General features: G+C 39.0%; 1 protein-coding gene and 1 pseudogene across 1 annotated transcript; both read right to left on the minus strand.

Annotated features, from left to right (window-relative positions):
• Positions 1 to 33,589: 33,589 nt before the first annotated feature.
• HORMAD2 (HORMA domain containing 2) lies at positions 33,590 to 109,318 on the minus strand. Its single transcript, XM_004429794.3, has 10 exons — positions 109,244 to 109,318; positions 103,440 to 103,581; positions 101,737 to 101,800; positions 101,179 to 101,215; positions 96,883 to 96,903; positions 96,159 to 96,185; positions 90,482 to 90,549; positions 87,288 to 87,439; positions 86,867 to 87,120; positions 33,590 to 33,891 (listed from the first exon to the last, which is right to left on the minus strand). Exons 1-10 carry the CDS (start codon positions 109,292 to 109,294, stop codon positions 33,787 to 33,789), a joined length of 921 nt encoding a protein of 306 aa, XP_004429851.1. The 5' UTR covers positions 109,295 to 109,318; the 3' UTR covers positions 33,590 to 33,786.
• Positions 57,312 to 64,366, minus strand: LOC106801743 (Parkinson disease protein 7 homolog pseudogene; annotated as a pseudogene).
• Positions 109,319 to 144,179: the final 34,861 nt, after the last annotated feature.

Genomic DNA, 144,179 nt, shown 5'->3' on the forward strand with positions numbered 1-144,179 from the left:
CATTTGTCCCTTTGGGACTGGCTTATTTCATTTAGCATAGTGTCTTCAAGGTTCATCCATGTTGTAGCCTGGGTCAGAATGTTATTCCTTTTTAAGGCTGAATAATATTCAATAGATTAATTTGCAATTGGAAAAAAAATACAGATTTAAAAAAACCAACAAAAAGAATGGTTGTATGAATGACTGACGAAGGACCAAGTGGGTGCATGTGGGGGGAGTGACTTCAACTCTGTGAATTCGGATGGGGGTCAGCAGGTCAGCAGGGTGATAACTGGGGAAAGCACCCTGTGAATCATCCCTGGGTTTCCTCTATCATAAGAGGAGGGTGTCAGGTCTCCCGTCAGGGCTCCGGCCCTGCTGTCCCCACGGCCCGGTGGACAATGAAGACACTCAGCCTGCCAGCCGAGGGCTGTGACTCACAGGTTGTGAGGCTGGGCAGGGCCCCCGCGCTCAGCCCCCAATGCCCCAGCCATTCAACCTGGGCAGCGAGCAGCTCGGAGTTCCCAGTCCCCTTCAGATACCGGCCCTGCTCCCGGGCTCTGGGGACGACCCAATGGGCCCGGTGAGTAAGGAGACTCCAGACAATCCCTCCTTTCATAAACCTCCACGGCTGACTAATGCCTGCCAGTCACGCTGGGCCCTTCCACCCCAAAACCAGTCCCTGCCCTGGAGCTAGCCCTGCGGGGTTCTGAGGGAGGCTCCCCTCTCCCCACTGGTGCTGCCGTCGTGCCCTGCACCCCCCAACCTCTGGGCCCCGCTGGTCAGCGTTCTCTCTCCAGGGCCAGTTTCCCTCTCTTCCTCCTTTCTTCCTGTCATCCCCAAGCCCTCCCAAGCCCTCCCAAGCCCTCCTGGCTGGGCCTTGCTGTCAGACTCAGGTCGGTCCTGCCATAATCAACCCTTTGCTGAGGGGTTCTTGTATATCCTCCTACCCATGCCTGGCCTTTCCCATTAGAAAGAAGCCCCTGGCAGCCCAAGGCTGGTGTCACCAGGAGATGACTCCAGTGGGGGGATTTCAGGCACTTGGCAGGCCGGGGAGGGGGTACTATTTCTGAGCATGCATGCAGGGGCATCTTGAGACGCCTCCAGCTCCCTTGAGGTGCATGGAGAGGCGTCGTGGGAAGAGATGGGCTTTGGAGTGAGACCTGAGTTCAAATTCTGACTCTGCCACTCATTAGCTGGGTGACCACAGGCAGGTAACTCAACCTCCCTGAGTCTCAATTTCTACATCTGTTAAAAAAAACGGAATGGGAGTGGGATTAATAATCCATCCCTTCCAGAATAGATAAGAAGCACCTTCCAGAGAGACTCTTGAGTCAGCCTGGGTGGAGGTGACAGTCCCAGCAGAGAGGCTCAGGAAATGGGGTTGGGATGCCTTGGGGAACACCTGCTCCCCAACGGGAGGCCTTGGCCAAGGATTGTGTGGCTGGGTAAGGGACAAGTTGGGTCCCTCTGACACCTTGACACTCATGGTGGCCTGGTTCACCCGCTGAGAAATGGCCTCTTGTTCTCAGGGTTGACAGGAGGGTGAGCGACATTCTTTCATGACACCACGTGAGGGCAGAGAGCTGCACCCCTGGAGGAGAGCCTGGCATGGAGAGTACAAGACAACGGATGATGAGAAAAACTACCCCTGCTTGGTTCTGCAATGGAGTCTCTTTCCTCTTTTGTGAGGTGGTGGGAAGGCAGTGAGAAAGGGCCATGGCCAGCTTCTCTTACTGACGAGGGCAAACGGAGGCGAATGTGGAAATGACTTGGCGAGATCTGAGAGGCAGTTTGGAAAACCGGGAAAAGCTCCGGCCTGGGAGGCAAGAGCCACGGGGCTGTCCCAGCTGGGCCTCCCACTAGCCGTGTGGCCGTGGGTGAGTCACAGCCTGTCCGGTGACACGGCCCTTATCTACAAAGGGAGGAGGTGAGATGTGAGGTCTTTTCAGGCCCTTCCTAGCTCTCAGATTCTGTAACTCTGCAGCCATCTCTTTAAAGATGAAGAGCAGAGATGCTGAGCTAAAACAGATGTGGCGGATAAAGCCAAGATAATCAGCCCCGCGGTTTCTCTCCCTCCAATGCCCTGCGTCAGCAAGGCCTTGGGTGAATTCTGGCATTTGCACATTTCGATAGGTAATCAAGGCAAATCTGTGGGCCCGAACTTCCGGAAGAGGGGCTGATCAGACAGTTTTTACCCAGCCCTTCCTCCTTCCTAAACGTCATGTGTGTGACATGGACCTTCTGAATCCACAGGGCTCCAGGCTGGCCCGAGGCACCGAGTGTTTCCTAATATGGTTTCTTTGCTCGGACCCCCACGTCCTCCCGACCTTCCACAGTCAGCGGAGTCTGGGGATGCCCATTCCCTGAGGAAGTGTGTCTCCCCAGCGTCTGGCACCAAAATGAAAGGTTCTGAGGCATGTGTTTCGAAGGGAATTCCCACACAGTGCTGGTGTGTGAGATAACCACACTTCCTGGCCCTAAGGGGCTCCCGGGCCAGGGAGAGAGATGAGAAGGTGGTCCAGCATCCACAGGGCAGAGCAGCGGAGCAGTAGCCCACGCTGGGCCCTGGAAAGGTGGGAGGAAAGGGGATCCCAGAAGGGAACTGACATGAGCTAAGGCAGTGAGGCAGGTGATAGATTTTAGGCACACAGCTCTGAGGGTTGGGCTTTGTTTTAAAGTAACCCCCCCCATTTCCATCCTAGACCTTGTTGGTTTCCTTCCTCACCTGGATGAGATTCTGCGATTACAGATTCACTTGTTTGTTATCTGACACCCCCTCTCTCACCCAGAAGGAAAACTCCAAGAGGGAGATACCAACGCATCCTTATTCACCACTCTCTACCCAGTGCTCGGACAGAGCCCGGCACAGAGAAGGTGCTGGATAAGTCCGTGTGCTAGGCACAGAGGCGTTCGAGCACGCAAGTGACAAAATCAAAGTCGTGTTTTCAGGATGGCGGAGTGGCAAGGCCAAGTCAGAGTTGGGCAAAGAGGTTGAACGTTCCGTCATTTAAAAGCCCGGGACGTTTTTTTCTTCTTGCTTCCCAACCAGCGGTTTCTTGCCCTTCACGGGAGCCCGGGGCATGGCGCACCCGGGCCGGGACGCGGACGTGCATGGGAGGGATGCGAAACTGTGCCGGCAGCCCCAGAAAAGAATCAGGCTTTGTCCTCATCGTCGCATGCACCTGTCATCCCAAACCCTTGACAAACATTGTGTCATTCACCTTCCAAACCGCTCTGTGGATTCGGCCCTGGGGGCAGGGGCAAGGGGGTGGGGAGGCGGGAGCGCAGGGAGCGGCATTCCACGCATTCCTGCCTCCTGACAGCTCCTGGTACCACAGCCGTGAGCCCGGGACGTCCAAAAATTCCAGCTGACTCATCTGTGGGTGAGCGAGGCCAACGCAAGGGACGGGTGGAATCTCCTGGAGCTCTGCCTGTCGAGGGCCCCAAGTCAGAGGGGAAAACAGGGTGGAGAGGAGGGGGATGGCCACTATTCAGGCCGTTTCTGCTTGATTGATACTCAGGTGTCACTTGAGGTGCCAGGAAGTGGCGACAGGTGCATCACAGTGTCGTGGGTGGGAGCCTGCGCAGGGACGTCAGGTGCCTGGATCTGAGTTCTGGCTCCATCCTTATCACTTTTGTAACCTCTTCAGTCCTCTCTGGGCCTCAGGGTCCTGGAGTGGAAACAGGGGTGGATAATGGTTCTGACTCCACAGCATAGCGGTGAGGATGAAGCAAGAGAGCGTGGGTCAGATACTGAGCACAATCCTGGCACACAGGAGTTGCTTAACAATGGTGACTTGTGCTACAATGACACCCTTTTGATGCAATGATGTGCGACTCTCTTCTGGCGGGGCAGGTGAGTGTGTAATGGGCCCTCACTCAGTCCCACAGTCCAAAGGCTGCAAAATGGCATGGCAGGAATGTCCCTGCCCTGCTTTGGGATTCTGGGCAGAGCCACCCCCACTCTGGAGCTCCCCCATCTCGGCCGAGCATCCCGTGCACAGAGAGCGGTGACGGCACTCAGGGAATGAGCCCACACTGGACAGGCAGTGGCTTTTCTGGTCCTCACGCAGGCCTCCAGATGGCTTATGAGCGGATCCCTGCCAAATTCCTCTTACCTCCCCCTAAGACTTGTTGGATGCCAGAGCATTTCACAAAAGGGGGAAATACAGCCCTGTCGTCACCACCTCATCACTGCGTCACTAGAGCCTGGGGCTCGGCCCCACCTTCCAGCTGTCTTCCCCGGGGGTGTCTCAGAAGGTTTTTCCCCAGCTCTGTCCAGGGGCTGTGGGACAGAATGAAGTCTGGGAATGAGGATGGGATGCAGGGGGAGACGTGACCTTGGGCTAGTCGCTGGCCTTCTTCACTTTCCCGGTCAGCTGTGAAACCAGGAGGCTGGCTGAGGTCATCCGTTTCCGGCAGTTCGGTCCCAGGGGGTTCTGGCTCCTGAGTGTGGGGGAGAGCCAGATGGGTTAACACTTGTTCCTCTTCGGTGGGAGAGCACGGGGTTAGGAGACAAGTGAGCTCTGGGCTCAAATCCTCACTTTGTCCTTTTGCTAGCCCTGTGACCTTAGGCAAGGCGCATACCCTCTCTGAGCAGTTATCCTACCTGTAAAATGGGCATACTAATCGCCACCTCCAGGGTTGTTGTAAGAATTAAGAGATGATGCATGCACAGAACTCAGCACAGTGTCTGGCACTCACAATGTTATATTTTTACTTTTTTCCCCAGAAATATGGGCTTGCTCATCCTCACTGAACTGCTTGCTTACAGAGTGAGAAACCAAGGCCTGTGGTGGTTGGTGGGAAGAGAGTTCAGACCATGTTTCCATGTTTCAGCCGCCACACCAGGCCAGCCTCAGGAGGCTGCAATAACTCAGGGAAAAATCCCACAGTGTCTGCTCCAGCTCCCTCAGGCGGCTCTCAGAGCTGGTGCCAAGAGATGGCTTGGCACCAGGCTCTTTTCCTTCTTGCCTATTAGCGTATTTCCAGATGTTTCAGGCAGCAGCCTGTGGAGTTCTTTCAGGTTCTGTTTCTTTAGCTCTCCTTTCCTGTAGCTTCTCTTTCCTCTGCTTTTCCCCCCACTGGCCATCATAGATTTATAGATGAAAAACGACATCTTTCTCATCACCTTCGAAATCGCCCAACCACAGTCCCTTTCTCAGAAGATCCCCGGAGACATTTTGGCCAGCTGGACTTGACAAAGGGAGGGCAGGGCCCGCTGGATACCTTATAAAATGCTCCTTTTACCAGCAACAACATGAACTGCCTTTAGTATTTTGCAGTTGGATTTCATTAGTTCTGTGCCACATATGCCAGAGTCCCTGGGAAATAGTGGCTTGGGGAGTTCTGGTGACACAGGGCAGCAAAATGGAACAAGCTCTCTCCTGAACACCTACTATGCGTGGCCACTGTGAGGTCAACTCGATCTTCCAAACCCCACTAAGGAGATGATATTAGCCCCCCCGTTTTTTAGATGAAAAACTAAGACTCAGAGAGGCTATATGACTTGTCCAAGGTCACCGAGCTACTGAGAGGACCATATTGGCCCAACTTCGAAGCCCTGGCTCTTCCCATGACAGACGGATGGGAGGGGCACGCCTGTGTGGCCTGTGCATGACCCAGGCTCTGGGCCTTTGCTATCAGTTGTCTGCCAACCTGGGTCCCAGGCCATGAGCTTCAGACTGAAATCTGGCCCAGTTAAGAGGTCATTGGCCTTGCCTCATCACAGAGGAGAGAGTCAAATCAGCTGCTGGAGAAGCATCAGCAAAGAAGGGGTGTGTGTGTGCAAGGATGAGTGTGCATCCATGTGTGAGGGTGTATGTTTGTGTAAGGATGTGTCTGTGCATGAGAGTGCATGTGCATGTGTGCGTGTACATTCAAGAAGATTGAGGGTGCGTGTTTTTGTATGGATGCACAGTGTGTGTTTGTGTGTGAGGATGTTTGAGGGTGCACGTATGTGTGAGGACATGTGTGCTTTGTGTAAGGATGTGTGTGCACACGTGTTTGTATGAGGATGCACACGTGAGGGTGGATGTGTGCACACTCATGTATATGCATATGCGTACATGTGTGAGGATGTGTGTGTGGAAGGGTGAGGCCTAGGGTGAATGCATGAACATGGGTGTATATGTGCATGTGTGTGCGTGCACGTGCATGCATGCGTACACATATGAGGATGTGTGTGGAAGGGTGAAACACAGGGTGAATGCATGCACACTAGTGTGTGCACACATGTGCATATATTCGTGCATGTGCATACACGTGTGAGGATGTGTGCGTGTGTGTTCACATGCATTGGAAGCGGATAACAGATGGTCGGTGGGGGCGAGGAACACTGTGATCTTGACCAGATGGATTCTTGGTTTTGCTAGACCTCCTTGGTGTTGAATACCAAGCATTTCCCAGCACCGACGACAGATCTTTTTAAAAAATGTATTTATCTTCTCACATGGTCAAAGGGCAGCATTCAAGCAAAGAGGGGGTTTCTTTTCCTGGAGGACCAGACCTGCTCCCCCAGGCTTTGTGGACAAAGGCTTACCAGGGCCGTGTGTGGACTTGGCAGACCCAACTGCCTGGGCCCAACGGTGCCCTGGGCCCACACTCCCTCTCCACCTCAGGGTGTGGCTCCCCCTATCTCAGGGCAGCTTAACTTCCCTGGCACCAGCTTTGTTTTGGCTCATTAAGGAGGAGCAGCCGCTGAGAGCGGAGGCCTCTCCCTTCCACCCCCGGGCCTGGTTCTGCTGAAAACCCTTGATTTAGAGCTCCTCGCTTTGCTTTCCCTGGCTGGGTGTCGCGGGCAGAAGGGGAAACACCTAGGGCCCGGGCCGTTTTGTCTGCTGAGATTGGGGAGAGGGATTTGGTTTCCCCCCTGAGGTGGCTCCAGCAGCGTCGGAGGGTCTGGGCTGTTTGTTGAGCATCTGTTCCTCAGGGTGGGCGGGGTAGGGCTGAGAACGCTGTAATGGGAAGCAGGAGAGTGGAGCCTCAGCCTTCCGCAGATGAGTTCTCCTCTGCGGGTGGACATGCATGAGGGTGCGAGGGAGCCTGCTTTTCTGCACGTGTCCTGCCAGGGAAAGCCCCTCTGTGTTCTTTAAAACCCTTTCTTATTTTTTTTCTTAAATTCATTCCACCCCCACATCCCACCTGAAACCCCTGCTTCCCTTTACATCTCAGCTTTCAGGGATCATAAAGACCATAGTGCCTTAGCTCTGAAGGGACGCAGTGGTCATCGGGCCACACCCTCTCCATAGTCTCCTCCATAACTTCTCTGAACATCATGCCCACTCAGCCTGTCTGGACTCTTTTGGGGCCACTAGACTGTAAGCCTCCTGAGGGCAAGGGCTGTATGTGTCTGGAACCTGTCACTGCCCCAGTATCTGGCTCAGTGCCTACTGCCTGGCACTTAATAGGCCTCAGTATGTATTTGTCAGATGGGTGAAGGATGAGGTAACTTGCTGCTACTGCAGATAGACGGCCCTTGGTAGACGGCCTTAATCCAAAAATCCCTTGGATCTTTGAGTCAAATTATTTTGAGCCAAAATTTGCTTCCCTTTGAATGCCACCTCTGGAACAACACGGATTAGGTGTACTGCGAAAGCCCTGTAACTAAGTGAAGGCAGACATTATATTCCTCTAAATGCCTCCAGGATCCAAGCTGAATGTAGTTCCCATAACCATGCTTCATATCACACAGAGATGAGCAATTTTTTCAATGGGCATCTTTAAATATGGTTCATGAGCTGGACCCAATTCTAGATATAGCCTGGTCAGAGACAAGCACACTGGATGTTGTAGGATTGTGCCCCCCAAAAGATATGTTGAAGTCCTAACCCCTGGTACCTATGAATATGACCTCGTTCGGAAATAGGGTCTTTTTTTTTTTTTTGGGTAAGGAAGATTGGCCCTGAGCTAACATCTGCTGCCAATCTTCCTCATTTTTTTTTCTTTTTGTGAGGAAGCTTGGCCATGAGCTAACATCCGTTGCCAATCTTCCTCTTTTTGCTGAGGAAGATTGGCCCTGAGCTAACATCCGTGCCCATCTTCCTCTATTTTGTATGTGGGACGCCTCCACAGCACAGCTTGATGAGTGGTATGTAGGTCCATGCCTGGGATCCAAACTGGCGAACCCCAGGCTGCCAGAGCAGAGCACATGAACCCAACCACTATGCCACCGGGCCGGCCCTGGAAATAGGGTCTTTGCAGATGTAATCAAGTTAAGATGAGGCCATATTGTATTAGGGTGGGCCCTAAATCCAGTGACTGATATCCTTACAAACAGGGAGATTTGGAGATATACAGACACACTCGTGGGGAAGAAGTCTGTGTGAAAACAGAGGTAGAGATTGGGGTGCTACAGCTACAAGCCAAGGATTCCCAATGATCGCTGGCAACTGCTGGAAGCTAAGAGAGAGGCCTGGAACAGATTCTCCCTCAGAGCCTCCAGAAGAAATCAACCCTACTGACACCTTGATTTCAGACTTCTGGCCTTCAGAACTCTGAGAGAATACATTTCTGTTGTTTTAAGCCACCCAGTCTGTGGTACTTTGTTATGGCAGCCCCAGGACACTAATACGCTGGACCACTATCCCCCTTGACTTGTACGTCAATACAAAACATCATTCTTTGTAACCCTGTAGTTGTATCCTTAAAAAACTTAAAAGGACTGGCTAAAAACTACTGGAATTAATGATAAAAAGATTCAGAAAAATGACTGGACACAAGATAAACACACCAAGGTCAAAGCATTCTTGTGTGCCAGGAAGCTACTGAGAATCCTGATCACCCTGTTCCATTCACAGTAGCACCTGACACCAGAAACCACTTCGAAGTAAACCTGCTAAAGAACACTACACAATTTTATTGGGAAATTTTAAAAGAGATTTAAATAAAATAGGTGTTAATAAATGGGAAAATTCAATTTAGAAAATTTCTTTAGCCCCAAATTAATTTGGTGGTTCATTATGATTCCAATCACATTCCCAGAGGATTCATTGATTTTTTTTCTTTTAAATAAACAAATCCATATTTAATGAATGAGTGAAAATGGCAAAGACAATTCTGGAAAAGAGGAGTGAGGTGGGGTTGGGAGAGGCCTGTCCTACCAGACATTAGAACATATTATTATTATTATTTTTTAAAACAGTCTTAGACATCACTTCCTTTTTTTTTTTTTTGCAGGGGCAGATTCACCCTACACTAATATCTGTTGCCATTCTTCCTCCTTTTTTCTTCTTTTTCCCCCCAAAAACCCCAATATATAGTTGTGTATAGTTGTAAGTTCTTTAGTTCTTCTATGTGAGCCACCACCACAGCATGGCTACTGACAGACAAGTGATGTGGTTCCTTGCCTGGGAACCAAACCCTGGCAGCCAAAGCGGAGCGCACTGAACTTTGACCACTAGGCCATCAGGGCTGGCTCAACATATTATTAATTAAAAATACTCACAAGCATGATACAAAATAGTACCATAAACCAACAGATGCTGCTTCAATGTCTATTACCCCTTTCCAGAAATGAGCTCAAAGTGAGAGGCGATGGGCAAGATGGGGCTCAAAGACGACAAAATGGCAATATCAAGAATTTGGGGCAGTTGGGCACTTATACAGATTAAACTGTCTACCATTTATGATCTACAACGTGGAGTTTATAACTCCATTAGCTAAGTTGCTTTCTTGGTGGAAAAGGAAACCCCCAGTCGTACTTCTGCAATGACATAAAATGCTTCCCTCCCCTCCCCCAGGATGCATATCTGCCAATAGCTACTGCATTTCCTAGGCTAATTCTGCTACTTACTGCGTTCTCTGAGAGGGGGTTTTGTAATCACCAGTCTTTTCTTTTTTTCAATCCAGTCATTTGAATTTTGAGAACCAAATGAGGTTGGGGAAGCACCCTGAATTTGCAGACTTAATATGCTCAGTTTCATCAGAAGTTTGCCGTGAGCATGTATGACATGCCAAGCTCTGTGCCAGGCCCCGGGCCCTGAGGTTTACGACATGTAAACCTGTGCCTTGCACAGGATGGGTTTGCACCAGCCCCTTAGGAAGCTGGGACACGGACCAGCCAGAGGAAGGTTGCAGCCAGACGGTCAAGTGCCACTTAACACAGCTTGGTGTTGCTCACCTCATCACATAAGAATGACCGGATGCATTACAAATACAGGCATTTTTATTGAGTGTGAAAGAGTGACTTAGAATGTTAAATTATACTTGAGGGCATTTTGGGGAGAACTTTTTTTGCCACCGTGACAAAAAATTTTTGGCGTTCCACAAGGAACGCCAGATCCCAGATGCTGAAGCCTGGGGTCTGAAGCCAGGGTTAGGACCAGGCAGAGGAGAGAAGCGCCAGTGCCCCAGTAAGAGGGATGTTGTGCAAGATGCTGGCAAGTTATGGCTGATCTTGTGGGCCAGTGGAGGGAGGCTGGGTTAGAGGGCTGGCCTAGTTCAGTGGGTGGTGACCCCGGATACACATTATAGTGACCTGCGGAGCTTTAAAAAAAAATCTGTGCCCAATTTATACGGTGACTGACAAATAATAATGTACAACTGAAATTTCACAATGTTATAAACTATTATAACCTCAATAAAATGTAAAAAAAAATCTGTGCCCAGATCCTAGCAGCCCAATTAAATCAGAATCTCTGGGGGAGACACCAGGCACGCAGGCATTTGTGTCTTGTGGCTAACGCTCTGCTGGTGACTCTAATGTGAAAGCAGAAAAAATAGAGCTCGGGCCAGGAGTGAGGTTGCCCCTTCTTGCTGAATTGTACCTGACCTGGTGCAAATGAAAACACACACACATATGTACATACCTACACTCATGTAAAAACTGTGGTCAATACTGCCATTTTAAACAAAAAAAATCTTTAGTCTAGATGCTGTCCGGTGTCATCATGACTCTTGTGGATGTGTTGATGAAGCCGTGTGCAGAAGACAATTGTGATGGTATTTCAGCCTTAGGCTAATCTCTAGGGCTTATGCACAAGTGCTTAACTATTTTCTTTTTTCTTTAACCCATTATTGATTTCTTTTTGGATGTATAGGAAAAAAAGATTCTGGAGATACAGAACCAAACAAACTAGGGCTTTCTCATCCTACAAAGTCAGTATCCCTGTCATTCAACTCTTCATCATTCTTATCTGGTTTCCTCTCACTAAAAGTAATGTTATGAACCCCTTCTTTCTTTGAGGGTCTCTCTCTGCCAGTCTCTTGGCTGGGGGCATCAGCAAAAAGTTGAGAAGTTTCTTCTTGTGCCTTTTTTTAAGAGTTTGCCTACAGAGTATCTTGTGAGATGGGGGAGCCTACAAGGCTTTTTCTAGAAGTTTCTATCCTTCTCAGGGATTTGCTCCCATGGAGGGTAGGGTCATGGTTCTGAATTAGGCATCTTCTTGCTGATGCTGGTTAGTCAGACACATTCTGACTTCAGAGTCCTAGCCCCCTGTTCCCAATGAGCTGGTCACCAGGTGATGTAGCCCAAGAAAAAAACATCATAAGGTTTGGGGATGGGGCTTCCCTCTCTCTGTGTGTAAGAAACAAACCTCGATCCAGATCGGAATTGAAAAAACTGAAACGAAAAAATCCAACCCTTTTCAGAAGCTCCAACCCTTCCCTGTCCCTGGGTGACCCTTAGCCCATCACCCAGTATTACCTCCAGGGAAAACCCTGCCTAAAACCCTGGTCCTAAGAAAACCCCCACTCTGAGAAGGAACCTGGGCAGCACTGTTGGGCCACAGCTGTTCTCATGGAAGGAGCTAGTCTAGGGATGACAAGGCAGGCCTCTGAAATCTTCCAAGGAGGTAAGGAGAAAAAAAATAAAGATTCCTCATTTACATTGAGAGTAAACTTCCTGCCCTATTCAACAATGAGGCATTCAAAATCCGCCTGAGTAAAAGTCCCCTGATGCAACTGCAAGGGTGAGCAATTTCATGTCAGGCTGTTGTTATGGGGTTTATACATGTTCTAGCTAGGGCTTGAGGTGAAAATCGGAGCCAAAAACAATAGCCCTAAACCCCACATGCACAGAAACCTCATTCCAGCCGAGTTTCCTTAAGAGAGAGCACAGCAGACTTTTCACAAACAGAGTGACTTCAAAGGTAGGCTTGCATCACTCGCCTCCCCCACTTGACACTTCCCCTTTGCCCAGACCTGGCTCTTGTGTTTCTTGGTTTACTTTATGAGGTTCTCACACACACATCGCAAAGCAATTATCCGAGCTCGCAGGCCAACAGGAAAGTAATTGTAACTGAGTACTTCCTTTGTCAGGCGCTGAAGCTGGCCCCTGCAATGGTGACAGAAGGTGTGCCGTGCAACTAAGCACCCAGCTACCGGCAACCCCTCCCCCCACAATGCTCTCAGATTGAATTCCCCAGAGAGGAGGACGCCAGTGGGATGGGGGAATGGGGGAATTTTCTTACATCACTTGACGTGCTTGCTTTCACTCCCAAAATCCTGAGTCATGCCTGAAGCCGTATTGCCTCGGGTCTCTGGCTGAAATCAGAGGTTATAGATTTGGAAACCTGACTCCATCAGCTGACTCTTGGCCAACTCATCAGAGGAAATGTGTATTATTTTAGTCGCCCCTCTTCAAGCTGAAGTGCCTTCTAATTGAGGGGATTACGCGAGGAAAGTGGCTCTGTAGTGGCTTAGTAAGCCGATGCCACGCTAGTGAACAATATTTGACGTTTGGTGAGTTTACAGAAAGGGCAGTCTCTCTGTTTGTTTAAACCGAGATTAAGTGAAAGGAAAAGTTTTTCTTTCCCATCCCAGGACAAATGTGAAACACATGTTTTCCCTTTTGACTTTGCAGTACAAGCCTCACACAATTCTCCCCACCCCCCTCAGCTCTGAGTTTTCAAGGCTGGTAGAATATTTCCTCTCTTTGGCAGCCAAAGCCAATATAAGCCTTTGTATTTCCAGACAGTGGAGACCATGGTCATGGCCCAGTTGATTCCAGGTAACTGTGTGGGGGATTTTCCTGGGCCTACCATTTTACCAGTAGGCGGGATGGTAAGATCTAGTACAAGGAATCCTGTGTTCAAGTCATAGCTAGGCCTTTGCCTGTGTGACCTCCCTGAGCCCCACTTTCCTCAGCTGCAAAATGAAATTTGTTGAACTTGAAATGTCTCTGGTAATTTCCAACTCTGGAAAGACTGTTGGTTCAGGTTGGTTTTTCTGGTACGTGGGAGACATTCCTAGTTGAGGGCACCCTTAGCATGGGCTTGGGGCAGTGTGGGAGACCTCAGTCAAGGAGCCTGCCCTGCCACTGACTCACCGTGACCTTGAACAGTTCACTGGCCCTCTTTGTGAGTCCTTCTCCTTATCTGAGAGAGGAGGTTTGACAGTTTTGCCCCTGACATAGCACTTCAGATACGTGACAAGCCTGAATGAGATGAGGGTATAAAGTACTTTGGGTTCCTCAGACTAAAAGGATCATTCATCTTGGAAGATAAGTTTAAAAAAAAAATGCTAGCCCCAAAATATTTTTTGTATTATCTCAAGAATAAAATAATGAAAATCAATATTCTTTACTCTTGGCTTTCCTTCAATAGCTAGCTACTGGTTCAGGGAATGCAAGCATCAAATGACCGATGTGGGCTGTGAAAATCAGGATTTCTCCCCTCTATGTTAGCCAAAGCAGTGTTTTTTATCATGTTACTACTCTGCTCAGAAACCTTTGAGATTCCTCTTGCCTCCAGGATTCAGTCCAAACTGACATTCAATTCCCATTATGACCTGGCTTCAACCTGCATTATTTATCACCTCTCCTTCCTAAAATCCTGGAATTCACTGGAATCTCCACAATGATGCCAGAATCGCCCCTGTAAACCTCTCCTCGCAAGTGGGCAGCCAGTTGCTGCTTGGACTTAACGGAGGAGAGAAGCCTCTGATACTCAAAGCAATCTGGCCTTTTTCAAATGATCCCTAATCGTTAGAAACTTCTCCCCTATGTTGAATCAGAATCTGCATCATCATAAATCCCAGCCACTCATAGGTCCTCTAGGAGCTACTCCAATTCAGTGTCATTCCTCTTCCTCAGTGTCTGAAGACAGCCATCATGCCACCCCAGAGAAATCTCTTTTCCAGACTAAATAACTGCAGTGTCTTTAACAGATTTTCATTGACTTGGTTTTCCAATTCCTAAATGTCATTGTCCTTACCTTTCCCTGGACTTGCTTCAAATGGTCAATGTCTCTTAAAAAAAAAAAAAGTGACCCTTTGGGGCCAGCCCAGTGGCATAGTGGTTAAGTTCACGCACTCTGCTTCAGCAGCCTGGGGTTTGTATGTTCGGATCCCAGGCACGGACCTGTGCACTGCACATCAAGCCATGCTGTGGCAGTGTCCCATATATAAAATAGAGGAAGAGGGGCACAGATGTTAGCTCAGGGCCAAATATTCCTCAGCAAAAAGAAGAACATTGGCAACAGATGTTAGCTTAGGGCTAGTCTTCCTCACCAAAAAAAAATGTGACCCTTTGAACTAAATGCAATGTTCTAAATGTCAACTGGCTGGTGGAGCTAGTTTCTCCTTTGTTTTTATAATAGTTAGGTTAGGTAAGAGATGTGACAATAATTCAGTGGCTTAAAGAATATAGAATGTTTTTTCTCTCTCAGGTAACTGTCCGAGTTGAGTGATCCAGGTTATTGAGTGGCCCTGCTCTCTGCAGACATTCAGAGACTCTAGCTCCTTCCAGGCTCTGCTATTCCATGAGGTGTTCTGGCCCAAGACGGGTTGTTGCCAAGTCCCACATGCAGCCAGCAAGAAAAGAAAAAGCACAAGGAAGGGGTGTGCCCGCCTCTTAAGGACCCCAGCTCCCAACACAGACCATTGGTCAGCATTCCACTAGAGAGAACTCAGTCCCATGGCCATAGTCAGCTGCAAGGGAGCTTGGGAAACGTAGCACAGACAGGCAGCCCATCACTAAGGAAGAGTGGGACAATGGATGTTGGCGGCCACAGATATGGACAAGCCTCATTGGTCTTTCCAGGAACACAGTTTCTTCTACACTCAGGGCCAATGCACTCTCTATCCTGCCTGGAATGTTCTGCCTCCCTCCCTGTCCTTCCCTTCACATGGCCTCAGCTTGAACGCCACTTTATCAGAGAGGCCCACCCTGACCACCCCAGGAAAAGTGGGTCCCTCCTCACTCTCTTTCCAACCTTCATTTGTGTCCCTCCAGGCTCCTGTCGCAAGTTGTAGTGATTTTTTGTGTTTGTGTCTTTCCCCTAGTAAACCCCAGGCTGCACGAGGGCAGGGACTCTGCCCATTGTGTTCTCCAGTGTGTTCACTGACCAACCCAGTGCCTGACACATATGGAGGGCTAACTAAGGATTTGTTGAATTAAAGAATATAAGACACTGTATGTTTACTAAATACAGTCATATTGTGGTAGACTAAAAGGTCTCTTTTCACCTCAACTATTGCTGAGAAATATTTCTCCTGCTTCTTGAGAAGTCAATTTTTTGACCCCGGATACAGTAGTTTACATTTATACCTAATATTTCAGCTGCTTGTTTTGTCCATCATTCTAGGCCAAAGAGATGTCTTTTGATATATCAACTGATACATTTATTTTTCCCTTCCAGTTTCATCTTATCTGAAACGCTGTTAGAGGCATCCTGTGTGTTTCCTTATGTCACTGGCAAACATCGATGAAGATGGAAAAAAGAAACGGGCCAAACGTGGAGCCCCTGTCAGTCCTAGAGCCCGCCCTCCATCCTACCGTCAATCCATCAACAGCTCTCTCTGGGACAAACGTTTACTCAGACAAACCATGCTCTTGACAAGAATCTCACTGAGCCTAGCTCTGTCAGATGCCCTGCTGAAATGCGATGCACGTAGAATTCAGGGCCTTCCATTCCACTCCTGTTCAGGACCATAGAAATTTCCAGCCAATCACAAGAATCCCTTTGACAACATCCTCTAGTTTACCAGTCTAGCAACCTTACAAAAAACAGGAAATGACTAGTTCTTAGTGAATCCATGCTTAGTGACTCGTAACAATTATTGTTCTCTCATAAGTGTTTACAAATCTTTAATTCATAATTTCTCCTGAAACTTTTCCAGGATCTACCTTCCTCTCCTTTCTGGAAACCCTGCCACATCAGTCTATTTTCTGTTTCCACACATCCCTCCATCCTCACACCTCTGAGCAGTCCCTCCTCTGTTCCTCCTGGGAGGAAATGCTCTTCCTACCCAACTCTGAATATCCAGATTCTGAGCTCCCCTCAAGATCTAGCTCAAAAGTCACCCCCTTTGTGAAGCTGTCCCTCACCACTCCAGGCCTCTCTATGCTCTGGGTCCCTGTGGTATTTGTTAACCCTATCCTTCCTCAGGGCGTGGCGCTGCCACTCGGGCAGACTTTCTGAATGGCACAGGCCTTCCTCTCCTGATGCCCATCCTGTGCCTTGCACGGAACCCTGTCCCAACAAGGTGTGTGGATTGAGTTGACCACTGAAAATCAGCATCCACTTATGCCCAGAGACTAGCTCTTCATTAAAACTTCAGCCTAAGCTGTGTTCAAGGGCCAATGATGTGGTCTTCCAGTGTGACTGGAAATTTAAAAAAAATTTTTTTTTTTGGTAAAAGAAAAATTTGGTAAAGTATTATCAAGTCTCAAGGAACCTGTAGAATTATTAGATTTTTCACACTAAGGGAAACCAATCTGTTTGATATAACATTCTGGGAACTCAAGATGGGTAGTGAAAGATGATTAATCTAAACTACAACATTGACAACATCCTGAATGATCCAGTGGCCGAGGAGACAAATCAAAATTCAGAGCTACAAGCAAAATATTTTCAGAAGGTTTACTCACCTTTCAGAAGCATATTTAGATTTACAAAAGATTTCAAGTAGGGCTTCTTTACCTTTGTAGATTTAAAATGATTTAATTTCCATATAACTTTGGAAGAATAAGTCAATGTTATAAATGCAGTCCACCTGCATTTACCTTCCCTCAAGTGGCATCAGAATCTGACTGAGATGCTGATGCCACAACCTACCATATTTGAGAGGAATAAGTTAGTTCTAGAGCCAGCCCTGATGGCCAGGTGGTTAAAGTTCGGTGCTCACTGCTTTGGTGGCCCGGGTTTGCTTCCCAGTCGCGGAACCATACCAGCTGTCTGTCAGTTGCCATGCTGTGGCAGTGGTTCACATAGAAGAACTAGAAGGACTTACAACTAGAATATACAACTATGCACTGGGGCTTTGGGGAGGAAAAAAAAAGAGGAAGATTGGCAACAGATGTTAGCTCAGGGCGAATCTTTCCCAGCAAAAAAACAAAAAGAAAGTTAGATCATTGAGTCCAATTCCTCCCAACTGCAATTGAAAACTTTGTACCCTGGAGGGGAGGGGGCTCAGAAAGGAATGAATCTGCCACTGCTAGATCCCTTGGACCTGCCACAGCTCTCACAAAAGGAGCCCCCCCTCTTCCCAGCTTCCCGGGACCTGCCACCTCCCTCAGACCAGAAAGAAACTTTCCTTTCTATCGAAATGCCGATGACTCTCATCATAAAAACGTCTCATTATAAAACCCCTCTCTGCTGCTTGCTTTCTGAGCTTTGATAAATCCTGGATTAGTATGAAAACCACCCAGGCACTGACTCTCCACATTTCCCAATGAGCTGTCTGGAGCTGGCTTCTTCTTCATGAGTAACTTCCCCAAATGTTTGGAAAATTGCCCAATGCCATGAACTTACGACCACCAGATAAACTTCTCAGAGCCCGGGGAGAAAACTCATCACAATGTCAGTCTCGAAAGCTCGCTCATTTCTTGTGCGCTCTTTCTTCACTCTCTCTTGCTCACGGCAATTCATGCCCCTTTTATCCACTAGGAATGGAATTTGAGTTTCCAGCTATCACCAAGAACTTACACCAGGTGGCTTCTCAGCCTGCTCTTAGCTTTGCTCTTATGATTTTTCTGTGACAGGACATTCAGAGATTAGGAGGAAGCCGATTTTCCAGTTATTTCCATTCAGTGCTTCACTATCTTCAAACATGTCCATCCGTATTTGTAGGAACTTGCCATGCTGCAGCTGTTCTCACAAAAGGGCCACATTGAAGTTTTCGGTCTTAACACTTTCCCTGGCTTTTACTTCATCTGAGCTCGGGGCCTCTTTCACCATTTCCAGAGTTTCTTTCCAGCTTCCACTTTTCCTTCCCTCATTTCCTTATGCTCTTCTTTCCTCTGGGGTGAGCCTCCATGACACGAGCGCCTCAAGCCTTACTGGAGTGAGGTTGCCTCTGTTACCCCCTTAGCAGGTATTAGGCTGAGACGTGAACAGAGCAACGTGGAACTTTATAGCGGCATCGAAAGGCAGCACCATGGGAGTGGCCGCAAGAAAGAACCTTTCTGGGCTGGTCAAAGGCATACAGTTCAAGCAGCTGGTTGAACTTAATGTCCAGATCCCACACCCAGAAGCCAGCTGATTTGTAAATGTGCCTTCCCATCTACAGAATGGTAAATGAAATCTGCGTGAAGTGCAAAGAAAAATTTGATTTTTTTTTCTTATTGTGGTAAAATATATATAACATAACATTTTACTATTTTAATCATTTTTAAGGATACAGTTCTGTGGCAATAAGTACATTCACGTTGTTATACAACCATCACCATCATCCACCTCCAGAACTTTTTCATTTTCCCCAACTGAAACTTTGTACCCATTAAACACTAACTCCCATTCCTCCCTCCCACAGCCCCTAATAATTACCATTCTACTTTCTGTCTCCATGATTTTGACCATTCTAAGTACCTCGTATAAGCGGAATCATACAGTATTTGTCTTTTTATGACTGGCTTATTTGACTTAGCATAATGTCCTCAAGATTTGTCCATGTTGTAGCATATGTCAGAATTTCCTTCCTTTTTAAGGCTGAATAATATTCTGTTGTATGGATATACCACATTTTGTTTATCCGTTCATTGTTGATTGATTCTGGTTTTTTATAATAGTGAAGTTTGTATTTTAACAATTGGGGAGTTGGAGAGGCAGTGAAGTATGGTGGGAAAAGCATTGAACTAGACATCGGGAAACCTCAGTCTTAGTTCTGGCTCTTCAGCTAGTGACCTTGGACTGATGGTTCTCAACAAAGTGGGTTGGAGGAACCACTACATCAGAACCAGCTGGGCTACCTGGGGGGATGGCAGACTCCTTGGATCCATCTCTGGGAAGGGAGCCCGAGAATCTGCATTTCTAAAAAGCTCCTCAGGTGTTTTGCATATTCAAGTTTGAGAACTACTGCTCTGGGCCTCATTCTTCCATCAGGGCTAGACCATAGACTTTTTGAACTGGGCTGCACTCTTGCTCAGAAGAATGCCAGGGTTTCGTAGAGGGACAGTGGGGACTCTCAGGTGGACACCTGGGGTGTGAGGCCCAGAGCGAAGGGGACTCGGGTCCCCGCCCCTATGTGCTTTGTCTCTTTTGCCTCTAAGAGTCCATAGAGGTCTTAAAAGCAAATTTAAAACCAGTAGGATCAATACTAAAAACCACTTCTACTGAAATTAAATGAATTTCAAAATTACTAAATGTATTTTAGTAATACAAAATTACTACAAAATTACATTTAGTAATTCAAAATTACTAAATGTACTTTTGAAATTATCATTGAGTTTTAAACATGATTGTTGTATAAACTTAATTGGTTTTGAATTCTCTTGTTTGAGATTTAACATAAGGTTGTTTTAATTTCATTGTAAGCTCTGGCAAGTGTTTCCATAGAGCTTTGGCTGTCCCTCCTGCCCAGCTGCCGATCAGCCATCTCTGTAAATGAGCATTTGGTGTGTACATTTAGTTCTACATGTGCACTGTAGAATATATATTTTGGTCCATATGTCATAACTCTGCCTAATCTCAATATTTCTGATTCTTGATTGTAAAACATGATTGTAGACTTGAGGGCAAATCTGGTGTCTGACTCCTACCAGCTCATCATGGCTCCACTTGGGCCTCGGTTGCTCGCAGACAAGTCCCTTAACCTCTTTGTAGGGGACCCCTCTCTTTGGGAAGAGCCCAGCCCCACTCCTCATGGCCGCAGGGTCAGGGGAATGGGCCCCTGTGCAGTGCGATTCCCACCCCTGCCCAGTCACTGCAGTTGCACCCCCATCTGACTCAGCTGGGCCATCAGACCATCTCCCCTGAGGACCTGTGCCTGGTCCAACGGGCAGCCTGTCAGCCTCCTCCTGTGCCTGGGCCTGTGACTGTTGGCCTTGGAGCCATGGGCAGCCATCTTTGGCCAAGGGACTGGGTATCAGAAAGAGCCATTATGAAGAGAGAGAAGAATGAGTTGTATGTGTGGGAAGAAGCAGAAACATGAAACCCTGGCTTTCTAAAGCCTTGGCAGCTTCTAGCTCCAGTCCCTTTCCAACAATTGACTACACGCCTTGGGTTCCATGAGACATCCCTGCACAGTTATAACAGATTCTCATCCTCTTCCTTTTTTTTTTTTTTTTTTGCTTAAGCTAACCCAGCATGGTTTCTGCCACTTGCAATTGTAGAGTTATAACTAATATACCCTGTAAAGTATGAGTCCAATCCAGTTCATAGGAGTATTTTAAGAATAAATTGAGATATTTGTATGAATATGCCATAGAAGTATTAATGTGAATTATCTTATGATATTATTATTATTATTTTATTATTATTATTATGAGTTCCCCTTTGGAATTAAAAAATACCATATTCATCAGCCAGACTTAATATTCCAAAGTTACTCTTTTATTTGGAATAAGACATTGAAGGCTGAGGGGATTTTGAGATGCAAAGAAGAGGGTGGGGATTTTGAAACGCAAATATTTTCAAGTAAGAATAACATACTTAAATAATTGAGCACTTTATGTGTTTCAGGAAAGGTGCCAGGAATATTCCTTCATTCCTTTCTTGCTTGCCCTGAGTCAGGAGTGGGGCTAAGGATCTGTGTGGTTCAGGCCCCCAGAGAGCTACCAGCAAGCAAGGGGTGGGCAGCCAGCAGTTACAGTGTGTTCTCGGTGCTGGGATGGGAAGGAGGACAGGGGAGGGCAACGGAGGAAGGCATCTGACCCGACTCAGGAAGACTTCCTGGAGAAAATGACGCTGAACTAATGAATGAATAGAATGAAAAGAATGAATAGAAATTAGAAAAGCCACTGGGAGAGAGACTGTTGTAGAAGAGAAAACAGCCTGCTCAGTGCCCTGGAGGTAAAGGAAAACGTGGCCCATATGTGGCCCACATGCGGCACTGAGCCTTGGGGACGCCTGTGACGTGAGCAAGGACCAGAGCATTCAGAGCTCATGGGCCACATCAGGGAGTCTGGACTTGACTCTGAGGCCCTGGGGAGCTACTGGAGGTTTTAGGTAGGGGATAAATCTGATCATACTTGTACTCTGGAAAGATCTCTTCGGCTAGGGTGGAGAATATGTGGTGGGGACCGGATCTGGAGGCAGAGAGATTGGTCAGAAGGCCACTGCAATAATCTGGGCAAGAGAGGATGGTGGCTTGAAATTTGCTTTAGGAGATAAAGAAGGGTTTAGGGGGAAGAGAAGGAATTCAGGTGATATATATAACATTCCGAATGATTTCACTTGATCCTCATTTGTAAAGAATTATTATCTCCATTGCACAGGGAAGCTCGGGGGGGCTGAATTGCTTGCCCAAGCTCACATAGCTAATAAGTGGTCCCGAGGGGTTTGGGGTATTAGACTATTATGTCATTGCCAGCTCTAAGTCTCTTAGCACAAATTGGCCCCCTAGTAGGACTCAGAGAAATGAGACACAGGGTAAGTGAGTTTAATTGTGGGAGAAAAGGTCTAGGTTCAAGGCACAAGAGGTTATCCAGGAGGGCAGGCCTGGGTGTGGTGTGCCTCAGGGAGTCCTGGGAGAATGAGTGGTAGGGGGACAGCAGGCAGCAGGACTCTTAGGAGAGGAGCATTCAGGACAAGGTAGAGGGACACCAGGACCAAAACGTTGACTATTTAACAGAATCATTTAACTGATCAGTAAGCCTTGGAGAAAGATAGCCTTTGACACTATGTGGCGCTACATTAGAGCTGGACAAGGTGTGGAAGAGGGGTTCTAAGAGCGAGGGGAGAGCAAGGCCACGGTTCGTGTGTCACAGCACTCAGACCCAGGTCCTGCATACACTATGTGATTCGGGGAAGCCATTACACCTCTCTGGGCTGTGGACACTGGTCACTACCCACCTCTTGAGGCAATTGTGAAACTTCAACGAAGTGATATACATTAGAAGCATTTTGTAGATCCTACGTAAAGGATTCTACATTGTCCTGAGTGGTAGTTATTATTTACTCAAGTCCTCTCTGGAGACAGGTTGTTAGTCTGGTCCTCGCCACTCACTTCTCCTTGAATCTTCAACCCCTCCCTGGAAGGAGTCTCTATGGAATCTGAGAGAAGTGGTGACTCTCAACAGATAACAAGCTATTGGTTGGATGACCTGATTAGTTCCCTGTCCCAGTGCCTTGTCATTCTCCCAGGACTAGAAGACTCAGAAAGAAGTAGAACTAGTTTTCAAAACACTTGCAACAGGAAGAAAGAGAAAACAGATTTGACTTTAGTTTTAGGATCAAAGAAAAACTTCATGTTATCCATTTGGCTGCCTGGTATTGCATCTTAAATTTCAAACAGCTCCTGCCAGCAGCAGCTCCAAGGGGACCTAGGACCAGCGACTGTAGACAAAAGGTAATTTAAAGGGAAAAAAAAAGAGGAGGTGGATTTAGGGGCTCAAGAATTCTGGTTTCCAAAAAAAGCCAAGTTTGACTTAGCAATTGAGATACACCTGATTTTCTGGTAGCACAACTCAAGTTAAAACATTGGACAGGAAGCTTGAAAGAGCAGCTCAGTTGCATGCAAACTCCAGGAGTTGAGTTTCTTGTGGATATTTATGTGCATGAGAAAGGCATTCCCGAGAGGGCCCTTTAAGAAGGTTGGCCCTTGGCCCCCCTCTCCACTTCCTCACGTGCAAATGGGTAAAACAGCTCGAGGAAAGAGTGAGGATTGATGCAGCTGTGTTTCAAATGACTCGATGACTTAACGTGTTTTTTTCAGAGGTGGCGGTCATTCTTTGACTTTCCCTTTTGAATATTGTTTTCTGTTTCTGCCTCTTTAATTAGAGCTAGAAATTCAGTTAACAAGGAGGAAAAAAGAGAGTTTTCAAGTCAAGTTCCTTGTGCTCCCAAGAGATTTTGAGGTTAGGTTAGCACATATCTGTGCTATTTACCTCTCTGGCTGTTGACAGGATGGCATGTGACTTGGCCAAAAGCTGTCACCGGGCGTAGCAATGACCACTACTGTCTTGGCTTCAGAAACTGCTCTTTAATGTCTTGGCATATAACAATTTTGTTTACCAGGTAACTGGTTTTTTTCCGAACACTTATAATTATTATTTTTGCAACACCTATCAAAGAAAAGAAAGCAACCATGCCAGCATATGATTAGAGGCCACTGTGCTGTATCAAGGACTTCAGGTTTCCTGTTGACTAGCCTACATTTTGATTTGCACCAAGACTCACCCCCTCTGCCCCGCCCCTAAGAAACTGAACAATATGAAGTGGACGTAACATGACATGCTTTGAAGGGAAAAGTCACGCTATGTTTCTAGGCTACAACACTTTTTCAGGTCGCTTAAAAGAAAACATGCTGAGTCCATTTTCAGGGAAGCTCTATGAGCTCAGGAAAATAAGGCATCAATTAAATCAGCAGGCCCACACCCCACCCCACCAATCATAAGTGTTTACAGACTTGGCTGGGCTGCTATTGACAAACTAGACTAAGACAATTGTTTGAATGTTTAATCAAATTAATATCTTTCTATGGGAGAATGTTCACAAGGTATAGCTAACTGAAAAAAAAAAAAGAGAGAGAGTCCACTAAATTAAATGCTTTTGTGTACACACACACACAAGGGAAATACACCAAAACGAGTGGTAGGACTATAGGTATTTTTTTTTCTTTATACTTTCCTTATTTTTCCAAATGTTCTACCGTTAGCGGGTATTATACTGATGGTAAAGCATGGTGTTAAAAAGCACAGACTTTAGAGCCAGATTGCCCAGTTCGAATCCTGGCTCTACCACTTCCTGTGGTGATAGTAAGCAAATTACTTAATTTCTGGGTGCCTCATTTTCCTCATCTCTAAGATGGGGATAAGGATTGTACCTATCTTATAGGGTTGTTATGAGAATTAAAGAGTTAATATGTATTAAGTCCTTAGAAAATGTCTAGCACTATCTAGCGTTTGCTAAATGAAGAAAACAATTTTTAATTTGGTCAAATTATAATTAATTTTCTCTAGAATGCTACTGGCCATATTTCTATGGCATTCATATTTTATGTTACGTGTTGCTAAAGAGAGGATACATGCAACCCAAAGCCTATGTTTGTCCTCAGCTAATATAGTGAGGGTGGATGCAAGACATTCGATGGGTGGCTAAAATTCTTAGTTACTTGCCAGGTCATGACAAAGACCAGGGATTTCTCAAGGGTATACTCTGACCCACCACCCCCCCACACCCCCCTGCAGGCCATTTGGTCATAGCTGAATTACGGCAAGCCTAATTCCCTCTTAAACCACAAGTTGTGTTATCATGATTTGATTCATGACGTTCACAGGACTGGAAGGATCCTTGCCCTTTGGTAAATTATGCCCCCTTGCCCGGGTTGAAATGCCCTGTGTAAACCTGTGTTCGGTGATACGTGCTTCACTTCCTCACGTAGGCCTGGGAGGAGCAGAGGGAAATGAGAACCGGCTTTGTGGTAGATAGTCAAATAATTGTGAAATTGTTAATGACTGATAGGAGAAGATGAAGGATATAATGACGAAGCATATGACTTCGGAAGGATCTTTGCCCAACATTGAGAGTATCTACACAAAAGCAAATCCATAAATATATACTTTATGTTGTCTTGCAGACGAAAGAACTGAATGAATGAGCTCAATTTTGTAATAAAAAATGAGTTGGTGAGGTGTAGCCCAAGAACTGACAGAAAGAAATAAACTGAAAAGAAAAAAGGAACAAAAGTGGGAGAGGGTGGGGGGGTGGGGGGGTGGGCGGGGGGGGGGGTAGGTTATGCCTCCTGCCTGGGGGATGGAGAACAAGATGGCACTGAAAATCATTTAAAACCACACTGATGCTGTTTCCTTTCAGCCAAGGGAAAAATATTTTAGAAAAAGGAAACTCCAAATCTCTTGTTTACCCAGCTGTCTGTACAAAGTGAATTATTCATGATTAAATGTGAATAATAAACCTATGCAAATATTTGTTGTATTCTCAATTTTGAGGAGGTTGGAGGAGCAGCAGGAAATGAAGTTACTTTAAAGTGATTTAGTAAACTATCTTCTTTAGAAATATATTGAGAAAATAGATTTTGATTGTTATTTATATATACCCCTCCCCCTCAAAAAAACAGGTTGTTTTCTCTTTAGGAGGCTATGTCCTATTGGAAATGACAGTCTAAAGCTTTTCTCTTAGTATCATGACCTTTATATAATTTCCTTAGAAACTAATTGTGAAAGTTTTTTTTTTTTAATTTTCTGACTTTAGAGGGTTAAAAAGCTTACAGCAGAAGTTCTTCTATAATGAGAAACCTTAACTGACAAGTTTCCAAGTACTTGCTGCTTACTGTAAATTCTTACCTATAAATTTCAGTTATAGGTTTTTGATAAAGGGAATATTACAATAATACTGATACCTGGCAGTTTTAAGCTGTTTATCTTTTTGGTTACAGAATTGGTTTAACAGTTTCCATCAGAACTGTTAGACTTTTAGCTAGAACTAGGTTAGATTTTATGTAGCTTGTCCATTCTAAGAAACACTTAAAATCCAAGCAATAGCAAGATAATGAAAAATATTTTATCATCTTGCAACCTCTGTAACTTTTCACAGTCACTTTACATAATATATCATCACCATAATCTCTTAAGAGTTTATAGCATGCAAATGATTGTTCTATGTATACTGTAATTGTAAATAAGTTTGATTAATTAAAAAAACAACTTTCCCCTGGGTCCCATCCTTAAGGCTGAGTTCATTCTGACTGAAGCCCATGTTTCTGTTAACCATAGACTAGGTTCAGATGAATCTTGCTTTTGCTCAACTATAATCTCAATGTCTGGAAGAGGGGCCAGAGAACTGGTCTGGTCCCCCCTGGCTCCTGGGGGTCAGGCTCTCTCTGGAACCACTGATGAATGGGCTCTCCATCCTTCCTGCAAGTGATCCCAGAGCCCAGGCAGAGGGACTCCAGGCCCCATGCCAGATCTAGAGTAGACTGTCTGTCATCACCCACCACTTCTACCTCCTGGTGGTTAACAACCCTAGGTGGGTCACCATCCACATTTTGCAGCTAATGAAACAGGGGAAGAGAGGAGATAAGTGACTCTTCCAGAAATAAAGGGAGAACCAGGATTAAGATTAAAATCCAGGCTTTGATAAATCTCTAGTAAATTCTCCGCTTTACACTACCCTGCACCACCATCTACAACCTATCTAGAAACCGAAGAATTGGTGGTTTACCAGTAACTAGCACAATCCCTAGCACTACAGTTAATCTTCTGCCATTATCTTTTTCTTCTGCTATTGTCATTTCTGGAGATTTGGACAATGTGAAAACGGGTCATACAGAGGAGTCTACCCCTTGGCTTTGGGCAGCACTGCGTTGAAACCGATCTAGACTTCCAGAAAAGATAATTCTACCACCTTCTTTCGAATTTGAATGCCGCCTAATGCATCCTAAATCCTTTTTCTTTAATTCTATGTTGACTGGACATAACTATTTTCTTATTTAAAAAACACATTGAAATTGCATTTTAAGGTTAATTGGCAATATTAATAAGTGGCAAATATAGGCCTCAAATAAGAGGTGGTAATAAAGAATTTGAAATGTTTGGAAAAATATGATCTATGTTTAATAAAACCCCATCAGTGAGTGAAAATTGGTTTCATCATTCACATTTCCATTATCCTGTTTCTCCTAGGGTCTGCAGTTTTACCTTAGCAAACTTGCCTCTCACTTGATAGGAATTTGTCTCCATTATGATTTAGTTCAGTGGTTTCTTTCTCATACCATTACAGCTGGGGAGCCATTTCATTATGCTGGGAAGTTTCTGAACCTGCAATGTAATTAATTCCCTTAATAGGCTCCTCTTTAGGGAAGCCCCATTAGCAGACATCACTATGAATTAACATCTTAGTCCAGGAGAAAAGCTCTTTGGAGGCAACAGTGGAACAGATAAATCTTTGTTGAGAAATGTGACCAGGGGACTTAACCACATTCCTTGTGGTTTCAGAATGACATGTGTATTCTGGGACCCATAGATAGGCAGAGATAGTTGTCATTCTCAGTAATGCCCTGACCACACCAGTTCTGTAACATAAAGAGATAGTTCTAAATGTTATAATTTCTTAGAAGAAAGGAGGGTGGCTGGTGTGCACGTTGAAGGCGAGGGAATGAAACTCTGCCTGCTTGACTGACTAACACCTGTGAAGCAAGGCTCCCAGCCATTTAAAGCACACTTGAGGACTGGTGGACAAACCCGTTATATATTAACCTACTGGGATGTTTTTTTCCTCCCTTGATTGTGTTAAATAGTAATGAAGTCTTTCTGTTGGTGTTTGAATATTTTCTTGATTATTTTCACATATAGTCTCTGGAAGCAGGTAGCTTTGTTCAAAATTCTGGCTCTGCTATTTACTAGCTGTGTAAGCTTGGGTAAGTGATTTAACGTCTCTGTATCTTAGATATCTCATCTGAAATTGAGATAACAGCAGTACCTGCCTCCTTTGGTTGTGGAGAGGATTAGATGAATGAGCACATGTTGGTGCTTGGTAAAGGGCCTGGCCCAGAGTAAGCACCCTTGATGTTGACTGATGCTATGATTAGCTCTGCAGAGTGGAGGTCCCACCATGTCACGTAGGCCTGAAACACAGAAGCCGAAAAACTCTGACAAAGAGGAGTGGGTGTGTGGGCCCGGGTAGGGGCACTGGCTACAAAGGGACATGAGGGAACTTCCGGGGGTGACAGAAATGCTCTGTATCCTGGTTGTGGTGGCGGTTACCCTGGTGTAAGCTTAAAAAAAATCATTCAAACAATTTCCCTGATTACCCTCCCTTAATATAGCAGTCCAGGCCCTAACCACTTTACATCTGGATTAATGCAGAAGTCCCCTGGTCGATTTTCTGTCTCTGAGCTCTTTCTTCTCTAATTCCTCCTTAGCGTGTCCATGCTCACCCCCACTTCTGGGGCCATGTCAATAAACACGCCTAGACCAGAATATGTTGCCATTTGTTTAAAAAGGAGGGAAAGAAACGAATGTGCATATACTAGTATGTTTACTAATTTATGCCTAAAATAGCTCTGGAAAGATATATGAGAAGGTGGCTCTGGCAGTTACCTATGGGGAGGGGACCTGGGTAGCTGGGGACAGTGTGGGAGGGATGTTTTTCACTATATAGCCTTTTGTTCCTTTTGAATTGTAAATCATGTGAATGTATTACCTAATCAAAAATAAATAAATAAAATGTAGGAAATAATAAGAACCCTGCCAAATTCATCTGTTCATTCAACAACATTTACTGGGCATCTACCGCTTGCCAGGCATACAGCAGGGTTAAAGGGTCCACAGCCATGATTGTGTTTCATCAGCAGGATCCTTCATAAACTGTGCGTCACAGGCCCTGTCTGCTTGTTTGGCTTTAAAGCTTGCTTACAGGAGATAGAAAGTGCACTGGTTAATTACAATGGCCATGGCTGGCATATGATTTAGGAAAAAGCAAGGTCAGGGTCAATTATGCTACAAAGGACCTTCTTCCACATTATGAAAAGACGTAAAAAGCTGTAGAAAGGCAAGGGTATCAGATAATATCTCATAACTAACATGTATTGAGCATTAACTTTCTATGTGTCAGGCATTCTTCTAAGGGCTTTACCTGAGCTAACTCATTTAGTTCTCACAACAACTCTGAGGAAGACACTATTATGGCCTCCATTTTACAGATGAGGAAACCGAAGTACAGAGAGAGAACTTACCCAGAGTCACACAGCTAGTAAGTAGGATGACCACGTTTGAACCCAGACAATGTTTAACTCCAGAACCTTCAGTTTTAACCACTTCACTCTACTGCCTTTTGGGAAAAGGACTTATAGAATGTTCCTTTGCTCCAAAATATTTCTGTTAAAATTCTACCATTAATAGAAGTGTTATAGAATTTTACAGCTGGAAGGGACCTCAGTGTTCATTTGATTCAATTCTTATCCAAAGGGACAACATCCTGGACAACTCGACTTGAACACCTCTAGTGACAGGGAACTCATTACGGCCAGAAGCAGTCACCAGCTGACAACTCGAATTGCTAACAAAAACATTCAAATGTTGATTACCTTCCATGTGCCATACTTTGCTAGAGCATGGGAGAGAAATTCTTCAATATGTTGAATCTGAATCTGCCTCCCTACAACTTCTTCCCACTGGGTCTGTGTTCTGCTCTTTGGAACAACACAAATTGTGTCTGTGGTTCCCTGCAATTCATGACAGCCCCACATATATTTGAAGACAGCTACAAAGTTCTCCTTGGAAGTTCTTTTTCCCTGTTTATTCAATCTCTTCTCATATCACCTTCCCTAGGTGAGATTCATTTTTCTTATTAACAAGCTTCTGTTTTAAAATGCAAATGTGGGAGGGAAGCACATTAAGCTTAATCTGATGCTTCCCTTCCATCAAACTGGAGGGAAAGGGAGTTTCGATTTGGGGAAAAGAGTGGGGAGGGTACTCAGAACAGAGGCAATCAGAAGCATGGTCCAAGTGCTGGCCCAGGCTTGGAGAGGGTGTTGATGCAGGCTCTTTGGGTAGGCAAAAAGCAGCTCAGGGATCCTGAGCTCCTGAGAGTAAGGAAGAAGATATGTCAAGAGTTAAAAAATAGCAGTAATGATGAACATCTGTTGGGCACTGACTATATGCGTGCTGGGCAGTTTGTCTAAACTGCCTCACTTAATCCTCACCACAGTGATACTAGGTAGATACCGTGATTATCCAGGTTACAGATGGAGTAAACCGAGGGCTAGAGAATTCCTGACTCATCTAGAAAATGGCAGTCAGGTTTTGAAGCCAGCAGCCTAGGCTTTTCTTACTCACCTCGCTAAAAGGAAAATGAAAACCTAACTTGGTCCTCTTACCCTAGAGCCGAATAGTAATTATCCAAATGGAACCTAGATACCCCAGACTTCTCCAGCCCTTGGGAGTCCTGCAATAGCCAAATAATAACCCTGCAAAGTCCACTCTTCTACCAGGTTTCTGCCCCTAAGTATTTGAGTCCCAAAGGAATGTTCCATGCTCCACCAGTCTGTCTTAGATGTTTTTGGCTGTCTCAATCAGCCTGCCTCTCCATTCCTGCCACGCGGAAATTCTTGCACTGCTGAGCCTCACGGCACAGTTAAAGACCAGACTAAAATGTTTAATGAGACTTTTTCCCAGGGTCCCCTATTGAGCAAATCTCACTTGCAACTTCCGGCCAGGCTGTAGGGATCATTTTACCACCGCCCCCACACAGTCTGCTAGCAGTCCTTGTGAGCCCACCACCTCCTACAAGAGTCAGTCTCAACAACTATGACACTTCCAGGAGGTAACACTCTATTTGCAGAGATGCAGTGCACTCAAGGGGAAGTTATATGAGCAGATTAGCACCTCAAGTCTCTCCATTTCTGGATAGGGTCTTGGCTTTACCATTGCATAACCAAAGGGCCCATTAATTGAGGCCCTCAATGGTGCCCTCATCCTCTACAGAAACTGAAAACTGTATAGCAAGTCTCAGCCAGGGCCTCATTACACAAACACATAATCACACTTAAGATATTACTTTTTTTTCAATATAAACTAATAACTTCTAAAGAGGATGCATTTGGGACAAACAAAGGCATTTTCTCACTTCTCTAGAATCTAGAATCATACAGTGGGAGGATCTTGCCTTAACTCTTACAAGCACAGTGTTTTAAGTCTCATTTTTTCATCTGAGTCCTCCTTCTGAATGATGATAATTATAACTGAGAATTATTTTTACTATAAGAATCTGTGGAAATCTCTAAAGATCCAATACTGTTGGGTTTGAAACCATAAATTGACAATTTTAAAGGTATTGAAAACTGGCTCTAATGGTTACTGTTATTTTAAAAACACATCCACAACTTTGAACTTGTATGAGTGCAACTTTGACACTGATGAACATTTCCAGCCTCTTCCTGGCAGGGGTGAGCTGGAGAATGAAAGAACCCAGACACCAGAGGGACCTGTGAGAGGGGAAATGAAGGTGCGGTTTCATTGCCTGGCTTCAAAGGCTGGAGGCAATCAAGAGCCTAACCCATCTCTCTCCAGCTAGGCCAACTTTCTGTAAAGACAGAAAAACCCCCAACAGCTGAAGTCAAATTTCCCCTGCATGATTTTTAATTTAACAGTGTCCCAGTTTCCAAGCTATCTTCATCTGATCTTTGTAGTCACACCGATGAATAAGCACAGTCAGGGTCAGGGAATGGCTACTGTGGCACAGCTCAGGCTCCCCAGCTCGGGGCCAATTTCTCATTCTTTTCACTGAAGTTCCAGCTCCTTGATGAACTTGTGTTTACTCATTCTATTACTATTAAGGACAGAAATGAATAGACTAGAGAAAGGATTTTTTTCCTCCTAATGAATCATTCAGTAAATAGAATTGAATACCCTCCAATCTTGATGGCTGGTTGCATATATGAGCTCTGCTGTGTAAAATCAGCTAGTTCACATTTTCATTGTTCTCAGATCCTCTTGATAACAGATCTCCTTCCCAGTGTGCCCAGCCAAGGGCATAAGCCCAGCAACTTCTCTCTGCTGCTTCATACACACACTGCATCAGACATACACATTCCACCTATTTGCATCGATAAAAGACTGTTCCATTGGGGGACAGGGGTGTTAACTGAGACAATAAAATCACTATAGAAAATTTCTAGACAGACTCAGATTCTAGACTTTGACTTAGAGGAGCTGCAACCTTATGCTAAGTTTATGAAAATTGTAAATATAGATTGAGAGCTAAATTTCTCTTTTAAACAAAATGGTTCCTTCTGAAATCCAGAGTGACTAATTACTCCACGGAATCAGTTTGCTTTGAGAGTCAAAGACTCCTAGAGTCTTTGTAAAGCTCCTTTGTGTTCTGACACTGGTAGTGAAGGTACGCTCGCTACCTTACAAGGCAGCCCATTTCAAAATTTTGACAGCCTGGAATTAGAAAGTTCCTCCTTATCCTGAGCCAAATTGACCTCCTGTAGCTTTCACCAATTTGGTCTTAGATCTACCCTCTAGAGAGACAAAAAATAAACCTAATCCCTCTACTAGACAGCTAATCTCTTTATATGATTCTCTTAAAAGAAATTGTGGTGACTCAGGCTACAATTCTATCAAGGATATAATAAACCCAATACTTTTCCCCTCCTTCCCCTTTCAGTGGCAGAGCAAGCTTATGTGAGTATACTTAACATGCTGGAAGAAGAGAAAATGCTCCTCCCTGGCAGGCCCTGGTGCTACAGCCCAGTTCAAGACCCCAGTTTGTAGGCTGCCTATGTGCAGTCAGAAATGGATGAGATTCTGGCAAAGGGTGGTGCTGGACAGGCAAGCTCCCTCAGATTTTCCTCTCTGTTACAGTAACACACAGCCTTCTGCTGACTTAAGTGCATGTCTGGCTCCAGAGATTCTCTTCTTAGTCTGGGTCAGAGGTCCGGGTTCTCAATCTTTTGTGTGCATTAGAATCCAGGGAGCTTTCCACAGGGCCCCACCTTTGAGATTTTGATTTAATAGAAATGAGGCTGGCCCAGAAATATGTATTTTAACAAGCACTCCAGGTGTGATGTTCTTACTACACTTGCAGAAACACTGATCTAAGTGAAGAAGAAAAGACGAGCAAAAAAAATACCTTGCATTTTGGTTTATTTAACCAGAAAGCATACACACTTAACATTTAACATATTGGTTCTATACGTTTAAGTTAAATTATTAAATTCCATGTTATATAAATGACAAAAATAACACTTTAGTCATTTACTATTCATTCGATACTAATCATTAAAGCTATCAGAATTCTTCCAGAATAAGGAGGGGACTAGTAACATCATCTTCAGGTTACAGACTGATAAACTGAAATGCTTGGTGGGAAGCATTCAACATGGGCCTTAAGACAGGTGCCAGGCTCCTGCACTGCAGCCTATTTCCTAGTCTCGGGTTGGCCAACATGAACAGGGCCTAGGGCCAGATGTGAGGAACTTGACAGGGAGAGTACGTTTTGGTCTAACACTTAGCTGATCAACCTTGTGATTGAAGTTAACACAAAAATCACACCTGGATAAGCACCACCACACACATCCTATGCAATTCTGTGGGAATTCCAATAAAGCTATAGAGGGATTCCAGTACACAGGTTACAACAAGTTAAAACATTTCACAGTAGTCTAAATACCTGGGGAGTTTAATTATGCAAAGAAAACCCTCTCTCCTTTGAGAACAACAGCTTATTTCTTTTCAAAATAGCTACTGTGGTTCTTTTACAAATATAAAGGATGTCTCATCTCTAATTCAGCCTTGAAGTAATGCTATCCCAAGGCAGCCCTGGTGACATTTTTTCTTTGTGGCAAAGTGAACACAAGTCCTACTGGGTAATTTAGCACTTAGTAAATTGACTAAAAAAGTTGAGCAACAAATTTAGTAAAAGGTTTTGGTGATAGAAACTTACTTTCCTACTAAGACGCTTCATGCATGTTTGTTGCAAAATAAAATTATTTTAGCATAAATGTAATGAAGGGATCTAACTTTCATTTTCTGTCAGGGATGAAGACTTTCACTGGTTCGCTGACCTTCCTCTTCTTCCTGGAGCTCTCAGAACTTTGCTGACTGCACACAAAATTCATTCTTTGAATCTGTGAGAATCACCAGAGAGAGGCACAATTCAGCAGGGATTTTGACATCTGCACAAGGCATATACAAGACACGTAGGCCAAGCGTTAATCCCACCAGCTGTATAACGGATCCAAACCTGCTTTCCTATGGGCGGTTTGGCCCTGCACAGAGGCCCTGCTGCCAGTATCAGAGGCTGGTATTCCAAGTTTCAGGAGCTGATGTCCTCTGAGGGCAGCCAGTTTCAGGGACATTTTTTTGGCTCTCTTTAGTGAATTTAGCACATCCAACTTTTGAGGGAAGAGTTATCAAGGTGTGGGGCCAACAAGGAGCAATTAGGGGTCAGGAGAGATCTAGGCACTAATGGCTTTAGAGGCAAATAGAATTTAAGTCCCAATTTGAATTAGCAGAAACATATAGCCTTATCTTTTCCATCATGGGTTCAAATTAATGAATTAGGAAGGACCATGGTCCTTCTTTCTGCTTGAAGAGAAGTAGATTTTATTGATTAAAGGGAAGTTGATTAGTGAATCATCATATAGATGTATTTCTCCATTAGGCTCAGCTTTGGCAAAGATTTTAGAACTTCTTTTTGCTTAAGTGAGTGAACAACTAGATGTATTATAATCTTTCAGACAATCCCTAATGCTTGGAATTCCAAGAAACACATAGAGGACATTTTTATATTTTCCAGCCACTAGATGGGAGGAAAGGTTTTTCTATGTCCTCTGTTCTTTCTTTGGTAGGAAAATGGACTAAGATATATATGTTTAAGCAAGACTTGTCAGAATATCTAGTAGAGGTTCCAACATTATCCTTTTATATTTTGTTATAGATACAGATTATTAGCTATTATCTATTATTAGATAATATCATATCAATAATCTATTATTATTGATATGATATTACTTGAAAACAGTGGGAAAGTCAATAAAGCATTTAATTACCATTTCAAACCAAAGACTGGATCTGCAAATGGTTAATGTAATCACTAATTTTTTTTAGTTTTAGAAACCAGGTGAATTCCTGATCTCAGAAACCATAAATTCCCTTTGGCTTAAACTAAGAAACTAACTATACAGAACAGTAAAACTGTGAGAAAATAAATGGAGCTGTTCATCAAATAACTGGTTTGCTTAGATATGTAAAAGTTTGAAATGGTCTGCTCTAAAGGAAAGGAAACAGCAACATAAAAACCCAAAGCACAAAAACCAACTTCTTTATCTAGGAGATGAATTTGTTAAATTATGGCTGTAAGAAAAAGTACTTGGTAAAATCCAGCTTTTCTAGAAATGTTGCTTGGGCATGCTTTCCATTCAGACAAACTTATCCTCACTTCTATCAAGTCTGGATACATTGAGAAGAAGAGAAAAGGGATGTACAAATCCTCAAATGACAAGTTGGCCTGATGGTTTAATAGTTTTGTTCTCTTTTTCTTCTTTGCTCAAGTAAATCAGAGTCTTCTTACAAGTTAGAACTGTAATTTTATTATAGTAAGTTAATCAAAACATCTTTAATAATGTATACAATCTGAAGGAAACCAGTGAGGCCTGGGAACTCTCAATGGTTTATAGAAAACTAGTGGGTTCAAATGATCAGTTAGGGGACAATTCCTAACATAGATGAATAATCTATATGAACTATATAAACCAACAAATTTACCCATACAAAGGAACATTTGAGAAACATTTTTCAGGTGTATTCCAACTGGCTGAGTTTGCATATTTGATGCTAAAGCCAACCAGGCAAGCAAAGGGCCAGCAATCAGGCAGGCTAGACAATTATCTGGATGATTTGAGCAACATCGAATGATCATCAAATGATTTCGAATGCATGTCTTATTATATTTTAAACAGATAGTTTTTAAAATGTTTCTTGAATACAGCCTAACAAGAGGCTACTATGATCCACTTACCAACAGAGCCTCAGGAGTAGAGTATCTACATATATGTCTGAAAAAAGCCCGGAAGATATGCTTTCTTCTGGATGATATTTCCCCCCTTCCCATTTTTGGTGTGGTAACATATTCTCCATTTGAGAAGCCAAAGAGCAGGTTTTGCCTTAAGCACAGATAGGATAGCTAGCTGACTTGGTAGCAGTATCTGAACAGCACTGGAAGGGGTCCCTTCTTCTAAACTACTCCATTTATCATTAATTTATTTATTTGTTCATTAAAAAAAAAATTGTTACTTGAATGTTCTCCCAGAGTTCTGTCTTTGGCCATCTTTTCTCCTTATTCTCCACACTCCCTCTGAGTGATCTCATCCACTCCTAGAAATCAGTAACCATTTATAAGCAAAGACCTCCACATTGATGTATTCAGCCTAGATCTTCCTTTTGAACTCCAATTCCATGTGTGTAATCAACCACCTACTAAAAGTTTCCACATGGATGTCCAAAAAATCTCAAAATGAAATGTGTCCAGAATTAGAATTTATCATCTGCCTCTCTAAGGCTGCTCTCAATCTTTGTTCTCACTCTCTGTGATCCCCCTGGAGGTGTTCAAGTTAAAAACCTGGGAGTCATCCATGGCTACTCCATCATTCTCACCCTAACATCTAACTAATCATTCATTTCTGCTGATCTTTACTTCCTTAATATCTCTCAAATCCATCCACTTTTCTCTAATGCCATTGTCTCTACTTTAGCCCAGGCCAACATCATCTCTCCCAATTACTGGGTCTCGAACTCCCACTATTACTGCTTCTCCAATCTATTCTCCACTCTGGAGCGTAAGTAGTCTTATGTGTAAATCTGACCACATCACTCTTCTGATTCATCATCTATCCATTAATGACTTCCCATTGTCCTCAGGATAAAGGCCAGGCTCTTTATGGCCCTGGCCCATCTCTGCAGCTTCATCTTGCCTCAGACTTACTTAGCCGCTTGCAAGTCTCCAAATGGACCCTGCTTGCTCCCCTCTGGACTTTGCCTTCAATGCCCACTCCCATGCTCTGCTCCTCCCTTCATCACCAGGCCCAGGGTCAGCCCTGGAGTTTCCTCTGCATACTGGCCTTCTCTAACATCCCTAGGGCTGTGTTCCATTCTTACACCTTTTGTAGCATTTACTACATTGTATTATCAGGCCTACTTACAAGTCTTCTCATCTAGAGTATAAACTGCTTGAGGTTAGTGACAATATCATAGTCATCTTTGTATTCCCAGTTCCTGGCATCTGTTAGGTGCTCTTAAATTATTGGCTGAATGAATGAATACATTTTGAAATTGATTTTAAGCCAGGCACTGCTCTGGGCACTAGTACCGTATCTCTAGTAATATAAAGATGAATAAGACACAGTCGTTTTCAAGGATTGAGTTTTGTAAGGGAGAGGTATTAAGCACATGATTACAATATAATGCAATACAATGGACATTCATTCAACAGCCACAATAGACATTCATTCATTCAGCAATTATTTATTGAGTGGCAGCTCTATGCATGGTACTGTTCTAGGTGCTTGGGACACATTAATGAACAAAGGAGATAAGAATCCTGCCCTGTAGATCTTATAATCTGGCCATGTTACTTTTTGGCTTAATAATATCCAATGGCGTCTCACTGCTTTTAGGAAAAAGTCCACAGTCTCTGCCTTGGCTTTGCATGCACCATCAGTGGTTCTTTACATTTCTAGGGAGGGAGAAGGGTCACAGATTAGCTGTAAGACCCTGAAAGCTATGAAAGCTATGCACTCTCTCCTCAGAAAAATGCTCACACTTCCACTCACACACTCATCCACTGTGGCAGGCCATTTGAGGAGGCTCCTAGACCCCCTGAGTGCCTCCCAATACAATCAGTACCCCACAAGCCCCGTCTGTGCCCAGCAGCACCAGCCTCATCTCCTCTACTTTACTCTCACTCTCTGCCCTCTCAGTTTTCCCATACCTTGCTTCTTCCTGATTCTGGACCTTTGCACACGATATTCCTTCTGCCTAAAATGCTTTTTCCCCTCCACCAATCCTCTCTTGATCTAGTTAATTCCTACTCATTCTTCAGACCTCAGATGAAAAATTATTTCCTCAAAGAAATATTCCCTACTCCTATTCCAATTAAGTTAGGGCCCCCAATCACATGCGCTTAATGGAGTTCCAGGAGATCAGGAACATGTTTGTCCTGGTTGCAACTTGCACACAGTAGGGTCTCAATAAATATTTTTTCATGAATAAATGAATGATTCTTCAAAGAGCACTCTGCCTGCAGTGTAGAAATGTATTGGAGGCATCAAGTGGATGCAGGGTGATGAGTCACGCTATTGCAGCAGTCAGGTGATAACTTGAGTGGCAGTGCGGACGGAGAGAAGTTAACAGTGAGAGAAATATTTAGAAGGTGGAGTCAGAAGGATGGGCAATTGGATATGATGATAAAGGAGAGGTAGGTAGGTCAATAATAACTCCCAGTTTCTGGTTTAGCTAACTTCATGGATGAAGGTACTATTCTCTCAGGTAGAGAACAATTGGAGTTTTGAACCTGCTGAGAACCTGCGAAAACCCCAAGTGGACATATTGAACAGGCAGCTGTATATGGAAGTCTGGAGCTCAGGAGAGAGGTCTGGTTGGAGATATAAACTTGAGAGTCATCAGCATGTGGAGGTTAATTAATGCCATGGGTGTGGAAGAGTTTGCTTATTGAGCGATCAGAGCGTGAGAAGGGAAAGGGGCCAGGACATAGCCTTAAGGAACTCCAACATTTTAGAGATTAGGTGAAAGATGAGCCAACAAAGGAGATTGAGAAAGAGAGAGAAAAGAAGAGGGAATTTTAAGTAATATATTTTAAGAATATTAAGAAGAGGGGGGGGGGGGGTGATGGCCGTGGTCAATAGAGTCAGGTGTTGCTGAGAGGTCAAGGAAGATGAGGACTGAACCACTTGATTTAGCCACATGGAGGTTACTAGGTGCGTTGGATTGGTGGGGGAAGAAATCACCTTGAAGTCAGTTGCAGAGTACATTAAAAAAAAAAAATTGAGACAGCAAGTATACAAAGTTTAATAAAAGTCAAGAGGGAGTGACCACCTCTGCCTGGGGAATTTAGAGAAGGCTTCTTAGCAGGAGAGGAACGTTGCGCCAGGTCTTAAAGAATGAGTAGGAGTTCACCCAACTGGAGATGGTGGTAGGGGTGGTGGTGGTGGAAGAGGTCATTCGAGGCAGAAGATTCAGCATGTCTAAAGACACTGAATCATGAAAAGACATGGAAGGTATGTGGGACAGCAAGAAATGTCCCTTTATTAGATTGGTTCTTAGGGTTAGGCATTATGTATCCAACACCCTTCTGTTAAAAATGTAAATTCCTGGGAGCCGGCCCGGTGACATAGCGGTTAAGTGCAAGCACTCGCTACAGCGGCCCGGGGTTCACAGGTTCGGATCCCAGGTGCGCACCAATGCACCGCTTGTCAAGCCATGCTGTGGCGGCGTCCCATATAAAGTAGAGGAAGATAGGCACAGATGTTAGCCCAGAGCCAATCTGCCTCGGTAAAAAGAGGAGGATTGGCATTGGATGTTAGCTCAGGGCTGATCTTCCTCTCTCTCTCACACACACACACACACACACACAAATGTAAATTCCTCCAGAATTATTATTCAGTATGACATTAGTGTAAATTAACTTATCAAATGGTCTCCAAGTGGCAGCCCACTGCAAGCAGGCCCTCAGAGGCTTTCCAAAGAAGACAAATAAGTCTGATACAGAAAAAGCAGTTCAGGGCACAGTACTCACTTTGCTTTAGGAGGTAGATCTGTGTGGGGAATCAAGGGGAGGGGGTAGCCCCAGACAACCAGGAAATATTGTGCGTATTTTATATGCCTGAGGTAAGAGTGCAGTGAATTTTGCTTACTTCAAAATTATTTGTCAGGTCAGATCTGGCAAAATGTTTTCTCTTTAGAAAACTAGTCCCTACCAATACAGATTTATAATCAAGTGTTAAGTATGGAATTTTTGGATTTGGAAGTTCTCAGATCAAGGAATTTTATGGTTCACAGAGGGTCTGTGCCTGTATAAGTAAGTTATAGTAATGATCTTAGTTTTGATTCCTCTCTTTTATCATTTATCTTTTCTGCACAATGAAAGGTAGATCAACAGCGATTAAAAAATAAATGCTATTAGCATAAATGTAGCTCATGTTAACATTGTGATGAATGAGCAATAAGAAACCAAATACTTAAAGAGAACACTTACCTCCAACACCAGTGGAGCTATGAGCTCTCTGATATGTTGGGAAGTGCCTCACGTTTTACTGGAATTTATGAAGAGTTTGGCCATTCATTTACTTTCTTGATTTTCTGTAGTTTCTGACCAGGGTTCCAGACCATGGCTATTTCTATTTAGGAGGTAAATATATATTCTCCTTAGAGTCATAACCAAATATTTCCATTAATCTCCAAAAGTTATTATATTAATTCTCTCTTCCTGCATATTCTCTAAGGCATCATATGGCCTTAAAAGTTCTATAATTAATTCATTTATTCAACAAATGTTTTAGAGCACCTTCTCTGTGCCAGACATTGTGCTAAGCACTAAAGATAAAAAGCTGATCAAGACACACTCAATGGCCTCAAAGAGGGCCTAGTAGAGGAAACAAACTGGTTACAGATGAAATGATAGAGTCATGTCTAGGGTACAGCAGGGGTTCCAAAAAGATCTTATCAGCTCTTCCTGGGGAGGCCTGGCAAGGCTTCAAAGGGGATGTGAAGCTTAAACTAAGTAGTGCAAGATGAGCAGACATTCACCAGGCAAATAGCATTAGGAATTGAGGTTGCAGAGAGAACATTCTAAATAAAAAGAGCAGAGGTACAGGGATATAAAGCAGAGTACCTCTGGAGAATTGAGAATAGTTCAGTGGGACTAATAGGAAAGGCACTGGGTGGTGGCCTGGGTCAGACAGTGTCATTCTCCCAAGTTTGGACTTTGTACTGTAATGGAGTGCCACCAAAGGGTTCTAAGAACAGATTTGTTTAGAAAGATCCCTGTGGCAGCAGTGTGAGGGCTGGACTGGAAAGGAGTGAGACAAGAAGCAATGAGGCTACCTCAGAAGAAAAACGATTCGAGAAAGAACAAGAGCAGCAGTGAGGTTAGAGAGGAGAGGACTAATAGGGCAGAGGGCTGAGGAGAGAGAGAATGAATGCCTGAACCAGAACCCTAACACAATGTCATCATTAACTGCAATAGGCAATGGGATGGCAAAGGAAAGAAAGGAGTAAAAATCACCCAAGTTTCTGGTAATGCCACTGACCAATATGGGAAATAGAGGAAGCTGAGGGCCTGGGCGGTGGGAACATGTGGGGAGGATGCATGGAGAAATAACTGACTCCATTTTCAAGAATCTGAATTGGAGGTGAGCTAGCCAAATGAAGATATCCACCAGGGCATTGACTATGTGACCGGAGCTCAGGATGGAGGAAATTGCATCAAGAGCACATAGAGAAAGAAATATTCACTTTGGACAAAAGATGGGATGTTACTTGAGGTCTGGAAAGAAGGAGGTAAAAGTGGTTATAGATAGAGGTACATCTTTAAATATGGGGGCAGGAAGCTGAATGATTCACATTTGACAGCCTTAATTATTTCTATGAAGTAGAGTTCAGGTCATCTTCTTAGAAAGGGAGGGAATTGGTCTTGGGTGGTGCTTAAGACACTTACGTGGTGAAAGTATGGACAATGCGAAAGGGAGCCAATGACTTCTAAAACTAATGTTAACTATTGCTTAGTATCCACATAGCTTTAAGAAATATCTTCACATTAAGATATACCTTCAAATTAAAATACTTTAGTTTGACATTAAAAATTTTGCTCTTCTTTTTACAAACATTTCAATGCTTACAACAGACCACATACTGTGCTAAGCACATCACAAGTGTTATCTCATTTATTCCTCACAATAATTGTGTGAGGGCCAGGAAGGGGGTTTTATTCCTCTTTTACAGATGTGGAAACTGAAGCACAGAGAAGTGAAATGACTTGTCCAGTTCACACATTTAGTAAGTGGCAGTCTTGAACTCAGCTCTCCTGATTTCAAATTTAGTATTCCTCATAATTTGCTTCTTCAACCCAAAGAGGAAAACAAAGATAGGAAATTGTAGGCGAGGCAATCAGAACTCTATGTAGGGTTCATAGGCTTTTATCTGGGGTTGACCCTTTTTGGGCATAGCTTACTGGGACCTCAAACTAAACAGCCAAAGCTGAGTTCATTGTTTTTCCTTTGTAACCATTTTTTCCTCATGACTTTTAATTTCTGTTAATCACTATTTCCCAGTCATCAAAGGTGGAAAACATGGTTACCTCAGATTCCTCTCTCACCTCCTAATGCCTACACAGAGATCTTGTAATGAGTAAATGGAATAGCACAGATAGGGTACCTGGTACATCTCACACGTGCAAGTCATTCAGTGACTGATGGCTGTCATTTTTCCTACTGCTACAGGTATCCCTACTCCAGGCAAACTGGATCCCTGTGGTAAGCTGAAAAACAGGCCCCAAAAGATGTCCACATCCTAATCCCTGGAACCTGTGACTGTTACTTTATATGGCAAAAAAAGAGGGGGAGTTCTTTGCAGATGTGATTAAGGATCTTGAGATGGAGAGATTACCCTGCATTATCCAAGTAGACCCTACACTTACTCACATGTATCCTTAGAAGAGGGAAGCAGAGGGAAATTTGAACACATACAGAAGAGAAAAAGACAATGTGACCACTGAGGCAGAGACTAGAGTAAAGTGGCCACAAGCCAAGGAATGCCAGCAGCCACCAGAAGCTGGAAGAGGCAAAGAACAGAATCTCGCCTAGAGCCTCCAGAGGGAATATGGCTCTCCCTACACCTTGATTTCAGCCCAGTGACACTGATTTCGTACTTCTGCCCTCTAGTGAGAGAATACATTTCCGATGTTTTAAGCCCCTAAATTTGTGGCAATTTGTTACAGCAGTCCTAGGAAACTAATAACAGTTACAATCCCCAAACACATCTCATTCTTTTCCTTCTTCTCTATTTCCTTCACATTTCAGAAAATAAAAGTGTTCTATTACTTACTCTCTCTTAAAATTTTGAATAATTTCTTCAAGGTCAATCTTTAAAAGTACTTCATCCTCAAAGCCTTTCCTGTTCCTTTAATCTGATATGAATTTTCTTTCTTGAGCAAATCCCCACAGCACATTTTTGTAATTATGTTTTTCTGATAGCATAAATATTTGTACACAATTTGTCCTTTATCTGAGACTAGGTTTTAAGTTCTTTAGGAATCATTTGTATTACTATTATGCTCTTTAGGCTCTCTGCAATGCATTACAGTCTTTCACACAGTAGATATCAATGATTCTTTTGCTACCCACCTCTACTACCTACAAAAGTGTTCAATTACACAGTTATTCACATATTCTAAAGCTTCACTGTATTATGGTAGCCATTAGCCACATGTGACTATTTATACTTAAATTAATCAAAATTAAATAAAATTGAAAATTCAGTTCCTCAGTAGCATTAGCCACATTTCAAGTGTTCAGTAGCCATATGTGAGTGTTCAATTCAAATGTTCAATAGCCACACATTAGACATCACAAATATAGAACATTTTTATCATCACAGAAAGTTCTACTGGACAGAACTTCTTCACAGAGGCAATGTGGGTATAATCCAAGTAAACAGAAAGTTTCCTAGGGACCGTGGTGATAACAGGAATACAGAAACTAGAAATAATTATTCCTTAAAATGCAAAGACTTATTATTGTAAAAATGTCAATTTTCCCAAGATTATTTTATCAAGTCAGTGCGACGCCAATCAATATTCCAATAATATGTCTGTTGGAACTTATTAAGCTGATTCTAATAACCACCTAGACGAGAAAATGTACAGGAAAATCTTAAAAATACTGAAAAAGAAGAACTATGAGGTGAAAAGAGTTGCCCTTCCAGACAGGAAAACATAATATAAAGTTAGAGTAATTAAAACATGATAGTAGTAATATAGAAGTAGACATGTGGATCAGTGAAAGAGAATAGTGGTCTAAAAACAAACCTATGTATCTATAGGTTTTTAATTTATGATAAAAGTGGCATTCAAATTAGCAGGGAAACAGTAGATGATTCAAGTGATACCAACACAATGGGAAAATGTTCTCGCACCAGAAAAAGAAGTCCCAACTAGCTTAAGAAGCCAAATGTAAAAAGCAAAACTACAAACTTGTAAGAAAATATAGAAAAATTTGTTTATAACTTTAACATCGGGAAGACCTCCTTAAGCAAGATATAAAATGATAAAACCATGGAAAGACATCTCATGTTCCCAAATTGGAAGACTTAACATTGTCAAGATGTCAATACTACCCAAAACAATATAGAGTCAATACAATCTCTGTCAAAATCCTAATGACATTTTTTGCAGAAATAGAAAAATCCATTCTAAAATTCATATGGAACCTCAAGGGGCTGTGAAATGCCAAAACAATCTTGAAAAAGAACAAAGTTGGAAGTCTCACACTTCCTGATTTCAAAACTTACTACACAGGGCCGGCCCCATGGCTTAGCGGTTAAGTGCATGTGCTCTGCTGCTGGCGGCCCGGGTTAGGATCCCAGGTGCGCACTGAGGCACCGTTTCTCCGGCCATGCTGAGGCCGCGTCCCACATACAGCAACTAGAAGGATGTGCAGCTATGACATACAACTATCTACTGGGGCTTTGGTGGAAAAAAAATAAATAATTAAAAAAAGAAACTTACTACAAAGCTACAGTAATCAAAACATGCAGTACTGGCCTAAAGACAGACAAATAGACCAATGGACTAGAATAGAGAGCTCAGAAATAAACCCTCACTTATATTGTCAAATGATTTTCAACAAGGGTGTCAAGAGCATTCAATGGGGAAAGGAAAATCTTTTCAACAAATGGTGTTGAGAAAACTGGATACCCACATGCAAAAGAATGAAGTTGGATCCTTATACTACACACAAAAATTAACTCAAAATGGATCAAAGACCTAATCATAAGAGCTAAAAGTATAGAACTCTTAGAAGAAAACATAGAGGGCAAGCTTCATGACATGGGATTTGGCAAGGATTTCTTGGATATGACACCAAAACACAGGCAACAAAAGAAAAAATAGATAAATTGGACTTCATAAAAATTAAAAACTTTCATGCATCAAAATATTAACAAGAGAGACAACCCATGGAATAAGAGAATATATTTGCAAAGCATATACTGATAAGAGATTAATATCCACAATATATAAAGAACTACAATTCAACAACAACAAAAACAACCTGACTAAAAACTGGGCAAAGGACTTGAATAGGCATTTCTCCAAAGAAGATATACAAATGACCAATAAGCAAATGAAAAGATTCTCAACATTACTAACAATTAGGGAAATGCAAATCAAAACCACAATGAGATATCACTTCACACCCATTAAGATGGCTATTATTAAAAAGAAAAGAAAAGTAGTGGGGATGATGTGGAGAAACTGGAACCCTTGTGCATTGCTGGTGGGAATGTAAAATGATGCAATGCTATGGAAAACAGTATGGCAGTTCCTCATAAAACTAAAAATAGAATTACTATATGATCCAGCAATTCCACTTCTAGGTATTTACCCAAAAGAACTGAAAGCAGGAACTTGAACAGATATTTGTACATCCATGTTAACATGTTAACAGCAGCATAATTCACAATAGCCAAACCGTGAAAGCAACCCAAATGTTCATCGGTATATGAATGGATAGACAAAATGTGGTATTTACATACAATGGAATATTATTTAGTCTTAAAAAGGAAGGAAATTTTGATATATGCTACAATATGGATAAAGCTTGAGGACATTATGCTAAGTCAAATAAGCCAGTCATTAAGGACAAATACTGTATGATTCCACTTATATGAGGTACCTAGAGCAGTCAAATTCGTGGAGACAGAAAGTAGAATGGTGGTTTCCAGGGGCTAGGGAGAGAGAAGGGGAGTTTATATAGGGAGTTACTGTTTAATGGGTATGGAGTTTCATTTTGCAAAAATAGAAAAAGTTCTGGAGATGGATGGTGGTGATGGTTGCACAACAATATGAATATATTTAATGCTACTGAACTGTACACTTAAAAACAGTTAATTAAAATGATAAATTTTATGTTAGATATATATTTTACCAGGATAAAAAAATGAAAACAAAAGTGGCACATGATAAAAAAAAAAAGAAGAAGAAGAAGAAGAAACTGTGAAGGAAAACACATTTCCTACGGTGGTATAGTCTTTGAACAGGACAATCTGGAGGATCTACAAAAACTTCAAATGCACATATCCTCGAACCCCCAGGCCTCTACTCTAGAGAAATGCTTCCATATGCACACAGAGTTAGTTCAAGAACATTCCCTGAAGCACTCTTCCTAAGGAAAAGTGAAAACAACTTGAATGTTCCAGTAACAGCAGAAAGTTGAAACAAACTAGAGCACTTGACTACTAAGGAATACTATGCAGTAGTTAAAAAGAATGAGGTTAATCTAAATATATTAACAAGCAAAAATCTCCAAGACATATGTTAAGTAAAAAAAGCAAGTTTCAGAAAAAGACAATATTATCCCATTTATTCTTTTAAAATGTCCACAAATTAAATATATGTATGTGTATGTATATATATACACACTATATATCCATATATATCTATGCATATATATAGTGCAGTCCTATAGAAATAGAATGCAAGACACAATTATAAGCCATATATATAACTTTAAATTTTCTAGTAAATATATTTTAAAAAAGAAACAGATGAAGTTCAATTTTTGTGTGTGTGTGTGTGTGTGTGTATGTGTGTGAGGAAGATCAGCCCTGAGCTAACATCCGTGCTAATCCTCCTCTTTTTGCTGAGGAAGACCAGCTCTGAGCTAACATCTATTGCCAATCCTCCTTCTTCTTTTTCCCCAAAGCCACAGTAGATAGTTGTATGTTATAGCTGCACATCCTTCTAGTTGCTGTATGTGGGACACCGCCTCAGCACGGCCGGACAAGCGATGCATTGGTGCGCGCCTGGGATCCAAACCCGGGCCGCCAGCAGTGGAGCCCGTGCACTTAACCGCTGAGCCACGGGGCCAGCCCCAGATGAAGTTAAATTTTAATAATTATTTTTATTTAATCCAATATACCGAAAATATTTCAATATGTAATCAATATAAAAATTATTGAGATATGATACATTATTTTTTTTCATACTATGTCTTCACAATTCAGTGTATAATTTACACTTATAGCACATCGCAACTCGAATTGGCCACATGTAGCTAGTGGCTACCATAGTGCACGCTACATCTTGTGTGTGTGTGTGTGTGTGTGTGTGTGTGTGTGTTTTCAATACAAAGTCAAAGATATGGAATATCCTTATTGGTAGTTTTTTAATTATCTGTGAGAATGTAGTCACGTGTAACTTGTATAATTAAAGTTATATTAAAAATATGAAGTTCCATGTTAATTTTCTTATTAATTCTGTTAAAATTATGTCTTTTATTACTTGATATGTTTATAATCAACATATTTATTACTTCATTTCTTTGTTTCCCCTTATTTCCATTTTCCAATTTTTTCAATGTGACAAAAGTTTTATTATGAAACCATTTTTATTTGTGAGCTAGAAAGGTAATAGAAGAATTTGAAAACCTTAAAGTTTATTTTGCTTACCTTACAATTATAAGATATTCTAAAATATTATTAGATACTTTTCAATAGAAAACTGTCAGTTACTTTCCTACTTTCAAATGCCTGAGTAAGCAATGAATGTAAGTAATGAACTCTGTGGTAGCTAAGGGAAGACATATAAAATACATATAAACACACTCAGCACATACTTGAAGAAACTATAAAAATGAAAAAGTTGTTTCTTGGTTTGTGGCATGCAGGAGGAAACCTATAGGCAATGACATGATGGTGTTATTAGATGTACTAAACTTGACACAGGTTTGCTGATTCTTCAAAAAAGAGATGAGCAGATAATAGATACAGAATTGGAAATGTGATACCCTGCTTCTCATAGTTGCTATGTAGGTCATTTGTTTGAATCTAGGTCTCTATAAAGTGCTTCAGCAGGTGTTGAAAGGAACATAGTATAACTGTAAGTACAGAAATGACTATAGAGATCGGTCCCATAAAATATACAGAAAAGACCACTCTGATATGGAGACTGTCTGAGATAGAAGATCTCTATCAATGTGATATTCAAACCTTGGGTCATAACTGCCTACTCTCCCTGGCAGGAAGGAGAGGGCAAAGCAGACAACACTTAGCAACTCTGGCACCCCCTGAATAGTTCTTCCATACAAGGTGGAGACAAAGTGGCAAAGACACATTCACTAAGTCAGATTTTCACTTTAAATTGGCCCTAAGTTCACTTGAAGAAAAAAAGAAAAAGAAAATCCTAAAGAGAAGTAGTTGGGTGTTTAGAGTGAAAATAAGTTTTATATGAGGGGCAGACACCTAAACTTAATTTTTATTTTACTTTTCCAGGAAACAGTGAAACATTTTCAAAATTTCTAATTCAAAAGGAAAATAATCATACCTCTCTTACTGATCTACTTTTATTTTTAAATATATTGGAATCCTTTCCTATAATTAACAGAATTTTCTATGGCATCAATTTAGTTCAAGTCTAGTCATTTAATTGCCTGCTTCCTTTTTCGTTGTTTTATTTATCTATTTCAATAGCTAATACAGTCACATAGTATGAAATTCAAAAGGTAAAATAAAGGTATACAGTGAGAGTCTCCCTGCCATCCCAGAGCCACCTAACTCCCTCCCTAGAAGGCAACCTCTGTTACCAGTTTCTTGTACTGTTCTTCCAGAAACCGTCCTGTTTTCATTCTGAAATCAGCTGCACCACTAAAAAATTTAAACTGCTATAAAATTCCCAATATTATTCTCTTCAAATTGTTTTACTAAAGCTGGACCAGGCCTGGCCACAGTAAGAGTAAATGAGGAAGTGGAGGGCTGTGACCAAGTAACAGACCCATCTGCAGGGCCACTCCTAGTCTCATACAGCACGAAGGTGGACTTTCTTCCATTGCCTCCAGTTATCCTCCCATCTAGAGAATACATGTTTTCCTCCTGACTAATGGAAATGAAGGAGAACCAAAGAGTGGAAGGGTAAAAGAGGAGGGTCAGGAAAGCAGAGATTCAAGGTACCACACTAAGTGCTGTGGTGGTGATGAGAGCAGCAGGATGGCAAGGAGGGGCAGCAGAGTGTTTCAAGGTAGTGAGGGACACAGATGTGTAAACAGTGAACTCTAACCAACATCCAACATTGGTAAGCTGCAGTAACAGCTAAATAAAGGTAAAAGCAGTATGCTGTAGAAATGTAGGGGAAGAAGGAGAATGGGGGGAGAGACTTCATACATTAGCCCAGGGCTGGTAGAGCACATCTGACCAGCTTCTTCTCAAACTGCACACGTTTTTCCTGACTCATGAAAACCTAGAGCTGGGAGAAAGCCAGACCAATGTGCTGAAGCTCAGTCAGTAGAGAAGTCTTTTGGAACCAATATGGAGAGGAAAAACTAAGAACTTTGCACACACAAAAAAACATAAGGAACAATAATAAAAGGCCTACGGCAGTTCACAGCTGATCTTCAGTTGTGAAAAACTGAAGAGAAAAAACATGAGCATTTTCAAAAGCTTTGTTAGTTAAGATCAGGACTGTCAGGCATTGCTCACCTCCAAGGGTCACCATTCACCTTGTTGTCTGTGTTTTTAGGTATCCCTGGAAATTGTACAATGCACAATCAACACAACCATGCACGGCAACCCTGCTAGGGCAAACATCAGTTTTTTGACTACCACTTTCTAAGTTTCCCCATCGCTAAATTTTTACTTGGGATACAGGGTACTCCCCTTGGCTGCTATTTCCTATTACAAGAAAAAAACAAACATTTAGAATGTTATGAATATATTTTCTTAAAAACTCACAGTTGTTGAGTATAAACTGCAGCATAGCTATGCTACAGAATATGGCTAGATTATATATCTAAAGTATGACATACTGTACATATTTTCCAACCTATAAAGATTTTCCATGATGGGGTAGGGCTGCTCAGTTTCAAATTAAACACTATTTATTTAGAAATGTAGGGCTATTTCAAATCAGGCTGGGCCAGAAAGCAGAGTGGAGTAGTATTATTGTTTCAGGGCATCTGGCACATTTTTACTCTGAGGCTTTCAGAATTTAATGGTTAAAAGTTGAAAGTTTCTCCTTGTTTTAGAGGAGTTTTTCTCATTTTTCCCCAGTATCTCTCTTTTCACTGACATTATCTAATTCAGCAATGTACAGATATCCACCGATTCGGAAAACAACATGACAGTGGGTCATATAAAGGAATTAAAAAATGAGATGTGAAACTGATTTTTGTGAGTGTTTAAAGTTATACCATTGTAGTTCACAATTCCTGGTTCTGATATTCCTGATTAGGAAGTGTTTAAGTGAAATCTAGAAACATTTGTCATCATTAGATATGGCTATGTTTTGTTCTCTTCTCTATGCTTTGCATTAATTGTTCAGTATGCAGTAACCAATCTTTTTTAAGTTTTTTTTTTTTTTTTTTTTGCTTTGTGGGTATTGAGCTAATTCCTGGTGGTTTTTTGAATTTACCCACATTTTCCCTTTTTGTGGAAATATTTACACCGGGGATTTCCACTAAGGGAATTAGAGTTAATTGAGCTCTTTTTTTTTTGTGATATAGCAGCTGAGGCCATATTTCTATTAGTGCCTTTTTTTTCTTGCCCTGCTCTAAGAGAGTGTTTCCATGCACATTCATCTAACAGGTTTTCATGGAATATTACATATGTAAAATAAGACCATGTATTTGAAAATGTTTGCACAATATGTGGTACATGTCAATCACTCAGTAACAACTGGTTATATCTAGTTGAACATTACCCGATTTTGATGAATTTGTGGTTGCTATAAATGAAATGTGCCCTGAGCTGGCATGGGGATTAAAAAAAAAAATCTAACTTATCTTGGGGTATGAGAAGTATAAGGGATCTCTGAGTGATAAGTGAGATTACATATTCAATAACAAAGTCTTTCACTTCAAATTTCAGCTACAATCTAGTGTTCCTGTAAATGCAACAGTGGAAGATGAACTACATATGCTTGAAAATGCTTAACTTAAAATGAAGAAAGAAAAGAGGAGCATAGAAGCTAGAGACACTGAAAATTGAAATGCACACAAACTGAGACATCCTTTCAAATCCCACCCACGAAGCGATGAATAAGCTTGAAAAAGTATTCATCTGTTTTTTTTTTTCATGGTATAGCGCACAGACTGAGAACCAGGGGGCTGGGTTTCATCACTGACTTGCAAGTTTCCATCACAGTAAAAAAAAAGGGAGGGGGATAATATTTGCCATATACCAAACAGCGATGCTTTGAGGATTAATGACATAATGTCTGTAAAGAGGTCGGAGCTCCGTGGAAAAAAGTCACTACATAAATATAAAGTAGCATTAATATTTAGGCTTAGTCCACAATGTGAGAACTGCTTTCTTTGGTTCATGAGGTCATCAGCAGTTTTGTAAAGTGTGCTCAAACACCCACAGAGGAGCCTTGTTAGCTTCCTTGTAAGTGGACTGTAAAGCTAATCTAACCCACCTGGTCGGAGCAGTCATGGAGTCCCTGTTCTATTTTCATGGTCTCTGAGAGGATATAGATGGAGATGCTTGACTCCCTAAAGGAATGAGACATGGCCAAGAGAGCACTTTAACAGCATTTAGGGCTTCCCAGGAATGCAGTGGGAGTTTGGGAATGTTTTGGCTTAGAATTAAACAAAAGTGCAGTCATATCATATCTTGATTTAGAAGAAAGGCTAAATTTGCCTTTCTCAGACAAAGAAAATTTGGAGTAAGTGTAGGAATGAGAAAGCTACTTCTTGGAATGGTTAGTTTATATCTTTAAAGGATTTGGACACAAACTTGGGTATTTTTGTCCTGAGAAAGTTGTAGTCTCCAGGGGTTGTAGTCTGTTTGATGGCAACATCCTGACTCCTCGTCAGAGCTTCATCTCCGTGAAACGGTTATCAAGGGCAATCTTGCAGAGGTTTTAGTTCTAAAGTTTCAAAGGATAATCAATTCAGTATAGACGTTGCCTTGCAAAGTCTTGTGGTATAACTGAATGACAGTAATGTTATTGTGACAAAATATTTGCATTTCTCAGTTTTAAAAGATAAAATTAATTTTGATTCAAGGGCCTCAGGCATCAGAAACCACCTCTTCAAAATGTAAGGTTAATGAACTTATCATAAGCATTAGTGCTTAATAGTGATCTGAAACTGTGTCCTAATACCAAAACATTTGAACAAAAGATGGAAAAAATGTGAGGGAATCTTTCTTTTGTATTTGGATGTCTTGTTTTTACATTGATCTAGATTGAGTGTTCTTTGAGAAATGATTTGGTTTCTTGTTCACTGATTGCTATGCTATTTCAGATTGATTGATATTGATAATATATGCTTTTTTAGGGGAAAGGGAACAGAAATGTTACAGCCATCTCAACTTGTAGTCAAATCTACACTAACTAGAAAGCATTTTCTAAATAAAATATTGACCTTAGCCCTTCTCTCTCTTCCCATCCCTTGATGAACAGTTCAGTCCTAACACCAGTGTTATGTGTGGCAGAGCAAGTTAGGCGTCTGCACGGGGGGGTGTCAGAGTCTGAGCAGAATGAGGAGGGCATCCATGTGGAGGACAGGCCTGGCGTGAGGAGTCAGAGCCTGAATGGAGTGAAGAGGGCCTCACAAGTATGGGTGATCCATAGTGGGGTGTCAGAGCCCCAGCAGGGTGAGGAGGGCATCACATCTATGTGGGGAAAAGATCCAAGGCAAGAGAGTCAGAGCCCTAGAGGAGTGAGATGGGTATCATATGTGTGTATGGAAGGTGGCAAGGATGGGAATTTGGTTACATTTGAGGGGACTGATAAAATAAGTAAATATGTTAAGTATAATGGGAGCCAGGTTTCTCAGTGATAGAGAAAGAAATTACAAATATGGAAAGTGAGAAAACTAGAATGACCTCTGGATGGAATTGACGGTATAGGTGTGAACTCATGGATTTCCATATAGAGACATAAATATAGATGAATATGTGTGTATGTGTGTGTGTGCATATATTCAGACATATGTTCTCTAGATCTGTCCACTGAGAAAGCCCACATCTTGGCTGCTAAAAGGAACCATTAAAAACCAGGGGTTCTTGGAGAAATGGCTGATTCCGGTACTGGGACGAGGAAAGTACAAGATGAGCCTGGAACAGCTTATTGTGCCAGAATGTAAGAAAATACTCCAAGAAGTAAGGGGACATGTCAAAGAACACAGAAGCCAACCTGAAGGGGTTACCACTGGCAAAATCTGAGACAATGAGAGCATCAAAATAAATAATGATAGTAATGGATAAAATAAGCACTCATGAGTCTATATTGATATAAATAAATAATGAATAAATGGGAGGTTTGAGGAGAAACAGGATAATTTACATAGTTTCAAATTACTTCCCTACAAACTACTTATTAATTACAAAGGAAGAGAATAACTTTATAGTAGAGAAGTCTGACAGAAACTACCTTAATCAAGTGACCAAAATAAACATCATCAGTACTGGGACAGATCAAAATCATGTGTCACTTGACAGGAAGCAATGAGTACTCGACACCACTTCTGTGGCATTCTTGAAAAAAATGCATACCCTGAAATCTAATCATGAGGAAACTTCAGACAAACCCAAATTGAAGGACATTCTATAACATAACTGGCCCATTCTGTAAAAACATGTCAAGGTCATGAAAGTCAAGGCAATACTGAGGAACTGTTCCAAGCCAAAGGAGGCTAAAGAAATTTAACAACTAAATGCAACACGTGATCTAACCTGAATCCTTTTGCTTTAATGGACATTATTGGCACAACTGGCAAAACTTGAATGGAGTCTGAGGGTTAGTTGATAGTAACGTGTCAAAGTTAATTTCCTAGTTTTCTTGGTTGTATTGTGATTGTGTAGGAGAATGTCCATGCTTCTAGGAATTGCATACTATAGTATTCAGGAGTGATGAAGCAACTGGTTCAGAAAAAACATTGTTTTTGTTGTACTTACAGCTTTTCTATAAGTTAGAGAGTGTCTCAAAATAAACATAAATTTATACAAAATATTATTTTAGAAAAAGAGATTGTAAATTTTCTGTTTTTTCCCCTTGATATAATATATATTTTACTGGCAAATACTGTAGAAACTAAAGACATTTATTCTGTTCAAACTTTTCTAGTGATTATTTTGAAATGTGTCCACGTGTGAGTGAGGTGTCAATAAGCTTGGCTTGTTTTAGAAACAGAAAGAAGGTCAAAGCAGCTGGAGATGAAGGAGCGAGGAGAAATTGGCAGGAGCTAAGGTCAGAGCCTTGGGCTAGAGTAGATCAGGTATGGCCTTGCAGGCCGTGAAAAGTGAAGTGACACGAGTAGATTCATATCTTTAAAAGATGATTCTGGATGCTTTGTGTCAAATAAACTATGCAAGAGCAAAAGTGAAAGCAGGGAGACCACTGCAGGGGTACTGTTTACTTGGGCCAGAGGGGTAGCAATAAGATAGTGAGAAGTGGTCAGGTTCGAAATGTATTTTGAAAGGACAGCTAACTGGACTTGCTGATGTACTGGATGTAGGTTATGAGGGAGAGGAATCAAGGATGGCTCCTAGGGTTTTAGTTAGAGCAAGTGGGTAAATGATGGTGTCATTTACTGAGACGGGAAAGACTGAGGAAGTGACTAATGATAGGAAAATAATACGAATCATGTATTGGACAGTGGAGTGGTGAGATGAACACCTGATTAAAGTGGGTTAAAGAGAACAGAAAGCAGGGAAGTGAACACAGCAAGCATAGACATTCTCTTGCAAGATGGATATGATTTGGATCAATGGAAAGAAGAAAGGCATTCCAGGCAAAAGAAAGTATATTTGTTAAGATATTGAGGCAGAAATGAACTTGGCTTGTTCTTGTGACAGTGAGGAGACTGACCTAACTCAAGGAAGGGGAACATGTTGGGTAATAGTGGGAAATAAGACAGGTAATGTGGAGCCAGATCATAAGCAGCCTGAAAGCCAGGTAGAGGTGTTTAGACTTGATGTAGTGGGAAATAGGAGTCATGAGATATTTTGATTAGGGAAGTGATATGATGAAATAAAGAAGATTAGACTGGCAGCGGTATTTGGGATAGAGCAGGAGGCTGTGGGAGAGCCTGGAGGCTGTGGCAGTCAATTCAAATGCAAAAGGATAAAGGCCTGGACTCAAGTTTTGGCAGTAAGAACAGACTGGAAAGGGAAGGCTTGAGGGAATTTTGACACCTGACTAAATAAGGAGAATGATTTCAAGATTCTGAATTTAAGACATTGAGAGGATAAGGTGATGCTGAGAGGCAGGGAAATTGGGTAGGGAAAGTTGTTCTGGGTATGGAAGGGGGAGGGCACTGGTGAATAAAATGATGAGCATGCTAGATTTGACATGACAGTGGGACATCAAAGTGGAAATGCCCAATAGAAGGTAAAAGACATAGAACTAGAGCTCTGGGGCAAAGTCAAGGCTCAAGATAAGAGTTGGGGAGTCAACAGCATACATGTGATGCTTAAAGCCCTGAGAATGGATGAATCCTCCAAAAGAAAGTACATAGAGCTTGAAGAGTATACGGTCAGAGACCTTGGAGATGTTGAGGTTTGTCTACAATTAGAGGTGGGAGGAGAAACAAAAGTGACAGAGAAAAATGGATGACAGGTCAGACAGATAGAAGGACAATGAGAACAATATAGTATCATAGAAATAAAAAGGAACATTTAAAAGAGAGTATATAGTAAACATCATAAAGTAGGTCAAGAAGAATGAAAAAAGGAGTAAAGACTGTAAGATCTATTAATTTAAAAGGCATTGTTTATTTTGAAGAGACTAGTTAAGAACGTGAAGATGAGTGAAGAAGGCAGCTTTCCAAGTCAAAGAGCAGTGAGGAGGGATGTGGTAAACAGAAAGCATCTTGTAAGAAATTTGGTAAAGAAAGGAAGGAAGCAGCACAGTAACTAGAGGAGTAATCAGGATCACATGACAGCTTTTTCTACCTAACGTTTAGACCAACTCAAATTTTCCTCCTCTCCTTCTACTCTGAGAATTTCAAAGTCTTGCTTTTGAACAAAGTCAGGATTATGACACAAAGCATCCAAAACCAAGTGGAGGAATTTGATCTCTCTGTATGTTCTTACAAATTAATAGGAAAGTATCTTTGTCAACTTTCAAACTACGTTTTACCAATATTTTTGTCCTAAATTGAGACTACAGATATTCTGGCAAGCTCTGAAAAGATACAGTATGAGGAGAGATAAAAACATGCAAATATTTTTAGATAATGTCATTATTATATTTAGTGGCCCTCTACCCAGCTGAAGTGTTTATTTCCAAATGGGAGACTACGAGCTAATATTCTCTCCTGGACGATTTAGGCTTAAATTCTTTAAATATAATATTGTCGTATTTTGATAGTATTATGAAGTGTTTTTCATGTTAAAATTATTAAGCAATGCTTTAACAATTCTCATAAATCCTGTACGAATCAAGTAATATTATTTTTATTCTTCAGACCAAAATTCTTAAAGAAAAAAATGCATTGCTTTTCCTATAAACTAATTCTTGACATATTTATTTTTTTAGAAATATATTTACTGATTTCTGGGTAAAGATGGGTAGATTGACACACACATTTATTTAGCTTCCTCCTCAAACCCTACTAGAATGACAGTAAAGAGATTTGTTTAAAGAGCAGAAACTCAAAAGGACAGAAAAAAATAAGAGAAAAGACAACAGCAGTAAAATTTTGGGAGCTAGAAAGCATATGGATGACAGGTAAGTAAGGTAGAGACCCAAGAAACTTAAACTAGCAGTGGAGCAAACCAAGGACCATCCAAATGTACATCATTCTAAGGAATTTCCAGCCTCAGGTATTTTTAGAAGAGGGGATAAAGAGGGTGGGTAGAGGAGATAAAATAAGACAAAACTGAAAGACATTTATAAAGCACTTGGAATCCTCAGATCCCTTCCCCAACTTTGCAGAACCAAACAGTTGCCCTTCACTCATCTGAGCATAAAATCAGAAGTTTATTCTCTGGAGCAGGTGATAGAGGTCTTTGGATAGTGGGATACAAAGCGCAGTTGAGGCAGAGTTATGGTACCAGAACTGAGGAATTAAGTGAAACTATGCATACAGAATGTGAAGACCCTCAGCCCTCTGTCTCTAGTTAGCTCCTAAAACACTGGTGGCCAACCTAGACTCTGAAGAAACTGACCAAGAAGAAAGATTTAAAAATACAGATATTGAGAATTCCCCCAAAGGCCTGACCAGATCATTCTACAATAAAGCCCACAATCACAATCATCCACAAGCTCAGAGCTTTCTAGTCCCGTCACGCTTAAATATGAGCAGACAACCAAGGACTACCAGCCATCTTCGAACTTCTGAGGAGAGAGAGGTAAGAGAAGTAGACAGGTGTAGAGGAGGAAACAGCAAACAGAGGGAACAAACACAGATATACAGAGAGAAGAAATCTATCTAGAGGTAATTAATACCCTTTGAGATAAAAGACAATTCTGTAATCATGAACAAGAATAGGATGCCATAGCAAGGAACGTTCAGAGAACAACAACAAAAGGCTCTTGGAAATGAAAATACAATTGCACAAATGAAAACTCAATAGAAGAGTAGAATTATGTTGAAGAGTTATTCACAAGAGCAGAACAAAAGCACAAAGACAAGGAAAATTGGAGAGAAAAGATTTTTTAAAATAGAGTACCTGTACAGGAGGTCTACTCTCTAAATATTAGGAGATCCAGAAAGAAAGGACAGAGAAATTTGAGGGGACATAATTTTCATCAAGGAAATAATTCAAGAAAATTTCCCAGAACTGAAGCAATACCTGAATTACCAGATTCATATGGGCCACTGAATGACAAGTGCAAATAATGAATGAAAATAGACCTACATCAAGGCACAACACGATGAAATTTCAGAAACCTGAGGAAAAAAGCTTCCAGACAGGAAAAAACAGATAATATACAAAAACTCAGAATCAAAATGGCTTGGAAATTCTTAATAGCAACACTGGAAGCTAGAAGACAAAGGAATAATGCCTCAAAATTATCGTAAAAAATAATTGTCCTCCTAGATTTTTATTTCCAGTCAAACTCTCAATCAAACGTAAGGGTAGAATAATGATATTTTTAGGGCATGTAAGATCTCAAAAACTTACCTCCCATCAACTCTCTCTAAGGAAGTTACCAAAGGATGTACTCCACCAAAAAGAGGGTGCAAACCAAGAATAGGAAACAGGAGATCTAACATAGGAGCGGCAAAGAATTCCCCGGAAATTGGTGAAGGGAGATTTCAGGATGAGAGTCAGGCACCTGGCAGAGAAAGCAATCATCCAGATTTGGTCAAAGTGGAAAAGCTCCAGGAGTAATTTCTCAGTGAGGATGAAATAGTTGTTTATGAATATCGGACAGGAAATTTAGACCAGCACTGTCCATTAGATCTTTCTGTGATGATGAAAATGTTCTATAGCTGCACTGTCCAATAGAGTAGTCACTATCCAGAGCACCTGAAATATGGCTAGTGTGACTGAGGAACTGAACTTATCACTTATTTTAATTAAAATTAATTTAAACTTTAATAGCCACGTGTGGTTAGTGGCTACCATTTTGGACAGTGCAGGTTTAGATAATCAGCAGAAAGTTTGGAGCTGAATTAGGAATAAGTATAGAGAAAACTAAGCAAATGAAGAACAATTGTTAACTGTAGGGAAAACAAAAACTTATGCAAGAAAGGAAAAGGAATCATGGCTTACTATATAACTCAGCTCTGTATAGAATTATATAGTTATAATAATATAAGCACAAATTACTGATATAACCCAAACCATATTATATATTGGGAGGCTATTAGGTGGCTTGTTTATTTTACCTTCATTTACTAAAAAAGTACAAATATTTTCTCCAGATCAATAATTTTATTTCTCTAATATGTTCTTAATGGCTAGATAGGGCTTCATTTTATTGGTATAACAAAATTGAACCAATCCTTCATTGAGGGACATTTAGGGTGTTTCCAATTTAGGACAATTATCAACAGGGCTTTAATGATTAGCACTGTGGATCACTGCTTTTTAAACTTTAACTGCAATGAGGCAAAATTTACATACTATTGTATGTACTACTGCATCTATTTTAAGGGTATATTTCTATGAGCTTTGATAAATATATATATCCTTGTAACCACCACTACAATCAAGATAGAGGACATTTCATCGCCACAAAAAGTTTCCTTATGCCTCTTTGCACTAAATCCCCACCCAACCCACCCCTAGGCAAACACCAATTTGTTTTCTATCATTACAGATTAGTTTTGCTTCTAGCATTTCACAACAACTAAATTATACAGTATGTACTCTTGTCTGACTTTTAAAAATTCATTCACAGTTTTGCATGCATTAGCTGTTTGTTCTTGTTTATTGCTAGTAATAATTCCTTGTACAAAGACACCACAAGTTGCTTATCCCGTCACCTGTTGACAGGCACTTTAGGTTACATCCAGTATGGAGCTATTATGAATAAAGCTGCTATGAACATTTGTGTATAAGTCTTTTTGTGATTATATGTTTTCATTTCTCTTGGGTAAATACTTAGGAGTAAAACTGCTGCACCATATAGTATGTGTATGTTTATAGGAAATTGACAAAATGTTTTCCAAAGTGGTTGTACGATTTTACATACCCACTAGCAAAGTATGAAAATTTCAAAAGCTTTACATCATTGACAACACTTGGTAGCATCAATAATTTTCATTTTAGTCATTCTTGTGAATGTGTACTAGTATCTCATTTTGGTTTTAATTTGCATTTCCCTGATGACTAATGACATTGAGCATCTTTTCATATGTATATTTGGCCATTGGTACATATTTTTTGTGAAGTGTCTGTTCAAATTCCTGAACATGTTTTAAAATGGGGTTGTCTTCTTATTATTGAGTTGTAAATAATCTGTATACATTAAAATTATATATTCTGAATACAAGTTCTTTGTCAGATGTATGTACCAAGAATATTTTCTCCCAGTCTTTGGCTTGCTTTTTCATTTTCTTAACAATGTCTTTGGAAGAAAAGTTTTTAATTTTGATGAAGTCCAATTTATCAATATCTTGTCTTTTATGGTTAGTGATTTTAGGGAATGAAGTCCAATTTATCAATATCTTTTCTTATGGGTAGTGCTTTTAGGGAACTGCCTAAGAAATCTTTGCTGAAAATTTTGTTTCCTTCTAGAAGTTTTATAGTTTTAGCTCTTACATTTAGGTCCTTACTCTATTTTGAGTTAATCTTGTGTGTGATGTGAGGTAAGGATTAAGGTTGATTTTTCCCACATGGGTATCCAATTGTTTCAGTACCATTTGTCAAAAAGGCTATCTTCTACCTTTTAAAAAAATCAATAGGTTATATATATATATGGGTATACTTCTGAACTCTGCATTCTGTTCCATTGACTTATATGTCTATCTTTACCACAATGTCACCCTATCTTGTTTACTGTACTTTTACAGTCTTGATATCTGATAGAGTAAGTTCTCCAACTTTGTTCTTTTTCAAAAGTTTTATAGCTTTTTTAGGCCCTTTGCATTTCCACTTAAATTTTAGAGCCAGCTTATCAATTTCTACAAAAGAGGCCTCTGGAGTTTTGACTGGGATTGCATTGAATGTACAGATCAACTTGGGGAGAAGTGACATCTTAATCAAGTCTTCCAATCCATGAATGCAGTAAATCTCTGCATTTATTTAGATTTTATTTAATTTCTCTCAGTAATTTTTATAGTTTTTATTGTATAGGTCATTGCATACATCATAAATTTAGCTCTAAGTATTTTATGAATTTTTATGCTACTGTAAATGGTATTTTTAAATCTAATTCTCCAATTGTTCATTGGCAGTATAGAGAAATACATTAGGTTTTTCTGTATTGACTCTGTGTGACCTTGTAAAATTCATGCATTAGTTCTGGTAGTGTCTTTCTTGCAGATTTCTTAAGATCGTCTATGTACACAATCACATCATTTTCAAAGAAACTCCGTTTTACTTCTTCCTTTCCAATCTGTATGCCTTTTATTTCTTATTTTTACCTTAATTCGCTGACTAGGACTTCTAGTACAACATTGAATAGAAGTGTAAGAGTTAATATCCTGTCTTATTCCCTATCTTAGGTGCAGAGTGTTTAGTCTTTCACCGTTAAGTATGATGCTACCTTTAGGTTCTTTGTAGATGTCTTTTATAAAGTTGAGGAAGTTCTCTTCTTTTTTTTTTTTTTTTATAATTTTATTTATTTTTTTTCCCCCAAAGCCCCAGTAGATAATTGTATGTCATAGCTGCACATCCTTCTAGTTGCTGTATGTGGGACGCGGCCTCAGCGTGGCCGGAGAAGCGGTGTGTCGGTGCGCGCCCGGGATCTAAACCCAGGCCACCAGCAGCGGAGCACGCGCACCTAACCGCTAAGCCACGGGGCCGGCCCGACGAAGTTCCCTTCTACTCCTTGTTTTCCAAAAGTTTCTTTTTTAAAAATTACAAAGGGATGTTGAATTTTGTCAAATACTTTTTCTGCATCTATAGAGGTGATCAGGTGGTTTTTCTCCTTTATTCTGTTAAGATGGTGAGTTACACTGATTTTTAAATCTTAAACCAACCTTGCATTTCTGGTGTAAACCCCATTTAGTCATGATGCACTATCCTTTCCGTATATTGCTGGACTCGATTTGCTAGTATTTTGTTAAGGACATTTGCATCTACAGTCATGAGGGACATTGGTTGGTCCGGAGTTTTCTTTTCTTGTAATGTCTTTGTCTGGTTTTAGTAACAGGATAATGCTGGCCCCATAAAATGAGTTGTGAAGACTTTTCCTCTGTATTCTTGAAGAATTTCTTTAAGATTAGCATTATTTCTTCCTTAACTGTTTGATAGAATTCACCAGTGAAGCCATCTAGTCTGGAATTTCCTTTGTGTGAAGTCTTTTAATTATGAATTCACTTCCTTTAAACAATATAGGATTATTAAGTTTATCTATTTCTCCATGTGTCAGTTTGGTGATTTATGTCTTTCCAGGAATGTGTCTATTTCATCTAAGTTGTTAAATTTATCAGAATACAGTTTTCACAATATTCTTTTATTTTGTTTTTAATGTCTATGGGATTTGTAGCAATATCCTATCTCTGATGCCTGATATTAGTGATTTGTGTCCCCTCTCTTTATTTCTTAACCAGTCTGGCTAGAGTTACCAATTTTATTGATATTGTCAATATTTTGCAAATTTGTGTATAGTTTCTAGATATCACAGTTATTCATTTCTAATATAATTCCACTCTGATCACAGAAATACTCTGCATGATTACAATCCTTTTAAACTTATTGAAACTTGTTTTATGACCCAGCATAATGGTCTAACTTGGTGAATGTTCTACAAACACTTGAAAAGAATATGCATTCTGTAGTTATTGAATGGAGTGTTTTATAAGGCTAATGAGGTCAAATTGATTGTGATCAAATTGATTAAGTCTTCTATATCCTTACTGATTTTCTATCTATTTGTTCTATGATTGAGAGAGGAGTGCTGAAATCTTCAACTATAATTGTTGATTTGTTGATTTCTCCTCTAGTTCTGTCAGGTTTTGATTCACGTATTTTGAAGCTCTGTTATTAACTGAATATAAATTTAAAATGGACACCTTTATTATTTTTTAATAACCCTCTTTATCTCTGGTAATATTCCTTATCCTAAAGTCTGCTTTGTCTGATATTAATATTGTCATTCCAGCTTTCTTACAAGTAGTCTTTGTGTGGTATATCTCTTTCCATCATTTTACTTTTAACTTATCTGGCTCTTTATATTTAAAACCTGTTTTTTGTAAATAGCATATGTTTATTCATTTGACAGTCTCTGCCTTTTAATTGAAGTGTTTATACCTCTTACTTTTAATTGAATTATCTATATGATTTTAATTAGATTATCTATAAGTCTACCATCTTTCTATCTGTTCCTATTTGTCCCCTCTGTTCTTAATTCCTTTTTTCCTGCCTTTTTTTGGATTCAATATTTTTCTAATATTCCATTTTATCTTGTCTACTGACTTATTATACGACTTTTTAATGATTGCTTTAAGGGCTTATAAAATGCATATTTGACTTACAGAATTTACCTGCAAATAATATTATGCCACTTCATACACAATCTTATAACAACATACTCCCATTTCCTGCCTCTTGTCCTTTGTGCTATTGTTGTCATATATTTTGCTTCTACATATTGTCATTATTATCATTTTAAACAGTAAATTTTCTTTTCTTTTTTTTTTTTTGCTAAATTCCCTGTTTATTCTGCAATCAAGGTTCAGAAATGTGGGGACACGACTGTAGGTTGAGGAATCTTTGTGTAGTTATCATTTCACAACTATACTTCATGAGGGCAGTGCTGATGGCTTCTCCACACACTAACCACCCATTTTTGTTTTAAAGTGAACACAGTGAAAATGGATTAAAATTGGCATATTTCAGGCCGGCCCTGTGGCTTAGTGGTTGGGTGTGCACGCTCCACTGCTGGCAGCCCGGGGTTCAGATCCCGGGCGCACATCGACGCACTGCTTCTCCAGCCATGCTGGGGCCGCGTCCCACATGCAGCAGCTGGCAGGATGTGCAACTATGACATACAACTATCTACTGGGGCTTTGGGGGAAAAAAAAAGGAGGAGGATTGGCGGTAGATGTTGGCTCGGAGCCGGTCTTCCTCAGCACAGGGAGGAGGATTGGCATAGATGTTAGGTCAGGGCTGATCTTCCTCACAAAAAAAAAAAAAATTGGCATATTTCTTGAACTCATTATCAAATATTTCTGCTCTAATCTTTAAGACAAGTGGAGCCTTCAGTTGACCAGTCATCTCCTTTCTGCTCAGCACCTCAATAATAGCAAGAGTAAACTCAAAGCTGATTCCAGGACCTCAGATTGTAAGGATCAGGCCATCCTTTTCTACACAATTCTTGGAGTAGCTGTAATGACTTCCAGTCACCTTTTTGTCTTTAGCAAGTGGATGTGTTGCAAATTTGCTTCCAAAACCTATTTCATGAGCCAACAGAGCTGTAGGACCTATACAGATAGGGGCTATAAGGCCCTCCCTAGTTTCTTGTTCCTTAAGTATCTCTTTCACAGCAGCAGACTCAAATAAATTATGTGCACCCAGATTATCTCCTGGCAGAACCACCACATTAAAAAATAAGGTCCCTCTTTTTTTTGCATCTTCCAGACTGGTATCAGGACAGATGATAACATCTCGGCTACATTGTACTGGGTCTTTTCCAGCCAGACCCCCAATCTTGACCTTAATTCCAGCTCATCTCATGATATCTACAGGGATGACCATCTCCGTCTCCTCTGCTCCTTTAGCCAGGATGACCAGAGCTCTTTTTGAAGCCATTTTTTTTTTTTTTTTTAATTTTTTGTTTATTGCAGTAACATTGGTTTATAACATTGTGAAAATTTCAGGTGTACATCATTGTACTTCTATTTCTGCATGGACTACATCATGTTCACCACCAAAATACTAATTACAACCCATCACCACACACATGTACCGAATTATCCCTTTCACCCTCCTCCCTCCCCCCTTCCCCTCTGGTAACCACCAATCCAATCTCTGTCCCTATGTGTTTGTTTATTGTTGTTATTATCTACTACTTAATGAAGGAAATCATACGGTATTTGACCTTCTCCCTCTGACTTATTTCACTTTGCATTATACCCTCAATGTTTTGAAGCCATTTTTATGTTGTATTTTTTAAAGACTGAACCTTGCCTTTCTTGCCACAGATGCGGCACCTTGGCCCATTCGGCTGCACTTCTGCAGTGGGGATGACTGAACTAGAACCTGACTAAATGGGGACGCATGCGAGCACGTGTCCTGTGCTGCCTGGCTCCATAAATTTTCTTTAAAGAAATTTAAAAACAAGATGCAAGCTCTTTTAATTTAACCACATATTTGTGTAGATCCAAGAATCCATCTCGTATCATTTTCCTTCAACTTGAAATTTTTCTTTTTCTTTTATATTTCTTATAGTTCAGGTCTATTAACAACAAATTCTTTCAGCTTTTGTTTGCCTAAAATGTCTTTCTTTCACTTTCATTTTAAAGGATATTTTTTCTGGGTATAGAATTCAAGGTTGAAAGTTTTTGTTTTTCAAGCACTTTAACCATGTTACTCCATTGTCTTCTGGCTTGCATTATTTCTGATGAAAGTGTGTTTATAATTCTCAACAAATTTTTAAAATTTACAGGCATTATAATTTCAACCCTCACACAATTTCTGTGATTATAATTACACATAGATTAGACTGCTTGATGTTGTCCCACAAGTCACTGAGGTGCTATTCTTTTTGTTTTGTTTTTCAGGGTTGTTTATTTTCTCTCTCTATGCTTCAGTTTGGACATTTTCTATTGCTCTATCTTCAAGTTCACTGATCTATTCTTTTGTAGCTTCTAATCTGCTGTTAAACCCATCTAGTGATATTTTAAAATTTCAGATATAGTACTTTTAAGCTGTACAGTCTATTTGCCCCCACTTTTAATACTTTTCATTTTTCTCCTCATTATGTTCATGTTCTTTAAATCCCCTCTTGAGTATATTTATCATAGCTTTTTTCCATTTGTTTTATTGTATTGTATGTATAACTTACATACAATAAAAATCATCGTTTTAGGTATATAGTCCTATGAATTTTGACAAACATATATACAATAACAATATAAAACAGTTCCATCACTCCCTAAAACTCCACCATGCCCCTTTGTAGTCAAACCTCACACCCAGTTCCAGAACCTACTGATCTATTTTCTTTCCTTACAGTTTTGCCTTTACAAGAATGTTTATAAGAGATCAATTTCCAGCATGTTAGTATGAGGAGCTCTGCAGATCTGATCCCCAGGAAAACTGATGAAAACTATTCAAAAAAATTAAAGTCTCTGGAATTGTCCTAAGGGCATAGAACAAATGAAGAAATCTCTATTCAAGAAAATTTACTAAAATTTGGTAAGAACAACAAAAGTCTGTGGTATTTGAACCAAAACCACTCCATTCACCCTCCCAGCTCAGTGAGACTCCATTCCACTCCACTCTACTCCAGACTGGTGCAGCGAAGAACACACAGTTCCCTCTCCCTCTATTTCTCACTCAGAGGCTACCTTTACGAGAGGAGCAGGACATCAGCATTTCTCACCCTGGTCCTAGCTACATATTGCTGAGGCTAAATTCTGTATCAGTAGAGCCAAGAGTTGGGGGCTCCCTTCTTCTACCCAGTCCCCACTGGTAAGACAGAGGTTCTACTTTGAGTGCAGCACTGCTGAGAATGACAGGCCCTTAATCACTCTTGTCCTGAATGGTAAAACTGGTTCCATGCTGGCAGGGACAAGCTGAGACCTGAGTCTAATGCCCCTCCTCTACCTAGCACGCAGCTCCTAAAGTAGGAGTGTCACTCAGAGAGATGCATGCCATTGTCCCCACCCCCAGCTCCAGAGCTGTGACCCAGAGATTTTACCAGGGAGTAGAAGCAGGACATAAAACAGATAGCTCCTAATCTCTTCTAAAGTAGAGTGACTTTATTTGCAACAAAGCATGGATAAGTTTAGGGCTAAGGGTACTCTCAAATATATTGGCGGTGTGTTGAAAGGCAATTGAGGATATAGACAGATTCATTGGAGATATAGGCTAAACTGTAGGCTGGCTAGTTTTCAGGAGAGAATCAGGTAAAAAGACAGCTAGGAGGAGCCCTCCAGAGATCAGAACAAATCTCAAACACTGACCTCAGAAACTATCCCTTCAAAGGAGCCCGAATTTGATTGGACTAGTCTCTAAAGCAATGTATGCCTGGAGCACTGTTGAAAACAATACAGCAATCACCAGCAATGAGTTGAGTTAACAGCTGAGTGTGGTCAGGGAAAGAGACAGTCAAAGAAAGCCCTGATAAAACCATCATCATCCCAGGGTGACTGTGAGCATACTCAAGCCTGTACTATTTGAGTAACAACATCAGAGGCTTAATACTACAGGGAAGATGCCAAAACTAAACAGTCACTAAACAAAGAAATAATAACAATAAGTCCCAGGGGGTGATGGAAGAACCAGAACCAGAGTTTCTATAATATATTATCTAAAATGTCAAGTTTTCAACAAAAAATTATGGGATGTGCAAAAAAACAGGAAAGTATGACCCATACACCAGAAAAAAAGCAGATAACAGATAATGCCTGTGAGAGCAATCAGATATCAAACATAACAAACACTTCAAAATATCCATTATAAATATGATCAAAGAATTAAAGGAAACCACAATTGAAGAAATAAATGAAGGTATGACGACAGTGCCACATCCAATAGAGAACATTGATAAAGAGACAGAAATTATAAAAAGTACCAAAGGGAAATCCTGGAATTGAAAAATACAGTAACTGAAATGAAAAATTCACTATAGAGGTTCAGTAGTAGATTTGAATCAGCAGAAGAAAGACTTAGCAAACTTGAGAGAGATTGATAGAGATTATGCAATCCAAAAAAGAAAAAAACAGAGAAAAGAGAATGAAGAAAAATGACAAGCACCTGAGAGAAATGTAGGCTACCATCAAGTGCACCAACATACACATAATGGGATACCAGAAAGAGAGAAGAGTGACAAAGAAATGTTTAAAGAAATAATGACTGAAACCATCCCAAATTTATTGAAAAACACTAATCTACACATTCAGGAAGCTCAACAAACTTCAAGTAAGATAAGTGCAGAGATCCATAAACAGACACATCGAAGTAAAAATGCTGAAAGCCAAAGACAAGGTGAAAATCTTAAAAGCAGCAAGAGAAAATGACTCATCATTTACAAGGGAACCCCAATAAGGCTAACAGCTGACTTCTCAGCAGAAACAATGGAGGCCAGTTAGGCAGTAGAATAACATTTTCAAAGCGCTCAAAGAAAAACTGTCAATCAAGAATTCTATATTAAGCAAAGCTATCTTTAAAAAACACAGATAAGGGGGCTGGCCCAGTGGTGTAGCGGTTAAATTCACACACTGCACTTCAGCAGCCCAGGGTTCGCAGGTTTGGATCCTGGGCGTGGACCTACACACCGCTCATCAAGCCATGCTGTGGCGGTATCCCACATACAAAGCGGAGGAAGATGGGTACGGATTTTAGCTCAGGGCTAATCTTCCTCAGCAAAAAGAGGAGGACTGGCAATGGATGTTAGCTCAGAGCCAGTCTTCCTCACAAAAAAAAAGAAAGAAAGAAAAAGATAAAATACAAACATTCCCAAATAACAAAAATTGAGAGAATTTGTTGCTAGCAGACCTGTCTTACAAGAAGTACTAAAGAAAATGCTTCAGGTTGAAAGCAAGTGACCCCAGAGGATAATTCAAATTGACATGAAAAAACAAAGAGCACTGGTATTGGTAACTATGTCATTATAAAAGGCAATATCAATATTTTTTCTCCTTTCTTCTCTAACTGATTTAAAAAGCAATTGTATAGGGGCCGGCCCGGTGGCGAAAGCGGTTAAGTGCGCACACTCCGCTGCGGTGGCCCGGGGTTCACACATTTGGATCCCGGGTGCGCACTGACGCACCGCTTGCTAAGCCATGCTGTGGCGGCATCCCATATAAAGTGGAGGAAGATGGGCACGGATGTTAGCCCAGGGCCAGTCTTCCTTGGCAAAAAAAGAGGAGGATTGGCAGATGTTAGCACAGGGCTGGTCTTTCACACAAAAAATAAATAAATAAATAAATGAAAATAAAAAGCAATTGTATAAAATAATATTATATAATGTATTGTTCAATTTATAACACAGGGAAATATAATATATTTGCCAATAACAGCACAAAAGAGGTAAGTGAGAGCAAGCTGTATTGGGCTAAGGAAATGACTACAGATGGTAAAGTAATAATTATAACAATATATTATTGGGTTTGTAACACTAATAGACATCAGATGTATAACGATAATACCACAAAAAGGGGGAAAGGGAATAGAGCTATATGGGAGTAACATTGCTACATCTCCCTGGAATTAAACTAGCATAAATCTGAAGCTGATTCTAATGAGTTAAGACGTATATGATAAGCCATAGAGTATCCAATAAAATATATACATAGTGAAAAAAATCATTAAAGAAATTTAAATGCTTCACTAAAAATATTTACTCAGTGCAAAAGAAAGCAGGAGGAATAAAGGAACAAAAAAAGACATGAAACACATGGAAAACGACAAGTAAAATGGCAGTCATAAAACCAACTATATCAATAATAACATCAATGTGAACAGATTAAACAATCAAAAGGCAAAGATTTTTACTGGAGATGATAAGGGACATCTTATGATGATAAATGCATCAATCCATAAAGCAGATAAAATGATTATAAACATATATACATATGTACACCCAATAATAAAATAGAAAAATATATGAAGCAAAAACTGACAGAAATGAAGGGAGAAACAGGCAATTCAACAATAACAGTTGGAGACTTCAATACCCCAATTTCAGTAATGAACAGGACAACTAGGCAGAAGATTAACAAGGAAATAAAAGACGTGAACAAGAGTATAAGCCAACTAGACCTAACAGACACCTATAGAACACTATATCCAATAACAGCAGAATATACATCCTTCTCGAGAGCACATGGTACATTCTCCAGCACAGACTACATGTTAAAGCATAAAACAAACCTTAATAAATGTAAAAGGATAAAAACTATAAAAAGTATGTTCTCTGACCACAATGGAATAAAATTAGAAATCAAGAACAGAATAAAATTGAGGGAAACCACAGATATGTGGAAATTAAACAACACACTCTTAAATAACCAATGGGTCAAAGAAGAAATCAAAAGAGAAATCAGAAAGTACTTTGAGATGAATAAAAATGAAGACACAACATAACCAAAATAACATAACGCTGTTAAAGAAGTGTTTAGAGGGAAATTTATAGGTGTAAATGCCTATATTAAGAAAGAAGAAAGATCTCAAATAAGCTAACCTTCTACCTTAAGACATTGGAAAAAAGAAGTGCAAACTAAATCTAAAACAAGCAGAAGAAAGGAAATAATAAAGATTATATTGGAAATTTATGAAATGGAGAATACAAAAACAATAAAGAAAATTGATGAATCCATAAGCTGGTTCTTTGAAAGATCAACAGAATTGACAAACTTTTAGCCAGATTGACCAAGAAAACAAGAGAGAAGACTCAACTTACTATAATCAGAAAAAAAAGAGGAAACATTACTACTGACTTTACAGAAATATGAGAAGTATTATAAAGGAATACTATGAGCAGTTATATATCAATAAATTAGATAACATAGATGAAACAGAAAATTCCTAGAAAACACAAACTACCAAAACTGACTCAAGAAGAAATAGAAAATCTGAGTAGATCTATAACAAGTGAAGAGATTGAATTAATTTAAAAACATACCCATAAAGAAGATCCCAGCCCCAGATAGCTTCACCACTAAATTCTACCAAACATTTAAAGAAGAATTAATACCAACTCTTCACAAACTCTTCCAAAAAGTAGAAGAGGAGTGAAGACTTCCAACTCATTTTATGAGGCCAGTGTTACCTTGATACCAAAACCAGACAGAGACATCATAAGAAAACCACAGATTAATATCTCTTATGCATATGGGAATAAAAATCCTCAACAAAATATTAGCAAACCAAATCCAGCAACATGAAAAATATATACCCTATGACCAAGTGGGATTTATCCCAGAAATGTAAGTTTGGTTAAATATCTGATAATCAATTAATGTAATATATCATATCAAAAGAATAAAAAACAAAAATCACATGATCATCTCAATAGATGCAGAAAAAGCATGTGACAAAATCCAACAGCCTTTCATGATAAACAAACAAAAAAACACTTGGGAAACTAGGAGTAGAAGAGAACTTATTCAACACGATAAAGGGCATCTACAAAGAAACTATAGTCAATAACATACCTAATGGTGAAAGACTGGATGCTTTCCCCCCAAGATCAGGAACAATACAAGGATGTCCACTCTCACCACTTCTATTCAACATTGTAACGTAAGTTTTAGCCAGGGCAATTAGACAAGAAAAAGAAATAAAAGGGATAAAGATAAGAAACAAAGAAGTAAAAGTGTATCTATTTGCAGATGACATGATCTTGTGTATAGAAAATCCTAAGGAATACACTAAAAAGCTATTAGAACAAGTTCAGCAAGTGTATTAGCCGGGTCCTCCAGAAAAACAGAACAAATAGGATGTGTATATATATAGAGAGAGAGAGAGAGAGAGACTTATAAGGAATTGGCTCACGTGATTATGGAGTTTAGCTAGCCCAAAATCTGTCGTGTGGCAATGGATGTTAGCTCAGAGCCAGTCTTAAAACTCAGGAGAACTGATGAAGCAGTTTCAGTCGGAAGGCCAGCAGCCGACAGACCCAGGAGAGCCTAAAATACAGATGAAGTCTGAAGGCAATCTGCTGGAGAATTCCCTCTTGCTTAAGGAGGCTGGTCTTTTTCTTCTATTCAGGCCTTCAGCTGACGAGATGAGGCTGACACATTATGGAGGGCAATCTGCTTTACTCAAAGTTCACCTATTTAAACATTAATCTCATCAAAAAACACCCTTTACACATAAAATGAACCATCACAGCAAGCTTGCAGGATACAAAATCAATATACAAAATTCAATTGCATTTCTACACACTTGCAGTGAACAATTCAAAAATGAAATAAAAAAACAATTTCATTCACAGTAGCAACAAAAGAATAAAATACTTAGGAATAAATGTAACAAAACAAGTGCAAAACTTATACTCTGAAAACTATAAAACATTGCTGAAAGAAATTAAAGAAAATCTAAATAAATGGAAAAATGCCCCCTGTTCATAGATCAAAAGGCTTAATATTGTTAAGATATTAATAATCCCTGAAATGATCTACAAATTCAATATAATTCCTATACAAATCCCAGCTGACTTCCTGTAGAAATTGACAAACTGATTCTAAAATTTATATGGAATTGCAAAAGACTCAGAGTAGCCAAAACAATCCTGAAAAAGAACAAAGAAGGAGGACTCATACCTGATTTCAGAATTTACTACAAAACAACAGTAATCAAGACAGTGTGGTACTGGCATAAGGATAGAAATATAGACTAATAGAATAGAATTGAGAGTCCAGAAATAAAACCATCTGTCTATAGTCAACTGATTTTTGACAAGAGCACTAGGACCATTTCAGGGAGAAAGAATAGTCTTTGAACAAATGGTGTTGAGACAACCAGATATCCACAGGAAAAAGAATGATGCCAGTCCTTACCTCACCATACAGACATATCTCGTTTTATTGAGCTTCACTTGATTGCACTTTGCAGATATTGTGTTTTTTACAAGACCCTCCACCAGCGATGATGATGGTTAGCATTTTTCAGCAATAAAGTATTTTTTAGTTATGTACATTTTTTTAGCCATAATGCTATTGCACACTTAATAGACTACACTATAGTGTAAACATAACTTTCTTTTTTTTTTTTTTTTGAGGAAGATTAGCCCTGAGCTAACAACCGATGCCAATCTTCCTCTTTTTGCTGAGGAAGATTGGCCCTGGGCTAACATCCGTGCCCATCTTCCTCTACTTTATATGGGACGCCGCCACAGCACGGCTTGACAAGCAGTGCGTCAGTGTGCACCCGGTATCCAAACCTGCGAACCCCAGGCCGCTGCAGTGGAGCACGCACACTTAACCGCTAAGCCACCTGGCCGGCCCCTAAACATAGCTTTTATGTGCAGTAAGAAACCAAGAAATTTGTGTGACTCACTTTATTGCAATATAAGCTTTATTGCAGTGGTCTGGAACCAAACCCGCAATATCTCCGAGGTATGCCTGTGCAATAATTAACTCAAAATGGATCAAAGATCTAAATGTTAGAGCTAAAACTATAAAATTCCTAGAAAAAAAGAAAGGGGTAAATCTTAATGACTCAGATTTGGCAAAGCATTCTTAGATATGACACCCTCCAAAAAAGTATAAGCAACAAAAGAAAAAAATGGATAATTTGGACTTGATCAAAATTAAAAACCATTTGTGCTTCGAAGGACACCATTAAGAAAGTGAAAAGACAACCCATAGAATGGGAGAAAATATTTGCAAATAATATATCTGATAAGGGATTGTACCCAGAAAATATAAAGAATTCTTACACCTCAACAATACAAAGACAAAACAACCTAATTTTAAAATGGGCAAAAGATCTGAATAAACATTTCTCCAAGGAAGATATATAAATGGACAATAAGCACATGAAAACACGCTTGACATCACATTAGAGAAATGTAAATCAAAACCACAACGAGGGGGCCAGCCCTGTGGCTTGGTGGGTAAGTTAGTGTGCTCTGCTTTGGCAGGCTGGGGTTTGCAGTTTCGGATCCTGGGTGCAGACCTACACACCACTTATCGAGCTATGCTGTAGCAGGCATCCCACATATAAAGTAGAGGAAGATGGGCACAAATGTTAGCCCAGGGCCAATCTTCCTCAACAAAAAGAGGAGGATTGGCAACAGATGTTAGCTCAGGGCTAACCTTCCTCACCAAAAAAAAAAAAAAAAAACCCACAATGAGATACCACTTACTTCATACCCCATTAGGATGGCTAGAATAAAAAAGTGAAATGATCGGGGCCAGCCCCGTGGCATAGTGGTTAAGTCTATTGTGCTCTGCTTCAGCAGCCCAGGTTTGTGGATTTGGATCCCGGGCATGGACCTACACCGCTCGTCAGCCATGCTGTGGCAGTGACCCACCTACAAAATAGAGCAAGATTGGCAACAGATGTTAGCTCAGAGGGAATCTTCCTCACCAAAAAAAAAAGTGAAATGATAACAAGTGTTGGTAAAAATGTGGAGAAAACTGGAAGTCTCATATACTGCTGGTGGGAATGTAGAATGGTGCAGCCGCTTTAAAAGACAGTTTTGGAGTTCTTCAAATGATTAAACATAGACTTACCACATGACCCAGCAATGCCATTCCTAGGTATATACCTGACAGAATTGAACATTGGTGTTCAAAAAGAACTTGTACACAAATGTTTATAGTAGCATTATTCATAACAGCCAAAAGATGGAAATAACTCAAATATCTATTACCGATGAATGGATAAACAACACGTGGTACAGTCATGCGTGGCTTAATGACAGGGACATGTTCTGAGAAATGCATCGTTAGGCAATTTCACTGTTGTGCAAACATCATAGAGCATACTTACACAAACCTATGGGCATAGCCTACTACACATCTATGCTATATGGTACTAATATTTTGGGACCACTGTCATATATGCAGTCCATTGTTGACTGAAACATCATTATGTGGTGCATGACTGTACATCCATATAATGGAATATTATTCAGCCATAAAAAGGAAGGAAGTACTGATACATGCTATAACATGGATGAATCTTGAAAACATAATGCTAAGTGAAAGAAGCCAGGCACAAAAGACAACATAATGTATGTCTCCATTTGTATGAAATTTCAGAATAGGCAAATCTATAGAGGCAGAAGATAGATTAATGGTTTCTTAGGACTTGGGGGAAAAGGGAAATTGGGAGGTGATAGCTAAAGGGTATGGGGTTTCTTTTTGAGGTGATGAAAATGTTCTAAGATTGTCTGTGGTGATGGTTGCACAACTCTGTGACTATACTAAAGACCACTGAATTGTACACTTTAAATGGGCGAATTGTATGGTATACGAATTACATCTCAATAACGCTGTTAAAGAAAGAAAAAATGTTGTATGTAGGCTTTTTTCTCTCTCTTTTTTTTTTTTTTTGTGAGGATGACCAGCCCTGAGCTAACATCCATGCCAATCCTCCTCTTTTTGCTGAGGAAGACCGGCTCTGAGCTAACATCTATTGCCAATCCTCCTCCTTTTTTTCTTTCCCCCAGAGCCCCAGTAGATAGTTGTACGTCATAGTTGCACATCCTTCTAGTTGCTATATGTGGGACGCGGCCACAGCATAGCCGGAGAAGCAGTGTGTCAGTGTGTGCCCGGGATCCGAACCCGGGCCGCCAGTAGCGGAGCGCGAGCACTTAACCGCTAAGCCACAGGGCCGGCCTTGTAGTCTTTCGATTCTGGCTTCTTTCTCTTAGCATAATGCATTTGCAATTGATCCACGTTGTTGCATGTATCAGTAGTTCGTTCCTTTTTATTTTAAGTTTATTCCCACATTAAGGAATTTTTGGGTTGTTTCCAGTTCTTAGAGATTACAAATAAAGCCACTATAAACATTTGTACACATGTGTTTGTGTAAACATAGGTTATTATTGCACTTGGTATAATAGCTGTTTTAAAGTCCTTATCTGCTAATTTTATCATTGCTGATATTTCTGAGTCTGCTTCTACTGACTGGTTTGCTTTCGTTACGGGTCAATTTTCCTGCTGCTTTCTATGTCAATAAATTTTTACTGGATTCTATACAATAAGAATTTTATGTAGTTGAGTTTTTAGATTTTGTTGTCTTCCTCTAAAAAGTGTTGAATTTTGATATTTGCAAATCATATATCCGACAAGGGGTTAATCTCCATAATATATAAAACACTCACACAACTCAACAAAAAAAAAACAAAGAACCTGATCAAAAAATGGGCAGAGGTTATGAACAGACATTTTTCCAAGGAAGAAATACAGATGGCCAATAGGCACATGAAAAGATGTTCAACATCACTAATCATCAGGGAAATGCAAATCAAAACTACACTAAGATATCATCTTACGCCCGTTAGAATGGCTATAATCACTGAGACAAAAAATAACAAATGTTGGAGAGGTTGTGGAGAAAAGGGAACCCTCATTCACTGCTGGTGGGAATGCAAACTGGTGCAGCCTCTATGGAAACAGTATGGAGATTCCTCAAAAAATTAAAAATAAAAATGCCTTATGATCCAGCTATCCCACTACTGGGTATCTAGCCAAAGAACCTGAAATCAACAATCCAAAGAGGCTTATGCTCCCCTATGTTCATTGCAGCATTATTCACTATAGCCAAGACATGGAAGCAACCCAAGTGTCCCTTGACTGATGATTGGATAAAGAAGATGTGGTGTATATATATATATATATATATATATATATATATATATATATATATACACACAATGGAATACTACTCAATCATATAAAAAGAGAAAATCGTCCCATTTGCAACAACATGGATGAACCTTGAAGGTATTATGTAAAGCGAAATAAGCCAGACAGAGAAAGAGAAACACTACATGATTTCACTCATGTGTGGAAGATAAACTAACACACGGACAGAGAGAACTGTTTGGTGGTTACCAGGGGGAAGACAGTTGGGGGTGAGCACAAGGGGTGAAGGGATGCATTTGTATGGTGACTGACAAACAATAATGTACAACTAAAATTTCACAATGTTATAAACTGTTATGACATCGATAAAAAAAAGTGTTGAATTTGGTTTTGGCAGGCAGATAAGCTTGATCCTTTCAAGGCTTGTTTTTAAGTTGTTAAAGTTAAGTTTGGCAGCCTTCACTAAATGGTTGGTTTAGCCCTAATGCTAAGGTGTAACCCTTCTGGAGTTGCTACTGAATGTCCCGAGTGTTCAACAAGGTCTTTCCACGTAACTGGTCATTATGCAAACATCTCCCAGTCCCATGAGAGCTCTAGAGCTCTAGGATTTCCCAACAGTTTTCTTTGTCCGACATTGTGGAATTTCAACCCACACCTGAGAAGCTGAATATTCAACCAAAGACTCAGGGGACCCCCTATGCTGATTTCTGGAGCTCTTTCTCTCAATAGGTCTCTCCCTTCTGACACTCTGTTTCCAACTGCCTCAGCTTCCTCAAACGCCAATCTCTGTTTCTTCAACCCAGCAACACTGCGATGTTCTGCTTGGGTTCCCCCTCCCTGTGATGGTGGTCCAGAAAGTACCTCCTGAGAGAGAGTCAGGGGGATTCTAAGGCTCATTTTGTTTTTCTTCTCTCGGGGATCACAGTTCTGCAATTCCTGTTGTCTAACGTCTGAAAACTGTGGCTTCATATATTTTGCCCAGTTTCCTACTTGTTTATAGCAGGAGAGTAGGTCTATTACATTATTCCTTCATGACTAAAAGTGGAATTTGATCATTCTATAGGGTTTTTGCTCTCTTGTGGGATTTTTCACGTTGTTTCACATTGTACATGAATGAATGGAAGGTTTAATCAATTGAGTATGAGCTTTGGAGCCAGAGAGACCTGGGTTCAAATACTGATTCTGATGCTTTCTAGTTAGCCAATGTTGGACATGCCACTTAATGTCTATGAACTTCTATTTCTTCAGCCATAAAATGTTATGCAAAGTTGTTGTGGGGATTAACTGAAGATATGTATATAAAGCACTTTGTAGGCACTTAATAAATGGTGTTATTGTTATTATGATTTATATAAAGCTATTTATGTTTCATTTCTCCTAAGCAATTTTGAATCAGGGATTTGGCCCATTTATCTTGGTGTACACCGCCTTTGTACAGAGACTCAAGCATGATAGACTTCAATAAAAATTTGTTGACTGAATAAATGTTTATAACTTATAGTTGATTAGAATATTTTAGAATATTATTTTAAACTTTCTTAACAATGAGCTTTGTGTAGACATTTCAATATCAAAATAGTGCCATTAGCTATGACATTTCTGTTTGTTCTGAATTTGGTTATCAAAGCAGAAGGGCCTCTCCGTCACGCAGGAAGAAGCAAATTTGAGGTGGTGGCTGCATAAAGGATATATATACTTTTGTTTCTAGCTCTTCTTTACCACTATCTATCTGAAGGACTAGTCTTCTAAAGTCTTAGATCTCAATTTTGAGATTCTAATATAAATGCTAAAAGAATTACTCTCCCTACAATGCCTAGATCTGTTACAAACCATAATCTCATCTGTTTACCAATAGATAATTAAGCTTCAAATGGAAAACAAGAAGCACATATAACAAGTATTAGAAAAACTGGTCCACTGAATATAACTCTAGATAATTAAGTAACATTATCATTATATTTTTTCCAATGTGCAAGTGACTAAATCTCAACCAAGTCTTCATTTTGAAAAAAATCCAAATTTAAATAGAACCTAATATTACACTGGTTTTAATATAATGATAACATTGTATTATTTCAGACTATTACATGCATCTTTTTTTTTTTTAATGAAACAGGACATTCTCAGTCTTACTCCTTTTTTTCTTTTTTTTTAACAAAACTTATTTCTTTTAATGCTAGGATTTAACAGTAACATCCAAAATGTTCCTACCTAAGATTAGTCACTATGCTCAACTTTTCTTCTGCTGTAATACATATCAATATACTCTTTTTTTCTTTATGTAAGTGAAACATACACAGATCACCGGTGTGGCTCTTCACACTCACAATAGGAAGGAAATAATTCTCTGATATGTTATAGAATGATTCATATAAAAAAAGAAATGACTTAAAGACTGATGGGAAAGGCAACCAACTTTCATTCCTCTTTTCATGATTAACAAAGGATAACAATTACATTCTGTAGTGCAAAACAGAAAAATTAATTGAAAAAAATTTCCTATTTGAGAAAAAGAAACTTTCTGAAAAAAAATGATAGCCCCATGATAAAGAGAGAATGATGTGCGGTTTTTAAGTCTGAATATTTTCTGTAGATAATGTGCCTCCTCCAACGTTTTCAATAATCAACTCTACTTCCAAGAATCTAAGATATTCTTGCCAATACTACATTGTATCAAACAAGACATACATGCTTCATGAGATGTGATGCTATGAAAATCATCAGACTATACCTCAAATATGCAAAACTTCAGTTCTGAGTTTGGTGGGAGAAAATAGGTTTTGACTGAAAAGGCTCTTGTTTTAATCCACTGGCTGGAATACAAAGCAATTGTAAAGAATTCAGAAAATATCTTTATAGTCCACACTTAAATGGTACCATTTACTTTGGCACCAATGTAATTTACATTCTAATTTCTCAAAAACAAATCACTTGCAATTTAATCAAATGTGTTAGCACAAAAGAGTGAGAAATGGACTTCACACATAAAAAAAAAAATGCATCCAGGTAAGCCATATATTGTTATATATGTATTCTTTTGTGGAATTCATCAAAATTTTAGGAAAACACTACCTCAAAATATTATTATTAAATTGAAATGAGACACTGAAATCCATGCAAAATGCAAACCAATTTTTTACCACACTTGGAAAATAGTAGAATATGTAGCATAAATGTTTGGACATATGCTTAAAAAGCCAACTGTTCATTGTAACTAAACCAAATGATAAACTATTGAATTGGTTCTTTAGAAATGCTTGTGACCCTTATAAAAAAACAATCTTCTCTGCCTTTAACTCACCCTCAAAAAACATCATTTGTATGAATTATTTATGCTTCAGTTAAATTAATGTTACAGATGAGAAAAATATACCATTCTGGATCAAGATTCCTAGGTACAAAGGAAAGGACTAGAAAAAATCTATATAGAGTATCTAGCAACTCTTTCTAACATGGAGGTACAAAGACTCATAAGGATCTCAGAAAATTAGAAAATTACAGCATATGAACCCCTACCTAAAAATTTGATAAAAATATGAATTCCCAAAGAACTGTAGTGGCTTAAAAGTAGACCTAGGTATCGGTCTCCAAAGTAGACCTGGGCAACATTAGCTCTCCATCTTTTTATACCTGTCTATATGTGTCAGTAATTACTAGTCTTTTAAGGGGCCTAGGTTAATTATCTCTATTAGAAAGAAGTACTTTTCTCTCAGCATTTAAACTTAACATAAAATTTAAATAAGATTCCACATCCAATTCCAGAACATGTGTTGATTGTCACCATAGAGGTGAGTTCTTTAAAGAAGTCTGTCCAGAAGTCTCTCTCTAGTGTATATGTTTACTGCTATTTGCCCAGTTGACTCAAACAGAGAAAATGGCCCAATTCCCCAGAGTACTGTGAGGTGCCATTGTGTTTGTCTGGCCTTACTAGCTAGGTCTTAAGCCCAAACTACCCCATTAGGAATGAAGACCCATCCCGAAGGTGTTGCAGAGGCAGATAAAATGATAAGGACACATTTAGGATAGGGTTTTTTTCAGACAGTTCTACATAACCCTATTTTGTGCTGGGATTCCTTGGTCTCTTACTTGGGTTCCATGTCCTATTTTCCAAGTGGAGTTAGATTTTAAGAGTTCTTATAATTTAAGAATTTTTAAATTTCAAGTTTGTGTGCTTTTATCATTTCTGAATCCATTGCCAAATTACAATCTCACTTTTGCATTGTTCCTCAGATCTTAAGGATCACACCAGAAAATAAATGGCACAGATATTGAATAATTTCAAGTACTGGTAGAAATTTTTTTATATTTGTCTTTCTGTGACCAAGATAAAGAATAACCTGAAAAATAAAATTGTATTGAATTTTTTTTCAATCTCACAATAGTCTCATAACAAGACGATGATGTTAAATCACTTCTTTACTATGAATCACTGGTGAAAAAGCAGTATAAGCTGTTTGATCAAGATTTTGTAAACTTCCTATTTTAACAGAAAAATTTTATGATTTAAAAATGTTTTTAAAAATCTTTGAGCTAGAGGTTACCAAAAGTAGAGATTTCAACAAAGTCATGTAGGATACAGGGAAAGATATGGAAAGTACAGTATTGGAATTCCCAATCACAGAGACAGAAGTTCTGATGTTACCATACTGTACTTTCCAACTTGCCTGGAATGTCCTCCTCCTTAATCTCTGCCAATCAAAATATGATTCAACCTTAAAATCACCAACTCAATGAAACCTTCCCACACAGTGCCAATTTATCCTTATTTCTGTATCCTAAGAGCATAGGCTTTGGAGTCCAACAGCCTTGATTTGAATTCTGGCCCTGCTACTTAATCACTGCATATGTAGCCTTGGGCTAATTTCTCTAAATCTCAGTTTCCTCATTTGTAAAATCAGGATAATAATAGAATCTACCTCATAAAATAGCTGGGAAGATTAAATGTGATAATACATGTACAGCCCTGAGAACAATGTTCAATATTGTTAGTTAATATTATTTCTCTCATTCATGTACTCTCCAGTATTATTTCTCATTAGATTATGTAGATATAGTCTCTTCAGCCAGAGTTCTCTAAAGGTGGAAACTATATTTTATATGTCTTTGTTTTCCTCACAGTGCTTAGCAGGGCATTATACTCTTAATAAGAATTCAAAAAATATCCCAGAGAATCTTAGCTTGGAAGAGGTCTCAGAGGTCAACCTAGTTCAACCTTCCCTCTAAATCATGATTTTCTCTTGTAACACCCTAGAGACAATCATCTCTACTCTATCTTTTTTTTTTTTTTAAAGATTTTATTTATTTATTTTTTCCCTCCAAAGCCCCAGTAGATTGTTGTATGTCATAGCTGCACATCCTTCTAGTTCCTGTATGTGGGACGCGGCCTCAGCATGGCCGGAGAAGCGGTGCGTCCGTGCACGCCCGGGATCCGAACCCGGGCCGCCAGCAGCGGAGCCTGCGCACTTAACCGCTAAGCCATGGGGCCGGCCCCATCTCTACTCTATCTTGAACACAGTATATACCTACACTTGAACACAGCTGGTGACAAGGAATTCACCCTTCTCCAGACAGCCAGATTTATTAAGTAGTTGTCATTGTTAGAAAATCCATGCTGAGGAGTTGAAGCTAGTAGCTTCTGGAAAATGATTTGGTAATACTCATTGGAGAGCTATACAAATTTTCAGGCTCTGTAAATTTCACATCTGATACTATATTCTTAGAAAATAAGGAAAAATTCTATCATACATACAAAGGTATTTATTACAACACTATTTATAATAGCAAAATCAGGAATTAACCTAAATGTTTAAAAGTAGGGAAATGGTAGAGTATGTACCTAAATGAAACAAAAGGTCATTTAAATTAAAAATATGAAGATTAAGGTGGGACACATTTATAAAATTTATGTTAAGTATAAAGGTAAAACAAATTTATATATACACCACAATTAAAACCATATACAATTATATATATATCTGTGGAAAAAGACTGGAGGGGATAGAACATAAAAAAATAAAAACAGTATTGATAGGATTGTAGGACAGTTGTGAAGATTTGCGTTGCTTTTTAAATTACTTTAATGTCATTGTAATATTGCTTTAAAATTTTTTAAGAGAAAGTTTTTCCTTCTATTGAGCCAAAATCAACCTCTTTCCCCTCACACTGTAATTTTCATTTACTGGCTCTCATTCTGACCTTCAACATTACACAAAATAAATTAACTTGAAATATTTGAAAATGATCATCATAGTTTTATTACCTTTACTCTCTGCCACTCTGGAAGACAGATTAGAGAGGCAATGCTTACATCAGGGAGGCTCAGGAGACTCAGCTGTCATTCACAAAGAACAACGATGATGGGCTGAATCAGCACAATGGCAATAGGGCCAGACTTGAGAAATATTTTAAAGGCAAAACAGACAGAAATGGTAACCAAAAGGATATGAGAAGTGAGAAGAACACACAAGTTGAACACATTCCTGGTCAGGCTGTTTGGTAAAGTGATGGTGCAACACCAAGATAAGGAACCTGGGAGGAGGAAGAGCACGTTTGCTCAGAAGTTGAAATTCCATTTGGAGATGTTGAATTTGAGGTACGTGTAGGATATATGTCTATATCTTGATGGAAAGGTAAATTTGGAGTCAGGGAGACAAAACCAAACCGGAGAAACAAAAGAAGACAAAGATAAAAGCAAAACATGAACAAAAAATAAAACAAACAAACAAAAAAGATGACTTTGAAAAGAGTAATAAAAAATACTGATTTTTGGCCAATATAATTAAGAAAAACAAATGGGGCACCAAAAACACAGCACCAGATATTAAAACATGGAAATAACTATACGAGCAGAAGAGATTTTTAAAATTATAAGACACCTCCATGAATAACTTCATGCCAAAATATATGAATACGTGAAGGTGGGGGAGAGAAAAGTCAAGTATTTATATTTTTTGGTATGAAGTTATTCATGGAGGTCTTTTATAACTTTAAAACTCTCTTCTGTTTCTGTCGTTATTTCTCCTTTTTAGAGAAACATAGAGCTAAGCACATCTCTGTAAACTTTATAGCAGATAAAAAATTTTTAATAAAAGCTGCCAAATATAGCTGAAAAGATTGATAAATCGGACTATATTAAAATTAATATGATATTCTGTTCATCACAACACACCTTTGAGAGAGTAAAAGGCAACTCACAAAGTTGAAGAGATATTCACAATACAGTATATGTATCTGACAAAGGACTTATATGTAGAATATACATGCAGAAGTACAAACCAATAAGAACGAAAGATAACCCAATAGAACCCAATAGAAAAAAATGACAAATGACTGAAAAGACACTTCACAAAAGAGGATATCCAATATGGCCAATAAATATATGAAAAGGTGCTCATCTTCATTAGTCATCAGGGAAATGCAAATTAAAACCACAATGACATACCACTACACACCCACCAGAATGGCTAAAATGAAAAAGATGGAAAATGCCAAAGGTTGGTGAGGATGTGGAGTAACCACAACTTTCATACATTGCTGATGGGAGTGTAAATTGGCACAATCACTTTGGAAATTATTTTGTAGTATCTATTAAAGCTAAACATACACATACCATCTGACCCAGCAGTTCTACTCCTAGCAATTCTATTCCCACTAGAAATTTATACATATTTCACTAAAAAAACATGTTCAGAATGTTCAGAGCAGTACTATACATAACAGTCAAAAATAGGAAATCACCCAAATGCCCATCAACACTAGATTGATAAATAGTGAGAATGGTCTAGAACAACAAGCAAGAATATGGATAAATATCACAACATAATGTTGAGTGGAAAAACGGTTCATACTTTACAATTCTGCTTCTATAAAATAAACAAGAGAAACGAATCCATGCTAATAGAAGTCAGGATAGAGATATTCTTGTTGAGTAGAACAGTGACTGCAAAGTAAGACTGTGTTTTCTGGAAGCTGGTAGTATTTTGTTTCTTGATCTGGGTGCTGATTTCACATGTTTACTCAATAGGGCTGGGACAAGGGTGAGGCAAACAAGATACCTAGGGAGAAAAACTTAAAGAGGCACTCACTCTCACCTTGCTTGCCTCACTCTTGTCTCAGCCCTGGTGTTCAGTTTGTGAATATTTATTGAGTCGTATCAATGCAATGTGTGTATTTTTCTGTATGTATATTATACTTGGATTAAAAAATTTGTTAAAGGGGTCTTGTCTACCTCACACCACAAATAAAAATAAACTCCAAGTGGAATAAAACCTAAATGTAAAAAGTAAAACCTTTAAACTTTTAGAATAAAATATAGGAGAGTATTATAAATGACCTCAGGTAAAGAAAGTTTTCTTAAGAATATCCAAAATCACATATTAGAGGAAAATATTTGACTACATTAAAATTAAGAACTTTTCTTTATCACAAGACATCTTAAAGAAACTGAAGACAAGCCACAACCTAAAAAAATATATTGCAACAAAAACAAATGAAAAAGAATTATTATGTAAAACATACTTTTTAAATCAATGAGGAAAAGATAAATAATCCAATAGAAAATGCATGAAAGACTTCAAAGGTTACTTTATATATAAGAAAACCAGAATGGCCAATACACATAAAAAGATGCTCAAATTCACTAATAATCAGGGAAATGCAAATCAAAATCGTGAGGTATTACCATTTCACAGCCAGCAGATAGGCAGAAAACATAAACTCAGATAATACTAAATGTTGGTAAGAATGTAGGGTACTTTTCTCCACTATTGGTGAAATATAAATTGGTACAACCACTTTGGAAAACAGTTTTGCATTACTTAATAAAGTTGAAAATGTGCAAGCCCTAGGACTCTTTGGTATATTCCCTAGAAACACTCTTGCATATATGTACTAAGAGGTGTGTACGCGAATGTTTATAATAATTAAAAAGAAAGAATGTCTGTCAAGAGTACAATAATCTAGAGCAGTGAAAATTAATGAACAACCACACACAAATGGATAAATCTCATTTTTGATAGTCAAGCAAAAGAAGCAAATCATAGAAGAATACCTAGAGTATGATTACATTTATATAAAATTTTTAAACAAGTGGATATACTCATAAATGGTAAAACTATAAAGAAGAGTAAGGGAAGGGTTATCATAGAAGTTAGGAGAGTGGTTACCTTTGGAGGAGGAGGGGATGCAATGAAGAAGGGGCACGTGGTGGCTTCAAAGGTAGTGACAATGTTCTACTTCTTAGCCTGAACGGAGGGTATATGGATGTTCTCATTATTCTTTAAACTTTTCATACTATTTCTATATACTCTGCTATATGCATGATATATTTCAAAATATAATAATTTTTAAAAGCAATAAAGGGTTCTATATATGTATATACGTGTATGAATGTGTGTGTGTGTGTGTGTATTCCACGAAGGAAAACAACGGAATTCCTACCGGGAAAATGTCAGTAAGCACTTCACTAGACTTACTAAATTCTCTTATATGATTGGCTGGCTGAGAGAGGAACTTGAATTGACTGAGTTTACCACAAAGTTCCGATATTTGCATACATCATTCCTACTAAATGTATGCTTGGAAAGTGTTATCACATGTCTTATTTAATCTATCAATTGAATTATTCATTCTCAAGTTGTCCTGCTTTCATTGTAGTTGGTAAAAGAGAAAGAAATTCTTAATTTTAAAAGATAAAAATCCAGTTCAAACATGCTCACTCTTTTCTTAACCTTTATCTTTTTAAAACCAATCTATGTTAGCTATATCTTCCTTGAGTAGAATCAGAAGAAAGTTGCATCAAAATCTAAAGCCATTATCATTTGTGACATTGTGAAAATACTTACTAAAAATAAAAAAAAAAAATCACATTGTTTGTTTGGTTGTATTATTTACATTAATTGAAGTAAGACTTCTTTTCAGTGTATGAAACATAACACAGAGTTAAAGAATTTAACAGTTTTAAAGAATTTAAAAGTTACCAACTGCAGTCATTTATCTTTAAGTAGGACTCAAACTATCTCAAGCAAATAAGTTAGCATCCTAACCTTAAAATAGCTCCTGAAAAGATTTTAAAGCATCTCTTCCCACTAAGCAGTCTGAAAATTCTTTATGTCTAACTCAGAACCCTTTTAATACAGTGTTGGCATACAGTAAACTCTATTATCTAGACAACAGGGTGTAGATTTACCTAGGGTACAGTGGGGCCTGAGAAAGTACTCAACTCCAGGTCTCTACTGGAGAGAGTAGGAAGGTAACAGGCTCAGAGCCCTGCCTGTTTGGCTCCAGTGGCTCCAACCCCAGCCCCATGGCTTTCCTCAGGGACCTAGACCCAAAGCTTGTCTCTTTTCACATAACCGAGAGTTGGCTATCATTTTGTTTTCATTCTGACTTGAGTTTATCCATAACTTTTTTCTCCCTCAACCCCCTTCCACCCAATTGCCTCAGTAATTAAGAACTTATTTATACTTCCAGTGAGTATGAATAAACACCTAGAATATTTTTTAAACCCTAAAAATACATTAATTATAAATGAAAGAAAGAAAATCCCAAATTTTCTAAATTCATGGGTACCTTTTACTAAAGAAGTATATTGGAAAGTCTTTTTCTTCCCCTAGTCATGGACAATTTCATCTAACAAAGTCTTGAAGACAGTACTTTTTTAGAATAAAGACTCCTTGAGGTCAGGGCATAGTTTTGTTTCAGTTTTTATACTTGGCACACTTTATTGGACCCTGTTACTGTGATACGACCTGTGTAGGAACTGAAAAATGTCAAATGTATTTAACTGAAGCAATGGAGGATCGCTAAAGCTTTGCCTTACGTGATCGTTGCATTCTTCTTCTTCCTCGTCACAGTCTAGACCCTGATGCGCAATCTCGGTAGTGCCATTCTCCTGAAAGAGATTGTTCTCCAAATCAGACACTCTGGTGGCCTCGGTTGTGACTTTTACTTTCATGCTATGAAAGCCAGTGGAGACCAATCCCACTTGCAGGTTTATGGGCTCTCCCTCGAACAGCAGGAAGTGTGAGTTTACCCCTTCTTTAAAACCGGGGGGTTGGTAATCATGTGGGGTCACTGCAAAATGAAAAGGGAAGAAAACTGTGAGTTTCAACAGAACAAGTCAGAATAATCTTTCATGTGTAGCAACAGACATCTCTTCCAGATGCTTGCAAAATCCTTCTATTTATATAAAATATTACTTCAAGACTTAAGAAGGAATTTGACTAGAGGTCTCCACCTACCTGCATTATAGTAGTGGAGTTTCATAGTAAGTATAACATCATTAGGAAGGGGTCCAAGGTTCTGCATCAGTATATACAATTTACGGATCAGTAGAACACTGGCTTTCTTAATATCTTCACTGTTTGTTCCACTTTCGAAGCTTGTACTACTACTATAATCACATAGAAAAACAGCATACTTATCAATCACACACAATACTGAAAATCTATTTCAAAAAGAACTTTTTACTGTATGATCAAACAAATATAAACTAAACATCAGGACACTTGAGACTATTTTTAGAATGTAAATTAAAGGAGTGATTGTACTTTTTGCAGTGTATATACAAAAGATTTCTTAAGTAGCAAGTTCTCTTAAGTCACTTTAAATATGACCTGATTTTTAAAATTTTTGATTTACAAATAACCACATGCCATAATAGGGAGAACAACTGATTTGGAATTAGGAGACTTGACATCTAATATTGGCTCTGCTGCTAACTAGTTGAATGACCTTGGTCAAGTCATTTAGACACTCTAGGTCAGTTAGCTCATTTGTGAGATAAGCTTGCACACATATCTACACCTCTCCAAGTATAAAATCAATCATCAGCTCTGGGCCTTTCTATCATCTGGTTATCTCTCAGAGGCATCCCCTCCCCACTCTTACATGGATTACAACAATAGCTATCTATTCTTCCTGTTTTTCTTCTTGTCCACATTGCAAAACATTCTCCATATCACTGCTGAAATAACATTCCTAATAGGAAAATCCGGTCATGTCACTCTCTTGCTTAAGATTTTTCTATTATATCCATCACCTTTCAATCAAATTCAAGAATGGTGTGTCAACAATGCCTTTCACGACCAGCCATGCCTTCATCTCCACCTTCATCTGCAACTACTACTCAGTTTCTTCTCGCCAGTGTGTATTTGCATATTCTGTTCACTTTGCTTGTATTGTGCTTTTCCCACTTTTCTTCCTGACTCTCCCAAATTTATTCTTTAATACCTAGCTTATGTGTCGCCTCTTCAAAGCAGTCTTCCCTGATAATCCCTACACCTTACCCCTGTTTATAAGTGTTTGTATGTCCCCTTCTAGACTATGAGTATCTATATCTTTCATCTCCACAGTACTAAGTTTGGTGCCCAGCAACAGTTAAGTACTCAATAAACGTTTGTTGAATGAATGAATGAATAAACAAGTTGGACTAAACTACCTTCCAACTCTAAATATCTTTTATTTCTCTCCAAAACTTTCTTCCACAATTAGTCTCATATTTGAATAGTTTCCAGGAAGGACTATGACCGCAATATATTTGCACAATGACTTTCACGTAGTAAGCATCAATACCGAAAAATAATCTTAAGTAATTGAACTACTAAAGGCAGTATGAATTCATAAAACAAACATTATTAAGCAAATATACATTTGATCTTTAAATTTTGAACAACTTAAACTTTTGTCTACCAGAATTTAACCAATTTGAAATAGGTAACCAGAGTGAAGGGCTATAGCCATGTAGCTCATGGGATCCTTCAGTATACTTCATATTCACAAAATTATATTCACGTAAAATCACATTCAAGACTCCCTTACATTCTTTTAAAAGGGAAATTATCTTTATTATGGAAGAGATGATAAGGTAATTTCATATGAACGATCATTTGAACAAATGCCTACCTTTGGTATCTAGGAGATTAGTAATATGCATTACCTTCTTTCCTCCTTAGTAGCTGAAATATTTGACCATTTCTGTTTTACTGCTCACTTCCTGGCATATATGCCTTCATAGCAAAAGAGATTCATCTGGTTGTCAGTAGTACTTATATTTGAATTTTAGAGAGTAAAAGGCAACTGTTTTATGTGAGAGAATATACGTAAAAAGGGCTGTACAATCTATACAGTGCTGTACAAATGTTAGCTAATGAGATTATTTTAATTCGCATTCCTAGAACTTACTTCCTTTTCACATCCTAGTGCTGTCTGTAAGTTTTACAAATGAGAGGATAATTAAGGAAGTGAACCTTGGAGAGAAATCCTCAAACTTGCAGGAAATGATGAGATAGAGCTAATAGTAGAGAAAATTGAGAATTAGGCCAGGTTTCTCTTCAGTCATTCCTTTTAGGGAAACTCATCTCCCTGACATGGAGCTCTCTACCACCCAGGGCTTTGCACCACCATCTGCCCCCTCCACTTCTATTCCATCTCATCAGCAATACTTACCTCTATCTGAATCCAAAGGCTACTGGGAGGGGAATAAATGTTTCTCCTCAATGAAACATCTCCATCTGCACTAAGGACCTTCTGAAGCAAATATCCTTGTCTTTGCTATTTAACCCATTAGTATATCTAAAACTTGGAATTTTAGACTTGATAGGAAAATGCAGTGCTTTCCAGACTTTTCCATACAGGGACACATAGAAAATTATATTTGTATGGCATACTGGGGTAAGCAGATGAGAACATTTGTGTCTATAGGCAAATAGTTCAGGGGTTTCATCTACCCCAGGTCCGGTCTGGCTATTTTGAGGGCACAGAGGATCAACATCTTGGCATAGGAATTGAGAACCTTTGGGTTAGTGGCTAGATAGAGCCTTATGGAGTTCTTCAATCAACCCATGAAGACAGCCTCACTAATATAATTTCTACTGCTGTGCTGCCCACCAACCACCACTGCCTCCAAGGACCACTACCATCACCACCACCACTACTAGGTACCATCTACGAAGTGTCTATTATATGCCAGTCATAAGCAAAGCTTTATGTATGCATTATAAATTAATAATCACAGCAACCACATGAAGTGGTTATTATTAACTCCACTGTGCAGATAAGAATACTAATATTTAGGGAGGTTGAGTAATCTGTCCCAAGCTATATAACCAGTAATAGTCAGAGCTGGCGTTCCAAGCTAATCTTTCTGCCTTAGGAATTGGAACTCAGCCACTAAACTTAACCCCTTTAGACTCTACTAACATCACCTATGAAGAGAAGAGGGAGAGAAGCAAAGGAAGCCTCTATTATCACCAGCTTCATCCATGGATTTCAGAAATTTAAACAATTATTACAGTCCCTTTTTACAATAGTGGCTTTTTGTAGGATTGTTGGGGAAGTTACAGTGGAAGTATACAGACTATGTCTGGACTCAAAGAGGCTTATGTTTACCTCAATCCTATGTATTTCTCATGTTCATTAAACAATTAGATTCTACCTGTCAAAATCCATAGTGGCTCCTTCTTTTGTGTATTTGAATTTGAACTGGTATATCTCAGTCACTTTCTAGAAACATCAAAGGGAATGAAGAAAGAAATTACTTCAAAGAAAAATCTGGAATCTTACCTGATAATAGGTAAGGAATATTTTCATTGTATAGCTACTATACTTCCTATACACCTGTTTGTTTCACAGCATTACATTATCCAGGAGTAATATTTCAAGATATAAAGATGATAGTTTTTCTCCTCCATGCTTAAAATGAGTTAGATGGCAAATTCTATTGTGACCATTTTAAAGCTAGAGAAACTAAGGCACAGAGTCAAGTATCTGACCCAGCACAGGTAAATGACAGTGGAAGCAGTTGAGAAACTACTCATTCATGTAACAGATATTTATTGAATGTCTACTTTGTGTCAGGCACTGGAGTTACAGTGGTGAACATGACAGAAAAGGTCCCTATTTTTCTGGAATATATAGCCTGGTGGAAGACATAGTTAATAAATAAGTAAACAAATAAAATAAGATAATTTCAGATAGTAGTGAGTGCTGTGAACAATATGAAGCAGATGCTGTGACAGAGAGTACAGAAGCGGAGAGGTGCTGATTTGGTTTGGAAGGGCCCAGGAAGGCCTCGCGGAAGAGGTGATCTTTGAGCTGAGCCTCAGTGACAGGAGGAATCAGTCATGTGCAGATCTGGGGGAGGGTGGGGCGCCCCAGGCAGAGAGAACAGCAATGCAAAGGCTCTAAAGTAGGAAAGGAAGCCTCTTCCAAGATCAGAGAGGAGGCCAAGTGGCTGGTGATGAATGAACAAGGGGGAGAGTATAGGAGATGAGGTTGTAGAGGAGTTTGTGGGGCCTCATTGGCCAGGGTAAGGGGTTTGGACTTTATTCTAAGTAAACCAGAAGTCCATTAAACGGTTTAAGCATGGGAGTGATTTGCATTTTTTAAGATCACCCTGGCTATTTTAAGAGTACAGAGGCAGGGCCGGCCTGGTGGCATAGTGGTTAAGTTCTCGAGCTCCCCTTCAGCGGCCCGGGGTTCACAGGACCGAGGCACCGCTCATCAAGCCTTGCTGTGGCAGCGTCCCATGTACAAAATAGAGGAAGATGGGCACAGGTGTTAGCTCAGGGCCAATCTTCCTCACCAAAAAAAAAAAAAAAAAAGAGTACAGAGGGGAAGAAGCGGAAACCATGAAAGCAATTAAGAGGTTACTGTAGTAATTCAGGGAAGACTTGAATGGCAACAAGAAAACTGGAAAAATTAGAAAAGAAACCAGGATCTATGATATTAGGTCTTGTTTTTTTGATCCTGCACTAAAAACTAGATACTTCTGCTATCTGCTCTCCTCACTGCTAGAAATAACAACAAATTTCCTCATGAGAGATATACTACATTTGAAATAAAATGATTATCTAGTAGTTGAAGCAAACGTTTGGCCCAGATACATTGCAGTTTGTTCACAGAGCTGGAGAGATGCTCAAGACAGGCAAAGGGTATGAGTTTAAGTCAGAACACAAAAAACACCCTTCATTCATCTATTTCAGTATTTGTTCCTTGACAATGTGGGAACGAGGATGTTTGATCAGAAAAAGTCTCAGTGTTCTTGTTACTTTTCTCTGTTCTAAGATTTGGTAGCCCATTAATCACAGGTGATCAGGTCCTGGGGAAATTGGTTCATGCTGCTTAAACTTCAAGAAAATTGATTTGTAATGGAGTTAATTTTAAAACAGAAAAATATTTTTCTAGCAAGAAAGTCTACTTGAGAAATCAAACCAAGTTCAGAAGGCTGCCTTGTGAGTACAGTAAGAGAGGTACGTGAGACTAGAGGTGCCTACAGCAGCAGGTTCACTCCAGACAGGCAAGACACACAGCCTCCTCTCTTTGCTCATGTTGGGTGAAATTGCCCTGTCAAGCAAACAACGCCTATTCTTCCTGCCTGCCCATGTTTCTCAACCAACTCTAGCTTTTTGATGCTCTGAGCTATGTTTTATTTTTTAATTTGTATCAAGAGTAGATCCTTTAGTAGTTGATAATTTTATTAACACTTTATTATTTGGTCCCTGAGGCAGCTAATAAAAGAGTTATGTTTGTAATTGTATTACAGAAGATGCTAATCCTTAATAACTTCAATCTGACTCTGATTGATCAAGGAAGGCATATTTATAGCAGGCACTAGCATCTTCTTAACACCTCATAAAACATTCTCCTGCTTTTTAGACATATGTGTTGCCTAATAAATATGAGCCTTTAAACTGCTCATCAATAGTTTCTATTAATCATACTGAATATATCCACATAGACCAAAGCGACAGCAACATATACAGCCTTTCCTTCTCCCTCCACATTTCAATCCATTGGCAAGACTTTTCAGGTCTATCTCCCAAGCATATCCCAAGTCTATCTGATTCTCTTCATCTTCATTGCTACCACCCTATCCAAGCCACCACTATCTCTCTCTGTCTGATCTGCTTGCTTCCACTACTCCTCTTATAATTCGTTCTCTGTTCTATAGTCAAAAACAGCTTTTAAAAATACAAATCAGACCATGTCACTCCTTTGCTTAAAACTCCCCAATGGTTTCCACTGCCCTTAGAATAAAATATAAAATTTATCTGGGTCCACAAGGCCTTACTCATCTGTCCCCTACCTACCTCTCTGACCTTATCTCAATGGCTCTTTTCCTCCCACTCACTAAGCTCCAGTCTCAGGGCACCCTCTGTCAGTGAATATACAAAATGCCTTCCTGCCTTAGGGCCTTTGCACAACTATACTCTGGAACATGATAACTCCAGTTGATGATAATAATGATAATATTCAGGCACTGCCCTAAATGCTCTACATCTATTCATTCTTATGTAACCAACACTCTGCGGTATGTATTATGCTCATTATAGGTGAAGCTAGCAAGTGGTAGAGCTGGGATTTGACTCCAGCACCTGCAATGTTAACTACCGTGTTCTTCTGCCAGTCACATGCCATTGCCTCTCACAGACCTGCATAGGCTGACTCCTCTGGCCACTCAGTCTCAGCTCAAACAGTGGCCCCTCAGGGAGGCCTTCCATGGACTGCCCTCCAATCTCTCTTCCTCCATTCTCCATCTCAGCACTCTCCAGCATCCCACCTTCTTTTATTTTCTTAACAGCATTATGACTATATGATACTGTTTTGCTAACGTTTGTTTACTTGTTTACTGTTTATCCTCCTTCAAAAGAATGGAGGCTCCCAGAGAGCAGCAACCTTGACTATCCCGTTAACTCCTGTGTTTTTAGGCACATAAAGGGAACCCAATTAATATTTGCTAAATGAATAAATATTCAGCCAGAATAGAGTTCACGCTCAATTACACTTTCATCCTACAAGGATTTTTTTTTTTAAACAAAGTCTCTAAAAGCATATTGCGGCTAGAAACAGGGACCATCTACGGTTCAGTTCCTGAAGCAGTCTATTAAAAGTAGGTATTTTCCAATAGGCACAAAAGAATAGATGGTGAAACAGTAAGATTTGTGTCCTCCCAATGTTCATATATAGTAATTCTTTATGGATCTATCATGGGTTAAGTTGCGTAAACTTTTCTGTAATATATTTACATTTTGGCTTACACATCTTATTAATATCCTTCACATATTTTGTGGTGTGTGTCTGTAGAAAAGCTACACTATCCCTTGTCACTACTTTAGTTACCTTTGTCAGTTTATCTCTTTCATGAGATGGAGCAACCAGAATAAAACTTCAAGTGCAGAAGCACCACAACTTTGTGTAATGCTCAAAATTCTGTTGGCCTCCGGACTGAGTATACACATTTATTTGATTTAAGACAGGTTCTCAACTGCTGTACCATGACAGATTCTTCACAAGAGTGCTGCAAATTTTAATCCACATGTAAAATATATTTTTGCTTAAGGTAAATATTATTATTGTTATTTGTGCAGTTTTGTTTAGGGGAGGAAACACTTTTATGGATATGAGTCAAGAAGTATGGCACGATATCTGATAAATGCCAAAGAACGACTGTGTTTATGTGAGAATGTTGTTTTTTGTGAGTATATGAGAGAATGAGATCAGGGAGGTAAACAGTTGTATCAATGACTTGATGCTAAATAGCAACCATAAAACAGTGTAACCCCATGGATACTTTTAGGCACTATGAACACTGCTATACCATAGTTACACTGCAATTATTGCTAACTTATTTGGTGTTCTTTTGAGTCTTTTAATACCCTCAACCATGCCACCAAAACTTCTAGTATTCAAAAGTCTGCTATGAACACACAGAGTATAGGGATCACTGCTATAGGGATTGTTATCTGTAAGCGATCAAAATATTTTTTTCTGGGTTGTAAATGATAGCTCAGAACTTCATGTAATAAGCTTTTGTTTCCTAACTTCATTATTGTATATATTGCCTGTGTCAAAGCTCATTCAACAGTTTTCTCCCCACTCGATAAGATTTTTCTGTAGTTAAGCCCAATTTGCTCAGCATTTCACTACCTCAAAACCACTGGTTTCAGATTAGTTTTGCATGCATAAGAAAACAGAATTTATTGCACTAAGGAAATGACCAATTTATTAACAATTTATCAGGAAGTTTTAGTTTGGGAAACTTCCCCTCAAACCTACCGGAAAAAAAGCACTTTGAAACTAAACAAGAGATAAATATTAAAAAGAGGTAGTTTGGGCACTAAGGAATTGTTACCCACTTGTACGCACCAGTTTTCTTCTGCCTTGCTCAAACAGCCATTTATAATCTTGTCAAGAAAGGATATTAAAGACTAAAAATGCTTAATTTAGTCTTGAACATCACCAGTTAGGCTAAATCCATAGGCTTAGAGAATGAAAATTGAAAGCAAGGAAAAAGGAAAGGGAAGAGAAAAGAAAGCTAGGAGGAAAATAAAGAGAATAGAATGAGAAGAAAGAAGGGAAGGCCTCTCCCTCCACTCAGTGCCACAGCCACAGCTGCCATTCAAAGTAGCACAAGCAACTGTTATGTGTCCAGGACTATGATATTCACTCTGGGAGATAGAAAACAAGACGCTTGTCCTCAAGAATACAGTCTGGTTGGGGAGATAAAGTAATCTATATGAATCAATTGAGGGTGTTAAATTGTGGGGTCTAGCTGGAAAAGGAATTTAGAAAAGGAAGAAATCACTGTAAGCAGAATAGGCGTAAAAGCTTTCATGAAAGATTTAGTCATAAGTTGACTTTAAGGATAAGTAGGATTCAATCAGCAGAGGGAAGAAATTTAGAGGGAGAAGTAAAGAGTTAAAGCTCTGAAAATCTATGAAAAGGTCAAAAAGGAGAGAATTTAGTTGGCAAAAAAAAAAAAAAAAAAGTTTAGAATTATGCCATATCTTCCAAAAGGCCACAAACAGAAAGGGTTCAGAATCAGTTAAAATAAATTTTAAAATGCGGTTTTTATATAAGCAGAGATTCTTAATGTTAATATGTTAGGGAATAGGCTCAGTTCTACTCAATGTTTTTTTTCAACACCCCAAGTTTTAAAAATCTCATAATAAAGAATTGGTGAAGTTTATAATAAAACACATTGAAAGAGCTCACTACAAGTTACTTTGTTGTTATGGTAGTCTAGTAACATAACCTATAGCCTCAACCCAGGTAAACATATTTAACTATAATATTATATATATACTGCTCATCTCTTTGTGTGTTCTTACCTCAGGTTCCTTGGGATTTGTGTAAAGCTGTTTAAGGAAAAATAAACAGCATTTAATTTCTGAAATTTACTAAATTACTCCTCACAGAATACATATTCTATGTGAAGAGCTCAATTTGTGCTCTATTGAGTATTGAGATATACATACACATATCCTAGAGATAGAATAGGCTCTTATTTTGTGAACATAGAGTCTAGAGTATTCTGTGAACACTGACTATAAGGAAATTGATAACCACATTTTTATGATTACTGTGACTGAGCTACAAATAAATTCTAAATAATTTGTTATTGTTTAAAAATTTTTAAATAAATCATACATCTAAGACTCTCAATGGTATCTTCTCATTTTCTTTCTATTATTAACTACATGGTAAATGTAGTTATATATATATAACATGGTAAATGTTATACCCAGAAGTATATACAAAACTTCAAAAACAAAAAACTTCGAGACTGTAGAGTAACTCAAAAAAGAAAATCTTGATAGCCAATAGATGAAGCAGATAGTATAACCTATATATTTTCCAATGTATAATAATATACCAAAGAAATATACAGTTTGTGATCTTTTATTACAACTTCTGGTAGATTCTATTTTTTTAATTCCAAAATGTCATAGGACAGATAAAAAATTCAGGGGAGGGGAGAGTACTGTTTTAACGTTCCACTTGCCAAAAGACAATGAAGTAGAGACAAGAGCTTGGTCTTTAATGTGTACTTACTGTAAGCACTGCCATGTGTAGCTTCAAGAGAAAAGAAAACTATTGTTATTATATACTTGCACCTATATTATTGTTATTTTCAATAAAGACTAACTAAAATATGATTTTGGAGAGGTTCCAAAGATTTGGGTAGAAAAAAATATTATTCAGAATATCAGAAAAAGTAATACTAATTATTCATTCATTCAAGTGAGTGTCTATTACATACCTAGAGTTCTGCTGGGGAGGAAAGGGATACAAAAGAAGAAGAAAACTATCCTTATTCTCTATAAGTTATATTCTAGTTTGGGAGGCAAAAGATATATAAAATAATTTATTATTACTAAAAATTAAATATGCCACAAGTATCTTAAAAAATTGTGTTTTTGAAACTAAAGTAAAAAATTTACAGTCTGATATAAATAAGCCTATAAAACTCTTACCCTCCCTACATATACATTACTATAAACATATTCTCTCTGCTTGAAAGAGTAATTGAATATTTAGATATAGAGATAGAGATATAATAAATCCTATGATAAATTTTTAAAAACTAGAATACAAATGAGAAAATTTCAGGACTATAATTTCATACCAAATTATTCACCTATTTCACCCAAAGGACTAAAACTTTAGCGACACTGTGTGGCTATTTTGGTTACTGCATACAATTCATTTTAAGACTACATAGTGAAACTCTAATTTATGTTAATTTTCTAATTAACAGTTCATCCATTCATTCATTCAAAAATAGACATGGCTACTGATCTCAGAACAGCAGGGGAGAGAACATTAAACAAAAAAATCACACAGATAGGTGTTAATTGTGTTAATTGCTATGAAGAACCAACACAGAGTTCTTGAGAATACTACATAGATGGACAATCTAGGCTGGGGGAGGGGGAGGTATCAGGGAAGACCTCCCTGAGGAAGTAAATGTTTAGGCTGAGACCTGAAGGATAAATTGGAGTTAGCCAGTAAAAGTGTTTTGGGTAGGAAAGAGAATTTTCCAGGCAAAAGGGAACAACACGTACAAAGAAAAGGCACTTGGCATGTTATAGAATCCTTCTGTGGTTTGAACAGGGTGAGCAATGGTGAGGGTGATGCCTTGGAAATGCAGACAGGAACTAGATCGTATAGGCCTTGCAGATCATGTGATGGATCCTGAACTTTACTTTAAAAGTCATGGAAGGGGCCGGCCCAGTGGCATAGCGGTTCAATTCCTGTGCTCCACTTTGGTGGCCCGGGGTTCACCAGTTCAGATCCTGGGCCTGGACCTACTCACTGCTCATCAAGCCAGGCTGAGGTGGTGTCCCACACAGAAGAGCTACAACTCTACAACTATGATACACAACTATGTACAGGTGCTTTGGGGAGAAAAAAGAAAAAGAGGAAGATTGGCAACAGATGTTAGTGCAGGGCCAATCTTCATCAAAAAAAAGAAGTCGTGGAAGATTTTTAGGCAAAAGAAGGAGATGATCAGACTCAGGTTTCTGAAAGAATAGTGTGGACAATGGGTTGGAATATAGGGGATTGAGAATGAGAATAAGGAGACAAATTAGGAGGCTATATACAATATAGTTTCTTTTTTACAATAACTATATAAAAATACACATACATGCTTATTTTAAAGAATTCAAGCATAACATAAAGTACAAAGAAAACTAAAGATCACCCAAAATTTCACAACTAGAAATAATCATCATCTTCAATAGGAGAACATCTTCCAAGATCTCTAAATACTCTAACTGGACTTTACACAAACTATTTTTTTTTTTTTTTTTTAAAGATTTTATTTATTCATTTTTTTCCCCCCAAAGCCCCGGTAGATAGTTGTATGTCATAGGTTCACATCCTTCTAGTTGCTGTACGTGGGACTCGGTCTCGCGTTGGACGGAGAAGTGGTGCCTCGGGGCGCGCCCGGGATCCGAACCCAGGCCGCCAGCATCAGAGCGCGCGCACTTAACCGCTAAGCCACGGAGCCGGCCCAGCACACAAACTATTTTTAAAATATTAACTATTTCCTACTAGCAATGACAGCACCCTGGGAAAAGTTATAAGATCCTAACAACTGAAAAACAATATAAATATTGTTTACTTAAGAGTCTAAGTCACCCATCTAAGGTGTTGTCTTTTAATCTCCCAAAACAGTAAATTCGATTGATTCAGTTATACAGGTAGTCATTTAAGTAAAATAAATCCATCAAACTAGGTAGATATTCTTTTTACATTACCCTGTTATTTTAGTACACGTAATATTGTAATAACTTAAGAAGTGACTCTCTCTACTAGACTGGGACCTCCTTGAGTAGAGGAATCACATGTTTCTCTCATTTTTACTCCATCCAGTACCTAGGCACAATGTCTGGCACAGACTAAATAGGCAAGAAAGGAAAGAAGGAAGGGAGGGGAAGAGGGAAAGAAGGAAAGAGGGAGTGAGGGAGGAGGGATGGAGGGGAAGAGAGAGAGAGAAAGAGTTAACACTTACATAGTGCTTTTATGTGCCAGGCATTGTTCTAAACATTTTAGATCAGTGGTTCTCAAAGCATGGTCCCTAGACCAGCAGTCTCAGCATTACCTGGAATTTATCTGAAATGTAAATTCTTACATCAGAAATTCTGGGGTGGAGCCTGGTAATGTGTATTTTAACAAGTCCTCCAGGTGATTCTGATGCAAGCGAATATTTGAAAACCACTGTTTTAGATTACTAACTCATTTAATTCTCAACCTTAAGAAGTAGGTTCTATTATTATCCCCGTTTTGTATGTAAAGAAACTAAGGTACCAAGAGGTAGGTTACTTGCCCAAGGCCACACAGGTATTAAGTGGTAGAACTGGGATTCACTTCAGACTGCCTGATTCCAAAACTGGAGCTCTTAACTATATTGTACTGCCCCTTAATGATGGACACTCAGGAAGTTGCCAAACGAATGGATGAAGGAGAATGAATGAGCACTGTTCAGTATGTTCTCAAGCTGTCCAGAAGTCATTTTCTCCCAAAGATTTCCCTCACGCCCCTCAATGGATATAACCTCTCCTTTTCCATACTTCCATTGCACATGATCAGTTATCTTTCCTTTAGCATCCATCACTTCCTAATGAGTATTATGGTTATTTATACTAGTGATAGAGGTGATAGTCAAAATATGATATGAAAAAAATCAATATTTAACAGCCTAATATGGCACAGGTACTGACCAATCAGAAAGGATGCAAACTTATCCCTGGAGCTGGGTTCCTGGAAGCTCCCCTGCCCCTGCCAGGTGTTAACCCTTTAGTCACTAGATTGTGGAGCCATCTGGGGGGATCCCAAAAGAGACACTGGTGGAGTGGGGGGGGGACATTGTGGGGGTCACTTGGGGCCTCAGAGAAGCAGCTATTTCCCGCCAGATACAGAGTATTTCAATATCTTAACAACAGGTACAGCTGGGCCGGTGTGTAGCAGCTGATCATCATCCATGCATATGAATATCATTTATCTTCTGCCATAGTCTATAAGCTCTTTGTGTGCACAATCCCATATCTATTTTATTATTGTATCTCTCAGTCCCCCAAGTCAGTGTTAAATAAACCATAAGTAATAACTGTTCAATGAAAAAGGAAATGTATGAGTGCAACTAAATAATCCAATGTAAGGCTTATTCACCTCAAGATTTCTTAAAGGAATAGGAATTGAGAAGTAAAAAGAAGACACAGAGGGAGAAAAGGTATGGAAGCAGTGGTAGAAAGTTCATTCATATACATCTTGTCTCTTCAACTTGACTAGAGCCTCTAATTTTTACACCCTTCATAGCTGTCTTGGGCAGCAAGAAAGATCTGATGCATTTAAAATTCAAGCTGCATTTTTTTAAAAATTCAAGCTACAAAACTAGCTATTTTGAGGGAACAGGTTACATACATGCAGAAACTTTGTTAACAAAATAACTAATATAGAATAAAAACCCATTATTCAAGTCCATTTTTTCCTCTCATATCTGCGAATTGAATCGCCACTATTTTGAACATTTTCAATGTGCTAAGTGCCAGATTCTTGTCTCCTCTGTCTCACATCCTGTGGATCTCTTCCAGTGACTTCAGAGGAAATTCTGTGGTCAAAAAGATATGAGTATGTAAAAGAGAAAAATGAGAGTTTCATTTCTAACTGATGTAAATGAGACATCAATGGGACAACAAAGACGTAAAATAAAAAGAAACTGGTTCATGAATGCGAATCTAGGCACCGGTACACTGTTAAAACACAACAAAATAAAGGCTGAACTTTTAAAAAGGGATAAAAGATGAGTATTTGATCCTGGTGTAAATTTAAAAACATTCTTACGTATCTCTTTTCCAAAGCATCAAAACAACCTTGAATCCTGTCAAGAAATAAATGTTTGATGTCAATTTGGACCAAATGCAAAGCCAAAAAAAATTCCAAGTATAGAATTGATTTACCTTTTTTTGCTTTGAAGTAAATTAAATTGATATTCATTTACCTTTCCCATTTAATCATTTTTTTAAAACTCCCAGTATCTTCTAATATATTTATAGAACTTTATAAGTAATAGGTAAGCAATTTTGAGGTAGGGAACCACATCTTATTTTTATTTTTGGTTCCCATAATGTTTAGGATACTGACATGCATATGAGTAATTAAATTTTGATTGATATTTTTCTTTCTTTATACAAATCTCTTTTCTTTAAAAACAAAACTCAGTATCGTAAATAACATTGAATGATTGTTACAAATTTCTAAGAAATTGTAAAAAAAGAAAAAAGAAGACAGAAAGAAGGAAATGTTTTTAAGGAAATGATCTTACCAAATAAAGGCTTATAGGTAATTTCAGCCATGATAAAAATAATGTTGTTCAACTTTTGTGGACTTTCAGTTACTTACCATTTGATAATATGCAGTGACCCAGGACATTTTTTGTCTTCTCGGAGGATTTTTAAACTGAGGTCTACAAAAATAGAAACACAGTCTATTTTCATCTACTAAAAGACTGCTGTACTAAAATTGTCCATGCTAAATAAGGGTATTTTATTTACATAACTTAAACTTTTTTATTTACATAACTTAGTTTTATAGCTTATAAAAACATTCTGAATCTCTAAATATTTATTTTAAAAATAAATCCTATGTTGGGCCGGCCCCGTGGCTTGGCGGTTGAGTGCGCGCGCTCTGCTGCTGGTGGCCGGGGTTCGGGTCCCGGGCGCGCACCGAAGCACCGCTTCTCTGGCCATGCTGGGGCCGCGTCCCACATGCAGCAGCTGGAAGGGTGTGCGGCTGTGACATGCGACTATCTGCTGGGGCTTTGGGGGGAAAAAATAAATAAAATAAAAATCTTTAAAAAAAAAATAAATCCTATGTTGATAATTGTCTTAATTCCGATTTTGATTATAGTTTAGCAGTCTCCCCTTCTACAATATAGCACAACTGAGTTGGATACAAAATCAATGTGTCACTTCTTTGCTCCCATTGAGTTCCAAGTAATTATAAAGCAGTATTGAGACCACCTCCTTTAACCAGTTTAAAACATACACTACAATCTCAAGTCACTTCTCTGATATTTCTCTCTTTCTCAATGAAAAAAAAAAGGATGAACATATTTTCCATGGATTATTCTCAAATATGTACAAATGAGGTTGTCATGATTACAAATATCATGCTTTTGTGTTTACCGTACACATGCATTTCATTGATGCTTGTGTAGAGAATCAAATGTTGTTTAAGAAAATTAAGTTGGAATGAGGCCAAGGTATCATTAAATACGGATGTGAGAAATTTAAATTAAAATTAGCTTTTGAAAAATAACATCTTACAAGGAAACTGGTAGCTCTCTATATTTATTTTCCAAATGATAGTTCCCATTTTAGTGACAAATCAGCAAGATTTTCTAAATTATTATCACAATTCAGCTTTTTAAACAAATAATAAGATTTTGAAAAATTGAAGAGTCATAGGTACATTTTTTTCAATACAAGAGAGAAAGGAGCCAGAAACAGCTTGTAATATAAGGAAATGAGATCATATGCTTAAGGATACAAGAAACAAAAGGAAGGAAAGTAGAAGACCTGGTAACTGAGAAAAGAATGGAGCTGGTTAGAATAATAATTGTCTAAATATCCATGTTAATCAACAAATGGGTTTGGCATGAGTATGCATTTTTTCCAGCATATTTATACGTGCTAACAGGCAGAAGAGTTTTTCACCTGGCTCCACTATACTTCCTCAACGCCAAAGTATACGTCAAAGAACAAATTCAGTTGAGGCACAAAATAGTGCAAATCTACAGCAACCAAAATAGATTTTGATCTGGCTGCTGCTTTTATAGGTATAGTTTAGAATTACTAGGCTTGTCCATACAGATTACTTTTCTCCTCAGTCTGTCATTTGGTATCTAGCCAGGAACTAATGGTTCCTATAAGTAAAACCAGTAAACATAGTGAAATTAAAATGGAAAATGAATTAGCAAATTGATCTTGAAGAAGGGGCCCATGACTTGGAATTAGCATACTCTGTGAGAAATTAAAGGTTTACTCCTGCCAAATAGAGAAAAGGGCTACAACAGCCAAAGTAACCACTTAGTTAAATTTTACCATCCAAATGGCGTTCTCCATAAGAGCTCTCTGGAAACAGGCCCCTTAGATACGTTATACATGAGATAGAAGTAGCAAAAAGTTTCTTCACCATTATCAATGATTCATGCTCATTAGTGATTTGTGATGGGAAAACTGTTTCCTGGAATAAAACAAAGATGAAAAGATTGATATTCTTTAATATATTCAGCCCATCACAGCATTGCCACAGATATGATGGAAAGATTTTTCAAGACTTCAAATCTGATACCTTTATAGGTAATCAAAAGGAAACAAGGCTTTGAATATTGCATTAAATTAGATCTCCACACGCAAGGCAGAGCAGAAAGGCAGAGACAGTTACCCAAGTAATTCAAAACTATTCATATGATTTATTTCACAATGATCCATGGATTTGAGGCAAAACTAGACTTTTACTATGATTATGTAATCTCCTTCCCTTTCACACAGTCCTCAGAATCCACTGCAATCTGTCTTTTACCTCCTCCCTTTCATACGTTTCTCCCCCAAGTCACCAAGTACATCCTATCATTGACCTCTTCTGTCTTCATACTATGTATCTTCTCTGCTGTGTTTGATACTGTGCCCACACTCTCCCTCTTCTCTCTTAGCTGCCATAACATTATTTTCTTTTGGTTTTTCACCTATCTTTCCATATCTATGTCAATCTCTTTTATTTTTTCCAGTTTATCTGCCCTTTAAGTGGTGGTCCCATCCCAGGATTCTGTCTTAAGTCCTTTTCTCTTTTCATAGCTCTCTCTTCTTTGGTAATCTCATCTTGTCTCACTGCTTCAGCTATAGCCTATAGAGAGAAGACTTCAAGTCCTTATTTCTGTTCTGAGTTACATTTCTATATTTCTGTTTTCTGAACATCCGAACCTAGACCACTTTGTAAACCCCTCAAACTCAGTTTATCTCTATCACCCCTGACTGAAACCTCATCCCAAGTTCCATTCTCAGACAAATGAATCAGCATCCACTCCAATCATCCAGGCTAGAAGTAGAGTCATCTTTGGCTTCTCTCTTTCCTTCATACCCCATATCCAATCACTAAATCCTATTACTTCTTTCTAAAAGAGTTCTTAAATCTATTTTCTCTTTTCCCTTCTCACTGCCACTTCCTTGACTTAGGACATACTCACTTCTCCCCTTTATTACTGCAGTAGCCCCCAATTTCCCCGCCAACAGTTCCTGTCATTCAATCTGTCCTTCTTATTGCTACCATTATTACCTCTAAAGAATACAGATCTTCTCATGACACTCCCAGTGCTCATACAGGATGGTATTCTAAAGTACCTTAGTGGGGCATTTGAGAACTGTCAAAATCTTAGCCTTGCCTAGCTCTCCTTCCTCATCTCCCACTCCCTCCTCCCTGCCACTACTCCCTTATCCTTTCCTACGCACGCTACTCTCTAGCCATGTGGAACTACTGTTCATCTACTATTCTACTACCATGTATTTCCACACCTTTGTGCTTTGCTTAAGCTAGAGTTCTGCAGAATACTAAAATTCTTTAAGATGTCATATGATGTTCTACAAAAAGTATTATTGCTAACAATAGTTTCCTTCTAAAGTTTACACGTGTGTGTGTGTGTGTGTGTGTATGACATACTAAAGGATTTATACAGTTGTTCTTTTTTTTTTTTTAATAATTTTATTTATTTATTTATTTTTCCCCCAAAGCCCCAGTAGATAGTTGTATGTCATAGTTGCACATCCTTCTAGTTGCTGTATGTGGGACGTGGTCTCAGCATGGCCGGAGAAGCGGTGCGTGGGTACATGCCCGGGATCCGAACCCTGGCCGCCAGCGGCGGAGCGCGCGCACTTAACTGCTAAGCCGCAGGGCCAGCCCTATACAGTTGTTCTTAAATGACTGGATAATCTGCCTTAAGAAATGGTGTGCCATATTAGGAATGTCATAAGAGAGTGACAGATGCATGAATTTTACATCAGTATGTAAGAAATGTCTAACAACTAACAGTCATCTTGCATACAGAATATTTGCTGATAGTTTGTTTTATATCTTTAGCTATCACTTCAACATATGTTGTCATATCATTCAATGTTTATTATATGTATTAATGTAAAAATAAAAATTTGATCATTTTTATCACAATTAATTAGTCTACAAAACTTCTTTTGGCTGTCTTCTTTAAGAACAAAATGTCTCGTGAACTCCAGCTGGTGTCGTGTCAATACATTATAATTTTTAAATATTTTCCAAATATTGGTGAATTAGACTATATTAAACTTAAGAACTTCTGTTCATTAATACACTATTAAGAGGAAAGAGGCAACTCAAGACTGGGAGAAGATATTCTTAGTACATGTCTCAGTACAAAGGACTCATATCCAAAATGTATAAAGAACTCTTAAAATTCATTAAGAAAAAGATAGACAACTGAAAATAAAAATGGGCAAAAGACTTGAACAGAGGCTTCACAAAAGAAGATATCCAAATGGCCAATAAACAAATGAAAAAGTGCTCAAACTTCATAGGGAAATACACATTAAAATCTATGATATAATACTACACACCCACCAAAATGGCTAAAATTTAAAAAGTCAGAAAATACCAAATGTTGACAAGGATATGGATAAATTAAAACTTTTAAACATTGCTTGTAGGAGTGTATAGGGGTACAACCTCTTTGGAAAATTATGTAGTGGTATCTACTAACACTAAATATGCACATATCCTATGACCCATATTCCACTCGTAGGTATACACCTGACAGATATGCATACAAATGCTCACCAAAAGACATGTATCAGAATGTTCATAACAGCATTATTCATAATACCCCCAAACTGAAAACTACCCAAATGCCCATCAATGAGAATAGATAAACAAATTGTAGTATCTTCCCACAATGGAATATTATATAGCAATGAGAACGAATCACCCACAACTATACTTAACAATATAAATGACTCTCACACATAACGTTAAGCAAAAAAAACAGATACAGGAAACTAGACTTTTGGTGGTAAACATGATGTAGTCTACACAGAAGTCAAAATATAATGATGTACACCTGAAATCTACATAGTGTTATATCAACAAAAAAATAAATAAATAAAAGAAATCAGATACAAATGCGTACTCCTCTATGATTTCACTTATATGAAGTACAAATGCAGGTGAAACTTATCTATTCCATTAAAAGTCAGGATGGCAAGTCTCTTATTTATTCAAATTCAGGGGTCTTTTTACTATACTATACAGTTTCAACTGTTGAAGTTTTAATAATTCTGTTACTTAGAGGCGGGTACTACCCACAAATATGTCTTTAAATGAAAAAGAACTCCCAAAAAGCTTTTCTATCTATAGATCCGGTTCTAGAATGTTTTTTTGGACATTCTAGATATGACTTTGCTATATAAGCTTGCCTCTTCTTTGGTACACTATATGGTGGACATGAATTATCAGTTCATCCTTTTTTTGAGCCATATTATATGCAGTTGTTAAAAAGGTATATAATAACACTATTACCCCTGCATGTATGATGTGCTGGTATGTATGTGGGGGGATGTGTGTGTGTAAAATTTTACAGAAAATTCCTTTTTGTACCCATAGATCCTGAGAAATTGAGGTTCTTTTGAGTAATTGGGTAATAGCTGGCACGGCATGCATATATAGTAACTTATTGAAAACATGCCAAAACTTAGAGGCAATACTAGAGTAATAACCATTTGTAAAATTAAATAACCTTGAAGTATAAAGACACTTACTTTAAATGTAGAATCTAAAAGGCCATTTGTAGTAATGAAGATCAATGTTTGGAAAAGGCCTCTAGAGTTATGTTACTTCTCTATACTCCAGGGATTTTTTTTCTCAGCTCAGCTGGTCTAACACTTCAAGGGTTATCACTGGTGTTTTTATAAATGTCTTATACATGAAAATACTATGGCTTGATAATAGAAAATACTATTATAGGGCCGGCCCCGTGGCTTAGCGGTTAAGTGCGCACGCTCCGCTGCTGGCGGCCCGGGTTCGGATCCCGGGCGCGCACCCACGCACCGCTTCTCTGGCCATGCTGAGGCGGCGTCCCACATACAGCAACTAGAAGGATGTGCAGCTATGACATATAACTATCTACTGGGGCTTTGGGGGAAAATTTAATTAATTAATTAATTTAAAAAAAAGAAAATACTATTATAAAATATTTTAATAAGATAGTGTGCTTATGACATTAAGTGATGTTTGACAGCTTAGCTGTCAAATTGCATGACCTTAGGCAAGTTACTTTACTTCTCTGAGCTTCAGTTTCCTCCTTATTGCAAGATTTTATTGAAATAATAATATAATGCTCTCGGCGCAGCGCCTGGCACATGGTAAGTGCTGAATAAATGTTAGCTTCTATAGTTATTATTATTGTTGTTTTAAGTATTAAATAGCAAAATCATACAGTTACTTAAAATTTACTGGGAGAGGTAGCTCATGCAGTCTAAAATACAAAGATCTGTTTATATCAAAAGGTCAATTTCTTAATTTACAGTGAGAAAAACAACTGCCAAGCTGTTTGCAATTCATATACCCAGCTCAGCATTTTCCCCCTAGGAAGGAAGCACACTTAGGAAACCAAATGAGATCAGAAGTCCACTTGGTGAGTACATTGAATTTGAGCCAGAAAGATGACTGCTTTCTCTCTGCCCTAATTCTCCTTCAACTTCAATCTTCCTACTTCTGCTATAGCTTAATATTCCTAAAACAATTATTTATTTACTCTCCTGATCACACCCGCTGACTTTCCATTGATTGCAAAATAAAGCATAAATTCTTTAGCATAGCTTTTAAGATCCATATTAATTTGTCCCCAAAGTTCCTATTCAATTTTATTTCCTACTTCTGTCCAACATGATGACACGCCACTCCAGTTAGGATGGGTTCTTTGTTATTCTCTGAAACATGCCATGCTCACTTCTTATTCCAAGCCAAGGCATATGCTAGGTTTTCCTCATAGAATTCTCTTCTCTCTCCTCTATCCAAATCCTTTTCATTATTCAAGGCCCACCTTAAGTCCCATCTCCTTCATGAGGAATATACAGACCATCCTAGCATATACAAAAATTGCTAAATTCCTACAATTTGTATTGCCTTATTCTTTTTTATATATATATATATTATATATATATAATATATATGTGTATATATATATATATATATAATGCATATACTGCTTTGTATATTGACTTAACTCCTATAAATCTTATTTCCCTAACCAGATTATTAACTTCTGGAAGATAAAGATCCTTTTTTTTTTTTTAATTCTCTCAGAGAATAACACAATATTACAAATATGTTATATAACATTGAGCTCTCAATTAATGAATGTCGTGGGACAAGATAAACTTGCCCAGGTGAACACAGCAAGGTTGCCTGGCCCTAGCATGCTCCCCCAGGGTCCCAGCATCCACATTTCCCCAGGGCTCTTTCCTTCAGTTCTTATAATTACATCATAGTGTGCATCAGAAGTTTCCCAACTGCTTCAGGAAGTGAATGTCTAACAAAGAACCAATCTCTTTAAACATCTTTTTTGCTTCTGATTTCTTTTACTCTAGAAAATCTAAATATATAAACATGAAACAAGCACCCAGTAAGTTACTTTGTAGGAATCTATTCTAATTTTCTGAACAACCTCAGTCCATTAGTCAGTTAAAATGCAGACATACTCTGCCAGAATATTATATACCAATTAACTGATAAAACTGCTGTTTAAAAAAAACACCAAATATTAAAGTCGTGATTGTGAACTAGCTCATTAAATAGTCATCGATTTTCTTTAATTCTTAATAAATACCTTAGATGCCTTATGAATTCTGATGGAGTGAGAGAGCTGAGCAGTGGCCATTATAGGAATGTATCAGGATTCTTTCAACAAGTCTAACATGAAAAAAAAAAAATTAGAGACCTTGCCTTAACATAATCTTTATTGTGAATTTTCCAATGAAGAACTATATAATTAGCATTTGACCATATTCTTTGGAAAAATAGTTTAATAAATATTTTTATCTCCACTACCAATTTTCTATAAATTTGGCATAAAGTCTCTGTATTAGTTTTTCCAACCACTCAATGAAAATTTAAGTTAATTTATTTGTTCCCAAATACACTTGGAGGACAAAAATAAATTGTAAATCACCTACAGACTCAACAATATATTTTACTCATCCTTGTTTTTTTTTTTTTTTTTTTGGTGAGGAAGACTGGCCCTGGGCTAACATCCATGCCCATCTTCCTCTACTTTATATGGGACGCCGCCACAGCATGGCTTGACAAGTGATGCGTTGTGCGCGCCAGGGATCCAGGCCGGCGAACCCCAGGCGACCACAGCCGAGCGTGCGCACTTAACCGCTTAGGCCACCGGGCCGGCCCCTTACTCACCCTTGTTATTCTCTTAGGGTGTAACAGTGCTCTGTATACAGCACAGGCTCAAAAACATTTCTTGAATTAACATCATGTGTAATTGATTTGCAAATTCAACTCAAAAGTTAATGTTTACACTTCACATCCATTAGGATGGCTATTCCAAAAAATGAAAGTAACAAGTGTTGGTGAGACTGTGGAGAAACTGGAACCCTTCTGCACTATTGGTGGGAATGTAAAATGGTGCAGCCACTGTCAAAAACAGTACAGCAGTTCTTCAAAAGGTTAAACAGAATTACCATATTATCCAGCAATTCCACTTCTAGGTATATCCCCAAAAGAATTGAAAGCAGGGATTCAAACAGATACTTGTACACTGATGTTTATAGAAGTATTATTTACAATAGCTAAGAAGTGGAAACAACCCAATTGTCCATCAATAGTTGAGTGGATTAAAAAAACATGTGGTATATACAACGGAATATTATTAAGCTTTAAAAAGAAACGAAATTCTGATATATGCTACCACATGGATGAACTTTGAAAACATTATACTAAGTGAAATAAGCCAGACACAAAGGGACAAATATTGCACAATTCCGCTTATGAGGTAGAGGTACCTAGCGTAGTCAAATTCATAGAGTCAGAAAGCAGAATAGAGATTACCAAGGGGTAGAAGGTGGAAGAAATGGGGAGTTCAATGGGTACAGAGTTTCTGTTCAGGATGATTTAAAAACTTCTAGAAATAGATAGTGGTGATGGTTGCACAACACTGTGAATATGCTTAGTGCGGCTGAATTGTACACTTAAAAGAGGTTAAAATGGTAAATTTTACATTATGTATATATTACCACAACAGAAAAGTTAATGTCTAAAACAGTTTTTACTTCCATTGTTTCACTAACATAAAAAAAGAAGCAAATTTCCCTTTTCCTTTTGGAAGGCCTTAATTTAACTTAAATTGGGGCTTCTTTTCAGGTTTTATGGAGTTCTGAACAAAATATTTGTAAAATAACCCATTTAAAGAAATTCCGTTCTGGAACACGCAGGATAGCCTGTGAGCTGTTTCTGTGTATAGATTAATGCAAGATTCTGCAAGATTTTGCAAATAAAAGAGAATTATGTGAAGATACTGCCACAAGGTGGTGATAGAGATTATAAACAGGTAATATTTAATTTCTCTCAAATTACTTCTTCAGAGTAGCACTAGGTGACACTCTTTTACAACATTTTATATGAGACTGAAAACCACCTAATAGACTTCAGAGTGTAACCTTCATTTCTGAGTATAACCTTCAAATCTGACTCAACACATCAATTGCCTCTCTTACAATTGCAAGAAATAAAATGGGAAAAATAAGTACAGGAGTTTAAGCTCTAGTTATGGCCCATTTAAACCATGGTAAACTACCCCCTACTGGGGTAGTTATTAGTCTTAGAGACAATAAATAAGAGAAATAATGATTTTTAAATAGCTTTCTATATTGGTGGAGTTTTTTTATTTCTCCATGATCATAAGACATTCTGACGGCATTTTTAGAGAATCAAGCGCTGAAAACAGCATCAGCCAATCAGAACATAATGTGTTACTACATCCATATTTTTGGAACGTGTGGATAACCTGGATTAAATTGATGTTATCACTGAAAACTCTGAGACATCTAGGGCACTTGCTTTTAAAAAAAGGATTCAAAGGTAGTCATTATTAGCATTTAGGAGATACCTGAGGAATTAGCATTTATAGAATAAGTAAAATTAAATTGTATACACATATATGTATGTATACAGAGAAAAATAACCAGCAGTATAATCTAGTACAAAGAGGCTTTGGAGTTAAGGAACCTGGGTTCAAATTCTGCTCAACTACCTAGCAGCTACATGAATTGGTCAAACTACTTAATCAATCTGGGCCTCAGTTTTCTTTTTATAACATAAAGACAATAAATCCAACTTTTCAGGGCTCTTACAGTGTTTATCTGGGCATGTGTTTATCTTGTGAAGTAACATAGCACGATGGTTAAGCACATGAACTCTTTTGGAGCCAAATTGTGTAGGATCAAATCTCAGACTGCAATTCACTCGCCATATGATCTTGGGCAGGTTGTGTGCCTCAGTTTCCCCATCAGTAAAATGGGGATAGTAATAGTATCCCCTACTTCATAGGGCTGTTGTAAGGACTAAATGAGTCATTATTTTAAGGCACTTGGAGCATGGTCTGACACACATTTCATTATATATAACAAAGAATGTTTGCTTTAAAAAATCTTATATCCATGTTTGAATTCCTGGTTTTCCTCCAGCCTCCCAGTTGCTCCTTCTCATTGCCCTCTTCAGATTTTTTTCGTTGCCCATTTCTTAGCTTTTGGTGTTCTTCAGGGTTCTGTCCTAGAGGCTCTTTTTTCCACTTCTAAACACACTCCCTAGATGAACAAATACACTCCCGCTGCTTCAATTACTGTTTCTATTCTAATGATTCTTATACGTAGGTCCTCAGCCCAGATCTCTCTGGGGAGTTACAGATCTAGACCTCTGTCTGAAACAGTTCCACTTCGATGTTCCCAACACATTCAAATGTGAATTCTTTTCCTCTGAAACCTATTTCTGTTCCTTAGCTCAGTGAACATCATCAAATACCTAGTTGCTCAAGCCTAGAAACTGTGACTCAACCCTGTTCCCTCTCTCATTCTGACATCCAGTCTCCTTAATATTTCTCAAAAGTGACCACTCTTCACTTTTCCCACGTTGTTGTCCTCTCTGCTTTAGATCAGATCAACCTGATCTTTTGCCTGGACTGCTACAACCACCAGTCTGCCTGTCACTGGTCTTGCCTTCTCCAGTCCGTTCTTTGTGTTACAGCCCGAGTTTTCTTTCTAAATTACGAACTTGATTATGTAACTTCCTAGACTGAAATCCTTAAATGGCTCCTTGCTGCTCTCAGGATAAAATCCAAACTCCTTATCATGGTTTCAAGATCTAGCTCATGCCTACTTAGCCATATCTCTAACGATTTTCCCTTACACTTTTATGCATCAGCTATTCTTATCTACTTTAATTACCTTAAAAGACCATATTCTCTCTAGCTTTCAGACTTTTGCAACATTCCTTCTGCCTGAAACATCCTCCTTCATTCCTAATTCCTACTCATCTCCTAAACACGTACAATTTTCTACAGGAACTATTTCCTGATTCATCACCACCACCAAGTCTGGGTTGTGTGCCCACTGAAATATATACTGTATCATGGTTGCCTTTATGTATCCACTCCACTCTGTGTGCTAACATGAGGGCAAAGTTGTGTCTGTCTAGTTCATTATTTTTTTAAGTTTTTTTTCGAAGTACAATTCAGTAGGTTTTAGTATATTCACAATGTTTTGCAACCATCACTACTATCTAATTCCAGAACACTTTTGTTACTGGAAAAAAGAAACCCAGTGCCCATTAGCAGTCACTCCCCATTCTCCCCTCCCACTTGCAACCACTAATCTATTTTTCATCTCTATGGATTTGCCTATTCTGCCTATTTATTCATATAAATGAAATCATATAATATGTGGACTTTTGTGTCTGCGTTAGCTCATTCTTGAATCCTCAGCACCATCACAGCATTGGAACAAAGTAGGTACTCAATAAATATTTGCTAAGTCAATGGAGAAGCACTATAGGAACAAGGAAGAATTAAGGGTCTAGAATTACAGAATTTTAGAGTAGAAGGAACTTTAAACACCATCTAGTCCAAACATCTAATTTTCTACATAAGGAAATTAAGGTCCAGAGAAGTCAACTGACTTACCTAGGGTCAATTAGCCACTTAGTAGCAGAACTGAGACTAAAACTAAAGAAATTTGACTCACAATTTAAGAGTTTTCCTACAATGACTCCCCAAAATGAAATTCCCCTTCGTTTTCATTCCATCTAAAATAATGCACTACCAGTGCCTTCCTAGTTGTTGGGCTTGCTTGCTTATTTCTAAACATGGTAGTGTCTCTTTCTGGAGTTCTAGAAGGAGCTTGCTTTAGGAAGGCAAAAAAGATCTAAATAATTTTTTTAAATAGCCAGGCTCCTTTCAACCTCTAACTATTCTGTTGCTACTGTTGTTTTCCCTTTGAGCAGGTGTTTTGTGGAGGTCTCATATTCAAGTACAAACCTTGCTTAATTTTGAAAGCTCACAAACTGACAGCCCCAAGAGGTATGACTCTACAGATCATGTGCTCTTGGAGAATAGCTCTGATGTTTTTTTCTCACCTTGATCTGACTCATTATCTAAAAACCTAGGAGAGATTTCATAACTATGGATTTTAAGAACAAAACTCTTTCAAATGCCTTTCACATACATTTGTTTGCATATTGGATCCACAAACATCTGAATCTTCATAGGGCATCAATAATTCACTCTTATGCTTGATATGTCCACTCTGTGACAAGGATTATGATCTTGAGAAAGAGGCAAGATTTCTATGTTTTTACAGATAAAGATTCACTCTGAGCTTACCTCTTGATACACACCTCAACTGCCCTATTTAAAATAATGGCACATCTACTTACTATTTTACCTTTTTATGTGTGAATCCAAGATTCAGATAAAGATTAACCAGTTGTTGTTTAGTTTATTAAGGGCAAAGCCACCTTTTCTTTTTTTTCCATTCTGAGTGAAGCAAAAACCAAAGTTTTATTGCATCTGTCCAAAGACAATGATAGCTGATTTCCTAACTCTCTCCACCCATCTCTCCCAATCTTTCAAAAACATTTTTTTAAATAAGAAAATCCTGTTTCTATCAAGTGAACAATATCCAATAGCTGGATTCTGAAATGCAGCTAGATGACCTTCCTTACACGTGAATGATATGAAGGATGGCTTTACTCAAAGGGAGTGCATGTCAACATAAATGGGCTCAACAGATTCAGAGTTGGAAAGGAGAGGAGACATCCTCTATAACAAATCCAATCCCTTCATTTTAAAGAAAAGGAAAGTCAATTCAGTGGAGGAAGGATAGTCTTTTCAACAAATGGTGCTGGAACAATAGGACATCCACAGGGAAAAAAAAAAGAACCTCAACCTATATCTCACACTGTATACAAATATTGATTCAAAATGGATCGTGACTTTAAATGTAAAATAGTAAACCATAAAAAAAGGAAAGTGAAGTCCAGCAAGGGGACTTAGTGTGCCAAAGGTCACCCAGTTACTCAGAGGTTTCACAGAGTTTGCTTCCATGAGTTATTATTCACCATTTTGACAAATCCCTTTTGACCCTGATAATTCCCCTACTCCGTGCTCACTCAGAGTAAACGGTTTCCACTATAATAACTGGGTATTTGTTCATGCTCTTTCGGTTTTTTACTATCTTCTTCAGGCTACTTCAATTATTCAATCATTCAACATTTACTGGGTGACTACAAAGTGCCAGGCCTCGTGCAGGATTACGAAAATGTAAAATACTGTTCCCATCTCAAGAGATTTATGGTCCAATGGGGCAGAAATTAGATTATCGTCCTAATTAGATTAAAAACTCCTTTAGGGGCAAGAACCGTACATTTTCTTCCTTTTCGCCAGCCAAGAACCCTATGTACTGCACTATCCGTCCCACACTCTGCACATCTGAACACACATTTTGGTGATTGGCTAACCCTGAGTTTCCAGACACTCTCTTCCCGGTACTGTTTGGGGAACTCAAGTCCACAGAGATTAAGTGGCAAATCCTGGATGAGGTGAAAGAGGAGCTGAGGTCATTCCGTGGGGACTCACCACGACCTCTCTGACCTCTCGGTCCGCGCCAGGCATTGATTCTGGAAGAACACTTGAATGGCTGGAGGGAACCCGACCTAGCTAAGAGACACCCCCGAAATTTCGCTCCACGCCCGACGCCCTGCAATACACAGACCAACGCTGTCGGCTGACCAACTGCCTGGCGGCTCATGACCGCTGCTGCTTCCTCATCAAAACTGATTCCTTCCTTTCCATCAAAATCGGAACTTAAAAGCTGCCTAGATAGTGGGAATGCGGGTCTTCCCAGTACAATTCTCTCCACTTTTTTTTCCCTGGTATCGGTGAAAATTTTCATTGTCAAGCGTTGTGGGGAAAATGTTACCTAGAAGCTTCCCGTCGTCTCCTCAGCCCTGGCCTACCCGCTTCTCAGGGTACTTCGGGCCTCAGCGAAATACTTTCAAATGAAACTTAAAGCCTCAAGTAAAAAGAAAAGAAAAGAAAAAATTCACATAATACTAGAGAACTAACAACGCTCAAGCGCGCTCTTTCTCCCGAGACCTCGCGCCGGGACAGCCCTCACCTCAGCCGGTCGACTCTTCCCTCAGAGAGGGACTCAACGGCCTTTTCTCGGGCTCATGAATAATCAACGAAGCCTTCCTGGATGGGGCGGGGCGAGACGCTTCTCATGAATAATTCATTACCTCTCCACGGCTTGTGCGGGCGCCTGTCCTCTCTCCGCTTTATGAATATGCAAAAAAGGGGCGAGCCGCGGCTAATAGACCCCTGGCGGGCCCCGCCCCCTCAGCGCCCGGCCTCTGCGCCCCGCCAAGCCCGTGTTCTCACTCTACCCCCTCTCCGCGTCTGACTTGCCGCTTTTCCCGCCCTTCCGAGGGCTTGCCCCGCGCTGCCGGGACTGAGGGACCTGCGCCGAGCTCGCGGCGCCGTGAGGGACCGAGAGGAGCAGGGCTACAAGGACCCTGACGGGGTCTTCCGCTCGGGGCGCCCCGCCTGCGCAGCCAGTACGTCGAGGACAGCCTGCCGCGGGGCTTCCTGAGGAGGCACCTGCCGGCCGAGGTGAGGCGGCGGCGGGAGGCCTCGTGGGCCGGGAGGGGCCTGGGTTAGAGCCCGAAGGACTTTAGGATTAATGCAGGCCAAGGCCCGGGACTGCGGGGCCCCAGAGGGGCCTGAGGCGAGCGCGGGGCGGTGTAGGGGAGACGAGGCTGGAGCCTGGAGGGACCCGAGTCAACGCGGAAGGGCAATGGAGAGGTCCAGAGGGCAGAGGTTTCAATCCTTGAGGGCATCTCCACTTTTTCTCTGTATGGACCCGACTTTGCATTATTTTTAACATTAATTTGTAATTATGCAAATAACACGGCTATGTTCTCCTCTTACACTGCCCCCAATCTCGGGTCTTGCCGCAGAAGTAACCCCGGTGACAGTTGGGTGCGGGTCTCCTCAGATCCTTTCCCACGTGCTCAGGTACTTATTTAGTACCCTGTGGAGCTTCTCGAGGGTTCGTGGAGTCCCTTGAACCTCTGCCGGGGGATTTCCTAAGAGAGTGGATGAAGCAGTGGGCCACGTGAAACCCGTTTTTACTTTGTTTCTGCAGTAAAGGAAAAAAGATTGGTAAAACGTGAGTTTGTAACGTAACGACTAAAACCGAAAGTTGGGGCGTAATATTCCTTTAGTGCAGGTTTTCTCCGCCTCAACAGTAGTACCCTCCCCCCTAAATCGTGCAACCTAAAATGTCTCCAGACATTGTCAAATGTCCCCTGGGGGGCAAAATCACCCTTAGTGGAGAGCTACTGCTTTAATCGCATACTTTCCAGAAGTTACTGCTCCGTAAGCTCCAACCAGGCAGATGATCTCTCTGCTCCAGCTCTTTCCAGCCTCCGCATTTACCTGCTTGGTTCTGGCTGGACCCCTAGCCCCTCTATGCTGTCTGTCCTCATCCTCACCTGCCCTCAGGTCTCAGCTCAGTCAACTACCGCCATCTCCAAAGAGCCTCTCCCCCTCTGCCCTGTGCTAATGGCAGTCCACCCAACCCCATCCCCTGCACAAACACAGTTATTCTCTCTCACTATTACTGTGTTTCCTTGCTAGAATGGATCACAATCTGGATTTAATTTATCTGTTAATTTGTTTTTCTTTCTCCACCAACTAGAATGTAAGTAAGCTTCATTAGATGCCTGGTCTGTCAGGGTCACCCCAGGATCCCCAGTGCCCTGTGCAGTGCCTGGCACACAGTGATCACTCAATAAATATTGGTGGACTGGAACAATAAATTACCCTGTCTTTCTGCTAAGAGCTTCTATGGAGTTTCTCCTACTCCTTTCCATCCTCATTCTCTGCTGGTTTCCTTGTGACCTTTGTGTAGAACTTGAATGGATTAATGAGCACCTGTTCTAGGAGCTGCGGGGAAAGCCTTCACTTTTCCCACTGACTTATATCAATTCCTTGAGGGCGGAAACTGTCCTTTATAATACCTGCCCATTGGAGGTGTTCAAATAGATAGTTGAATGAACTAATCAATGACTTAAGGAACAATATTAGACAATTAAAAATTGAAAGTGCAACAGATGTCTTTAGAAACCATCAAAGCCTAGTCTCTTACTTTACAATTCGAGTTTAAGAAGTTTGCTCAAGGTCCCCAAGCTCGTTTAAGAGACTGAGTCACAAGTACAACCTATGGTCTCACATCTCTCATTTCACGGCTCTTTCCCATCTCCAGCCAGTCTAGTTTCTGATTACTTTTGTGTGAACCTGTCTTACAACTCAAACACAAAAATCCCAAGCCAAAGCCTTGCTTCTTGTCAACTAAAAGCTTTTGAGCTTGTACTCTTCATCTTTTGATAAAATCCAGCCCTAGGGATAATGGCCTAATGAATTCAAAAGTGTTACATGATATTCAAACAATTTCCCAGCTTCTTTTGTACTTTTCAGTGATAAGAAATTGGAAATTGTCCCTGACAAAGCAAGTATCGTGTTGGTTTTGGAAGGAAAAAAATGTACGTTGTGGTAGAAATTGATTATTGTTTAGAAATTTCCAAATTACCAGTTGTTAAAGTTTTGCCAAACCCTGTATCTAGTAGTAAAATAACATGTGAATCAGATGAAAATAGAGAGGGGAACATCTTATTTGAAATGACTTTCATTGCCCAAAATTGACCTTTCTCTCTTTAGACACGTTTCATTTTGTTCTGTGTACTTGAAACAGTTGTCACTCCTCATTAATCAGTCTCTAGTTAGACTTATTTTTTGAGAACTAAAGACCATTTTTCCTTGTCAATTCAAAGAAATTCAGGGTTCCTTCTTTCCTCTTATTGATCCTTTTATATAGGCAGCACCTGGTTAGTAGCATCTGTGGAGTCATGATCTCAGCTTTTAGAATTTTGGAGTTTTTTCTGAGGCATCTGACAGCATGCTGCATCAAGGAAGTAGAGATACCTTTTGTCTGATGGATTGAAATGTTTGTTTCCCATCGAGCTCAGTTTAACCTTGGAAATCTTCTCTGAAAGATGGTTTACTTAAGGGTTATCAAAGTAGACATATTGAATATAAAATGTATTCCCCTCTAGTTGTGTCTCCCTCCTCAGTGTACACAATCATGTTACCAAATAGAAAAGAGATTGGGGTGGAGGGAGAAACTAAGTAGGAAGGGTGCTTTCTCTATCCTATTTGCTTTCAACTTTTATTAGAACTCTTAAAATCATCATAATTTCCAGTCACCAAAAAGCTGACACCACCATACTTATTCATTCATCAAGCTTTTTTTTTTTTTTTTTTTGCACCTACCGTTTATAAAGCACTCTGCTGGGCATTGCAGGGACCAGAGAGATAATGACTTGGTCCTCGAGCTGTGGAAATTTACAGTTTAGTAAGAGAGGAAGCCCCGTAAACACATTACTCACATAGAAAATAGTTTGCAAATATTAGTGGAGGTATAAATTATATGATGGAGTGTAGAGAAGGAAGCTATGCATTCTGAATAGGGAATCAAGACAGCTTCACAAAGGAGTTGGCATTTTAGGAGGAGAACATGTATATATAATTTCCTTTGCTCATTCTTTGGCAATGGTTAGACTACTTCAAACCAATAAAAGCAGACATTTTGCCCACCACTTTAGAATGAGGAAAGAAAAGGAGGCGTAAATCCTGTCTTCCCACTCCTGGCGGCAACATGATTCTGAAAGCTAAATGTTGCCTTGTAATCCCAAGTGCCTTACTCATGGTTAAGATGAGAGCGCCAGCCACTTTATATCAAGACCTCTCATTTCTGCATTGGGGTGTCATTTTATCCTGGTCTCCACTGGGGCATGCAGTAGCCTATGATTTTTTTTTTGGCCAGTGGTGTTTATAAACGTGTTTATGAATGTGACTCTTGAGTCCTAGAATTTTAAGTATCACTGGGAAGAAAAGTGAGGCAAAGTGAGTGAGAGAACTGAAGTTTTGAATCAAGCCTATGTGTGTAAACTGGCTATATTGCCTAACTTATTTTTTAGAGACAAAGGCAAAGATAAAGGATTGCCAGCTTGGCTGTAGCTTCTGAGCTTGATCCATTCTTTGGCAGCCAAAGAGAGGCCAGTCATTATGAAATAAGTCGCAAGTATGAGGTCTAAACATAAGCTCCTGCTGCTTCTGCCCATACACTGTCAACCTACAAAATATAATTCCATATGTAGGTGGCAATTTACTATAGCCTTTATGCCCACTCAGAGTTGTATATCAATTTATGCATCCTTTAAATTGATCTTTGCTGACTGGCAGCAGAATCTCCATGTGGGTTATGTGTTTCTGGGGAAAGCCTAGGGTTTAATGAATTGAACAGGAAAAGACAGGGGCTGTTGGTGACAGGCTGCTGCCTGCTTGAGTGCCCTGACTAAGAAATGATGTCAAGGAAGGTATTGAATTCTCAAACATTATAGAAATATTCTATATGGCTGCTTGGTTCTGTTTTCTGCTGACTGTGAAGTTTGCTGACATGTAAAATGATGTTATTCCTCTTAATGTTAATCATTTAATAGGAAAGGTTTCAAGTGAAATAGATTTTAAACTGGCTTTCCATGATTGCTGCTTGGTACATCTGCACAGAGATCTGAGATGAGGTGATGTTCAAAATTTACCACACTACTGACAGCCCATATTTTGAGGCTCTTTACTTTCTACGTATTTTGATGCTTGGAAAATGACAGTTGCCAAAAAATGGTTTAGAACTCCTTTGAGACCATAGTGCAGCCTCAGTCCCAAGAGGGGCTTTTTTTCTTCCCTTAGTTTATAGTAACCTAATGATAAATTAAATCCATAAGTACTAATGACCTCTGATTGAAAAGGTCTCTAATTTAAGATTCAGAATACTTATGATCTTAGCATGAACTGAATACAATAATACAAGATAGCTGAGGCAGGCTTTTCTAACATCTCTCCTCATTAAACAAACAAACAAAAATCAATTCCTTCCTGCCAAGAGAAAGGTTAAACAACTGGAAAGTGAGTAAGACATCACAAGAAAATTACCTACATAGCTTTAAAAATGGAAGGGAGAAAGAACTGCAAGACGGCATCATTTAGAGATTTGCTAACTTACACCTAAGAAAACTATCCTAGAAAGCCTGATTTCTGTGAAAGCCATATTCTCAAATGTGCCAGGCGCTATGTTAACCTTGGTCACACCAGTGCACAGCACAGAAAGATTTACTGTAGTAAGAGGCATTGGGAGAATTTAAAGTATGACCTCATTAATAACCTGTGGCCATCCCCCCCCTTTATTTGTTGAAGAGTACCTAAACACAGGACATGCTCGATAAACACATGTCAAATGAATGCATGTATGTTGTTGTAAGAATCTCAAATATTATCCAGGCAATTAAGTGGGATGTTCAAATTATGCATAATGGGGTTGATCTTTGAAATGATGCATTGCAAATTTCCTGTTTCTGTTGATTGTATTATTTTTCCATTTATCCTAACTTGAAACCATTATCTTTTTGTGTGTTTTTGTTCAAGTATAGTGTACATATAGAAAACTATTCTCTTTTTAAAATGTACCTTACATTTACATATACATAAAATTCACCACTTTAAAATGTACAAATCAGTGGTTTTTAGTATATTCATAAAGTTGTGCAACCATCACCACTAATTCCAGAGCATTTTCATCACCCCAAAAAGAAACTCCATGCTCATTAGCGGTCGCTCCCCATTTCTCCCTCCACTAGCCCCTGTCAACCATTAATCTACTTTCAGTCTCTATGGATTTGACTATTCTGGATATTTCATATATATGAAATCATACAATATATAGCCTTTTGTGTCTGGTTTCTTTCCTTTAGTATAATAAGTTAAAGTATGATATTCATGCATGTTGTAACGTGTCAGAACTTCATTCCTTTTTATGGCTGAATAATATTCCATTGGATATACCACATTTTGTTTACCTATTCATCAGTTGATGGACATTTGGGTTGTTTCCACCTTTTGACTATTAAGAATAATCCTGCTATGAACATTTATGTACAAGTTTTTGTGTGGATATATGTTTTCATTTCTCTTGGGTATATATCTAGGAGTGGAACTGCTGGATTATATGGTAACTCTGTGTTTAACTTTTTGAGGAACTGCCAAACTGTTTCTAAAGTAGCTGCACCATTTTATATTCCCACCAGCAGTGTATGAGGATTCTGATTTCTCCACATCCTTGCCTTGTCCTTTCCACCACCACCACCACCCCCCTCCTTTTTTTAAATAGCTATTCTGGTGGGTGTGAAATGATATCTCATTGTGGTCTTCATTTTTATTTTCCTAATGACTAAAGAAGAGGAGCATTTTTTCATGTGCTTGGAGGCCATTTGTACATCTTCTTTGGAGAAATGTCTATTCTAATCCTATGCCCATTTTTAAGTTTGATTATTTGTCTTTTTATTTTAGAGTTGTAAGTGTTCTTTATATATTCTGGATACAAGTCCTTGAGAAGACATATGATTTTCAAATATTTTCTCCCATTCTGTGGGTTGTCTTCACTTCCTTGATGGTGTCCTTCAAAGCACAAAAGGTTTTAATTTTGATGGAATCCAATTTTTTCTTTTGTTGCTTATGCTTTTGGTGTCATATCTAAGAAACTATCACCAATCCAAAGTCACAAAGATTTATGCCTGTTTTTTACTAAGAATTCTATACTTACATTTAGGTCTTCAGTCCATTTTAAGTTAATTTTCACATATACTGTGAGGTAGTGATCCAGTTGCATTCTTTTGCATGTGAATATCCAATTATCCAAGCACAATTTGTTGAAAAGACTATTCTTTCCCCATCGAATTGTTTTGTCACCTTTGTCAAAAATCAGTTGACCATAATTGCGAGGGTTTCTTTCTGTACTCATATTTCTATTCCATTGACATATATATATCTGCCCTCTTGCCACTACCACGTTACCCTGATTACTATAGCCTTGTAGTAAGTTTTGAATTCAGAGAAGTGTGAGTCTTCCAACTTCGTTCTTTTTCAGGACTGTTTTAGCTATTCTGGGTTCTTTGCATTTCCATATGAATTTTAGGATCAGCTTGTCAGTTCCTCCAAAGAGGCAACTGGGATTTTGATAGGAATTGCATTGAATCTGTAGATCAATTAGGGGAGTATTGCCATCTTAATAATATTAAAATTATTAATCCACATGAATATCTTTCCATTTATTTATATCCTCTTTAATTTCTTTCAATGATGTTTGTAGTTTTCAGTGTACAAGTCTTGCACTTCTTTGGTTAAATTTATTCCTAAGATTTTTATCCTTTTTAAAGCTTATATTAGTTTGCTTGGGCTGCCATTACAGAAAAACGGGGGGGCTTAAACAACAGAAATTTATTTTTTCACAATTCTGGAGACTGAAAGTCCAAGATCAAGCTGCTGGCAGGGTTGGTTTCTGGTGGCCTCTCTTCTTGGCTGCGTGTCTTCACATGGTCTTTCCTCTGTGCATAGGTGGAGAGAGAGAGATCTCTGGTGTTTCTTCTTGTAAATACACTAGTACTGTCAGATTAGAGCCTCACCTTTATGACCTCATTTAACCTTAATTACTTCCTTAAAGGCCCTATCTGCAAACACAGTCACATTGGGGGTTAGGGCTTCGATATATGAGTTTTGGGGGACATAATTCTGTCCATAACGATGTTAATAGAAATGGAATTGTTTTCTTAATTTCATTTTCAGATTGTTCATTGCTAAAGTTTATAGAAATATAATTAGTTTTTATGTTTTGATCATGTATCCTGCAACCTTGCTTAACTGGTTTATTAATTCTCATAGATTTTTTGGTGAATTTTCTATATACAAGATTATGTCATCTGCAAATAGAGATAATTTTACTTCTTCCGTTCTAATCTGGGTAGCTTTTATTTCTTTTTCTTGCCTAATTGCCTGGCTAGAACCTCCCGTACAATGTTGAATAGAACTGGCAGGGGGAACATCTTTGTCTGGTTCCTGATCTTAGGGGAAAGCATCCAGTCTTTCACCATCAAGTATGATGTTCACTGGGTTTTTTCATAGATGCCCTTTATCAGGTTAATGAAATTTCTTTCTATTCCTAGTTTGTTGAGTGTTTATATCATGAAATGGTGTTAGATTTTGTCAAATGCTTTTTCTACATATATTGAGATGATCATGTGGGTTTTGACCTCTGTTCTTTTAATCTGATCTGTTAAATTGATTGATTTTCACATACTGAACCAACCTTGCAATTCTGGGATAAATTCCACTTGGTCATGGTGCATAATCCTTTTTATATGTTTCTGGATTCAGTTTGCTAGTTTGTTTTGAGGATTTTTGCATCTATATTTATAAGGAGTATTGATCTGTAGTTTCTTGTGATTTTTTTAAAATCTGGTTTTGGTATCAGTGTAATACTGGCCTCATAGAATGAGTTGGGAATTGTTTTCTCCCCTTTTATTTTGTTGGAAGAGTTTGTGAATTCTTCTTTATATGTTTGGTAGAATTCACCAGTGAAGCCATCTGGTTCTGGGCTTTTCTTTGTAGGAAGGTTTTTTTTTTTTTTTTTTTAATTACTAATTCAATCTTTGTGCTTGTTATAGGCCTATTCAGATTTTCTTTTTCTTCTTGAGTCCATTTCAGTAGTTTATGTCTTTGTAGGAATTTGTCCATTTCATCTAGGTTATCTAATTTTTTGGCATGTATTTGTTCATAAAATTCCCTTTTAATTCTTTTTATTTCTGTAATGTTGGTAATAATGTCCCACTTTCATTCCTGATTTTGGTAATTTGAATCTTCTCTCTTTTTTCTTGATCTTTCCAGGTAATGGATTGTCAATTTTCTAAGAACCAACTTTTGATTTCATTGATTTTTCTATTGCTTTTCTGTTCTCTATTTCATTTATTTCCGTTCTAATTTGTATTATTTCCTTCCTTCTGCTTGCTTTAGGTTTGGTTTGCACTTCTTTTTCTAGTTTCTTGAGGTGTAAACTTAGGTAATTGATTTGAGTTCCTTCATTTTAATATAGCATTTACAGCTATAAATTTCCCTCTGAGTTTTAGCTGCATCACACAAATTTTGGTACATTGTGTTCATGTTTTCATTCATCTCAGAGTATTTCCTAATTGCCTTTGTGATTTCTTCTTTGACCTATTGGTTATTTTGGAGTGTGCTGGGTGATTTCCACACATTTGTGAATTTCCCATATTTTCTTCTGTTATTTCTTATTTAATTCCATTGTGGTCAGAGATCATACTTTGTATGATTTCAGTCCTTTTAAATTTATTGACACTGTGTTATGAGCTAACATATGGTCTATTCTGGAGAATGTTCCATGTGCACTTGAGAAGAATGTACACTCTGCTGTTTTGAGTGGAGTGTTCAGTAGATGTCTCTCAGTTCTAGTTTGTCCCTAGTGTGCTCAAGTATTCTATTTCCTTGTTGATCTTCTAATTGTTCTATACATTATTCAAAGTGAGGTACTGATGTCTCCAACTGTTACTGTTGACTGGTTTATTTCTTCCTTCATTTCCATCATTTTTTGCTACATGTATTTTGAGGCTCTGTTGTTAGGTAGATATATGTTTATAATTGTATATATTCTTAATGAATTTACCTTTTTATCGTTATTAAATGTCATTCTTTGTCTCTAGTAACAATTTTTGCCTTAACGTCTGTTTAGTCTGATATAAGTATAGCCACTCTAGCTCCTTTTTGATTATTGTTTCCATGGTCTATCTTTTCCCATCCTTTTACCTTCAATCTATTTGTGACTTTGATTCTAAAGTTATATTCTATCTTTTATAGACAGAATATAGTTGGGCCATGTTATTTTTATCCATTCAAAAGGCCAATCTCTGTCTTTTGATTGGAGTGTTTAATCTCTTTGCATTTACATGTAATTACTGACAAGGTAAGATTTATGTCTACCCTTTTGCTATTTGTTTTCTATATGTCTTATATCTTTTTATTCTTCGATTCTTCCATTACTGTCTTCTTTAGTAGACATTTTCTAGTAATATTTTAAGTCTCTTATCATTTCTTTGACTATATTTTTTAAGTTATTTTCTTGGTGGTTTTCTGGGGATTATAATTAACAATTTATAGCAATCTAGTTCAGATTAATATAACTTTATTTCAATAATATATAAAAACTTTGCTCCTATGTAGCTCCATTTCTTCCTCCTCTCTTTATGCTATTATTATCATATATGTACATCTTTATATGTTATAAGCCCTCAACACAGCTTTTTAATTATTGCTTTATGCGTTTGTCATTTAAATCAGATGGGAGAAAGAAGTTACAAAAAATACATTTATGTTGTCTTTATATTTATTTATGTAGTTACTTTACCAAAGTGTTCTTATTTCTTCATATGAATTCAAGTTACTATCTAGTGTACTTTCATTTCAGCCTAAAGGATTTCCTTTAGTATTTCTTGTAGAGCAGGTCTGCTAGTGACCAATTCTCTCAGGTTTTATCTGAAAATGTCTTAATTTCTCCATTGTTTTTGAAAGATAGTTCTTCTAGATATACAATTCTAGATTAATAGTTTTCTTTCAGCACCTTGAATATGCCCACTGCCTTCTGGTCCACATGGTTTCTGATTAGAAATCATCTGTTAATCTTATTGAGGATCCCTTGTATGTGATGAATTGCTTCTCTTGTTGCTTTCAAGATTCTCTTTTTGTCTTTGACTATCAGTAGTTTGATTATGAAGTGTCTAAGTGTAGATCTCTTTGATTTTATCCTATTTGGAGTTTGTTGAGCTTCTTGGATGTGTAGATTAATGATTTTCATTAAATTTGGGAAGTTTTCAGCCATTATTTCTTTGAATATTCTTTTTTCTCTTTCTTCTCTCCTTTCGGGACTCCCATTGTGCATATATTGGTACACTTGAAAGTGTGCCACAGGACTCTGAGGCTCTGTTTATTTTTGTTGGTGGTCAGACTGAATAACCTCAAGTGACCTGTTTTCGTGTTCACTGATTCTTTCTTCCATCAGCTCAAATCTGCTGTTGAACCCAATAGTGAATTTCTCATTTCAGCAATTTTACTTTTAAACTCCAGAATGTCTATTTGGTTCTTTTTTAATAATTTCTGTCTCTTCATTGATAGTCTCAATTTGGTAAGACATCATTCTTATACTTCTCTTTAGTTCTTTAGTCCACAATTTTCTTTAGTTCTTTGAATATGGTTTCCTTTAGTCTTTTTAATTCTTTAGTTCTTAGGAGCTGATTTAAAGTCTTTGTCTAGTAAGCATACGTCTGAGCTTCCTCAGGGACAGTTTCTTTTGACTGCTTTTGTGTGTGTGTGTGTGTGTGTGTCATACTTTCTTGGTTTTTTTGGCATGTCTTGTAATTTTTGTTGAAAACTGTACATTTTAAATAATATAATGTGTACCTCTGGAAATCCCTTCTCTCCAGGACTTGTTGTTGCTATTTGCTTGTTTAATGACTTTCCTGAACTAATTCTGTAAAATCTGTGTTCTTTGTTATGTGTGGCTATGGTAGTCTCTGGTTGAAAACCATTCTCTTTTATTCTTCCCTTTCCCTTTATTCCACATTCAATCGCTTGCCAAGATCTATCAGTTTTAATTATGTAATTTTTCTTATACTGTTGCCTCATTTCATTCTCGTGGGCACTACTCTAGCTCAGGTCTTCCTCTTTCTGATTTAAACTGTGTGCTACTACTGGTTTTCTTTCTAAATATGGTTTAATCATTTTCTTCTCCATAACCAAGTAAAATTTTTCAAAAAATGCAAACATGATTGTGTAAGAGGAGACATGCCCATATTTGCAAACTGGGAAGAATCTTGTGGCAAATGAGTGACTGCAGATAGCATAGTGTGGGGAGTGACTCATGGCATAAAGTCCTAGAGGAAGGAAGAGGGAATTGGACCAGTTACACCTGCCTTGGAAACAAGGAGGGGTCCTTTATCCTCTGAGACAGGAGTGAAGGTGCTAAGGATGTATAGATACACTATAGATGTTAGAGCCAGCCCTGGTGGTCTAGTGTTTAAGGTTTGGTGCTCTCATCGCCATGACCCAGGTTTGTTTCCCAGTCAGGGAACCACACCACCCATCTATCAGTTGTCATACTGTGGCAGCTGCATGTTGCTGTGATGCTGAAAGCTATTCCACTGGTATTTCAAATACCAGCAGGGTCATCCATGGTGGACAGGTTTCAGTGGAGCTTCCAGACTAAGACAGATGAGGAAGAAGGACATGGCCATCCACTTCTGAAAAAATTGGCCATGAAAACCCTATTAATAGTAGCAGAGCATTGTCTGATACAGCACTGAAAGATGAGAGGATGGTGCAAGAAGACTGGGTAGGTTTCTGCTCTGCTGTATACAGAGTTGCTAGGAGTCAGAATTGACTTGATGGCACTAACAAACAAACAAAAAATAGATGTTAGGGAGCAGGCAAGAGAGAGCATAAAGGTTTTCTTTCTCTTTCTCAGGGTCCATCTGCTCAAAGTGAAAGGGTTAAGTGTGATCCAGGAGTCTTTGAGAAAGTAACGTTTTAAAGCAGTCACAGATGAGAAATGAAAAAGATTTCTAACTTGAGGAATGTAAAAGGATTGTAAGAACCTACTTGTATGAAACATTCCAGGTAACAATGTCACTGTGTCCTTGGAGTTCTTATTGACATTAGTCTTTATTGAAGAAAGCAACTTGTATCCTTTTGAAGATGTCTACTTAAGGTTAATCCAGTTTGAAGCTATTACGAATTAAGCTGCTATAAACATACAGATTCAGGTGTTTGTGTGGACATATTTTTATTTCTAAGGTAAATACCTAAAAGCAGGATTGCTGTGTCATATGAGAAGAGTATGTTTATAAGAAATTGCCTAATGTTTTTCCAAATGACTTTGCTGTTTTGCATTTCCACCAGCAAAGTATGAGATTTCCAGTTGTTACTCATCCTCACCACCACTTAGTGTTGTCAATCTTTTCTAATTTTAGCCATTTACTAGGCTTGTAGTGGTAATTCATTGTGATTTTAATTTATATTTACCAAATGCCTAATAATTCTGGGCATCTTTTCTTATGCTTATTTGCCATTTTTATATCTTCTTTGGTGACATATATGTCCAAATCTTTTATCCATTTTTAATTGGGCTGTTTATCTTCTTATTATGGAATTTTAAGAGTTCTTTATGTGTTCTGGATACAAATCCTTTATTCTAAATGTGTTTTGCAACTATTGTTTCCTAGTCTGTGGATTGTCTTTTCATTTTCCTGAAACAGTCTTTTGACAGTTTCTAATTTTTAAGAAATTCAATTTATCATTTTTTTTAATGGTTAGTGTTTTTGTCTCCTAAGAAGACTTTTCCTAACCCAGGGTCAGAAATCTTTCTTCTTATTTTCTTCTAGACATTCTAGTTTTAGCACTTACATTTTGGTCAGTGAGCCACATTCAGTTAATTTTTGTTTATGATGCAAGTTATAGGTTGAGGTTCAACTTCTGCTTATGGATATCCTATTGTTCTAGCACCATTTTTATAAAAGACTTTCATTTTCTGCATTGAATTATGTTGGCACCTTTGTAGAAAGTAATTGATCCTACATATGTGTGCCGCTCTGTCCAGTTCCTTTGGTTTATATGTCTGTCTTTGTGCTTTCTCTGATCTTGATTACCACAGTTTTATAGTAAGTCTTGAAATTAGGTACAGTAGGCCTTCCAACTTCATCATTCTTTTTCAAATTGTTTTGGCTATTCTGGGCTCTTTGGTTTTCCATATTAATTTTAGAATCAACTTGTCAATTTCTACAAAATTGCCTGCTGAGATTTTGATTGGGTTTGCATTGAATCTCTAAATCAGCTGGGAAGAACTAGCATTTAATAATATTGAGTCTTCTAATCTGTGAACATGAAATATATCTTCACATATTTAGGTCTCCATTAATTTCTCTCAGCAATGTTTTGTAATTTTTCAGTGTTTTGTAAGTTTTTAGTGTACAGGTCTTATGCATATTTTGTTAAATTAATCTCTATTTCGTGTTTGTTGATACTGCTGTAAATTCTTTTTATTTCAATTTTTAATTACTCATTACTGCTATAGAGAAATATAATAGATTTTGCCTATTTCATATGTTTGTATATTTTGTATATTTCTGTTTATTTTTAAATGAAGCTGATACAACTGGATTCTCACTAAGTACCCTGAGATTATCAAAAGGTTACATGTTTCCTTCTGATTCTTTAGGCTTTGTTTTCCTTTGATTTCATATTCTTTAAGAATAGATATGTCTGCCTTATTTATTTTAACAGATGCAAAAACGTTCATATAATGCTTAATATTAGATGAGTACAATCCTATGTTATAGGTACTATTATTGTCCCAATTTACAGATGAGGAAACAGAAACATGGAAAAATTAAATTATTTGCCAACATCCCACAGCTAGTAAATGGCAAAACTGAGATTTGATCCTGGGCTTCTGGCTTTTGAGCCCATGCTTTAAATCAGCAGCTTTCAAACTTTTTGATCTCAGGACCCCTTTATATTCTGAAAAATGACTGAGCCAAAATGTATATGGACATACAAAGGACCTAGACTAGCCAAGTAATCTTGATGAAGAAAAAAACTTTTTAAATTAAAAAAAAAATTACTGATTCTCAAACAAAGTTGGAGGACTTAACCAGCATATTTCAAGATTTACTATAAAGCTATAAAGTAAGTAACAGTACTTTTGGAGCAAGGGATACACAAGTATACCCCTGGAACAGAATAAAGAGTCCATAAACCCACAGATGTATGCTCTCTTGATTTCCATCAAAGGTGCCACTGTACATAGGGGAATGATGTTAGAACAACTGGATGTGTATGGAGAAGAATGAAACCTGACCCTTAATTCAAACTATACACAAAAATTTGTTTCTCAGGTATATAATAGAACTAAATTCAAAAGCTAAAACAAACTTCCACATAAAAGCGTTGGAGAGGGCCGGCCCCGTGGCTTAGCGGTTTAGTGCTCGCGCTCCGCTACTGGCGGCCCGGGTTTGGATCCGGGCGTGCACCAACGCACCGCTTCTCCGGCCATGCTGAGGCTGCGTCCCACATGCAGCAACTAGAAGGATGTGCAACTATGACATACAACTATCTACTGGGGCTTTGGGGGAAAAAAAGGAGGAGGATTGGCAATAGATCTTAGCTCAGAGCCAGTCTTCCTCAGCAAAAAGAGGAGGATTGGCATGGATGTTAGCTCAGGGCTGATCTTCCTCACAAAAAAAAAAAAGCATTGGAGAGTATTTTCCTGATATTAGGGTAGGTAAAGATTTCTTAGATCACAAAATGCACTAAACCAAAAAAGAAAATTTGATAAATTGAACTTAAAGTTAAGAACATCTGATCATCAAAAGACATCATTAAGAAAGTAAATAAGCAAGCCATAGACTGATAAAGAACTCATATACAGAATATACAAAGAACTCCTACAAATCAATGAGCAAAAGACATTAAGTTTTAAAATGAGCAAAGGACTTGAATAAGCATTTCATGAAAGAGGATATTCAAATGGCCAGTAAACATTAAAAGGTACTGAGAATAATATCAAAGAAATACAAATTAAAACCACAATGACACATTCAGCAGAATGGCTAAAAAAAATTTAAACTGTCATTATCAAGTGTTGCTGAGGATGTGGAGTAACTGGAAGTCTCATACATTATTATTTGGCAGTTTCTTATAAAGCCAAACATAGACCTACTGTGGGATGCAGCAATTCCACATCCAGGCATATGCTCAAGTTCATATGTCTACCAAAAGACTTGTACAAGAATGTTCTTAGCAGCTTTATCCATAATAACCAAAAATTGGATAAAATCCAAATATCTGTCAACAGGAAAATGAAACAATATGTGATATAGTCATACAATGGAATACTGCCAACAATAATAAGAATGAACACACTACTAATGCACAAAACAACATGGATGAATCTCAGAAACACTCTGCTGAGAGAAAACGGCCAGACACAAAAGAATACATACTATATAACTCCATTCATATGAAGTTCAAGTGCAAGAAAAACTACTCTATGATGATAGAAGTCAGAATAATGGTTACCTCTGGTAGGTTGGGTATTGATCGAATGTGGCACAAGGAGTCCTTCCAGGGTAATGGAAATGGCCTATATCTTGAAGGTGGAGATTACATGCTGTATGTAAAAATTAATTGAGCTATATGTTTAAGATTTGTGAGCTTTACTGTATGTAAGTTATACCTCAGTAAAAAATTTTTAAATAAAAAAAATTACTGAGAATTCCCAAAGAGTCTGTGAGTTATATCTATCAAATTTTACCATATTAAAAATTGAAATGGAGAAATTTTAAAATATTTATTAATTTATTTAAAAATAACAATAAACTCATTACACATTAGCATTTACTATCTTTACAAAAATAACTATATTTTCTAAAACAAAAAATTAGAGGAGTGGTATTGTTTTACCTCTTGGCAAATTTTTTTAATGTCTGACTTGAAAAACACAGCTGGATTCTCAAACCTGTTTATGCATTTAATTTGTTAAAATTTCACATCATTTAGCCTTTGAAAACTGCTGTACACTTGTAAGAGAAAGCAAGTGAAAAGAAAAATAACAGCTTATAAAAATAGTTTTGACCTCATGATCCTCTAAAAGAGTTTCAGAGCCCCTAGCGTGCCCCATCACTACACGTTGGGAACCCCTGCTCTGCCCCACACCTATGCTGCCTCTTTAGCATGTTGCTATAAGAGAAATAAAATACCCACGTTTAGAATGGGGTTCGTGTTAGCTACTATTTATTATAGTAATAGTATATTACTATTACTATAAATATTACTATAAATATAGTAATATTTATTATACAGCTTCCCTAGTATCTTTCTCATTTCCACAGTTCTACCCCTGCCTCCCCTACATTTTCTAGGTTCAATTGTTGTTGCTTTGGAGATGAGGACATCTTTTCCTCTTAGCCCTGGCTGTCTGTGGTGGAGGCCACATCCCAGCAGGCAGGTAGATGAAAGCAGGAGGACACGTGAGCATGGCAGGGGCTGAGCTCCATTTCAAGGTGACCTTGATCGCTCTTCACCTTCTTAGCATAGTTGGGATCATAATTTGCTGCTAGAATTAGTCTTTGTTTCATCTTTCAACTAACAGGTCACCCCTGGGACTGTATGGGAAGCACCTTGGGCAGTGACTGAGTAACCTCAGCTGTTTCACATCAGTTCACATCACTGTCCTTTCCACAGCCAGGGCTGCCTTAAGGACCTTGACTTGGTACTCCCTTGCTTTCTTAGTGTGTCTTTATAGTTATAGTTTAGGGCTGCTTTGGAAAGCCGGACGACTAAACAAAGTACTGGTTGACTTTCTGAAATGCATCTAATGTGAGAGAGTGGGACATGTTTCAGAATAATGTTTTCAAACTTTTTTTTTCTTTTTGTCGAGGAATACTCGCTGTGAGCTAACATCTGTGCCAGTCTTCCTCTATTTTGTATGTGGGTCACCGCCACAGCATGGCTGACAAGTGATGTAGGTCTGCGCCTGGGATCCGAGTCCATGAACCCGGGCCACCGAAGCAGAGCATGCCAAACTTAACCACTACCCCACGGGGCCGGCCCCCCAAACATTTTATTATGAAAAGTTTAAAACATACAAGAAAGTTGAAAGAATTGTGTGGTAAACACCCATATACTCACCATCTAGATTTTATAATTTACCTTTTCCTTTTATCACATGTATCTACCTACCTACCTATCTGTCTATCCACCCATAAATCACCTTATTTTTTGATGCATTTCAAACTAAGTTACAGACATAAGTACACTTCATCTTTTAACACTGCAGTATACATATATTTAACTAGAGTTTAATATTTGTTTACAAGGTTTTTTTAAAGGTAAAATTCATGTACAATTCTGAAGGACTTGAGAACTTATGTCTACACAAAAACCTGCACAAGGATGTTTGTAAGTAGCTTTATTCATAACTGCCAAACTTGGAAACAACCAAGATGCCCTTCAGTAGGTAAATAGATAAATGAACTATAGTACATCCAGACAATAGAATATTATTCAACACTAAAAAATATGAGGGGCCGGCCCTGTGGCCTAGTGGTTAAGTTTGGCACGCTCTGCTTCGGCGGCCCTGGTTCAGTTCCTAGGGGTGGACCCATACCACTTATCAGCGGCCATGCTGTGGCAGTGACCCACATACAAAATAGAGGAAGATTGGCAACAGATGTTAGCTCAGGGTGAATCTTCCTCAAGCAAAAAGAGGAAGATTGGCAACAGACATTAGCTCAGGGCAAATCTTCCTCAGCAATAAAAAAAAAAAAGAAATGAGCTATTGAAGCCATGAAAAGACATAGAGGAAACTTAAATGTATATTACTAAGTGAAAGAAGCCACTCTAAAAAAGCTACATACTTTGTATGATTCCAACTATATGGCTTTCTGAAAAAGGCACAACTATGAAGACAGTAAAAAGATCAGTGGTTGCCAGAGAGGCAGGTGGTGGGGGAGGGGGATGTGAATAGGCAGAGAACAGAGGATTTTAGGGCAGTGAAAATATTCTGTATGACACTGTAATGGTGAATACATGTCATTATGCATTTGTCTGGACCCAAAGAATGTACAAAACCAAGAGTGAATCCTAATGTAAACCATAGACATTGGGTGATTATGATGTGTCAATGTAGGTTCATCAGTTATAACAAATGTACCATTCTAGTGAGTGATGTTGATAATAGGAGAGGCTGTGCACGTGTTGGGGCAGGAGGTACACAGGAAATATCTCTACTTTCCTTTCAATTTTGCTGTGAACCTAAAAGTGCTCTAAAAAAATTATCTTTAAAAAAATTAGTCAAGTCAGGATAATGAGCTCTGTCTGTAGAAGACAAGGGCTACTGTTCATAAAAAAAAAAGTTGTATACAGTGAAGTAGACAAATCGTAAGTGCCCCATTTGGTGAATTTTGACAAACATGTTCACATGTATCCCATATTGAATTGTAAAATATGACTGTCACGGCAGAGTTCTCTCATGGCCCTTTTTAGTCAATCCATGACCCACCACACTTCTAGAGGCAGCTACCTGTTTTCAGAATAATTTTTAACTAGTACCTAGTGAAATTCTTTTTTAAATTATTTGGGAAATCTCTGGATTACTTAGGCCCATTGTTCTTGGTTACAGACTCTATAGAAGTCACAGAAAATTTCCAATCTTTCTTTAGATGATAATAGATATTTTGTGTATATGACTTTTGTTTCTGTAAGTTATTTTATTTTATTTTTTTTTATTTTTATTTTTTTTTTTTTAAGATTTTATTTATTTTATTTTTTCCCCCCAAAGCCCCAGTAGATAGTTGTATGTCATAGCTGCACATCCTTCTAGTTGCTGTATGTGGGACTCGGCCTCAGGATGGACGGAGAAGTGGTGCCTCGATGCGCACCCGGGATCCGAACCCGGGCCACCAGCATTGCAGCGCGCGCACTTAACCACCAAGCCACAAGGCCGGCCCTCTGTAAGTTATTTTAAATTATGAAACAGAACTGATCTTCAAGCTGCAGAACAGGCATTCAATACAAGCTTTTTATTTCCATAATACTGAATTGCATGGATCTAAGGAAAAATGCATTTAGTGGGCAAAACTTTCAAAAGAAGAGAAAAAGCAGGTCACTATCACTCATCCCCATATATTGATAGTCCAGTGAAGGCAAAGCTCTCAGTGTATTGTGCAAGGTGAAAAGGAAGCTCTCAGGCTTCAGAATTGTAGGATATTATTAAAACCCTGTGACAATAAACCAGGCTGGCCTCAGAGCCTGTGTCTCAGACAATCTCATTCAACGTCAGCAGTCCAGGCAAGTCAGAACCTTTCAGAGCCGATGAAAGTACCTCCTGCGGTGCTTAATCATATACATCTTGAGGCTTGTGGATAAACTCCATATCAAAAGAAGGCTTGTGTCCCAAACAAGTATTGAGTGGTTCACTTATTCCTTCTTTGTCCCACTAAAATGGTTTTTAGTGCATGGATAGTTCTGTGAACATTTATTAAGTGCCTGTGTAGACCTATGCCTGTGGAGCATATGGGGATGAAAAACATGATTCCCAATTTCAAGGGGTTTACAGTCTAAGTAGTTCTCTGTTTTATGGGGAGAACCAGGTAGAGGAGAATTCCCACTAAGAGGTTGGGCGTGATGGAGAGGGGACTTGTGGAAAACGGAGAATTTGAACTAGGCCTTGAAAGATTGGTAGGATTTTTGACAAACATGGATGAAAAGAAAGAGCCAACCATTTTTCTTACTGCAGCCTGAGTGATCTTTCTGAAACACAAATGTGATCATTGCATTCTTCTACCTAAAGCCCTTCAGTGATGAGAAATATCAACACCCACTTTGTTTTGTGAGATAATGGTGCCTGGCACACAGTAGATGAGAAAACTGAGGCCCAGCAGGGGGTGTCTCATCCCCAAAGCCAGCTACTTAATGGCAAAACCAGACCAGAAGTCAGTGCCCCTGGGGAACACTCCTCTCTTTAGGCACCTCAACAGCCATCGTCAGTTGTTTTTGTTTTTTTTTTAAACTAGCATCCTAGGAATAGAAAGAAATTTCATAATTTGGTAAAAAGTATTTTTCATAAAGCATTAGAAAATCTCCTTACAGAAAACAATAGAGGGACTTTTAAGTCAATAATGAGATAAAGATGCTTGCTACTGCTATTCTTTAATATTTTCTAGATTCTAGGATCTAGAGATAAGAAAAATAAATGAGTTCTGAATATTGGGAAGACCATAATATTTGCAGGTGATGATTATCTAAATAGAAATCCAAGGGAACAGAGCAAAAACAACTCTTAGAACTAGTAAGATTTAGCAAGGGTCTAGACATAAAGGAAATATAGCTTTCCTATGTATTAGCAACAACCAGTTACAAAATGTAATGGGGAAAATCTCATTCACAATAGCACCAAAAACTGTAAAATATCTAAGAATACATTTTAAAATAAAATTATAATCAACTTTTTAATGTTTACTGAAATATATTTGTGGATAGTAAGACTTTATATTGTAAAGTTATCACTTCTTCCTTAAACTATAAACTGAATGCAATTCCAACCAGAAGTCCATTTTATTTTAAACTTAGGACTTGACAAGTGAATTCTAAAGTTCATCTAGAAGAATAAAAACACAAGAAGAAGGAAATTCTGGGAGAGGATAATGGAGGTGTGGGAAGACCTACCCTTTTAGACATCAAGAAGTTGTATAAAGCTATGGAAATTTTTTGCTGAGGAAGACTGGCCCTGGGCTAACATCCGTGCCCATCTTCCTCCACAGAAATTATAGGTCAAGAATAAACAAACAAATCAATGGAACAGAAAAGATAGTCCAAAAACAGAGCCACATATATATGGCAATTCAGTGTATGACAAGGAAAGCTTTCACATCAGTGGGGAAAGTGTGAACTAGATGATGTTGGAAAATTAGCTAGCCATTTGGGGAAGATGTTTGCATTAAATCCTAATTTCTACTAAGTACAAAGGAAAATTCCAGATGGATTAAAAACTAAATGTAAAATATATAACTATAACTATATACAATTGGAAAAAATGGAAATTTAAAAAAAGCTTGTGATGGAGGAATTCTTCTGCAAATCATAAAACTAAAAAACCATTAAGTGGGTGGCTGGCCCAGTGGCGCAAGCGGTTAACTGCTCGCGCTCCGCTGTGGCGGCCCGGGGTTTGCCGGTTCGGATCCCGGGCGCGCACCAACATACCGCTTGGCAAGCCATGCTGTGGCGGCATCCCATATAAAGTGGAGGAAGATGGGCGCGGATTTTAGCCCAGGGCCAGTCTTCCTCAGCAAAAAATGAGGAGGATTGGCAGATGTTAGCACAGGGCTGATCTTCTACACACACACACACACAAAAAACCATTAAGGGGGAAAATACTGAGAGATGTGACTATAATAAATGTAGCAAAGCTTCTTTGTAGCAGATATTGGATCTGTCAGGAAAACAGTTACCACACTAATTATTTTAACAGGAAGAACTCAATCCAGGGGGTTGATTAAACAGTTATAGAGGACTCAAAAGGCAGAAGGGAAACCCTGAGGTATTGTGGAAATAGTACCTGCAGGAAACAGCTACCACCCCTAGGGCTAGGGAAACAAGGGAAGACTTGGGGCTTATGGGAACCTAGAAGCTTGGAAGAGAGTCCCAACAACAGCTGGAACCCAGACCTCTGACAATGGAGTATATATTCATTTTCTATACTGTAACAAATGACCACAAATTTAGTGGCTTGAAACAAATTTATTATCTCACAGTTGTATAGGTTAGAAGCTTGACACAGATCTCACTGAGCTAAAAATCAAGGAGCCAGCAGGGCCATGTTCCTTTCTGGGGGCTCTTGGGAAGAATCCATTTCCTTGCCTTTTCCTGCTTCTCGAGGATGCCCACATTGGCTTATGGCTCCTTTTTGTTGAGTCCTTCACATATCACTCTGATGCTGACCTTTCTGTCTCCCTTTTCCACTTTTAAGGACCCTTGTGATTACACTGGACCCACTCATCCAGATTATCCAGGATAATCTTCCATCTCAAGGTCCTTGACTTAATCACATCTGCAAATTCCCTTTTGCAATGTAAGATAACATATTCAATAGGTTCCAGGGATTAGGATGTGGATATCTTTGGAGGGCCATTATTCTGCCTATCACAGGGTACTACCTGGCTGGTAACTCCAAGGGATGCAATGAGGCTTATTCTGGGAGTGCTACAAGAGCCTGGAAACTGGAACAAAACGCTGCCTTCATAATAAGGGGCCAATCCTGGTGTGACACTGACAGGAACTGCAAACAAAACGGAAGGAACAACTTTCTTCTCCCTCCTCCTGTCTTCTAGTCTCTCTCTAGTGCCCCGCTATTGGTGGGACCTAACAGGAAGCCAGCTGGCTAAGGAGAACTGTACTTTTGCAGTGTTTCAGCCCCAGCATTGCAGAGCAGAATGTAGAAGGATGGATTTGAGGCTGAGAGACAATGGCTTAGTAACTGATGAAGATACCATTAAAAAAAATAAAGTTTAAATATATGACAGCCTGGGATTACATTATATGTAATAAAGGGTTAGTAACTCCAGTATCTCATCTGGTTTTTTATAAACCAATAAGAAAAAGACAACCCAATAAAAATGGACGAAGGTAAAAATTAAAAATTCACAATGAGCAATAAACATAGGAAAATACCCTTAACCTCATTAGTGAGCAGGGAAATCTCTTAGGGCTTAGACCCAAGAGAAGGAGCTAATTCTTTTTGTTTAGAGGATATTCTGCTCTTTTATTTTGGCACAGCTGAAACACAAGTTGGCACACCAAGAATTAATGGATCAGTGAATAGTGAGGGCTCTCCAGCTAGAAAACAGGAAGACTATAATATTAGCATACAAGCCTTGCTAAAGGACAGGCTGTCATGGGCATGTGCAGTTATATGGAATTTAATTTACAGAACAACAGTACATGCAATATTTGTTCATTGTAGAGCTCTTGGTTCAGAAACAGCAGCCACTTTAGAGAGCATAACTAGAGAGGTAGCCTGGCTCACTCATGAGAACCCCAGATCAATCCAGTATGCTGTAAGCCAGCTATAAGAAGCTGTAAGATGGAATAAGTTGGAGTTACAGGGCAATGGTGTGCCTGAGCAGAGCTGGGAAGGGCAAAGAGCCAGGAGAAACCGATTAGTCTCTAGGCAATGATGAGTCACATAGATCATATCATATATCAATATCAAATGAGGTAAAATAAATTACTAAACACAGGAGTGATGTCAGCATCATGGAGGAATAAGATGTCCCTTGATTTTGTATCCCTCCCTCCAACAATAATTCAGTATCCATCCATGGACAAAAGTGCCTTTGTGGGAGCTCTGGGATCCAGCACCATACACCAAGGGTCCTGGGAGGAGTCTCACCCACCCATGTGTCAGGTAATAGGCATACAGACCTCAGTCTCAGTTGTGAACCCTGCAGTGGCCTGTGAACCAGCTCTAGCGCCTCTTGGCCACAGTCCGGGAGGTCCTGGAGAACAATGTCTTAGACAATCACCCACGATGAGAGAGCCTTTGTGGAAGTCCAGGTTTCTAGAGGAGAAGTTCCAGCACACAACTGGAACAAAAAAATACAAATTTGGACACATTGGAGAGGGAAAGAGGAACAGCTTGACTTTACCAGCATCATTCTTCCCCCAAGGCAGCACAGCTCAGGGCCAAGAAAGCTCTTCTTCGCCCCTGATTTCTTTCACAGGGGAAAGTGCGAGTGTGAGTGAGCATCCAGCTTCCCCAGCTATGTGGGATACTGCCAAAGAGGCTCATTTCTCTCTCATCCCGTCCAGAGAACTGAATTGTAAGTTGCATTACTGGGGGTCAGGAAGAGGCTGGAAGAGTGGCAGGTTGGGCTCTTAGAATGCATTAAAGGGATGCAAATTCTACTAAGTGCATCATGCACTCCATGAAGAAGCCTGCCCACTAGTCACAGGGTCTGCCTTGCCTGTGGATGCCCCACCTGGCCCACAGGCACCCCTAGCACTCAGCATGCCTTGCCCACACATACCCCCACACTGTGGCTGGCTCCCTGTACGTGCTCCTGATGGCAGTAGCAAAGCGAGCTTTGGCAGATGGCTAGTGAGCATGTGCAGAAAGCCAGTCCAATTCTGCATACGAGGGAGAGACTACAAACTTGAGATTTTGCACCACCTTTGGTAAAACAAAAGGGAGGCTGTCAGCACTCAGCTTGGTGATTTGCAGGATCGAGAGAAGGCATATAAGCTTAAGAATTTTGCCACATGAGGGAGCAAGAAGCATGGAGCAGGTGTATCCATAGGTCTGAGAAAACCTCAGAATCACTAGCAGAGCTGACAGAAGGTATTTCACTCTCAAAGGCAGTTAGTAAAGACTAGAGGAGGTGACTTCTACTTCACATGCAAAGACAGCAACAGAAAACTTCAAGGAAGATGAAAAATCAAGGAAACAGAACACCACCAATGAATCACAATAATCTTCTAGTAAAGGACCCCAAAGACATGGAGATCTGTGATTTGCCCAATAAGGAATTCAGAATTGCTATTTTAAAGAACCTCAATGAGCTAAAAGAAAACACAGAAAGATAATTCAACAAAATTAGGAAAACAATATATGAACAAAAGAAGTTTAACAAAGAAATAGAAATCACAAAAAAGAACTAAACAGAAATTCTGAAGCTGAATAATACAATGAATGAAATTAAAAATGCAATAGAGAGCATCACTAATGGAATGGATCAAGCACAAGAAAGAATCTGTGAAATAAAAGACAGGAACTCTGAAATTATCTAGTCAGAGCAGGACAAAGAAAAAAAGAATGAAAAAGTTAAGAAAGCCTACATGATCCATGGGATACCATCAAAAGAACCAATTTGCAAATTATTGGATTTCCAGAAGGAGAAGAGAGGGAGAAGGAGACATAAAGCTTATTTACAGAAATAATAGCTGAGAACTTCCCAAATCTGGAGGGAAATCTGGATATCTATAAGTTCATGAAGCTCATAATCACCAAACAAAATCAACTTAAAAAGATCTTCTCCAAGACACACTATAATAAAATTGTCAAAAATCAAAGACAGAATCTTAAAAGCAGCAAGAAAAAAGAAGCTTGTAACTTACAAAGGAACCCTCATAAAGCTATCCGTGGATTTCTCAGCAGAAACCTTACAGCCCAGGAGAGAATGGGATGATCTATTCAAAGTGCTGAAAGAAAAAAAAACTGCCAACCAAGAACACTCTATCCTGCAAAGTTATCCTTCAGAAATGAAGGAGAGTTGAAGACTTTACTAGACAAACAAAAGCTGAGGGCATTCATCACCAGTAGATCTGCATTATAGGAACTGCTGAAAGTTCTTTTTTTTTTTTTATAATTTTTATTTATTTATTTATTTTTTTCCCCCAAAGCCCCAGTAGATAGTTGTATGTCATAGCTGCACATCCTTCTAGTTGCTGTATGTGGGACACAGCATCAGCATGGCTGGAGAAGCGGTGCGTCGGTGCACGCCCGGGATCCGAACCCGGGCCGCCAGCAGCGGAGCACGCGCACTTAACCGCTAAGCCACGGGGCTGGCCCTGAAAGGAGTTCTTAAAGGTTAAATGAAAGAACACTAAATAGTAACATTAAACATATGAAAATGTACAACACACTGGTGAAGATAAGTATATAGTCAATTCAGAATACTATAATACTGTTAAATGATGTGTTAACTGCTTAACTCTAGTATAAAGATTAAAGGACAAGAATATTAAAAATAACTATAGCTACAGTAATTTTTTAATGAACAGACAATATGAATAGAGGTAACCTGTGACACCAAAAATACAGAAGTGAGGGGAGTAAAAGGGTAGAGTTTTTGTATGAGATTGAAGTTAAGTTGTTATCAGTGTAAAGTAGACTATTATATATATAAGATGTTTTATGTAGGGGCTGGCCCTGTGGCATAGCAGTTAAGCGTGCGTGCTCCACTGCTGGTGGCCAGGGATCGGATCCCGGGCACACACCAATGCACTGCTTGTCAGGCCATGCTGTGGTGGCATCCCACATGAGGTAGAGGAAGATTAGCATGGATGTTAGCTCACGGCCAGTCTTCCTCACCAAAAAGAGGAGGATTGGCATGAATGTTAGCTCAGGGCTGATCTTCCTCACAAAAAAAAAAAAGATATTTTATGTAAGCCTCACAAAGCAAAAACCTACAGTAAACAAAAGATAAATAGCAAGGAATCAAAGCATACCACTACAGAAAATCATCAATTCACAAAAGAAGGCAGCAAGGGAGGAAGAAAGGAACAAGGAAACTACAAAATAGCCAGAAAACAATAATATGGCATTAGGAAGTCCTTATCTACTGATAATTACTCTAAATGTAAATAGATTAAATTCCCTAATGAAAAGGCAGAGAATGGCTGGATGAATTAAAAAAGCAAGACCCAACTGTATGCTGCCTACAAGAGAGTCACTTCAGCTTTAAGGATGCACATATGCTCAAAGTGAGGGGATGGGAAAAGATATTCCATGCAAGTGGAAACCTAAAGAGAGAAGGGGTGACTGTTCTTACTAGACAAAATAGACTTTAAGCCCAAAACAGTAACAAGAGACAAAGAAGGTCAGTATATAATAAAAAAGGATCAATTGATCAAGAAGATGTAACAATCATAAATATATATGCACCCAACAGTGGAACACCTAAATAGATTAAGCAAATACTAACAGATCTGAACAGAGAAATAGACAACAAAACAATAATAGTAGGAGACTTCAATACCCCACTTTCAACAATGGATAGATCATAAAGACAGAAAATCAACAAGGAAACGTTGGACGTGAACTATACTTTAAGCTAAATGACCTAATAGACATATACAAAACATTCTATCCAACAGCAGCAGAATACACATTCTTCTCAAGTGCATATTGGAACATTCTCCAGGATAGATCATATGATAGGTCACAAAACAAGTCTTACCAAATTTAAGAAGATTGAAATCATACCAAGTATCTCTTCTAACCACAGTGGTATGAAATCAGAAATCAATAATAGGAGGAAAACTGGAAAATTCACAAATATGTGGAAATTAAACAACATGCTTCTGAACAACCAATGGGCCAAAAAAAAAAAAAATCAGAAGGGAAATAAAAAATATCTTGAAACAGATGAAAATGGAAACACAACATACCAAACCTATGAGATGTAGCAAAAGCAGTTCTAAGAGGGATGTTTACAGCAATAAACATCTACTTTAGCAAAAGAGAAAGATCTCAAACAACCTAACTTTACACCTCAAGGAACTAGAAAAAGAAGAACAAACTAAGCCTAAAATCAGCAGAAGGAAGGAAATAATAAAGATCAGAAATAAATGAAATAGAGACCAGAAAAACAATAGAAAAGATCAAAACAAAACTGAGGGCTGGGTTTTTTTTTAAAAACAGATAAACAAAATTAACAAATCTTTAGCTAGACTAACAAAGAAAATAAGAGAAGAAAAATAAAATCAGAACTCAAAGAGGAAGCATTACAGTTGATACCACAGAAATACAAAGGATCATAAGAGACTACTATGAACAGTTATACATTAATTGGATAACCTAAAAGAAATGGACAAATTCTTAGAAACTTACAACCTGCCAACACTGAATCATGAAAAA

Source organism: Ceratotherium simum, chromosome 35 (genome assembly GCF_057802395.1).
Source record: "Ceratotherium simum simum isolate JZ-2026a chromosome 35, ASM5780239v1, whole genome shotgun sequence".
In the NCBI taxonomy this organism is placed as follows: Eukaryota; Metazoa; Chordata; class Mammalia; order Perissodactyla; family Rhinocerotidae; genus Ceratotherium; species Ceratotherium simum.

Coding starts and splice junctions, on each gene's coding strand:
- HORMAD2 (XM_004429794.3), bottom strand. CDS start 109,294: ATGGCCACTGCTCAGCTCTCTCACTCCATCAGAATTCATAAGGCATCT. Junction 101,801..103,439: donor TGGAGAACGCCATTTGGATG/GTAAAATTTAAC, acceptor CTATTTTTGTAG/ACCTCAGTTTAAAAATCCTC. Junction 96,904..101,178: donor ATGCTTTGGAAAAGAGATAC/GTAAGAATGTTT, acceptor TTTCTCTTGAAG/CTACACATGGCAGTGCTTAC.